Raw genomic sequence first — 144179 nt, 5'->3', positions numbered from 1 at the left:
TTGAAATTCACTGTCTCCTTCCACTTAAGCACAGTCACTGGATTTAAAAGAATTCTAACGTCTAACAATATTTGAAATTTTGTGCTAAAATAGGGTTATCAAATCCCATGCTTTAGGGCATCAGGTTTTTGCTGAAGGGCCCTAATGAGGATTTTTACCCAGTCTTATTGGCATGTAACATCAAGAAAAAGCTGTGTTCAAGATCAGGTTACTGATGTCCTGTGTCAGCATAACATTAGACAAAAAATAAATTTCTATGGACTTTGACAAATTTCCACTTTCCCACACCTCAGCACTCAGAGAATCTCCCAAAGCCTTTGCTTGCTTAAATTCTCATCATCCAGACCAACTGGAGAAGTGATGTCATTAATGAGAACCTCATTGCTTTTCAGAAAACATGACTATAAATTATGCTTCTCATATATTTCACCAGGTAATGATGTAGATCCTATGAGATATTTTGTTTTGTATGATGCCCAGGAGTCAGGACAAAGAGTGAGAATGGAGATGAGATGGGAGAGGACTGGAGACTCAAAATAAAATAAACATGATATTCCTCTATCTTTAAACAACTTACAAACTATTTGCAGAGACGAGGTAACTGCACAAGAAACACATAAAGGTGAAAAGATGTAATAGTGTTGGGACAATAAAGACAGTAAGATAAGTCTGAAGACAAAATGGTATAAAAGAAAATATAGATTAACACCAAAATTTGGAAAAGACACAGTGTCAAGGGAGGATGAAACTACTGCTTTGAATGGCATTACTTAGTGACAGGAAGGGGAGGGGAAGAAAGAAGGCCAGTCTATGCCAGGATGGGGACAAGAGAAGCATGTTTGGGTCCCCTTATTTTAGCATGTGTGAGTCCTCAATTTTTCTATGAGTTAAATATTTTTATTCTTACTTTACAGGAGAGGAAGGTGAGCCTTAATGAGGTTAATCAATTTGTTCAAGACTACACAATTATGTAATTGGTAGAGCTAGATTAAAACTTGGGAAATGTAAAATAGATAGCTAGCGGGAAGCAGCCGCATAGCACAGGGAGATCAGCTCGGTGCTTTGTGACCACCTAAAGGGGTGGGATAGGGAGGGTGGGAGGGAGAGGCAAGAGGGAAGAGATATGGGGATATATGTATATGTATAGCTGATTCATTTTGTTATAAAGTAGAAACTAACACACCATTGTAAAGCAATTATACTCCAATAAAGATGTTAAAAAAAAAAAAATAGTGGCCACCACATTAAAAAAATAAAATCTTAGGTGTGTCTAACCCCAAAGTCTTTGCTTTTCTCCACTCATAAGCAAGGCATAAGTTTATTCTGCAAATGAGGAAACTTTATTCTGCAAATGAGGAAACTATATCCTGAGACGATTTTCAAAGTAATCAGAGATTCAGATGATTCCAGTTAGATCTGCATGTCATGAAAATAGAAAAGACACAGAAAGGGTGAAAGAGACAGAAAGAAGTAGAGACAGACACAGAGAGAAATAAGACAGAATCAGAAGAGAATAAGACTCTAGTAAGCCAGATAAAATGGTTTCCATTCTTTTGAATATTTTAATATATCTTAGACACTCATCATTTCACAAATCAATCAACAGATTATGTTAATCCTATTATAATTTTGTAAAAAATCTCAACCATAATAGGTCTTTATCATTTCTCATGTTGAGTATGGTTAGCTGTTGCATCTCTCAGATGAGTCTAATATGATTTGCTTAGATCAATGGTTCCCAATCACATGGGGAGTTTTAAAATATCCCAGTGCTTAGGTGACATTACTTGCCAATTAAATCAAAAAGTTTGAGTAGGAGTCAGGCATAATAGTTTTTAAAAATTTCCCAGGTGATCCTAATGTGCAACAATATTGGGAAACTAGTGTCTTACTTGAAAATTCACTTAATTTTCCTTTATCCTAAATCTATCTTAAAATTTTATGTTTTCCTTATACAGGTAGATGTCAGATAATTATGTTTAGAGCTTAGGGTTTAAGCTCTGTGTAAACCTTATTTCAAAAACCAGCTCTGCCATTTCTTTGAGCATGCTACTTAAGATTTCTAAATTTTTGTTTTCTCACACATAAATAAATAATACCCATCTCCCAATGCCCTCAGGTATTAAATGAGACGATAGATGGATAGGATCTGACGCAGTACTGTTCCTATGGTTCTCAGGTAACATTGGCTCCCTGTTTTTCTTTACCCACTTTAATAAGGAAGTTGAGTCTGCTAACAAAAGCAACTTGCCCCAGGTTCCAGAGCTAGTTAAAAGCATAACAAACCTAGAAGCTTTCCAGCATCTCTCTTTCAAGCACTGTTTTCACTGTAAAATTTTAAAGATAGTTGGGGGAAATCAATAACAACAGCGAAAACTAATCGAGAGGAATAAATAACCCTGTATATGTTTTTCCACCCTCCTGCCTGAAAGTCTCCAATGTGCCTCTGATTCACTCTTATGATCTGCTTAATGTGTCCCTGCCTCATCATTTTATACATTCTTGTCTCTCCTTTTGCAACATCGTTCGCACCCAGCCTGACTTCTGTCTTGCAACTTCTACCCAACCTATTTCTTCCTCACTTTTTTCTTCTTACTCAGGGTATTCCTTCTGCCTTAGTTTCCTCTTATCAGAATATGACTCATCTTTTAAGGACCAAACAAAAGTTTATCAGGTCAACAAAATATTTCTTTTTTTCTAAATTAAAAAAAAAAATAATAATTAATTTATTTTTGGCTGCATTGGGTCTTCGTTGCTGAACACAGGCTTTCTCTAGTTGCGGTGAGGGGGGCTACTCTTCATTGTGGTGCGTGGGTTTTTCATTGTGGTGGCTTCTTTTGTTGTGGAGCACCGGCTCTAGGTGCACAGGCTTCAGTAGTTGTGGCACATGGGCTCACTAGTTGTGGCACGTGGGCTGTAGAGTGCAGGCTCAGTAGTTGTGGCACATGGGCTTAGTTGCTCCATGGCATATGGGATCTACATGGACCAGGGATCAAACCTGTGTCCCCTGAATTGGCAGGCGGATTCTTAACCACTGTACCACCATGGATGTCCCGACAAAATATTTCTTATTTCTCCTATTAACCTTGGCTGAATAATAATAATAATAATAATAATAATAATAATAATAATAATAATAATAATAATAATAAAAATATCCTAAAGTTAAAAATTCTCTGTTTTAATCCAGATGTTCACTAGTTTCCTCCCCTGGAATGGGTTTGAGGGCAGGGAGAAAGATTAGAATGCAATGCATCCTGGGGTTATTTGGGGATTTCTCAAAGAAAAGAGAACACGTTTTACAGAGCACCAGTAAGTCAATAAGATTGGGGCAGACTGTTATGATTAAGGAAAACAAAACATCACATAAGATTTCATTTACAAGTATATCTATTGTTTATTTCTATATGTGAAATGTGAAATAACAACCATTTAAATAATTCAAGCCTGGTAAGTGTCCAGTGCTGTATCAATTTTCTAGCTATTTTGGAGAAAATGGTTATTTCTTCTTTAATTATTCAGTTGATTATGTCAATTCTATAATTCATTTAGCCAGTGTAGACTCAGTCTCAAAGTTTTAATCCAGAGCCTGTCACTCACTTCCTCAACGACCTTGGGCAAGTCACTTAATTTTTCCATATCTCAATTTCTTTGTCTGTAAAATTGGGATAATAATCTTGACCTCACAGAGAGGTTGCATGAATTAACTGATTAATGATTATAAAGCAATTTGAAAATACAGAACACTATATAAATGCTAAGTATTGTTATTAAGCAAATCAATTCAGAAAATCAAGATAATGACATTTCTTTTCAATCTATTTCTTAAAGTGCCTAATGCCTTTGCATCTAAGCTCTGTGCTGTAAAAAAGCAGTTTAAATATTTATAACTTAAAATTTTCTAGTTTAACCAGTTCCTACTGCCTACCACAGAGTAGAAGAGGAGAAAAAAAAATTTCTTGAGCTGGAAACTTGAACTTCTCACTAGCTTTGACTTTTTGCTTATATCTAGTTTAATTTAGGCAGACAAAAAAGGTCTATCAATCAAGTATATCTATCTATCTAATCTATCAATTTACTGGAATCTTGGAATTTCAGAGTTAATGTGGACATTAAAGGCTTTATATTCCAATACCCTTGTTTAATTGATATGAAGAAAATATTGAAGGAGAAATGATTTGTTCATGTTTGTAAGGACAGTTTGTGCCAGAGATGATTTCTGTTTTCAGTCCTTGGCTGCCTAGCCTTCAGATGCAGAGCAGATAACAGAACAGAGGAGAAACATGAACCCAGCCCTCAGGCATCTTACTTGGAGAGACTGATGAGATTGAAAGCCTTGCAAATTATGATTAATTAATGTGAACTTTAAAAAATAACATAAAATAATTTGGCCAATTCCTAATTCATCAATTGTGGAGTTTGTTCACACAGCTTTGGAGATAAAAACTATTAGGATTGCCCGTTGTGCAATTTCCAACTTTGATCACCTTTCATTCACTTAATTTTGTCACTTTTCCTTAAAATCAGGTGACCTCAGGAATTAGGTTTCAGACTATATATAGAAATACAGATTTTAAATAAAGATACAAAATGTAATATAGAGTACTGATTTTCAATTCAAATATTCCAGTTCTATGTCCAGCTCACCTGAGTAGCCTTAGCCAGGTATCCTCTCAGTGGGGCATGGTTCCCTAATCCATTAAATAAAATGTCAGGGTAGAAACCTGCTAGAGTCTACCAGTGCCAAAGTTCTGAATACAGTGATGTCTGAAACCAGAGTTTAGAATTCCTCAGGTAGACAGTGGATTCTGAATAGGTCATAGACAATAAACCTGATTGTAAAACCAGTCACACTTAAACCAAATGCTCATTTGAGGTTTCCTATCTTCAGTGAATACATCTTCAGGATGTTAATGCTGAAAAGAATATTAGAGATCATTTAATCTGATTCCCTCATTTTATGTTGAGAAAACTGAAGCCTTGAAATATTAAATAAATAGTCCAAGGTCACAAAGTCAATCAGTGAGGAAACCAAGCATAAAACTCAAAGTTTTTGGTGGATCCTAGTTGACTGCAGTTCTTCTATATCATTAATTAAGATAGCATTGGGGTAAATGACAATTATCCATTGAGGTTAGAAATTTCATAAACCAAAAGAATAGTTAAATCTTTAAATATTGCTTCTCCTAGTTTTCTTCTTTTTCTCTTCACATGGGCTTGTTCTGAAGACATAGCTTTTAAAAGAGGGTAATTCTTTTCAAAATAACAACTCAAATGTCATAGTGTCTAAAATACTATCATCAATACCCACCTTTCTCTTTGATGACCTGTCAATAATAGGTTTCATGAATTTTGTTGCTGGATGAGTTGGGGAAAATCTGTTTTCTGCTTCCTATGAATGTTTGGATTGAGCAATGGAGACCTCACAGCTTTCTCTTGCTCAGCCTTGGCTTTTCATAGCAATCCTACAGGTTAGGAATGGGTCTAGTGTCCTTTACAGAGTAACACTGGTCAGCTGAAATAAATGTTGCTGATTTGACATCCTCTATTGAGCAGTTTAAAGTACATTTTACCATCAAATGGAATCCTTGCACTGACACTTGAGCATTCCTGAACCCATTCTCATCACAACCTAGTAGTTTTATGAATATCTGAGGGCCTGCAGAATCCAACATGTAAAGCCTCACCACACCCATTGTCCTGAAGTATGGAAGGGAGACCTCAATAAGAACTCCCCTCTTCACAAAAGCTGGTGAACAGGAATGTGGAAATACCATGTAGATCTCGATTTGTAGATCTTCTTTGGCACCAGGTGATATTTATAGGCTTTGCTGGATATAATGGTTGGTATTCAAGTGTGAAGCTGTCAGCATGGTTGAGAACACAATTTTACCACAAGATGATACAGAATAACAAGCTACCACAAATAGCTGAATCTTTCCAATTTTGGGAAAATAAATGCAAGATTCTCATCTTGCATTTATTTTCCCAAAGTTGGATTAAGTAGAACAAGTATCCGACCATCATTTCTGAATTCAGAAGCCCATTGCTAGGAATGCTATTTTCATCACCACTGAGGTCTCTCTTAAGATATATCATCCCACTCACAATCCCCATTTTAGCCTCTCATGGGAACCTCAAACTTGAAATACCTCACGCTTAACTCACCATCTTTTCTTTTAAGTTGTTGTAGTCGATTAATTAATTTATTAAATGACTCATAACCATTGGTCTCTGTATATGAGTCGCCATACAGAGGGATATGGGGTTCTAGGAAATACATGGATAAACTCCCTGTTTTTGGATGTCTGAAATTTCATGTGAACATCATTTCTGTTAAAAATTAAACATCTCTGGAAAGGTAGCAAATCAAGTGATCTACCATTTACAACTTAGAATAAATGAGTTTATTTGAAAATATCTTAGCACAGTTTTTAATGATAGAGCCTGGGGGGGGAAATAGTAAACAGACAATATCCTAGAGGGTATAAGTGTGTGTGTGTGTGTGTGTGTGTGTGTATATATATGTGTGTGTACTTATGTTTTGGGACATAGTGAGAAATCAAGAGAAGATTTCAACAGTGAAAAATTTTTATAATCCTTCCTCCCCTCAAAACCCTGTTCTTCCTGTCTCAGAAGAGCAATCCACCAGATCAGTGGTTCTCAATTCTCTCTACATCAAAAATACAGGTACCCAAGCCCAACCCCGGAAATTCTGATTCTGTTGGATTAGAACAGTGCCCTGTCATTGACAATTTTTATCTGACTCTCCAGATAATTCTACTGTACATGAAGGGTTGAGAACAACCACTCCAGACCCTATACATTCCTGCTTCCACCATCAGCTTCAGGCTTCCTCATACCTTTGTGTCTAACCAACTTTTCATGCACTGATGTGAAAAGTATTCCTCTTGAGTTAGTTGCCCTCTCAACACAGTGAAATGAGGCATTGATCTCCACAGTGTACATCTTCTCTAAGTTTCACAGTTCACAGCATGTAATTAAACATGAATGCTTTCCACCAGTTTCCCAGCACCTCCATTTGAAAAGATGCACTTGAGCATCAAGCACCCAGGGTGCAGTGTTTCTTTGCACATTAACACCTGAGAGCAGGAAAACTAATTTATTGGTTCACAGCCATTTTGTGGTTAGGTCCTCTTGAGAATATACTGAGTGCCATCCCATACTCAAACATTCACAACCACTTTACCTTTCAGTGAAGTTACAGCCCCATAAAATTCATCTATGGACCGTTATGGTTCCAAGAACCTTGTGTTCAGAATGTATAAAATGATTTTTTAAGGATTAATGTTTCTAATCAGATGAAACCCTATAGAATAGTATTTTAAAATAAGGGCTTTGAATTTGAGCATGGGCTTTAAAATCTAGTTTCTGTTAATCATCACTAGCATGGCATTGGACAAATTATGTAATCTTTGTGAGTCTCAGTTTTCTCATCTTTTAATTAAGGATAGTAACAATCATCTCTAAAGGTTTTAATACTGTTTATAAAAAATCATGTATCTAAGTCATTTAGCACAGCATCTGGCCATAATAAATACTCAGCAAATAGAAATCACCGTGATGGTAATAGATAGTAAAAGTAATCCTCAAGAAAAACTAACAAGTTCCAGGTAGATATAGCTTTGAGAGAGTGCGGGGTTGCTGGTGATGTATTAGGGCAACTAAGATAATTTTCCCTTCATATAATCTTATATTTATCTGTTTGCATCTACACAAATGGTGCATGAATATTAGGAAGCTAATCTGAAGAAAAAATACATAAAAACTAACTATAGTAAGTTAAGCAGAGAAATGGGGTAGTTAACTGAACAGTAAGAGCATGAAAAAGATTATTGAAGACTAAGAACAAAGGGTTGGAATCTGATACAGAAACCACATCTTTTGCCCTCTGCTGCTCCTGTCCGGCTGATCATGGCTTAAGACTATGTAGTCTTGTGTAAGCCCGTTTAGTAGCGCTCTCTGGAGATGACTGTCTACAGCTGGCTGCTGGGCAGTGTTATGCAGAGTTAAGAAAGACCCCTCCTCTCCTGCTTGGCATCAGTGGAAGAAAGACCAGAAGTACTGATTTTGGGGATTTAGAAATTTTATTACCAACTAAGATTGTCTTCTGCCCCTGACTGATCTTTGGACATGAGAGTAGGAATTAACCACCCCTGGTCACCGTGCCCTTCTGATGGAGGAGGGCTGCTTCCAGCAGCTTAAGCACCAGAATAGGAACACAAAATCCTGGGGGCTCATGAGAGCCACAGTGAGAAGCACACAACAGCTTGCGTTTGTCACCTATACCTTGTTTTTCATAGACAAGTCATAACATTGGCTCCAACATGGAACACACACAACTCTAAGCTTGGTTTTGGCAGGCAAATGAGAATGAAAAAAAGACATCCATCCTTTCCTTATGGAATGTAAACACCTCACTGCTGGGCAGAAATTTACATCAGATTTTCATATTTGCAAGGAAATGTATATAAGTTACTCCCCAGAAGTTTATCCATATGTATACTCAATATTTGGCAATTTTAAACCAGTTTATAAAATGGCCTTTGATTTTTTGATGTACACTTTTTTCTCAGTCTCATATAATAGAAACTTATAATATAGTAATTTTTTCTTAAATTCCTGGATTATTAATTTGTGTTATTGTGAGCTGACTGCAGACTGTCACAATTAAGTCTGAGAGCAAGGCTGAGCAGTCGTATTGCACAAGGGTCTAATGCAGCAAAAGACACTGAGGAGGAATGTGGCGGAGCAGGGTCTGGATTTTAATGGAGCCACTTGCCCATTCTATACTACTTGACCTACTCTCTGCTTCATACAGTCTAGCTCATGCAGCTAGGTAAAAAGCAGGCTGTAGGTAAAAACCAGATACCACTTCCCAGCTGAGATTTCCATGACAAATAATGAAATTAAAAGAGATAAACCCGCACACATGGATTGCGCAACCCATTTATAAGGAACCTGATTCAAAGACTGTTAGATATTTATGCACCACTATTTACATTCAATTATTCAGTCAATCTCATAGAGACAGGGTTACAAGATGGAAGGATGACAATTTCATGTTACCTTTCTGAACATTTTTTAACATAACAAGAAACAGCTACCCAGATATTGAGATGCAATCACTTTGCAGCTAATACAAAAGATACATATACACACATGTGTGTATATATATGTGTGTGTGTGTGTGTGTGTATATATATATGTATATATCTTTTATTAGGGCTTTTATTTGTGATGTTCTACCTGGAGATATATATATATATATATATTCATTATATTCATCATAGTTATCCAAGTAGAATATCAGTAACTCTCTGAACAAGTGGCAAGCCGAAATTAAATTAAAAGGCAATCACAGGAGAGTGTGGAAGCCATAGTTCATTGCACAGGGAAGTCAGTGAGCTCTCAAAGCCTGACGAGATGACAGGCCTGAATCACTAGTGGCCCAGATGAAAACCACTTGTGATTTCAAGTGACCAAGGAGTCCATGTATCTCCAAGTATCTTCCCACAGCCAGTGGCTCAAGCTGGAAAATCCAAGGTTAGACCTTGAACCCTGTTAGAAAGGCAAAACCCCTTCATAAACCATTATCCCCTCAGTAGAAACCTTGTGTGTGCCAAAGATGACTGTAGGTGAGGGAAACAGAGGAAGTTTCCACCTTTGCCTACCCATTGTCCTGTATGTCTAGCTGAATACATTAATGACCAAACACAGAAATGGTCACACAAATAGAAGCCCTAAAATGTGCCCCAAGGATTACTAACACTGAAGGGTATGAGGAATCAATTCAAATTCCTCCCATTGCTATGCCTTTTTTTCTTTAGGAATAGGGCCCAGCTGCCTATGGCCTTTGTTGATGAATAGGACTCTAAGTCAGTCACTCAGCTGTTTTATTACTTGTCTTTAAGGCTGATGAGTCCCAAGCAGACCTGCATCACTGAATTCTCAATAAAGGGTTAGTGCTTGTCCTGCAGAATAATAAGAACTGCTAATGACACCAATTAAGAGCTGTAAATGTCATTTATACTTGTTTGTTATTTTTCAAATCAATAAGGCTGGAAAGACACAGCAGCCTGAGATAATTTAGATTGGAACAGTTTGTGGGGACATTTTAATGGATATATTACAATCAGTATTCTAGTTCTCCTTTTGAAGAAATTGTGTTCCTCATTGGGTCAATTCTGATATTTATTTAAAGCAGAACATATGCCCCAAATAATTAAACATAGGGGAAAATATTTAGGGCAATAAAAAGAGAGACAAGTATATATCTTTCTTAATTCCATTCATTAAATCCCCTGTTTGAAAATGTCCCCATTCTATCTGAGAAGATGTCTTTAAATGGAATAATGAATAATTTAATAAAAAGCAAAAAATAAACTCAGGAAGAAAAAAAATTAGTAATGCAGACTACAGCACTATGCTCTGATGCTGTAGGAATTGCAGGAACACATATTTTTATAAGGTTCTTACTCTTTTGCCAAATGTCAATAATATACTTGTATTTTGTGCATTCAAAAGATTGTGCAAACTGTGCATAATGTGTTAGAGAGTTTTGGCAGAGTATGAGGTAGTTGTTCAGAACTCTAGAGATACGTGTTTCTTTAATTCCAAAAGTAGCACAGGAGTCTCATTTCTCACTGGGGCCCTGTTCTAGCAAGAGAAAACTATTAAACATTTCACTGATGAGGCAGCAACCAGGGACAGACAACCCATTCCCCAGAAAATGACTGAATTGTACCAATAATCATAGCTAAAGGGACATCTCACCAGAAAATTTGAGAATAGCTAACCAAATGAACTTCTGGGTATTTTTGTGAATGTGTTCTTAAACTTTTGTATTGGAATTTGGGATGTTGACAAAGATTATAAGAAGTAGCACATGAAATTTAAAATTGCCTATCTTAGCTGTCTTCCTCTGGACACACCCCTTCTTCTCTGAGTAGGTTTTCTGCTTTGTTTGAAAGATCAGATTTAAGTAGTTAATATTTTGAAGCTTTGTTTTTAATTACTTTGAATAGGACAGTGAAATCACCAAGCAAGGAAAAAATCTTAAAAGTACAATTTGGAAAATTACTGTTTAAACAAACAATCAATGATCATTTTGTGTAAATATCTACCTGACAATAAAATAATTAAAAACTTAAAATTTCTGATACTCAATTTGTTGTCTCTCCATAACACTCATTATCCAGTGTGATTATTTACACTTAAGATAAGCATGGGTATCTAAGGCTGTAAATTAAAGTAATTTAAAAAATTAAGTTAACTAATTTTTAAAATCAAACATACAGTGATGCAGTAGGGACAATTAAAGTGTACAGCAGTTATACTCTACCCATATACCTTTTCTGGTTGATTCATTGGTACATATATTTTTGGCCTTTTGTGAATTTCAATGATGTGATATCATAGATAGTAGAAAAAAAGAAAAAAAGAGCCAAAACAGATTTAGGAATCTGTTTCAGTATGCTGCTGCCCAAATTATTTAATACAGATTGATACAAAACTTGATCTCCATTATTCTCAAGCGGGTCTTTGTTTTGAATAAGGTAACTATTGTATTTACAAATTGTCTCTAACTTACCTCCTGACTCGTAGTTTTCTATCCTATTATACTTTCCCAATTTTCTCATTTAGCCAAATTTATCTCTTCATTGTTCCCCAAGTATTTCTCACACTCTCTTCAATGTCACTGCCTCCATCTAGAATGTATCCTTTTTTACCTTATCTCCAGCTATGACAATTCTACTATCCTCCGCAGACCAGTGCATAGTTCAGCCCCTCCCTAAGGCATTACCTGATCAAGCCAGTGGGGAACAGTGTCTCATTCGTTTGCTCATTTATTCAGCACAGATTTATTGAAGGTCAGCTATGTGCCAAGCACTGTGGTAGGCTCTGCTCTTCCGTATAAAATACTAGTTCTTTATTTGGACCATTTGCATAGCATTCACTATATTTTGACTGATGTTACAGCAATTTGTGGGTGAGTTTTATTTCAGCACTGGAAATGGTAAGTTTATTGAGAGTTGAGACCTTGTTTCAGTCATTTTGAATTTGCTTCACAGGATAAATGAGTGAGCATGGAGCTCTGTATGTACGATTCTAAGACAACTAAGCTGCTCAGTTTGGGGCAAAACTAATCAAGATAGGTAGCCCTGTGTCAATTTAGATAAAACACTATTGTCCTGTATGTCTAGTTGAATGGTTTGGCTTAATTTTTTTCTTTTCCATTGGTTATAAAAAAAAATGGTTGGTTTTAGATATGTTATGAAAACATATCTAAAAGTAAGAAGTAAGTAATTTCTTGAATTTGGTTTCTTTTTGCCAAAGGTGAATCAGGTGTCCCAATAAATGGACTGAATCAGGAATATCTGGTTTTGAGATGTGGTTTAGTATTTTTTTCTTTTTTAACACAGATGTGTACTCTGCAAGTCACCTGTGTTAATCATTGCCAGTCACAGAGCTGAGTGCCAAGATATATGAGTCCCTCCATCTCATTTGGTCTGTGACGAAAAGGAACAGGAAAAGATTTCCATAAGCCCAGCTGTGAGCTCTGGCTCAACCTAAAACCAATTCTTAGTGTGCAGGGGATATAGTTAGTCCAATACTAACTCAAATGCTCAAGGCCATACAGAAGTAGGTGGACAGATGGGGCCAACTTTGGCTCACTGTACTTGGTACCACACAGTTTTCTCTTGATGCTTGCTTTTTTTCTGCATCATTTCCCACTTTTTCCCTGTCTGAGGTTCCCTGAACTCACTCTTTCTCCAGAAGAAATCCACCACAAAAAAAAAGAAAAGAAAAAAAGAAAGAAATCCACCAGAAAACATGAGATAAACTCCCTTGCTCTTGGAAGAAAGTTTATTTTAAGCATGGGAGGAATTATCCTATCTGTGTAATGCCAGACACCAGGAAGTTGGATGAGACCAGACATTTTAGGGACAGCCCTAAATGTAAAAGCAAACTGTATATCTGAAACTAATATAATGTTGTATGCCAGTTATACCTTAATAAAAAATAAAATAAAGATAAATTAAACAACTAACATTTTAATCACTTTGTGGAAAGGTCATTGTGCTCCCAGGGACTTAGGCTTCATAGATGTTTGTTGGATGACTGCATTTACTCATTAGTTTTCTAAAGTTAGGAACTTCCCTCTGTTACTGACAAAGAATCCAATAAAGCAGGATGACCTCAATGGTGGAATGGACACTCCTGTTCATACATATATATTTTCTTTTTGGAAAGAAATGTTCAACTTCCCCATATATGACAGTCAGATGGTCACTAGTAAACAATATTTTCTGTTCGAAGAGAATTTATGTGAGTGTTCCATCTCAGCTATCAAATGTAGGTCAAGAAGTCTCTCATTTCCTGAAGGAAAGGCCCTTCCAGGGTCAGGCTGCTCATAAAACCATGAATCAAACCAGACTGGGGATGACTAGAGAGGGGCAAGATGGTGGCAGGCTGGAGGGGATGGGACCCACTCTAGGAGGCTGCTCCCTGCCATGCAGGACTGCAGGCTCAGTGTTACCAGATCTCCATAAGAGCCAAAATATGGACCTTTTATGTGAAATTTCTTAATTTTCAAATGTTGGTCTAAATTTTTTTTTTCTTAGTTCCCCAACCAGGAATTGAATGCTGCAGTGAAAGCACCAAGTCCTAACCACTGGACTGCCAGGGAATTCCCTTAGTATTAATATGCGACTAAGAATAAACAAAATATGCCTGTGGGCCATATCCAGGCCATGGACAATTAGTTGGCCACCTCTGGTCTTTTTAAAAACAAATTTGTGGTATGATAGAGGCTGTCTTGAAAGCAATTTCCACCCCTACCCCTACCTCCTTGCTGATTTGACCCCCATATGGTCAGTTTCCTGGCCTATCAGTAAAGGGAAAAAATATTTCTTAAAGAAGGACCTTCTTAAATGATGCATGAGAAAATCTGCAATAAATGCTTCTGAATTTTGATCTTGCTTTCCTGGATAAAAATGCTGTCTCTACAAAGAAAGAAATAGTAGCCTTTACCTGGTTCCAATGCTTATGCTGGTTTTATGGTCAACACTATTCATGTCAATTTCATATTTAAGTATTAAAAAGTAATGAGGATTTTTCAATTGCCATTTATAACTGTAACTACGAATTTCCTTTTGCATAAGGCTTGCATGTCCTAACTAAATACTCCGTGATTTTTTTCTTATTCTAATGCTCTTAATTAGATTTATAGACTCTTTACAGAGTTTTATGTTGATGAGGAACTTAGAATACAATGCACACTAATAAAATATCCCCACTACCCAACTTGTGCTTTTACATTTCAATGAATAATGAGACTTAAATAATGTTCTGAATATGTAGTCGAGGATGTTCTAAAGATATATGGACTGATGATCCATCAGGAAACATTAATAAACATACAACCACATGGAAGTGGTGACCGAGAGAAAGTGATTCATTGCACTGTAAACCATTAAGGAATTTGGGTCATGCATGCCTGCTACAAATAAAAATGTATTTAGAAAACAACAGTTATACAGTCTCATTTTTAATTTCCTTTCGGTGACTTTTAGCTTGCCTAAATGTTTTACAATTGAAGGTAATCATTGTATAACATTCTCAATCCTGTGGTAAGGAAATTTACTCTACATCGTTTCCTTTGCACATGACACAGCCATTTTCATGGTTATAGCTAATTAGCTTCCTTTCGATATTAGATACGGAGGATGTTTAAGCAACGTAAACTAGCTGTCATCCAGCTGCATCATAATCAAAATGGCATAAAATTTGCTATAAAACCTGCAGCTAATAACATTTATAAGGCACCTTATTACATAAGGATATTGAAGAAGCTCAGACACTGTATATCACAATGCTTCCCTAGGGACCTGGTTCATTTTCTAATGACTGTGTATGGGTTTACTTTAGGAGCTTTTATGCACATGCTTGAGCATAGAGCTTACCTAGGCAGACTGATAAGAACTGAGGAAGAGCAACGTCCAAATCCAGCAGCAAAGTACTGCATCTGTCTGAAATGAATCAGCAATACTGCCATTTTTCTCATTCACCAGCTAAGTTTTCTCACCATTTCATGGCCACGCTAATTTTAATATTCTTCCATATTTTATTTGAAGATGCTTATACCTTCTCTCCTCTTGAAAGACTTTACTATTTTCTTCTCTAGCCTTTATGCTTCTTCTCAACCTCCTTGGCTATCCTCAAGCCATGTTTCTCCCATGGGGCTTTCTTTGATGCCTTGAACGACATTAACCTTTACCTTTGAGCTTTTATTGTTTTTGCTGTCTGCCCTGTACAATCAGTGTCCATTATTGCCTATCTTTTTCTTTATTAACAAATTAACAACCCTAACAGTTCATCCTTATCCCATCATAGAATCATAGACAGTCAACTCTGGAAGTACAGTAGAGCTCATGTTCCAACATTAAATGATATTTGACCAATCCTATTTGAGACTTTCTTTTCCCATGTTGGCTTGCTGCCTGGGTCAATGTCCAGGGATATTCAGAATATTCACATGATTCCTGACTTGCTAACCTAGCTCCTGTCATTCCACAGTGCCAGACTTTGTTTCTGTTTTCCTTTACATTGCCTTAAATAAATCTTCTGAACCATGATTCAAACAGTCATTGGTCACCAAGAACAATTGTCACCTACAGGCCCTACTACAATCGCTTACACTCATTTCTCATGCAGATATCAAATATAATCTGTGTAGTCAAGATTTTTCTATTTCTCCCTTGATTTAGTGAGCCCTCTCTTAGGAGTATGACCAACCTTATTACCTGAACCAATGCCATATAGCTTAGATCCTGTCAACTATGGTAATCAGGTTAGCTTATTTCCTATCATTTGACTTAAATGTCATGTTACACCCTCCCCAGTTTTCTGATTATGCCATGTATAAAGCTTGCTTTTTATTTCTAACTAGATTATACATTTCTTATGAAGAAAGGTATTGCCATTACATGTGTTTATCAAAGATTTAATGTGTTCTCTCATCCTAGGCATATAGCAGGGCTCACGTATTCGTTAATGATGATCTTCTGTAAGCAACTTATATACAGCATGATTCTAATACAATAAAAACATCATTCTAGCACCTGATAGGATCTGGCTACCCACAAATGGAAAGAACACCATAGTCACTGTTTTTAAGGCATGCCCCAAATGCACCCTAAACTGTCCTTTCCTTACCATAGTCTCTCTCTTTACTTAAATTTGATTCTACACAAAATTCAATCCTCAGTTTATAATTTTTGGCTTAATTCTCCAATGTTCTAGCTCTTTCCTACTTCTTGACTCAACTTAAAGGGCCTTTCTGGTGGCAAATTTTCTATGCTTGACTCAGCATACGACCTACATACATACATATATACATACATACATATGTACATACAGCCCATCATACAGCCTAGTTAAGTGTGTTTTTTCCATCTTGGTATACTTTCCCACTCTTTTAGTACTGCTTATACCATTCCCTTTTCCCATCCCATGCAGTTAACTATGCCTCCCTAAAAAGATACCTAATCTTTCCCATCTTTTATTATATATATAATATATATATAATATATATATATATTATATATAGTATTAAATGACTTACCATCTTAAACTCAAATGATGATGCAAAATATTATGATGGAAAGTTTGGAAAGATTGTAAAAATTGGAATACGTGCAAATTAATTGGTAATGATATAGATCACTGAATGCCAAAAATATGCCAGCAACAGGAAAGCATTATCAAATCCTCCCTCCTATTTGTTAAAGGAGTTTGTGCACTATGTTAGAGATTATTATGGTGAAAGGAATGGGTAGAATTGAGAGGGGATTGCATTACAATATGGCATGCAGACATCTATAACATCTTTATGAAAGGCCTGAAACTTCTTATGGTGTCCTTGGACAGCAAGTGCTCAGTGATGTTTCCTGAGACTGAGTTGGGTACAGAACAATTGAAATGGCTTGATAAAGGAAATTGACCTCTTCGTCTTAGAAAGCTAGGATAGCTCTTATATCTGGCAGTAATACAAACTAAACTATAGGTACTATGAAATATTCTGGCAAAAAATATTTGTTGTCATCAAATTTGCATTTTAATGAGTTAAAGATGCCATAACACTCAAATAAAGAGAATATATAGTACGTCAGATGGTGATAAGGTTTGGGAGAATGTTAAAACAGGGTTAGGGGATGCTTGACAAGGCTGGGTTGTACTAATTTAAGTAAAATGGTCAGTATGGATTTTACTGATATTGTGATACTACATTCTTAAAGAAAGAGGTGAAGAGGTAAGCCATTAGAGTATCTGGTGAAAGCATCCTTTATGCACAGTACACAACTGGTGAAAGGAAATATTTCATCCTTGCCAGGCAACACTGAGGAACTTTGGGTGCTTTGTGGTCATAAATGTAAAGGGGTATCAGTTAACATGGTTATGAGTTTTTTTGTAAAAATTGGTTTTGGCTCTAGGGCTCAAAGTAAGTGGGAGTTTGGATCTAACTAAATTTAGCCTTTCTTCCAAGTGAGTATAATAAAGATAAAGAAGATCAAGGAAATTGAGAGGGTAAACAAGGAAATGGTAATGAAGATGGAATCTAAACTAAGGAAGGAAATGAGGACATGGCGAAGAAGTGAGGGACAGTGGAAAGGTGCAGAATCAACTAATTGTCGATCCTTGTGAGGTCAAATCTTATTCAATCTGATGTTTAGAGTGTAAGCTGGAAAGGTCGATGATGATTATCAGAGAAGGGGATTCTTAAAGTGGAAGATATAGAGGAAGGGGGTCAATTATTTTGGTAAGGTCCAAGATATATGTCTGCTAACTATGTCTGCTGACTATAACTATGTCTGCTGACAAACAAAAGTAAAATGAAATTCAAGATGCTTGCAGAAGAGTGATTGCAAAGAACGCAGAGGACAAGGTATTACAGATATCATCCAGGTGGATACTGAAATTACAATGCAAGATGAAATGAAAGTGTTGGATAGAATGAGAATGAACCAGGAGCTAAACTATTCCAGCAAGGAAGCAGAAAAGCAGAATGGTCCCAAGAGCTTGTGGATGACAACAGCAAGGAGGAGAAGAGATTAGAAAGTAATAAAAATGAATTAGGTAGGAGAGAAAGAGAAAGACACCCACCCTACTTACCACTGTACTCAGTGATAAGTGGATGTGAGAGAGAAACTCGTCACATTTTGAAAGGACTGTTGGAGAACCAGCATCCTTAGGCAAAGCCAGGTTTCCTTTTGAGCAGTGAATCTCATGCTTATCAGCCCCAGTGGCCTGTTTTTATAACAGGTATTTTATATTGCTCCTTTAAATCCTGGCATAAAGTCATAGATAATTTAACCTACATAGACCATAACTTTTAAAAAATAAATTTAAAGGAGAAATAAAAAGTCATTTTAAAAAAGGAAAGTCATTGAATTATTTCAATATGTAAATGCTAATGCACATTGACCCCAGAAGTCACAATGTAGAGGTCAGATGTACTGTATTGGTGACAGAGGCAAGTGAAGACTTAAAGGGATAGATCTGAGATTCAGGGATTGGTTCAAGATGGTGGAGTAGAAAGACATGTGCTCACTGCCTCTTGCGAGAGCACTGGAATTAACATTAATTGCTGAACAATCATCAACAGGAGGACAATGGAACTCACCAAAAAAGATACCCCACATCCCAGGACAGGGAGAATCCACAATGGGACAGTAGGAGGGGTGCAATCACAATAAAATCAAATCCCATAGACACTGAGTGGGTGACTCACAAGCGGGAGAACACTTATACCACAGAGATCCACCCACTGGAGTGAAGCTTCTGAGCCCTACATCAGGCTTCCCAACCTGGGGGTCCAGCAACGGGAGGAGTAATTCTTAGAGAATCAGACTTTGAAAGCTGGTGGGATTTGACTGCAGGACTTCGACAGGACTTGGAGAAGCAGTGACTACACTCTTGGAGGGCACACACAAAGTAGTGTGCACATCAGGACCCAGGGGAGGGAGTGGTGATCCCATGGGAGACTGAACCAGACCTACGTGCTAGTGTTGGCAGGGTCTTCTGTAGAGTTGGGGGGTGGCTGTGGTTCACCTCGTGGGCAAGGACACTGCCAGCAGAAGTTCTGGGAAGTACTCCTTGGCGTGAGCCCTCCCAGTATCTGCCATAAGCTCTACCAAAGAGCTCAGTAGGCTCCAGTGCTGGGTCGCCTCAGGCCAAATAACAAATAGGGAGGGAATCCAACCTCACCCATCAGCAGACAAGCAGATTAAAGTTTTACTTCCTCTGCCCACCAGAGCAACACCCAGTTCTACCAACCACCAGTCCCTCCCATCAGGAAGCTTGCACAAGCCTCTTAGATAGACTCATCCACCAGTGGGCAGACAGCAGAAGTAAGAAGAACTACAATTCTGCACCCTGTGGAATGAAAACCACATTCACAGAAAGATAGACAATATGAAAAGGCAGAGGGGCTTCCCTGGTGGCGCAGTGGTTGAGAATCTGCCTGCTAATGCAGGGGACACGGGTTCGAGCCCTGGTCTGGGAAGATCCCACATGCCACAGAGCAACTAGGCCCGTGAGCCACAACTACTGAGCCTGCACGTCTGGAGCCTGTGTTCCGCAACAAGAGAGGCCGCGATAGTGAGAGGCCCATGCACCATGATGAAGAGTGGCCCCCGCTTGCCGCAACTAGAGAAAGCCCTCGCACAGAAACGAAGACCCAACACAGCCAAAACTAAATAAATGAATTAATTAATTAAAAAAAAAAAAAGAAAAGGCAGAGGACTATGTACCAGATGAAGGAACAAGATAAAACCCCAGAGAAACAAGTAAATGAAGTGGAGATAGTCAATCTAACCGAAAAAGAATTCAGAATAATGATACTGAAGATGATCCAGGACCTTGGAAAAAGAATGGAAGCAAAGTTCAGGAAGATGCAAGAAATGTTTAACAAAGCACTAGAAGAATTAAAGAACAAACACTTAGAAGAATTAAAGAACAAACAAACAGAGATAAACAACACAATAACTGAAACGAAAAATACACTAAAAGGAATCAATAGGAGAATAACTGAGGCAGAAGAATGGATAAGTGACCTGGAAGACAGAATGGTGGAATTCACTGCTGTGGAACTGAATAAAGAAAAAAGAATGAAAAGAAATGAAGACAGCCTAAGAGACCTCTGGGACAACATTAAATGCAACAACATTCACATTATAGGGGTCCCAGAAGGAGAAGAGAGAGAGAAAGGATACGAAAAAATATTTGAAGAGATTATAGTTGAAAACTTCCTAACATGGAAAAGGAAATAGCCGCCCAAGTCCAGGAAGCACAGAGAGTCCCAGGCAGGATAAAGCCAAGAGAAACATGCTGAGACACATAGTAATCAAATTGACAAAAATAAAAGAAAAAGAAAAATTATTAAAAGCAACAAGGGAAAAATGGCAAATAGCATACAAGGGAACTCCTGTAAGATTAACAGCTGATTTCTCAGTAGAAACTCTACAAGGAAGAAGGGAGTAACACGATATATTTAAAGTGTTGAAAGGGAGGAGCCTACAACTAAGATTACTCTATTCAGCAAGAATCTCATTCAGATTTGACAGAGAAATCAAAAGCATTACAGACAAGCAAAAGCTAAGAGAATTCAGCACCACTAAACCAGCTCTACAACAAATGCTAAAGGAACTTTCTAAGTGGGAAACACAAGAGAAGAAAAGGACCTACAAAAACAAACCCAAAACAATTAAGAAAATGGTAATAGGAACATACACATCAATAATTACCTTTGAAGTGAATGGATTAAATGCTCCAACCAAACGACACAGGCTCTCTGAATGAATACAGAAAACAAGACCCATCTATATGCTGTCTACAAGAGACCCACTTCAGTCCTAGGGACACATACAGACTGAAAAGGAAGGGATGGAAAAAGATATTCCATGCAAATGGAAATCAAAAGAAAGCTGGAGTAGCAATACTCTTATCAGAAGAAATAGACTTTAAAATAAAGAATGTTATGAGAGACAAGGAAGGACACTACATAATAATCAAGGGATCAATCCAAGAAGAAGATATAAAAATTATAAATATATATGCACCCAACATAGGAGCACCTCAATACATAAGGCAACTGCTAACACTTATAAAAAAAGGAAATTGACAGTAACACAATAATAGTGGGGGATTTTAACACCTCAGTTACACCAATGGACAGATCATTCAGACAGAAAATTAATAAGGAAACACAAGCTTTAAATGACACAATAGATCAGATAGATTTAATTGATATTTATAGGATATTCCATGTGAAAACAGCAGATTACACTTTCTTCTCAAGAGCACACGGAACTTTCTCCAGGAAGATCACATCTTGGGTCACAACTCAAGCCTCAGTAAATTTAAGAAAATTGAAACAATATCAAGCATCTTTTCCAACTACAATGCTATGAGATTAGAAATAAATTACAAGGGGGTAAAAAAAAACAACACAAACAGATGGAGGCTAAATAATACATTACTAAATAACCAAGGGATCACTGAAGAAATCAAAGCAGATATCAAAAAATAGCTAGCAACAATGACAATGAAAAAATGATGATCCAAAACCTATGGGATGCAGCATAAGCAGTTCTAAGAGGGAAGTTTATAACAATACAATACTACCTCAAGAAACAAGAAAATCTCAAACAATCTAACCTTACACCTAAAGGAACTAGAGAAAGAAGAACAAACAAAACCCAAAGTGAGTAGATGGAAAGAAATTACAAAGAACAGAGCAGAAATAAATGAAATAGAAACAAAACAGTAGCAAAAATCAATAAAAATAAAAGCTGATTCTTTGAGAAGAAAAACAAAATTGATAAACATTTAGCCAGACTCATCAGGAAAAAGAGGGAGAGGACACAAATCAGTAACAGTAGAAATGAAAACGAGAAGTTACAACAGACGCCACAGAATCCTAAGAGACTACTACAAGAACTATTATGCCAACAAAATGGATAACCTGGAAGAAAGGGACAAAGTTTTAGAAAGGTATAACTTTCCAAGACTGAACCAGGAAGAAATAGAAAATATGAACAGACCAATCACAAGTAATAAAATTGAAACTGTGATTAAAAATATCCCAACAAATAAAAGTCCAGGACCAGATGGCTTCACAGGTGAATTCTATCAAACATTTAGAGAAGAGCTAACACCCATTCTTCTCAAACTCTTCCGAAAAATTGCAGAGGAAGGAACACTCCCAAACTCATTCTATGAGGACACCATCACCCTGATACCAAAACCAGACAAAGATACTACAAAAAAAGAAAATTAAAAACCAATATCACTGATGTATATAGATGCAAAAATCCTTAAGAAAATAAGAGCAAACAGAATCCAATAACACATTAAAAGGATCATACACCATGATCAAGTAGGATTTATTCCAGGGATGCAAGGATTCTTCAATATACACAAATCAATCGATGTTATACACCATATTAACAAACTGAAGAATAAAAACCGTATGATCATCTCAATAGATGCAGAAAAAGCTTTTGAAAAAATTCAACATCCCTTTATGATAAAAAAAAAAAAAAAAACTCTCCGAAAGTGGGCATAGAGGGAATCTACCTCAACATAATGAAGGACATATACGACAAACCCATTTTCAAAGGATCCTGCATATTGCTAGTTCCTAAAAATGTTAAGGGTTTAGAAATTCTTTGAAGAATTCTGTGGACCTGAGCTTCAGCCAGGTTTATCATCTGATGAATAGTCCTTCTGGATGTTTCCTTAATGCAAGCATGTACATTTGTACACCTGTATGCTTAGATGAAGGTTCACATGGAGAAAGCTGCCCTTTAGTGATAGGAAAGTTTAAAGTGAGTGTTTGCCTTCCTTTGTCCCACCTACTGATTGGCTGGAGCCTCCTGCTAATCAGGAGGACAGCAAGGGTGTTGACAAATAGAAAATGATTGATGTTGGTGGTAGTGTAGAGAAAAATCAAACCTGAGAGTTCGACTTACCACAGTTCCAAATGTTATTTTCAACAAAAAAGTTGAAATAATATCTGGTTATTCATAGGTGAAACAGAACAATGGAACAAATTGCTTCCAATTCCATCAACATTTATCACAACATTTTCACCGTCAAAACTTTTTCAGGCTGTAAAATAAATACAACCTAGTTCTGTCTTTACACACATATTCATTGCTTCTATATATGCACATGTATTTTGTGTGCACAGATAAGCTGAGTTTAGTTTTTGTTCATCAAATATTTCAGAGCGGGCTTCCCTGGTGGCGCAGTGGTTAAGAATCTGCCTGCCAATGCAGGGGACATGGGTTCGAGCCCTGGTCCGGAAAAATCTCACATGCCGCGAAACAGCTAAGCTCGTGCGCTACAACTACTGAGCCTGTGCTCTAGAGCCTGTGAGCCACAACTACTGAAGCCCGCACACCTAGAGTCCATGCTCTCCAATAAGAGAAGCCACCGCAATGAGAAGCCTGCTTGCTGCACCTAGAGAAAGCCTGCTCACAGCAATGAAGACACAACACAGCCAAAAATAAAATAAATAAACTTTAAAAATATTCAGAGCATTTTTCAGATATTTAGCTCTCCCTTCTCTTAGCTTTTTACGGACATTTAATGTAAAGGGGAAAAAATCCAGATTTTTAAAAATTCATTTACACTTCAATCATCCATGTTGTTTAATGTCAGCTATTTGATATTCAAGAGCCCTTGGGCTTTTTCAAACACGCTTTGGAAAATCTTTTTTTTTCCTCCCCTAATATAGGAAGGAGAAGTAGCATTTTGCGAAAGGCAAGCCATAGTGACTGCTGGGGGAACAGGGTGTTACTTTACTCGCAGCTTGTGAATATTGAGAAATATCTAAATTAGAAGAAAATAGAACTCTTGGTAGCTTGCTGTGTGTGAACACTTGGGCACCTCTGTTTTGAACAGTCACATATGCAATCTGTATTATCTTATAGAATGAGAATTTTAATTTCATTCTATAAGGACTCCCTATGAAGATATATGATAGCTTATCTCCCTCTTCCTCTTCATCCTACTCCTCTTTCTTCCCTTCTCTTTCTCCTCTTCTTCCTCTTCCTTTTTCTTCTTCCCTTTTATCTTGTGAAAAGAGTTATTGGGTCTAATTAATCTTTCTCTTAAGATATTCTTTCTCATGTTGAGAAATAGAGATATGGAGCAGCTTAAAAGAATCATGGAATTTTGATCTTTCAACTGGCTCATAATTTTTTCTATTAAATATCATGCTGATAATTATCTAGCCTCTAGTGTATTCCAGATGTATGAGGCTCACTGACTCCTAAGGGGAGCAACACACACTCTTAAAAGTCATCAATGTTTATCTACTTCTCCTGGAAAATATCCAAGATTTTATAGAGCTAGAAACCTATATGTTTTGGTAACCCCCTGAAAGGTAAAGAATCAAAAGTATAAATACAAAATCAGTCATGAAAGTTATACAAACTGTATAGCACACGGAACTCTACCTAATGCACTGTGGTAACCTAAATGGGAAGGAAGTCCAAAAGGGAGGGGATATCTGTATGCATATGACTGATCCATTTTGTTGTGCAGTGGAGGCTAACACAATATTGGAAAGCAACCATACTCCAATAAAAATTAATTAAAAAAAACTGGCTTAAAAATAAGTTAATATTTAGTTAAGTAAGTAAAACTACAATACATTACATATTTTAAAAAGGAGTGAAATCCAGCAAAAACAGCGTATTTATACTTACTATATTATATTTATTTATTAACTACCTAGCATACTATCTATTATTTTCCTGAAACTATTTGACTGCTGGCTCTTTGATCACCTCTCTACAGGACAACAGTTTTGTAGTATCATTTTTTTAATGGAATGAGTAGGAAAATAATTTACTCTTTCCTTTAGCAAGCTTTGATGGAAATGTGTTTTTTGGGTTTTTTTTCTGTTTCTTTTTATCACTCAAAAGAGACGGGGTCTCACTATGTTGCCCAGGCTGGAGTGCAGTGGCTATTCACAGGTGTGATCCCACTATTGATCAGAAAAGGAGTTTTGACCTGCTCCATTTATGACCTGGGCCGGTTCACCCCTTCTTAGGCAACCTGGTGGTCCTCCGCTCCAGGGAGGTCACCATATTGATGCCCAACTTAGTGCAGACACCTGATTGCCATAGCGCACTACAGACCAGAACTCCTGGATTCAAGAGGTCCTCCTGCCTCAGCTTCCCAATTAGCTGGGACTACAGGCATGCACCACCATGCTCGACTGGAAATGTGTGTTTTTTTCTTTTTTTCTTTTGACATCTTTATAGGAGTATAATTGCTTTACAATGTTGTGTTAGTTTCTGCTGTATAACAAAGTGAATCAACTATATGTATACATATATCCCCATATCCCCTCCTTCTTTAATCATTGATAGTTTGTTAAATTTTCTTTCAGCATCTTAACTTGTTGTCTGTAATATCACATAAATTGTTAAGACTATTGTCTCATTTGGGTAAACATCTCCCAACGTTATTTTCCATATACAGGCTATAAGATGCCAGAACATTTCAATGTTTTTTTGTGTGTGTGTTTGTGTGTATGCAGTGAAAAACCTAAAATCCTTTGTAAATTGATGACACACATTGGACAATTTATGGTAAATGTCCTTTTTGTAGTGGTCTATTAAGAGTTTTATGTTATCTTTACCAATGTTTATACTTTGTATCAGATCATCAAGAAATTAATAAGAACTGGTATAGATGCAAAGGGAAAGGCCCTGTTAGACAGGGAAGAGTGTGGGCAAAGGCATGGCCTGGTACAGACATGAAGAATGGTTTAAGTGGAGTGGAGTGGAGAGCATCAAGTGCAATGAGACACGTGTGTGTTGGAGCCAAGTGGGGAAGTGAAGATAGGACTGAACACTGGACAGTGGCTTTCAGTCTATCAGGCTTTAAAGGTAAGGAAGTCACAGCCTCTTACTGGGTTATTATGCATGTGAAGTGTAGCTTTATGATCATTTTCATTCAAGTTCTACAAATCCAATTCTTAAATGTACTAGCCTGTGGAACCTAGATAAGGGCAATCTAACCATGCACCAAAGTGACTATGTACCATATAAATATAACCCATTAAATCTATATTACATGTATTTGCAAACTAATTTCTCTACTCAAATTTCAGGAAACCCTGTAGCCACTCCAAAGTCATCTGACAAAAGAGATGATTTAGCAGAGGAAAGTTGGAGTAGAAAGAGAAAGTGGCAGTAAAAATATCTTACCTTGTAAATTTTACAAAAAGACATGACCATGTGAATGACTGAATGTCTGGCCTGTGCAAGCAAAGGGTCTTGATGTGTGAAGTTTCACTGGCTTGATACTTAGTATGTTTCTGTCCTTTCCCTTTCAGTACCTTAGCCTTGGTGCTCTTGGAGCTCTCTGCACAAGTCTTTTAAGCATCTGAGGACAGCTGCATATTTTTGTTTGTAAATCTCCTCTTCCAGATAAACGTCTTGCCTTGGGGTCACACCCCAGGGTATTTAAAGTGTCTCACCCTTTCTCTCCCCATCCAGTTTGCTGTTGCACTTCAAAATGTAACCTTAGGAACCAAACATCATAGAAGGCTTTTGGTGCTTATGGCTTATACATTTGTTATTTCAACTATTCTTAAGATCTGTTAAAATCACATATTGGCAACTATGTGAAATTGCAGCACACTCTCATCTACAGCTGGTGGAAATGTAAATTGGCGCAGTCATTGAGGGGAAGAAAATTAAGCAATAACTATTTAAATAAAAATCTGTGTCCTCTATGATCTAGCACCAGCACTTAGCAGGTTCTGCCCTAGAAAAACATGCACATGTGCAAAGTGAGTCATGTAGGGGGTTATTCGTCCAGCGTTATTTATATCAGGGAAAGTCTGGCAATAGTGCAAATGTTAATTTAGCAGGTAAATGACTTGAAAACGTGGTGCATTCATATTATAGTGTAATGTAGAGATGGTTGTCTCTACAGATAGATAGATATATAGATTGATAGATTGCCAAGATGTATTTTTGGCTAAATTTAAGCACAACCATCAGAATGATATACGAAGCATAATGCATTGTTTTGTAAAACAAACAGGCATAGAATATACATAAACATGTATGTAGAAAAATATAGCAGTAGTCAGGGAGGGCTCAGATTAGGATGATTGATTAAAGGAAATTTTTGCCATCAATGTAGCCTTTTAAAATGCTTTGTTTTAAACAAGGAGAACATATTCAAATAATATTTGAGTAACTATAATTTTCTCAATCAAAATCTTATTTTTTACCAAACAGATAATTCTGTATTACTGTTCCACTCTTTATTCACACACACACACACACACACACCAGAAGAGGTTCTACATGATAGGTTAAACAAACATAAATTTAAAACTCTAGATTTAAAGTGCACACATACACAAAAACTCTCTTTGAGTGACCTAGAGTCATGAGGTCATGTCATTTGACATAACCAGTTGTCATTGGGATAATATTAACCTAGCGAGAATCACATGAAATTTCCTGGTGAGGTTTCAGATTTTAACAAAAAAAATATTTCTTTGGGTTCTCTGACCAGGAATAGACTTCTGAATGTGTATCTGCAAAAATGAGAGAGGATGGGTGGGGAGTTGCAGGGAAATAGATGCAAGCACTGGTGGGGTGGCCTGAGATGGGCACCACCTCCTCTCTGCTCCACATCTTCATCTGCACCATGGGCTGCACTCAACCACAAACACCTCATGGGTACATTGTGAGGGTCACAGGACAGCATATATGAAATCTCTACTGAAATTATAAAATGCTTTACACATGCCTGGCACTATTACCATCAACTTGGTGATTAACCAATAAATTGAAGATCGTTATATCTTTACTAACCACAAAAAGTGAGAGAAAAGACTGAAAGGAAAGTCCATGTCTGCTTGATGAATAGTGACTGATCTCTGTAATGTCCTAAGCCTGTGACCATGTCCATGGTACTGACAAGTCAGTTGAGTGAAAATAATCACCCTTTAGGTAGACTGTGTGAGATTTTTGTTTTTTGTAAACAAGTTCAGTTGAATGGCCAATTCTAGGCAGTATGAGCCTAAAAATAAGTGATGTTGTCTTTATTACTACCCTTAAATTGTAATCAGGACACTCTTGTTCAAATAATACTTGCTCCTCTCAGTAAGTGGCCAAAGTCTGAAAGTGGTCAGAGAGGAAGAAATATTCATCAGAGGACCCTTTAACAGTGTGTATATTGGACCAGGGTTTTAAGAAGATTTACTCTTTTTCTCTCTCTAACAAAATAATAGCTTCTCTGTTCTTTTCTTTTGCTCTCAAGCCTGAAGATGATGTATACCAGACAGAGATCTGAATCTAAGGCTTTAATGTTGTTTTAACGTAGTTTTCATTTTTAATCTGTAGATAATTGTAATATAATAGACTGTGAATCAATATTTATAAATGAATTTTAATCTTTTATAGAAGATCCATTAACAAACCCCAAATTTATTGAGCTATAAAAGTTGGGCCAAAGCTATGGCATGTAGTATAGTCTTATAGTTCCCAGTTGAAGCACTAAGCACTGTAGATATGTTGCTTCACACTGCACAAGTGCTCTCCAAAAAAAAAAAAAAAGGAGTATATTTGTCTCCTTTTTTACTTTTCCTTGGGATAAACATGGAAACAGTAAAAAGGGACTAAGACACCGCTGGGGATGTAAAGCAGATCGTCTGCATAGCCTACAAGGGAGGCTTTTACAGAGTTACAGTGGCTGTTGCAGGGCAACCAGCTGTGCATCTGGAATGAGCTGGTGTAAACGAGGAGATTTTAATACAGAACCAACATTTTCCTTGGATGTTACTACATTTGTCTTTAATTTTTATTAGGGCATTTTCAAAATTTATCCTTCCACCACCAGATGTGCAGACAATGAATATAACTGTTTTTGCCCCCTTGACTTTTTTTTTTTTTAATGGTTGATTTGAATAATGGAAAGTATAGTCAAAACTGCCAGGCTAAGTGTTTCTGGGCTCCTTTTCCAGCCACAAAAGTTCACGAGACTGTGTATAGTCATCCCCCCTCCTCCTTTAACAGGGTGTGCCATTTACCAGGAAGATTCCTGGATGCGTTTCCTCTCTACACACCCTCATCCGCCTCATCAGCAAAGCACACACTCTCACACAGACACTTATGTGTATACACACAGAGACATACAAAAGCGAGAAGGTCTTTTCAGAAACGGGTTTGGCATGATGGTCCTAATATGGACCTAGAATTTCACGTGGAAAAAATGGTGACACTTGAAGTCTAATACTTGAAGTTGCTGCAGTCTTTTGTAAAATTGGCCAAGCCACTGGAGCACATGAAATAACTCAGCAGAACCTTGACAAAGTACTGTCACATTGTAGTATCCTTAAAATTCATTTTAAAGTTAAGAGTTTTTGAGAATTATCTTAACTCTCTTTGTTTGAAAATTGATGAAATCATTGTACTATGGAAACCAGAAGAACTGCAGAAATAATTTAGTTAGTTATCTTGTCTTTCCTGGAGACTGAGGTAAGAGGTCAATTGCCAAAGTTCATGTGGTTTGTGAAGGCAGAGCCAGAACTGGCACTCACAACACAACATATTATTATGCAAATATACATTATTTTGAAAAATAAAATAATTTGAATTTTCTTCCTATTTCTCCATGGCCATGCATATTCTAGTTCAAAACTAGAGAGCAGTTTTACAAAGTAGCAGCAAGGCACTGCATTCCGGGCTGGATGTATTTGATATTTCCTGGCTTGGAGGGTCATGTCCAGAAACTATTCAGCTCCCAAAGAACCAGGTGACAGCTCTTACTGCTCCCAAAACTCATAATAGAGGTGAAGGAACTGCCTTACACACCAGTCTCCTGAAAGACACTGTCTACTCAGTTTGCCCTCTGCACCTCGAGACTTTTGTGTACCTTTGGTCCAGCTGACTCAAATGCTCTTATGTAAATGTATTACACTGTATCTTGTGATATGATGTTCCTTCTCTTAAGGATGCTCTTAAACATACTGGCTATACTTCTAATTTGTGAAAAATGTTTTTAATGTCTAAACTAACTGACAGAAGTCTGATATATACTTTACTGTTGAAATAAAATATGGTTGTGAAAAAATTGTGAATACTGGTTCTTAGAACCATACACATTAAAAAAAAAAAAATCCAAAGGATAGAAAAATAAAAGAAGAAGAGATGGAGAAAGGAAGAATGTGGGAGCAAAGGCTGTTTGTGGCCAGGTTAGTTTTCTGTAACTCCTCTCTAAGGATCCCAAATGCCCAGAATCCTTCACTAGATCTAAGAGGCTAACACTCCATTATATTGTCCTAAAATCACCTGCTTTCTTCTGCATGGATCCAGCTCCAAGAGGGAGCTAACCCATGTATACTGAAAGCCAATTTTCCTCCTAGAATGTCTGAGAATTCCCTGTGTCCCTACCTAGATCAAAGCCTGTGCTTCTATGTCTCAGCCTCTCAATGAGTAACTCTCTCAGTAGAAGTTGATAGGCTAGCTGCACTGAAGACAAGCCTGTGCTATTCTGAGTGCTTGCTGAGCCTATAGACCCCACTGGAGGAACTCTTAATCATAGTTGGAATGGTTTGTGACCTTTGACCCTGCCATTTTATGTACAGTTGATGGATATGGGGGTGAAAGGTGACTGACCCACAGGAAACTGCTATGGCTTGTCCAACAGCCTATGTGATACCTGGGCATGAGAGCACTGCCCGGAAAGACATCTTATGTGGCTAGTCATGAACTCAACTCTTTGTTGGATTGTGTGAGTATAAGACACAGAGAGAAGGGGCAATAGGGTAGCATGACACAAAGGCAATGAGATCCAGAGAGAACAAGTAGTGTGCAGAAGCCATGAGTAAGAAATCATGAGGAGATAAAAACAAGTGAATTAAGTGCTAATTGCTAGAGAAGTGGCACTAGTAGAAAGAAGGAGGGAATCCAGTGAGCACAGTGGAGAATATCAGAGTGGAGGCTGCTGGCAACCTACAGAGGGGCAGCCTTTACTCTTGTGAGATTGAGTCACAAGGGATACTATCTGAACTCTAGATCTAACAAAAGGGAAGTGCCAACAATGGCTTCCATCTGGAAGGTGGTAAATGAGGTTCCAGGTCCCACAAAGCCTTGAAGAGTACCTGCTGGAATGCTTTAATCTTTCACCCCAAGTTTTCCTGCAGTAAATCTTTATTGTCTGAGCTAAATTTATATGCTAGTGAGGGCCAAAATGTTCTATTCTACACTTCCATATGAATTGTAATATAACTCTGATATTCTGGAAAAAGCTGTCCATCAAATAATCTGCATTTTTTCTGTTTCCAAATTTAGTTTAATTACCTCATTTATTTATAAGAATTATTATCAAAGGTCAAATATGAAGTACAGGATAATTATATTTTGATAATGGGAAAAAAGAGAGTCAGAAGGGATATAAGGACTGCAGTGCTGGTCAAGGAAAGTAGTATATGTTTAGAAGTATATTTAATAAATACTGATATAATGCTCACTATTTGCTAATCTCCATCCTTAGCACAAATATTCTATAATATATTACAAATATCGACTCTACAAATTTTAATTCATGTAATCCTCATAACAACCCCTGGAAATAGGTACCATTGCCCCTATTTATAGGTAAGGAAATTTAGGCACAGGGAGTTTATGTAACTTGAAGAAGGCCTCATAGTAAACGAGGGGAAGAGCTGGGATTTGAATGCAGGAAAATTGCTCCAGAGTAGAGCCTCTCATTCACTACATTTTACTGCCACTCAAATTTGAATTTGAAAACTTGAATTTTTAACTGATTGTCAAATACAGCCGACCCTTGAACAACAAGCATTTGAACGGCATGGGTCCACTTATACTTGGATTTATTTTTTGACAAATGCATACTAAAGTACTACACAATCTGTGGTTGGTTGGTTGAATCCATAGATGTGGAACAAGGGACATGGAGGGCTGGTTGTGGGACTTGCGCATCCTTGGATTTTGGTATCCCCTCTGGGCCCTGGAACCAATACTCCACAGATACCAAGGGATGACTGTATATATTAAGCATCTCTGCTAGGCAATGTGTAGTCCCCAAAATATTTATCCTCTAAATCTAAGAAATGTATAATCTTGCTCATGTGTCAATAATTATGGACACAGTAGCTTAACAGTCATTTTTGACATTTCCATTATTCTACTTTTTCATTTTTCGTAGTGGTTTAAAGAAAAAGAAAAGTTGGTTTAATGGTAACTAGACAAACCCAGTTCTCAGTCCTTTAAATATATTATCTCTAGTTATCGTAGTAATTCTACAAGGCATCCCAATTTTATATTTCAAGCAACAGGCTTAGGGAGTTTAGAGATTTCAGTTCACAGTTGCTCAGGTAATAAGGGAAATACCCAAGATGCAAAAATAAATATCTAAAGGCTATAGGTACCGTACTGGTATTTAAATAACTGAAAGAGCAATATGGTCTGCTCCATCAAGAACTAGTTTCAAGGAAGAAGAGCTGTAAGGTAAAGTAGGATTGGGACCATACTTCCTACATTTAAGCTGGGAAAGACAACACGACCAAAGGTCTGGAAACATTCTGGCCTGGTGAGGAAAAAGTGGGACATAAATTTGGAAAAATCAGGTGAAGCCAGATTAAGGAGGTCCTGAAAAACAGCAGAGGAGTTTGGACTTAATGTGATAAGAAATAAGGCTGTGAAGGCTGTTGAGAGGCAGAGGACATGATAAAAGCAGTGCTTGGGGAAAATTAATCTGTCAACAGTTTGCAGGCTGGATGCTATTTTAAAGATTGTATATTGTTATAGTACTTTATGTTTCCTTGGGGCTGTTTTGTACATATTTTTCTCTCCTCTATTAGATTATAAACTCTGGCAAGACAGAGACCATGCTTTCAGCTGACTCAATTTCCCACAGCATTTAGCTCAGTACTGGTCTGTTAGTCTTGATGGTTAAGAAATGTAGAAAAGCCACCTAATGGTCAGGAATAGTCAAATATTTCAGGATATTTAGGACAGAGCCATATTGCCTTCCCTAGGCTAAAATAAAAGAATGCCTTTTTTTTTCTGAGTCAGAGATGTTGGAACCCTATGTCCAGTGACAGAAGAGGTTATTGAAAAGGAGCGGAATGTTAAAAGTGAAAAGAAGAGGAGAGAGAGGGGACAACACTGACAGGAAATGGGCCAATGTCAACTTGTCAGGGTACAGAGGGAGACACCCTCTAATTCCATGTGGGTAGTAGATTGAGTAATTTTTCTAACTACAAAGACTGGGATCTGAAAAGACCGTAGAGCCAGATCATACTCTCCTGTCATTAATTATATTACAGCCCTAAGAATTTCCTCCCATATCCCGATTTTGCTCACTTGGCAAGCAGCTGCTTTGTGAGAACTGTGTAGAGAACTGTGATGTCACATCTGGGTTCAAATTCTTTTAATTGATTACTTAATAATATCTTCCTTGGTTCAGGATAAGGCAAAGACAGCACACAAGCTCTGTCTTTATTAATCCTGACTTTCCTCAACTAAGAAGAAGCCGAGATCCAAAGTAAAGTGATGAGTCTCTAACAGCTTGTTAGTCTGGAGGAAGAACTAACACTGGAATCCATGTCTCCAGGGTCACCGTCTAGACTTTGTCTACTACTCCAATATCCCACATGCTGTTTTGTTTAGGATGTTGGAATTCTTTCTTTTTATCTCCCAAAAGCATAAAACTAAGTGATGACTTCTGACCCAAATATTTGTAATGCCAGAACCTTTTCTGGGTGTATTTATAGGTGGATGCACAAGCTCCTTTTGTTTCTTTTGTCTAATTTTCAGTCCTCTGTGATGCCAGAGCTGCCAAGGGGAAAATAACTGAAAACTCTGTGGGACAAAACAGCATTACTAAAAGCTGCTACATTCCACACCTGCTCAATGTCTGCAGTGTGAAAGTAATCTATCCTGCTAATTTTATAATGCAATATATCAAATCTTTCCTTCATACCTATCTTTCAGGACTGATGCCTTATGCATACATATTTTCACTGGGTATAGGAACATCCTTGTTTCAATGGTTTCTTTATGATCATGGCTGGCCCCTACTTAGATAATCTCTTCTGCCTCCACAGTGTTACTCTTGGTAATGGGAAGTTCAGCTAGTGGTATAGTTTACATCACCATATACAGTCGGTTAATGGCCGCTTTATTAGGTATTTCCAGTGAGATGATGGGCCATCTGAGAGAATTAACACCTGGATTTACAGTCATAATGATGGAATACATCAAAGTTCTTTACTAAGTTGAATTACTCAATAACATCTTAGAAACATAAATAATCAAGTAGCTTCATTTTCAAGCCTAAAAGCCAAGAGTCTGTCTTGCTAATTGACCATGATGGAGTTATAATAGTGAAATACAACACAGAAAAACTCTCTAGAATGTTGCCTTGGGCATATAACATCAATAAAACACCAGTGATCCCATTTCCAGACCCAAGTTCTTATGAAGGGCTCCTTTAAGGCAGACTCATGCTTTGAGATGCAGATCTTTGGGGAGATGGTTTAGATGTCTAGTTATTTCACAGAACAGATAAAGAAGACTATTTCCACATAATTAAATGTGTGCTCCAAAATATTTCCAAAAGAATTCTAGGTTTCTCAAGATTAATTTATAGGTCTCAGGTACCCAATGAGAATAGTTAATTCATCAAGAAAATATCAAAAAGTAGAATAGAATAGAATAGAATACAAACAATAGATGTGTGGAAATAAACAATGTATACCTGTACTTCTAAAATAAAGGGTAAAAAAGGACATAAATATAGGGTTAATATAGTGGCCAATTTGACCAATATGAATGATGATGATAATTATAACTACTCATTTCCCTAGTGTTAAAGTATTGTGATCATCAAATAACTTATACTTAAAATATTGGTAAGGCAGGCACTGTTTTCATTTTACAGATTATAAAATTGAAGCTTGGAGAGATTGAGTTAAATAAGGGGTAGAACCCATGTGTTCTGATTCCTAGTTAGTGCCTTTATATATCTTCAGTTCTCAAATGTCATATTTTCTTGAAGATTGGGTTTATCTGGTATTTGTACTTCTCTGTCCAAGTGTACTTCTCTGTCCATATCCATGTGCATGATGGACCATGATACTGTTATGTGGCGCTGAAGCCAATGGGAACAGTAAGTATGGTTTATTCTCCATGCTAATTTGGCTAGATCACCCTCTGGACCACTTGTCATATGCTGACCAACCAGTATTTGTTCTCCAGGAAATAGTATTTATAGCTTAACCTGCATTACTAGAAAATAAATGGCAATCAAGTCTTCAAAACAGTGGCCTTCCAAATATTCCAAAGTTTCCAAATATCAAAAATTATGTCACATTTATAAACCATATGGACAATTGAGAGAAATACAGATTTGCCTCTCAGTCTTCCAAAATTATTTATATACTATCCATGTAAACATCTAGTTTGTGTCAATAGGAAGTCTATGTACTTTTTATCTGAGTTAAATGCCATTTATTTCTTCTGAGGCACAAAGGAAATGAATAATTGCATAATTGTTCATTCACACTCTATTGCTAGAGCTGAGCTCTTCTAATTTTGTTTATGGTGATACTTATCACCTTGGACAGAGAATATGTGGTGTGCTCTGACCACTCCAAGGACTTTCAACGGCTTTTTCTTGCTTTCAAGAGTAAAACAAATGAGACATTACTTGTCAGGAAGAGTTCTCCTTTTTCACATTTGTCTTCCTCTTGTCCTCATGCTCCCTCCCTCCTTTTATGCTTTAGCCTCCCACTCTTTTACTAATACTGTAAGAAAACTGTGTTGAATTTTTCTGACCCAAATTTCAGCCTCAGTTACTCACGTCCATAATGCTTCAAAGACCTAGAGAGACAGCAGCTTATCAAAAAATGTCCAACATACTTTATGGTTTGCTGAAATAGAGGAATGTATCTTAAGGATGTGAACTCACTTTTGTCAATACTTTGTTGGAAATCTCTCCTATTGATATGATTGCTGTGTCAAGATGAAGGTGGAACAAGAGGAAACACAAGTAGAATAAGTTATCACCAAGTAAGGAAATGAAGGGGCACAATTTTAAGAAGCAATAAGGGACAGACACCAGAGGAATTTATATTAAAGTCTTTGCAGAGAGTAATTAATATATTGCATATGGAACCAACTCATCGAGAGATGCAATGGAAGTAATTAGTATGAAGTTTCAATAAGTGAGTTAGACATGTATTTAGAGGAAAGAGAATGCTGTGATGTACAATTAATAACTCTGAGGCTGGGGTGAAGCATATAGGACATGGGCTTTCTGGCTGCTTTTCACTAGTCCCCCATCAGCCAGTCAGTTAAAAATGTGCCTTAGAGAATACTTCCTACAGCAGGCATCCAGGAGTGTCTTGTCTGTGGAAATCAGGGAAATCTAAAAACAGCTCTGTTCTCTTTCAGAAAGATAAATGAACCTTCTATGGAAAGCAGAGGTGTGAAAGCCTTTAGACAAACTCATTACAAGCTCCAGCACACACTTAGTGAATGGAATTGTGACTTAGAACCTCATACTGTCCAGTGTCCCTAGGGTCCAGGAATAACAGATAAAATACAAAGAAAGTGCATTCAATTAAATACTGTAAATGAATGGCTCATCCTGCACTGTCATTCTCATTCTATCTCTGCTCAGAGAAAAATAGGAAAAGAGCATAAATTGGGGACATCAGCCATAAATATTTGTACATGCAGTCTCCTGCTTTTGGGCAAAGAATCTCCATCATCCCAGCAAAAATTTCCAAATGAATAAATGATACATACAATCTGTGATTGGCAGTCAACTCTGGTCCACCCATGTAGTCAAGTATGTAACTTCTTAAGTAAGACTTTAGACCAATAACTATATTTTGTGTGTGAATGACCCACTAGGTGAAACAAACTCTGCTTTGGGCTTAATTATTTGCATGAATTTAGGTTGAAGTCATGTATAGAGAAGGGCATTGAGAAATAAGTAAGAAAGTTTTAAAAGGGACAGAGAAGAAAGAAATGACCTAAAGAATCTCAATCCTCACCCCAACAACATTGAATGGTGGTGCTTTATATCCCAAGAATTATTATCAGTTATTTTGGTAAAGACACTTCTTGTGTTTGGATTCCACATTGAAATATATTTATCAATAAATATAGGTAAATATTAATGAAGGTCTACCACATTTATGGCTCTGTACCATTTCTGCTCATTCATTATCTCACTTAATTGCCATAACAATTCAAGAAGATATGTACTAATAACAACATTTTATAGATGACAAAACTGTTTAAAACCACTCAGCTGGTAAGTGGAGCAGCTGATGTTATAATTCAGCTTTTCCTGATGCCAAAGTCACCGCAATTTACCTCAGTACTCTCTGAGAGCAAGGTCTCATAGAATCATATTGTAAAATGAGAACGTAGGGGAAGAAAAATTGCAAGAAGGGGGTATAGTGTTTGAACAGCAAGAAGAAATGCAGCAGACAAGCCTGTCTCTCTTTTCTTTCTTCCTTCTTTTCTTCCTCCTTCTCTCCCTCCCTCCTTCTCCCTTTTTTTCCTTCCTTCCTTCTTTCTTTCTTCCATTCCTTCTTTTCACAATTGGAGTGAGTTCCCCTATCTATGTCTACTTTGTTAATGACAATAAAAAACAATACAATTTGTGATTTGGCCAAATACACAGCCTTTTCCTTTTGTGTAAAATGTTATAATAATACTGGATGCATCTTCCATGAAACAAACAAAAAGTCCAATGTTCTTATGTGGCACAAAAATGTGTTCCAAAGGCAATTAGTTGTCCCTTTCCTTCTTGTATTCTTTCTCTACAAGAGTAATTTTAAGCAATGTGTCACGTGAGAGAGTGTACTCTTAAATAATTATGTATAAATTATACCCATTAAATAGTTATATATAGGCAAAAGTATACTTTACTTATTTGTCAAGCTAAATATACGGTTATTCCGAACTGAAAAAAAATGTAAAAATAGTTGAAAACCATTATGTTTTATAAGAAAGATCTTTTTGTTGGATTAATAGAGGAGTGTGTGAATTCTTCCAGGACCAGGCTATAAAATGAGATACTCAGTTTTAGAAGACTAAAGATTGATTGGTGCAGATTAAGGGAAACCTACACAAATACCCACCAAAGAAAGTTAGATTTTAATATTATTCATGCATTCTTCCATTTCTTCATTCAACAAATGTTTATTGAACACTGACTGTGCTGGTCACAACGTTATGTGTTGGTGACATAAGTGTTGAACAACCAGACATTATTTTGTCTTCATTGAGCTCACATTCTAGTGGGGAAGACAAACAATGGATAAGTAAAATGATGAAAACAAATTTAATGATAGAAAATAAATAAGGGAGACAAAGGAGTATGTATGGATACAGAAACATTTTTCTGGGATGGTAAAACAATAACCTGAAACCTGAAAGAAGAAAGAAAGGTGTTAGATGGAGACATAAGGAACTAGTGTCCCCAGTTTATAGGTAATGTCTACAAAGACCTTGGAGTGAGAAGGAGGTCTTTTTTTTTTTTTTTAACTTTTTATTTTATATTGGAGTATAGTTGATTAAAAATGTTGTGTTAGTTTCAGGTGTACAGCAAAGTGATTTAGTTATACATATATATGAATCTATTGTTTTTCAAATTATTTTCTCATTTAGGTTGTTACATAATATTGAACAGAGTTCCTTGTGCTATACTGTAGGTCCTTATTGGTTATCCATTTTAAATATAGTAGTGTATACATGTCAATCCCAAACTCCCTAACTATCTCTCCCTCCCCACCATTCCCTCTGGTAACCATAAGTTGGGAAAAAGAGCTTGTTTTTGTTCTAAGAAGTGTTGGTTGTCTTCATGGCTGGGGCTTGGTGAGGAATGAGGAAATTGGGAGGATATGACATTAGAGGGATAGAATGGACCAGCATGAGCATCGCTTTGTGTGAGATCAGTGTCATGATGGGTTAATACATAGATTTCTTGGTTGGCTACTGATAAGAGAAGTAGAGAGATTTGAAATAAATTTTGGTTTTGGAATCAAAAGATTATGTTGATGAATTGAATATTATTTGAGGAACTGGTAGATGGTAAGTAGCATTTGAAGAGTTTTAAAAATTTTGTTTGTTTATTTTTATGTTTTGTGTGCAGAAATGCTAGGAATTTAAGAGGCAAGAAAGGGGTAGCTTGGGTTAAGAAACAGAGTGGTTTGTAAGAGATACATGGTTTTCACTGGGGCATCTGAATCTGATTTACTGCAAAAGAGTCAGAGAGGAAGTCAGCACTAAGTCATTATCTTCTCAATTTTTACTGATTTAATATATGACCTGAGTTTGATAAGATTGCTTCAAGACCTGCCCAAAAAGAGACTGCAGGCCAATAAAACTTGAGACCAAGTATCCTGTAGGGAGATGGGAAGGCACAGAGGAAAATCCAAGAATAAAATATAGAAATAACCATGTGAGAAGAAACAAAGTGACTTCCATTCCCAGTAGGCGCCTGAGACTGATTTCAGAGCTTTGTGAGTGAACAGACTTTGATAATAGATGAGAAGAAACAGGTAAAGCTGTTGAGTACCTGAAAGAAAACAGATAATGATTAAGAAAGGGGAGCACTCAGAGGCAGAAATCTGGACAAATAATCTCCCTAAAGTCAAGGAATTTAAAATGTTGCTGAGGACCAGCTTCTCTGTTGACTGGGAGAGGCTGATGTAACTTAGTGATTGTCCTTCCATCTACAAAAAGGGTGATTTTTACTCATTTATCTATTCATTCAATGACTATGAATCTACCAAGCCCCTTCTATGCTGAGGGCTGCTCTAAGAAGGAGTAAATTAGGTGTATCCTATTCTGTTTGGACAGAAGCAAACAAACAAGGCAGACATTTTTTTACAAGGCAGCCCAAGGAGCCCTAGAGAGCTGCATTGTCCACCTGCTTCTCACCTCTCCCTGCCAAATGCTCTCCTCTTTTCTAGTTGCTGTCTCTGAGTTTCAGTTCCAAGTGACATAAAATGAACAAACCAGACACTGTCCTTACCTTCATGGAGCATTTATCTGAGGACACAGGGATAGCATGAATTAAGAAACACATTGATATTGTCCACTAAACACAAAATTAAAAGTAGAATTTCAAATACTGTATGTGATGTTTTTGAAGTTTGAAAGTTCATTCAAATGACTTTTTTTTTCCCCTAGAGTTTTTATAATATCTCATTTTCTTGCCTGGCATATTATAAAGTTAAGGTTAATAGTTGCAGGTCTGTGAACTCAAGCATTTCAGAGTGTTCTTCCTACTCCTAATTAACCAGTTGTAGGAGAATACACTTCAGAAAAACTTTGTATTTTGTCTGCTGTATTTTCACCATCACCACATTCTATTTTCTTATTAATGCAATACCAATGTCTGCAGCGGCTGAAAACTTCAAATGTGTTGTCTTGACTCCCTGGGCCATGAAGTCTCAACTCCTCACTAACACCTCCATCCATATCATCAGTGTCATCTCGGGCTCTGTCATCTTCCTGGGGACCCACAGAGGGCAGAGCTTGCCCTAGGACCGCCATGGAAGGCTGGTCTCCACTTCAAAAGTCAGGAGGCAGCAGGTGTGCACTTCTGCTGAGCTGCAGGGAAACATGCTGGTTGCTGCCAATAAATAAAGGCAAATCAGTCACAGAACTCTGCCAGGAAGAAGAGACCTCACGAGCAGCAGGTGAGAAAGGCGAGTGAAGAGCTAACACAGTCACTTCATGCTGCACTCTTGAGGAAGTATGAAGTTGGTTTGTATTCTTTGTTTGCAAGGAAGGAAGCTTGGAATGGACACAACAAGCAGCCACTTGTCAGGGCAATTCCAAGGCGACCAGGAAGCCACCCTGTCCATACCTACCCCATATCCAATACCCCACAAAAGCCCCTCTTCTTACCTGTTCAGTTTCCCAGAGCCTCAACCTTTACATAAAGACTAACTGATTCAATAAACAGAGGCCAGTGGTGCTTTGGTCTACCTTCAATGTTTTCTCTGCCAGCTCTATTACAATTTCTATGTCCCAGCCTTATTTAGGTTGGAGAGTCAGCAGATTCCCTGTAGCACACCAAAGATATTTCTTTATTCTGTCATGTTTCTTGTTGACTCCTGGAAAAATGATCCTTTTTGTCTGAAGTGGGGAAAGGATGAAACAAACCCCAAGGGAGCCTGTTACCCAATCAAGTAGGGGAGATGCTTGATTGAGGTGAGATAGTGGTTTGGAATTGCACTGAAATAGAAGTGCTCTGTTGAGAATAAAGAACACTTGATTGTTATTAGTCCACAAATGCTTAAGGAGATTCTATGATGATCAAGGAAGAGGATCAATATAAATGATTTGGTATATTCCAAAAAACAACTAACCTGACCATGACTAAATCTCTTCTGTGTAGTATGCCCAACAATTTAAAAGCATAGTCTTATTCAAAATGACTTTGTTATCACAATAGAGTAATGAAAGTTAGGTATGAAATGCCATAGAGTACATTTTTGTAAATGTCAGAAAGTAACAAATATGAGAATTTTTATATCCCTAGGTCCCCAGATTTGTTGGTAATTTCTGCCTCCCAAAATAATTTCTCCTTAAGGAGTTGCTATAAATTAATTTGCATGTAAAGGGGCTTGGGCATATTCTTGGCAGAGCAAAAATGACAAGAAGTAGGAAGAGTGCATCAACCGTCCCAGCTGGACTGGGGTAAAAAGGAGCCCATATAGGATGAAAAGTGGTAGCAGCTATGTAAACAGGGAAATGATTCCACTACAAGAAGCTACCCTTTACCCTTTATTAGGCTTTTTTGTGCTAAGCACTTTTACTTTTTTTTTTTTTCATTTAATCTTTAGAGTGACTCTGTTTTAAAAAAGCTATGCATTGTCCCTGGGTAGCAGGTGGCAGGAACAAGAACTGAACTCTCCATTTAGATCTTTAGGAAGGAGTCAGGCATCGATGAAGGAGGCTCTGCAACAGAAAGCCATCCCAAGGGTTTTGGACAGGAGACAGCACGTGGATTCCCCAGTGGGGACTTCCCAGAACCAAGGTTCAGCTTTAAAAGGAACCACCACTTTATTTAATAAGGTGACACAATTCTGCAATCTACAGGATTGGGTTTTTCCCTTCATTTTACACAGGGAACAGAAGTACTATGTAATTAGCTGGATCAAAGAAGCTGGAGATTTGTGATTAACTCTACAAAGAAGTCTGAAAGAGCCAGAGTGGAGCTCTTCTGGAAATATTTCTTTCTTCTTATTTTCCTTTCTGATGTACATTCATGGCTTGAACTGAGTTAAACTAGAACCACAGCTTCATACCATGTGGTATTTGTTCATTTATACTTGATTCTTAGACAGCAAAGGCTGTATCACAGGCAGTCCTTTACTGACGTCTACTTATTTCACTCAGACAGTCCTTACATTGTCTTTGGGTACTCTGATCAAACTGAGAAAAGGTAAATTAGTTTACTTGTTATCCACAAATACCTTGATTGGGATGGAAGTAGAGTACCTTAAAGAATAAAGCCATAGGACAGATGAAAGCATTTAAACTTAGACAATTATGTACCAGTATGTTCCAAACCAGTAGCCTAGTTTTCTTAAATATAGTTGGATGTAGTGTGCAACCACTATACAATCTGTCCTCAAAGGGACACTTAAGGCTAAATGGACTCCTGTAGTATGCACATAAATAAAAGAATTAATGGTAGTGCTTTGTTCTTCTGTATTGGTCAGAAAATACACACATGCATATAAATTATCACACTCACCATAGTTATGTGCCGTATTAAAAGCACAAGGCTTAACTAATCAGTTTGTTCACCTTGCATTTAGAATAAAAGCAAAAATAAGTATTCCCTCCTCCTTCCTTCTAGAATTCTTATTAACCAGATGTCTATTCTACATCCCATTCTCTCAGGAACTTGTTTGCTAGTCAGTTGTCATAATTAAAAACATCTGCAAACTTATTTTACATCAAAATCTTAAAGAGGAGGGTAAAGTGCTCCCTTTTTATATGGGCATCTTATGTCTTAACAATTCTAGCAAAGGTAGAAATCTCTACTCAGTGCAAGGAAAAGAATGCTGACCTGGGAACAAGGAAATGCATTCCATTTCACAGTCTGCTTTTAGCCAGATCCATGAACTCTGGCAAGTAACTTAGTTTTTGAGGAACTGAAGTAAAGAATCTCTCAGGTCTCTTCCAGAGATGACATTCTATCTATGCATGTTTCTGAAATCATAAACATTCTGGGCACCATGACAGGACAGTAAAGCTGATAATTTTCACTAATATTCCCCCCAAATAACCCCACATGGAAAGTTTAAAGCCTCTAGTGCTGCTGTATATGCTTTGTTTTCTCACTTTCTCTCTCATTTGTATATATAAATATAAATATAAGCATAAATATAAACATATAAATGTGAACTTTCTCCTGATATTTTCAAGAAATAGATATATGGCTTTCAATATTCTAATCACAAACACTTAGCTGCCAAATAAAGCTGTGTTCACTAAATGCAGATTAATCTGTGTGTTACATGGAGATATGTGTGCTTCTCCCTTTGAATGAGCTCAGTCTGAGAAATTCATTTAACCTTTAGCTTTAAGTTTGAGGAACCTATGGTGACACTATAATTTTCCTTTCCCCTGAATGGTTTATAACAGGGGTCCCCAACTCCCCTGTTAGGATCCAGGCTGCACAACAGGAGGCGAGTGGCGGGAGAGTGAGTGAAACTTTACCTGCTGCTCCCCATCACGCGCATTACCGCCTGAACCATCTACCACCACCCCCGTCCGTGGAAAAATTGTCTTCCACAAAACCGGTCCCTGGTGCCAAAAAGTTTGGGGACCGCTGGTTTATAATAACAATAAAACAAGGGGAAACATTGAAATTGGCAGAGATTAATTTATTTTTACCCTCCCTGGTAAGAATCTAAAATGACAGTTCTCACTTTATAAAGCTGCAACTTAACTACGATACAGAGACAGCCGAAGTCATCAGTTGTGCCTTTTCTAGTGAGCAATTGAGTTGCAACGGAAGTTGAACATATATACTGAGAAGTATAAACTGAGAGTTAGCTATTGTTTTTCACCTGACAGAGTTTGGAAACTTTTGAAACCAAAGCCACATTACTATTTTATAATCAAAGCACTCCACATCTTATCTCTACTCTGAGATATACAGTAGTTTCTCTGATTTGCTTCAGATCATCTCATTTTTTCTGATGAGGTTGAAAAAAGATGGCTTTACTATAATCCTCCAGATCTATGCTGTTTCTTAGTGTCAGTGTTAAAAATAGGGACAAACTGCTTAATTATTTTACAATACCTGAACCTTTTAAAGATGTTTAATAGTAAACACATGTGAATATTTCAAGCATACTACTTACTTAGCCAAGTGAGAAATGAAAAAAAACAAAAATCAAATTGTTTTATGTATGTTATATATATGTTGATATGTACAATTCAGAGTAATGGACATTTTTTTTTTTCCTTCTCAAAACTGATTGTTTTGGTGATGCTTAGACACCTACAAAATGGTTCTCGCATTGTATAAAGTTTTAAAGAGAATAGTCTTGTACTTGTTTTCCAGCTAGGGTATTAAGGCTATTTATATACAAATACCATGTTTGACTGAAATCATGATTTCAATTCAGTAAAATAGCATGAGAGATTGCTTTTGCCTACTTGATGTCAAATTATCACTCACAGGCCTTTTCACAAACTGATTATTTTGACTTCATAAGTACACAGAGATATGCTAAGAATGTTTGATAATTTAAAACTGTTGTGGTAGTTAAGTGATAACCATTACTCCGAAAAAGAAAAAAAAATTACAGAGCAATTATTCTATGCAAAAATAATCTTATACACAGAGATATAAGAAAACTCCCTTTCTGAGGCAATTATCAATCAAATTCAAATAATCAAATCATTTAGAGGTGCTATATGGGTTTCAAAGATATATAAACCCTCTCCAAACCTAGGAAACTTATCTAGTATCCATGTAAATGTGTATGAACTCATGACAGAGATAACAATGAATTTGAGAATTTTTAGTTGGAGAATAGGAAAGCTCCCTTCAAAAACAGAGAATAAATTCCACCAATTAGTTAAAGTAAGGAATAAGCATCCAGCAAACCATCCTGATAATACATACACTTTATAGTAAAGAGACAGGAGAGAAAATTCTACCTGGGTATTTTTGAAACCCCATGTCTCAAATGTGAAATATGCCAGCCGTCTTTAGTTTTAATTATTATCATTATTGCAAATGCAAAGGTGTTTAAATATGAAGATGCAAACTGAATTGGATGTCCAAAATGTTATAAATGAACATGAGATTTTCCATCCCAGAAGAGAGGAATGATCTATATTGTTATTATCCTGAAGAAGAAGGTGATTTATATAGAGTTACAGTGCACTCAGCTCTGTACGCTGGGCAGGTGATGCCTGTTTCGGTTCAGTGGGCTTCCTGTCTAAATAAAATTGAAAGCAAAAGAGGACAAAGACAAAACTAAATTCATCATCAGAAATTACAGATCTGATCTCATCCATTCCACTAATCCAGCTCTATATGTCTTTACTCAAAGGTGTCACCAAGAAAGATTTATAGAAAGAAGGGATATCATCTACCTTCCCTACCCCAATCCAAAATATTCCCAGATTTAACACTCTTTTCCTTATATTCCTTGGTGTCTCACCCCATTAATTGTGACTCCTCTATTCCTTCCTCTTTGTAACCTCATCTGTCACCAAGTTCTGAAGATTATTCCCAAATGCCCACAACTTGTATGATCATCCAATGTCTTTTCTAATTGGCAGATGTTCCTTTTGGGCTCACAGTGATAGGGGAATAGAATGAGCAGCCATCCTTAATGTGGGAAGGTTGGCACAGCCAAACAAGTCAGGTGAAATCACTTATGTGATTAATGAGTGACAGATGTTCCAGCTCCATCAGTATGGCATTCAAGAAGCATTCTTCTTTACTCTCCTCCAAGAAGTTTCTCTGTAAACTGTGAAATCTTTAAGCATGTCAAGAAGGGAAAGGAGAGCTCATCTCTGAGTAGAGAATTGTTATTCATTCAACAAATCCTTTCAATAAATATTTACTGATCTCTGAGCTGGGCCTCTGAGGACGGAGAGATATTTTATCAATGGAGTTAAGTATGTAGGAGGTCAGTATGCAATGAAGGATCGAAATGAACACAGGCATTAAGTCAAGGAGGTGCATATTAGAAGGAAAACTGATCAACACATCTAATTAGAACAAAGAGTTGCTATCTGGCTTCTAGCTAACTCCTGCGTTCTCACATGACTATTTAAATAATATGTGTGTGTGCAAGCACGTGCATTTATATGGTTATCAGTAAACATGTTCTGATTAGGAAAATTGATTGTTCCCAGTAAATTATTTTTTTAGGTTTACTGCTTTTTATCCTGATGGGCAACTCAGTCTATAAAGGGGAGTCAATGAAGAAAGGTATTTAGGGTAAGGAGAACAAGAGAAGTCAGATGATAGAAATAAAGAAGAACACATACCTGGAAAAGTACAGAAAGAGGATGGATAACACAAGGACAGAAAGGAAGACATGATTCTCCAAAGAGTATTTAATGAAAGATCCCCTTTTGTCACTGACTTTGTTTGGCTTCCTTTCTCTCAGTTACTCCATCCTGTGTCAACAGCAATTCCTTCAGGGCCAGAGGCCTTCTCTTTCCTTCCTCTCATAAAGCAGTTACAATGTCACTGACTCAGGCACACATACCTGAAGAAGTACAACCACAAGCAAGAACCAAAAGGCCCATGTTACTGCTCTTCTTTTGAAAATTGTCTTCTTACCACTGGAGCCAGACTTCACATTTCAGTGGCACTGTCCCAAAAGCAGGTTAAGAAGCTGGGTCCTTATTATTTCCACCTTTATTCTTCTTCTCTATGTACTTCTGTATTAATTTTGAGCCTGCAACCTGAGTGCTTACTCTGATTCTAGATTTTCCTGAGCATTAGTCTAGTATGACATCTCCTGTAGGAGTAGATGTGCACCATCCACAGTACATATTAGACATTCATTAAGTGTTTGTTGAGTATATGAGTGTGTTGGAGAAGAGAGAACTCACCAACTACAGTTTGAGGGAGACCCAAAGATAAGGAGTAAAGGGAGTGAGAAGAGGCTATTTTATCATAACTGACTAGTCAAAACTGGGGAGCTGGCAAAATTTATCTTTGACCCCTTGTCCTACTTTTCTAGTGACTCTTATTCCTTCCTACTACAACTCCCAAATGTCAAGTTCCCTCAGGCCACCAGCAACACTGATTAGCAAAACCAGCTTAAATGAATAAATTTCAGTTGTCTAGTGCAAAGAAGGTATAAATCATTGTTTATTGTTTATTTGTTTGACATGAGAGGTTTTCTACTTAATAGTAGGTGGTCTGCAGGCATGTGGAGTTTAGACTAGGAAGCCAAGGTTGAAATCCTGACTGTCACAGTCTAGTCATATAACCTTTATGACATTCAATTTCACCTTCTTATTATGGTGATAATAATAGCTATTTAATGGAACTATTTTTATTAAATGACCTAATTGCCTAAAAGCACAAAGAATCATGTCTGGAACAAAGTAACTTATTAAAAATATTAACAAAAGCACCAATGTAGGTTCAATCAATAAATGTTAATTCTCATCCTATGTTTTTCCTTTTCTTTTTTCTGCTTTCTTTTTATTTTTCTCTTTTTCTTCCTTGAAAATTGTGAGTCCCAATAATACTTAGTAAAGTTTCTTCTGCTGTAAGTTCTCAGAATATATTTAAATGAAATTGAATGTGTAAGGGAGTCAATGAATGAGTGAGGAAGTAAATAAGTGCCAGATTGTAATGTCCTGTCTTCTTTTCCCCATCTACTTGGGAATCTGTAATCAACTTTTGAAGTATCACCAGTCTAACACATCCATCTAAGCCCTAAAACTTTCCTGACTCTCATTTTTTAAAGGAATTATTCTATTTGAAAGTAATGTATTACTTTTAATTCCATATTTTGTTACATCACAGATAATGCATTGCTCAATCCTCTATGGTATTTAAAAAAGTGAACAAGAGATCCTGGTTCTGCTTTTTTGGGGATATGAAATTTCACCATGGAAGAACAGTTAGGTTTTTAATCAAATAGCTTCTTTGGTCACACAGATAGAAGGCCATTAAAAACCAAAAAACAGTGTAGGCAATAAGCATTTAAACAAAGCTAACTACACAATGACTACTGTCAGTGGAACTCAGCAAGCTTTGATGGTTAATATTAATTCCAATAGCATACCTTTGTGAACAGGTAAGGGGCCCAAAGACCCTGAATGTTGAAAAGAACTATAGACCTTCAAAGTCAGACACACAAATGAAAAAAAAAATTAAAAAAATAAAAATAGTGTGCATTGGAGACTTGAATAATGTAAAAGCCTTGGTCTGAAGTGGGGGAGTTGGAGGAAGGACTTGCAAATCATTGTATTTGTAGAACTCCCATGGAGAGTGTATTTTCTATTTACTTAATGAGCAGTGGGTTGGCAGCTCTAATGTTTTTAAAAGAGCCTAAGAGATCATCATCATAGAGTCAGATGTTAAGGACAAAGACAAAGTTAAGATTATGAGAGACAAAATCCAGACAGTCCTGCAGAAGTCCTTTAGGGGAGAATTTCTGAAGAAGGCAAAGGCTTGGTACTAAGTTAAAAATTCAAACTGAAGGGAACAATCATGTGGATATTTTATCTCAAAGGAAAGGGTGAAAACACAGCACACTGGCCTGTGGCATTTCAAGTCTCTTTGCTTAATGTGTTGCTTGTTAGTCTTTCTAAAAGGGGAGGGGGTGATAAAAGCAACCCCAGCTCTAGAAGCAACACCAGGACAATAATTAGAAAACAATGCAAATTTCTTATTATACTCATTTCAACTATTCCAGGAGAGTAAAGGGCCTGTACAGTGGGGAATGGAATGGGATTCATAAATACTTCTGATGAATATAATCATTTAATAATATTTTGTAAAGTAACATGTCATATATTTTTCCTTATGAATCAAAGTGCATTTGGTTTCAAGTGCATCCTGAGAGAATTTCCAAAGAAGAAGAGAAACATACACACATTTGTACCATTTCTAAATGCATCTACCTTCACATGCCCAGGGACAGCTCTGTTTCCTGATAAGAAATCCCTGGGACAACTCTTCCTGGAACATAGACACTGTTAAGATGCTATTCTGTGATGTGAGTTTTTCTTTTGAAACCATACTCTCTCCTAGTTTAACACCTATCCAGATTATTTAAATGAAATTATCTTGATTAAATTTAGATATTAAGCTGGTTGAACAATTTCACGTAAATGTCCCCTCATTAAGAGGGGAAAAGAACCCAGTCTATGTTTCCCTCAGAAACTGGAAAGGATTAGTGTCTAATTACCTGCCCATTTTCCTCACTCCATTATCCTAAAGCACACACTTTAACAGATTGACTGAGCTCTCTCTCTTCCATTCTTCCTAAGAAGTTTTCTGTTTGGATGCACTGATACAATTTACAATTGGATAGAAACATAAAAAATGACAATGTGGATGGGTCACTAAGGACATGAGTAATGCAAACGAACACACTAGACACTTCAGAACCTCTGGGGAATCACAATGGTCAGCCTGAGATATTTGGAAAATAAAAAACAAAAAACAAGACTTAAAATCAGGATTCCAGACAGTAGGATGAAGTCCCGCAGGCATATGAGAACTATTAATACCTGAGATATTTTTAAAAATAGGGTTATGTGTATTATACATTTGTAAAACTGAAACTGGGAAACATTAAGAAAATTGCCAAGAGTTGCACACTCAAGGATCTGCTCATTCATATATACATTGATGATGACAGATAACACTGATGTGTGATATGTGCCCATTACTATAGAAAGTTATTCAAAGATGAAAGATGTTCAGGTCCTCCTTTGAGATACAAATATCAGTCACAGCTGAAGAATAACAGAGCTGTGAGGGAGGTCCTCACACCATCCCAATGCAAAAAGAAGACAATTTTCTTCCTATAGATCAAGCAGAGGACTTCAGAAAGGAAGGACACCAGAGCTGGCATTTTCCAGATTAATAAAAAAAAAAAAAGATAGAAATGGCATTATAGTGAAGGCTCAGTCTCCAAAGATGCACAGGGGAATCTTGGTGAAAATGCCTCTGGTCACACAACTCTAATCACATATGCATACTCCATCCATCAGACCCCTGTAACCTAGATGCTGACCACTGGTTGCTGACATAGGCAAGGGGGCTTCTTGGTTATTTTAGTCCAGCCTCAGTTTTAGGAAAGCCCTGTGCAGCAGCTTTGGGATGGTACTTTATCAGTCTACCTTCCCCACTTCTCTGGCAGCCAAACCCCTACGAACCTGGGGAGTCTTGCATGCTGCTGCCTGTCTTCTCCCCACCCTTTTCTCAGCAGTAGCACATCTGTCATGATAACAAATTTGGCCCAAGACAGTGTTGTGCCCCTGCCTCTGTGATGGAGTGTTTTCTATTACCCATACAGCACTGGCACTTTCATTGGCTGTGCTCCCTGAACAAGTGACTTTTCTGTCTCTCACTTATAGACATAAAGCTTTCACTCTTGGGAGAGAAGGTTTAGGAAGCCCACAGGTATTTCAGACATGTCCATCCCCTGTGGTCCCCATCAGCTCCTGCACCACCAGTGGACTTACTCAGTCTCTAGTTCTGCCCCAAATTTCCTCATGACTACATGGTGGGAAAGTTCTCGCATGTGAGTATTGCTTTTCCTTTGGTCAGGTGCCCCCAGCAATACTTGGCAATGACTTGCTAACCCCCAACTGGCCCTTGAGAATTCTCTAAAATTTTAGCTGATTCTTACCTGCTTGTTTTGCAGCTGGCAAGAAGTCCTTCTTCCCCTGTTCTGCCATAGCTGAGACAGTTCATATGCCCCAGCTCACCTTGGAAAGACTTGGAAAGAGAAAGAGTCTACTTAGTATTTTATGGTATTGTGCTACCATGCTACCTCAACAGTCTGATGGGCTTGAGAAAAAATATAATTTTGCAGATAATCTGGATTTTATTCATTTTTAGGACGGGAGTGATTTTCTTTGAAGTTTCTGTATCCCAAGGCAGAAGCAGAAACCTACTTCAAAATATTGAAAGCAGAACATTTACAGAAATAAAAGTAGAAAGAGACAAATAGCACAGTTAGAGATTTTACCACACCTCTCTTTCAGCAATGCAGAGAACAAGCAGATTATCTATATCTATATCCATATCTATACCTATATCTATCTATATCTTCTACAGAAAAACAATTAGACTTAATGAGTAATTGAGCAAACAATTAAGAAAGGACATATTTTTAAAATAGCACTTAAAATAGACCAAAATCATTAAATTCCTAGGAAGAAAAATAAATCATTATTAAGGAAATAAGACCCAAATAAAAAGAAGGATATACCATGTTCTTGGATTGGAAGAGTCAATACTGTAAAAATATTATGTCTCATAATTGAGCTATAATCAAAGTCATGTTAGTTATAAATATAGCAGATTATGTTTTGTGAAAATTGACAAACTAATTTATAAATTTCTTATGAAAATGCAAAAGATTGAGAATAAAAAGACAATCTTAAGGGTGAACAAAGTTGGTGAATGAATACTTATTAGATATCAAGACTCAATATGAAGCTATAATAATTAAGATAGCCTGGTATTAATTCAAAGAAACTCACATAGCCCAATGGAACACAATAAAGATTCCAGAAGCACAAGTCACTTAATTTATTTTATAGACGCTACTGGAATGCAGAGAAATGAACGGTATTTTTAATAACATGAGACTGAATATGCAAACTGAACATTAACCAAGCTACTATATATAAAAACAGAACTCTGACCAACAATCTGCAGCAACCAGCCTGGAAGAAAAAATACAATCGACAGCAAAACGTCCAGGAAGTCAAATCGCAGACTTCATAATGATGAGCCCAAAATGGTCAGGACTTGATTGATAACTAACAGCTTCCCTACATTTCTCCCCAGCTCCAACTCAACTCAGGAGCAGCTAGAGGAAGCCACATATGCTCCTCTAGAATGTCCCACTTCTTGTTTGCTTGCCTCCAGCATCCCCATGCAAAAGCTGCCAATCAGGAAATACCCCAGTCCTTCCTGTTTTTCCACTGTAAAGCTTTCCTACTCCTGTGCCTGCCTTTGAGTCTCTGCTAAGTGCAAGTGGGGTGGCTGACTAGCTTTTGATAGCAACCTCTGAATAGGTTTTACTTGTTTATTTCCACAAATATTATAGGAGCAACTGCATACCTACATGTTGCTTTGCAAACTGGCCTCCACATGGGGAGCAAGGAGAGACCTAAGAAAGGCAGCCACTCAGACTGGTAGTTGGTGGTGCTAAGATGAAGGGAACTTACACTGGAGGCTTGTCTTGGGCACCACAATGTGATTAAATACCTACCTTTGCCCAACATCATCTTAATAGTTTATAGAGAGGATTTAATGGGGTTCAGTCACACACACTGTCCAGATGGTCTCAACAACACATCACTCTCTCAAGGCTGTCTCCATGGAAATGATCCCACTGTGGAAATGGTTGTCAGAACATACATTCTAAGGACAGGGAGGGAGCGAGGAGCCTCAAATTGTTTATGTCAACCATTGATCATGTTGTCTCGATGACCTCCTTTAACACTACATGTGGAAAATGATCCTAGACCTCTTTCCTCACAGCATATACAAATATAAATTCCAAATGGATCATTATCTAAACATAAAAGAAAATACAAAATAGTACAGTAATATACGATAATATCTTCATGACCCTGTAGTAAACAAATATATTATTTTAAACTTTACAACAACAAAAAAAAAACTAACACAAGATCAAAATTGATGAATTGAACTTCAATAAATGTAAAAATCTCTGTTAATTGGAGGAAATCCTTAAGAGATTAAAAATTCAGGTCTCAGAATGGGAGAAGACATTTTCAGTTCACATATTTGTCAAAAGACTAATATACAGAATATATAAAGAACTCCTATGAATCAAAAAAATAAAAGTAATGCAATAAAATTAAGCAAGAGACACAGAAAATTTTACAAAAGAGGACTTTGAAATGTAATAAGCATATGAAAAAAGTGTAGACATCATCACCCATCAGAGAAATGAAAATTAAAACCAAAATGAGATAACAGGACACATCACAATGGCTACAATTAAAAAGAAAAAAAAAACTAATCAAAAATCAATACCAAATTTTGAAAATGATTTGGAGCATCCAGAACATTCATATAATACTGGTAGGAATACAGATTGGCAAAACCATTTTTGAAAACTATTGGTAGTTTTTAACAATACTGATCCTCTGCTAAACCTATGATCCAGAAATGCACTTCTAGATATATACCCGACAGATATAAGTGTAAATGTGTACTAAAAGACAAGTATATTAAAGTCCATAGCAGCTTCATTTAGAATAATCAAAAACTAGGAAGGAGTGAGGGGGCACCAATAGAAGAATGAATATAAATTGATGTATTAATACAATGAAATAATATACAGCAATAAAAATGACTAACAAATATATATACAATATGTTTGAATTTCACAATTAATGTTTGTAAAAATAAGCCAGACACAAAAGAATGCACACATATATTACATTTGTATAAAGTTCAAGAACAGAAAAAACAAAAGCTAATCTAGGACAAAACAGTAGTTAAGGACACTGAAGGAGGTCTCTAGTGCACTGAAAATTTTACCATCTTGATATCAGTCCTAGTGGCAAACTTAATAGATTTGCAAAAATTCATTGAGCTACACTCTTAAGATTTATTCACTTTATGTGAGTAACTCACCAATAAATGTCAAGAAAATAAAGTTTTAACCATTGGAGAGTTTTTACAGTGATGATGGCTTCAGGAGTCTGGTGACAATAACAGAGTTGAGAGTTTAGTGGAAGTCCAATTATTAGTGAGCTTGTTGCTGCAATAGTGGTATGGGAGGTCCAGCAGTATTAAGATCAAGACCCTCTCTGCCTGCACTTTTTACTCTCTAGACTTCTTAGTTCTTGCTCATTTTTATGAACATGGTTCTCCAGCATTCCCATTGAGTCTATCAGCTACTCAATAACTCATATTTTCTGCATAAATTTTCTACAGTTGATTTCTGTTCCTTGCAACCAATAATAGTTAAAAAAAAATGATCAGAAATGAAGTATTGCAATATAATAGCCCAAATATGTGAAATAAGTTAACCAGAGAATATAGTGTATAAGAGAGAAGGCCTCCATATTCCAGGCTGGAATATTTGAAATACTTATTATTTGACAGTAAAAACAGTGTTTGAACCACAGGTTTTGTATATTGGAAGTCAGACCATGTATATACCATGAACAACAATAGCCTAAGAGAAAGCCATGTATTGGAACACCGGTCAGCTTCAGAAAGAAACAAAGATACCAGCTTAGCCTGACAATGGCTATTTTGTAGCAGTGAAAAAAAAAAAAAAATACACCACTGGGGGTACTTCCAAGATGGTGGAGGAGTAAGACATGGAGATCACCTTCCACACCACAAATGCATCAAAAATACATCTACATGTGAAACAATTCCTACAGAACACTTACTGAACGCTGGCAGAAGACCTCAGACTCCCCAAAAGGTAAGAAACTCCCCACATACTTGGGTAGGGCAAAAGAAAAAACACAGACAAAAGAATAGGGACAGAACCTGCTCCTCTGGGAGGGAGCTGTGAAGGAGGAAAAGTTTCCACACACTAGGAAACACCTTCTATGCAGAGACAGGGTGTGGGTGGGTGGAAAGTTTCAGAGCCATGGAGGAGAGCACAGCAACAGGGGTGCGGAGGGCAAAGTGGAGAGATTCCCACACAGAGGATCAGTGCCGACCAGCACTCACCAGCCTGAGAGGCTTGTCTGCTCACCCACTGGGGCAGCTGTGGGCTGGGAGCTGAGGCTCAGGTGTCAGAGGTCAGATTCCAGGGAGAGGACTGTGGTTGGCTGTGTGAACACAGCCTTAAGGGGGCTAGTGCACCACAGGTAACTGGGATGGAGTACAGGAAAATGTCTGGAACTGCCTAAGAAGCAAGAGACCATTGTTTGAGTGTACGTGAAGAAAGGGTATTCAGAGCACCATGTAAATGAGCTCCAGATATGAACGCAAGCTGTGGCTATAAGCGTGGACACCAGAGACAGGCATGAAATGCTAAGGCTTCTGCTGCAGCCACCAAGAAACCTGTGTACAAACACAGGTCACTATCCACACCTCCCTCACCAGGAGACTGTGAGCCCGCCATTGCCAGGGTCCCGTGATCCAGGGACAACTTCCCCAGGAGAACACATGGCATGCCTCAGGCTGTTGCAATGTCATGCTGACCTCTGCTGCTGCAGGCTTGCCCTGCATTTCTTACCCCTCCCTCCCCCAAGCCTGAGTGAGCCAGAGCCTCCTAATCAGCCGCTCCTTTAACTCTTCCTGTCTGGGTGAAGAACGGATGCCAGACGGCAACCTACAGGCAGAGGCTGGGCCAAATCCAAAGCTGAATCCCAGGAGCTGTGCAAACAAACAAGAGAAAGGGAAATTTGTCTGTAAAGCCTCAGGAGCAGTGGATTAAATCTCCACAGTCACTTGATGTACCCTGTATCTGTGGAATACCTGAATAGACAATGAATCATCCCAAAAGTGAGGCGGTGAACTTCGGGAGGAGCTGTAGACTTGGGTTTTGCTTTCTGCATCTAATTTGTTTCAGGCTTTATGTTTATCTTCATTTAGTATTTAGAGCTTATTATCATTGGTAGATTTGTTTATTGATTTGGTTGCTCTCTTCCTTTTTCTGTTAATATATATATATATTTTTTTCCTTTTTCTTTTTTTGTGAGTGTGTATTTCTATGCTTCTTTGTGTGATTTTGTCTGTTTAGGTTTGCTTTTACCATTTGTCCTAGGGTTCTGTCTGTCGGGGTTTTTTTGTTTGTTTGTTTTAGTATAGTTTTTAGTGTTTGTTATCTTTGATGGATTTGTTTATTGGTTTGGTTGTGCTCTTCTTTCTTTATTTTTAATTACTTTTGGATTGTTTTATTTTAATAATTTTCTTTATTTTAATAACTTTTATTTCATTTTATTTTACTATTTCTTTTTCTTTCCTTTTTTTTTTTTCTCCTTTTTCTTTTGAGCCATGTGGCTGACAGGGTGGTGGTGTTCCAGGGAGGTGTCAGGCCTGAGCCTCTGAGGTGGGAGAGCTGAGTTCAGGACATTAGTCCATCAGAGAATTCCTGGCCCCATGTAATATCAATGGATGAGGTTTCTCCCAGAGATCTGTGTCTCAACACTAAGACCCAGATCCACTCAACGACCAGCAAGCTACAGTGCTGTAGGCCCCATACCAAACAACTAGCAACACAGGAACACAACCCCACCCATTAGCAAAGAGGATGCTTAAAATCATAATAAATTCACAGACACCCCAAAACACAACACTGAATGTGGTCCTGTCAACCAGAAAAACAAGATCCAGCTTCATCCACCAGAACACAAGCACCAATCCCTCCACCACGATACCTAAACAACCCACTGAACCAACCTTACCCACTGGGGACAGACATCAAAAAAAACGGGAACTATGAACCTGCATGCTGAGAAAAGGAGACCCCCAACACAATAAGTTAAGCAAAATGAGAAGACAGAGAAATACACAGCAGATGAAGCAGCAAGGTAAAAACCCACAGACCAAACAAATGAAGAGGAAATAGGCACCTACCTGAAAAATAATTAAGAGTAATGATAGCAAACATGATCCAAAATCTTGGAAATAGAATGGAGAAAATACAAGAAACGTTTAACAAGAAGTAAGAAGAACTAAAGAGCAAAAAAACCATGATGACCAACACAATAAATGAATTTAAAAATTCTCTAGAAGGAATCAATAGCAGAATAACTGAGGCAGAAGAACGGATAAGCGACCTGGAAGATAAAATAGCGGAAATAACTACTGCAGAGCAGAATAAAGAAAAAAGAATGCGAGAAATGAGCACAGTTTCAGAGATCTCTGAGACAACATTAAACATACCAACATTCGAATTATAGGGGTCCCAGAAGAAGAAGAGAAAAAGAAAGGAACTGAGAAAATATTTGAAGAGATTTTAGTTAAAAACTTCCCTAATATGACAAAGGAAATAGTCAATCAAGTCCAGAAAGCACAGAGAGTCCCAAACAGAATAAATCCAAGGAGAAACAAGCCAAGACACGTATTAATTGAACTATCAAAAATTAAATACAAAGAAAAAACATTAAAAGCAGCAAGGGAAAAACAACAAATAACATAGAAGGGAATCCCCATAATGTAAACAGCTGATCTTTCAGCAGAAGCTCTGCAAGCCAGAAGGGAGTGGCAGGACATATTTAAAGTGATGAAAGGTAAAAACCTACAACCAAGATTACTCTACCCAGCAAGGATCTCATTCAGATTTGATGGAGAAATTAAAACCTTTACAGACAAGCAAAACCTAACAGAATTCAGCACTGCCAAACCAGCTTTACAACAAATGTTAAAGGAACTTCTCTAGGAAGGAAACATCAGACAGGGAAATGATCTACAATAACAAACCCAAAGCACTTAAGAAAATGGTAATAGGAACATACATGTCAATAATTACCTTAAATGTAAATGGATTAAATGTTCCAACCAAAAGATAGACTGGCTGAAAGGATGCAAAAACAAGACCCATATATATGCTGTCTACAGGAGACCCACTTCACATACAGAAACATACAGACTGAAGTGAGGGGATGGAAATAGATATTCCATGCAAATGGATATCAAAAGAAAGCTGGAGTAGCAATTCTCATATCAGACAAAATAGACTTTAAAATAAAGACTATTACAAGAGACAAAGAAATACACTACATATGATCAAGGGATCAATCCAAGAAAAGGATATAACGGTTGTAAATATTTATGCACCCAACATAGGACCACCTCAATACATAAGGCAAATACTAAAATCCATAAAAGGGGAAATCGACAGTAACACAACAATAGTAGGGGACTTTAACAACCCAATTTCACCAATGGGCAGATCATCCCAAATGAAAATAAATAAGGAAACACAAGTTTTGAATGACACATTAGATAGATGGACTTAATTGATATTTATAGGACATTCCATCCAAAAACAACAGAATACACTTTCTTCTCAAGTGCTCATGGACCATTATCAAGCATAGATCATATCTTGGGTCACAAATAAAGCCTTGATAAATTAAAAAAAAAATTGAAATTATATGAAGTATCTTTTCTGACAACAACACAATGAGACTAAATATCAATTACAGTAAAAAACCTGTAAAAAATACAAACACACATGGGGCTTCCCTCGTGGTGCAGTGGTTGAGAATCTGCCTGCTAATGCAGGGGACACGGGTTCGAGCCCTGGTCTGGGAAGATCCCATATGCCGTGGAACAACTAGGCCCATGAGCCACAACTACTGAGCCTGCATGTCTGGAGCCTGTGCTCCACAACAGGAGAGGCCGCGATAGTGAGAGGCCCATGCGCTGCGATGAGGAGTGGCCCCCGTTTGCCACAACTAGAGAAAGCCCTAGCACAGAAATGAAGAACAAACATAGCAATCAATCAATCAATCAAATAAATCTTAAAAAAAACAAAACAAACACATGGAAGTTAAACAATACACTACTAAATAACCAAGAGATCACTGAAGAAATCAAACAGGAAATCAAAAAATACCTAGAAACAAATGACAATGAAAACAGGAAAACCGAAAAACTATGGGATGCTGCAAAAGAAGTTCTGACAGGGAAGTTTATAGCAATACAATGCTACCTCAAGAAAAAGAACAATCTCAAATAAACAACCTAACCTTACACCTAAAGCAATTAGAGAAAGAAGAACAAAAAACCCCCAAACTTAGCAGAAGAAAAGAAATCATAAAGATCAGATCAGAAATAAATGAAAAAGAAATGAAGGAAATGATAAAGATCAATAAAACTAAAAGCTGGTTCTTTCAGAAGATAAACAAAATTGATAAACCATTAGCCAGACTCATGAAGAAAAAAAGAGAGAAGACTCGGACCAATAGAATTTGAAATGAAAAAGGAGAAGTAACAACTGACACTGCAGAAATACAAAGGATCATGAAAGATTACTACAAGCAACTCTATGCCAATAAAATAGACAAGCTGGAAGAAATGGACAAATTCTTAGAAAAGCACAACCTTCCCTGGCTGAACCAGGAAGAAACAGAAAATATAAACAGACCAATCACAATCACTGATATTGAAACTGTGATTAAAAAGCTTCCAACAGACAAAAGCCCAGGACCAGATGGCTTCACAGGCGAATTCTATCAAACATTTAGAGAAGAGCTGACACCTGTTCTTCTCAAACTCCACCAAAATATAGCAGAGGGTGAAACACTCCCAAACTCATTCTATGAGGCCACCATCACCCTGATACTAAAACCAGGTAATGATGTCACAAAAAAAGAAAACTGCAGTCAATTATCACTGATGAACATAGATACAAAAATCTTCAACAAAATACTAGCAAGCAGAATCCAACAGCATATTAAAAGGATCATACACCATGATCAAGTGGGGCTTATCCCAGGAATGCAAGGATTCTTCAATATATGCAAATCAAGCAATGTGATACACCATATTAAAAACTTGAAGGATTAAAAGCATATGATAATTTTAATAGTTGTAGAAAAATTTTTTGACAAAATTCAACACCTATTTATGATTAAAACCCCCCAGAATGTAGGTTTCGAGAGAACTTACCTCAACATAATAAAGGCCATATATGACAAATCCAGAGCCAACATCATTCTCAATGGTGAAAAACTGAAACCATTTCCTCTAAGATAGAGAACAATACAAAGTTGTCCACTCTTACCACTATTATTCAACATAGTTTTGGAAGTTTTAGCCACAGCAATCAGAGAATAAAAAGAGATAAAAGGAATACAAATTGGAAAAGTAGTAAAACTGTCACTGTTTGCAGATGACATGATACTATACATAGAGAATCCTAAAGATGCTATCAGAAAACTACTAGGACTAACCAATGAATTTAGTAAAGTATCAGGATACAAAATTAATGCACAGAAATCTCTTGCATATGTATACACTAATGATGAAAAACCTCAAAGCTAAATTAAGGTAACACTCGCATTTACCATTGCAACCAAAAGAATAAAATACCTAGGAATAAATCTACCTAAGGAGACAAAAGACCTGTATGCAGAAAACTATAAGACACTAATGAAAGAAATTAAAGATGATAAAACAGACGGAGAGATATACGATGTTCTTGGATTGGAAGAATCAACATTGTGAAAATGACTATATTATCCAAAGCAATCTACAGATTCAATGCAATCCCTGTGAAACTGCCAATGGTATTTTTCACAGAACTAGAACAAAAAATTTCACAATTTGTATGGAAACACAAAAGACCCCGAATAGTCAAAGCAATCTTGAGAAAGAAAAACGGAGCTGGAGGAATCAGGTTCCCAGACTTCAGACTATACAACAAAGGTACAGTAATCAAGACATTATGGTACTGGCACAAAAACAGAAATACAGATCAATGAAACAGGATAGAAAGCCCAAACATAAACCCACACATATATGGTGACTTTGTCTTTGATAAAGGAGGCAAGAATATACAATGTAGAAAAGACAGCCTCTTCAATAAGTGGTGCTGGGAAAACTGCACAGCTACATGTAAAAGAATGAATTTAGAACACTCCCTAACACCATACACAAAAATAAACTCAAAATGGGTTAAAGACCTAAATGTAGGGCTAGACACTATCAAACTCTTAGAGGAAAACCTAGGCAGAACACTCTATGACATAAATCACAGCAAGATCCTTTTTGACCCATCTCCTAGAGAAATGGAAATAAAAACAAAATAAACAAATGGACCTAATGGAACTTAAAAGTTTTTTCACAGCAAAGGAAACTATAAACAAGATGAAAAGACAACCCTCAGAATGGGAGAAAACATTTGCAAACAAAGCAACCGACAAAGGATTAATCTCCAAATTATACAAGGAGCCCATGCATCTCAATATCAAAAAAACAAAGAACCCAATCCAAAAATGAGCAGAAGACCTAAATAGACATTTCCTCAAAGAAGATATACAGATTGCCAACAAACACATGAAAGGATGATCAACATCACTAATCATTGGAGAAATGCAAATCAAAACTACAATGAGGGATCACCTCAGAGCAGTCAGAATGGCCATTATCAAAAAATCTACAAACAATAAATGCTGGAGAGGGTGTGGAGGAAAGGGAACCCTCTTGCACTGTTGTTGGGAATGTAAGTTGATAGAGCCACTATGGAGAACAGTATGGAGGTTCCTTAAAAAACTAATAATAGAACTACAATGTGACCCAGCAATCCCACTACTGGGCATATATCCTGAGAAAACCATATTTCCAAAAGGATCATGTACCACAATATTCATTGCAGCCCTATTTACAATAGCCAGGACATGGAAACAACCTAAGTGTCCATCGACAGATGAATGGATAAAGGAGATGTGGTACATATATACAATAGAATATTACTCAGCCATGAAAATAAACAAAATTGGGTAATTTGTAGAGATGTGGATTGACAGAGACTATCATACAGAGTGAAGTAAGTCAGAAAGAGAAAATCAAATACCATATGCTAACATATATATGGAATCTATACAAAGAAAAAAATGGTTCTGAAAAACCTAGGGGCAGGAAAGGAATAAAGATGCAGAGGTAGAAAATGGAGTTGAGGACATGGGGAGGGGGAAGGGTAAGCTGAGATGAAGTGAGAGAGTGACATGGACATATTTACACTACCAAATGTAAAATAGATAGTAGTGCAAAGCAGCCGCATAGCACAGGGAGATCAGCTTGGTGCTTTGTGTCCCCCTAGAGTGGTGGGATAGGGAGGGTGGGAGGGAGACCCAGGAAGGAGGGGATATGGGGATATATGTATATGTATCGCTGATTCACTTTGTGATACAGCAGAAACTAACACACCATTGTAAAGCAATTATACTCCAATAAAGATGTTAAAGAAAAAAAAAACAGAAAATACATCGTTGTTATCAGAGAACGTCTTGAATTATAAGATCTTAAATTTCAAATTCTACCTTCATATGTTTGATCTTCACAGGAAACCAAAGGCCTAAATGTGAGTTTCCCTACTCTAGTCAGGGATGCCCTCGACTCAGTGGAAAAAGCTCCCCACCAATCTAGTTCCTCTATTACTTGGGTCATCTGTAGCCTACCCAGTCCTCAACCCAATGGGTTTCGCCTCCCTGCCAACCCTCAAAATTATTCAGTGAAGCAAATCACATTATGCCACGGAACCAAGGGGCACCTAACCCTCTTGTTACTACAATGCCTGCCTCCCATAATCCTTTCCGAATCACTCTGCTCATAGTTGCAACCCCTGTGTGGCACTGCAGGCCACTAATAAACTGCAGCTAATAACTGTTATTAATCTCATCTGTCCACTCTTTCTGGTATCTCGTGTTCTGCCATTTTGTACTATTTAGGGTGGTGAATAGGAGGTGATCAACAAGCTTCTTTGCCAGCAGACAGAACCAAATGGATCAAAGTCTAGACACCTGGAATCTGAAAGGACTAGAAAATCCAAATTCTCTTGTCCCAGCTGTATTTGCATAAGACAAGTTAGGCTGTAAATGGCATAACATAATATAGCATCACAAACTTAGCACACAGGCCTTTTCAAGCACCTCCTGTAGATATTCTATGATGACAAGTAAGACAGCCGAACTCCTGATGAAGATGCAGCCTAAGGACAAGAGCAAATTATCAGCCTGTCTCCACCAGAATCTGTCGTTGTGAATCACTTAAAGGCAGAGGCCATGATAGATACAGACATTTTTAAAGTCAGGGCCTCAGAGATGGGCAGGGCTTTGAAACATTTTGCTTAGGAGACAAAGATCCCTGGACTCAAGTACACAGACGAGTCAAGATCTATGTCTCTAGCTAAAAGCCCAATGTATTCCAAAGCCAGTAAGTCCCTCTGTTAGACAGTTTGGTGTGGAATTATGAAGTCTGAAACTGCTACAGCCAATCTACCATTATGAAAATGAACCTTACTTTATAGAAGACAGAGCAAAAGGACCAGAAGAAACTGGCTCCTTGGTATCTGTGAGCTACTGAATCAAACAAATTCTGAAGTCAGCCTTACCTCTGGCCTTCCCATGTATGTGGGACAATAAATCACTCTTATTGTTTAAGTCAATTTCAGCTGTGTTTTTCTATAGCTTGTTCTTACTGCTACAGGCATTCCTGTCAGAGATCCCTAAATAGTTTTCTAAACTACTTTTAAAAAGTTTTGTAATTATTGGAATATTTCTAGATACCTTAAAATTTAAATTAGTCCACTATACCTCTGAAATGACCAATTCTAGTTCAGTTTTTGGGAAATAAGGATTTACAGCTATGGAGTCGATAAAAGAGTATCAGCAGTGGACGTAAACGATAATGAGAGAATGGCAGGGAAAAGATGGGGAAAATTAAGACCAGGAGGAAGTCTAGATGAGTGGTACGTATGAGTGTCAAAAGATAAAAATGTTCAAAGATGAGCACATGTAGACAGGAAAGACTGTCAGGAAGTAGGCAAAAATTTTTTCAAGAGAACTGTATGCATTCAGATAGCATAGTGGTAATTTATCTGCTAAGAAACTTGGTGAATGTTTCTAAATCTTTCTAAAATTTGATTAAAACCTTTTAAGTGGGAGAGGGTCACTAATTCAAGGAAGAACACAACAAAAGGAAAAGTTACTAGGTGTAATTATGCTCTTCAAGACTGTGAAACAGGTACAGAGAACAGGGAATTCCCTGGCGGTCTAGTGGTTAGGATTCCGTGCTTTCACTGTCAAGGGTGCAGGTTCAAGCCCTGATCGAGGAACTAAGATCCCACAAGCCAGAAGGCCAAAAAAAAAAAAAAAAAAAAAGGTTGGGATTAACAGATGCAAACTATTATATATAGAATAGATAAACAACAATGTCCCAAGATCCTACTGTATAGCACAGGGAACTATATTCAATATCCTGTGATAGAACATAATGGGAAAGAATATGAAAATGAATATATATATAACTGAATTAATTTGCTGTACAACAGAAATTAACACAACATTGTAAATCAACTATACTTCAATAAAATAAATTTTAAAAAGCTGTGAAATATCTAGGCTTAAATTTCAGTGTATGTCCATCCTCCATTTTTTCTTACTTAAAAAAGAAAGAAATATTATGTTCCATTTCTTATATATCCTTAGGAATTATTTTTATATTCATAATGTTCTGCCATGGACTCAGGAAATCACAAAGTGTTCCATCCCATCCTACTGCTGGGCTTATCCAAATACAAAGTAAATAAATTAGTATATATCCCATACATATGGCTTGTTTAATAAATTTTGAGGTGAGCCCAGAAAGGACACAGAAATGCTAAAGGAAGGCAGACCCTGTACTTAGAATGGAAGTACCTGGAGATAGAGCAAGGGTCGCCTGAAAGGGATGGAGTGAGTGACTGGGCCACATTTCTGCTCCTTGTTCTCATGGTTTCCCATCACCTACAGAATAAAATGCAATTTTGTGCACAGCATACAATCATTACTCTACCTACCTGACTAGCCCAGCCTATGGCCATTTTTTTTCACTTGACACTTTGACAAAGGTGAAACACGTGTACTTCTTATAATATATTCCTGCTCATTGTCTTAAAACCTAATGTTATTTTTATTTGGGATACAATCCTACCTACCTATTACCACCAACACAAACTTACATGTAACATCTTTAGTAAAACCTTCTCTGCCATATCCAGACTGGTATAAATGTCCCAGTATTTCTCAATTATCTTTGTGTTACAGCACAATGTTTTTGAATTTCAGTTGCTTGCTTATCTCCCTGGCCTATGGATGGGAAACGTGTCTTATTTATGTCTATTCCCATGGTATCGGCATCGTGCTTCGCACATACTGGGTTCAAAAGAAATATCTGTTGTATGAATGAATGAATGATGCCAGGAGGACCAGCTTTATGAATTGACAGTAAAATATATTGGTTATTTTTATGTATACTATAAAATGCTCGGAAACACAAATAATGTTCCTATTTAGATGCAGAAATTTAAATATCAGAATCATCTTCTTAGTTTAACTTATGACTTTGATTCCTATCAAATGTAAATTTTCTTTGAAATAGTAACCTTTTATTATCAAGCTAGTCCTAAATTTAGGATTATAAGCTATCCTAGATTTACTGTGTTGATAACCAGACTCACTCCCTTGGGTTTATCCACTCTTCCCTGACTCCCCTTAGTTCAAATATACTGCCTGGGGAAGTTGATCAAGCCCTGTGCTCAGGGTCAATGTTTCTGATTAGTTATGATTTTTAAGTTTCTGATAAATTACTAAAATCTTCTTAGTGATGAGTATAAGGGCACATATATTCTTGAAAGAAAGAGACTCCTATAAAGGGGGATTGAAGAAATTTGGGGAACTGAAATTTCAACATTTCAGTACACTGACAGACTTATGGATGGTGGGTTCCCCTGGTTCACAATAAATCATAATATTTTAACTGACTCATTAAATGATAGAAATAAATTCCATACTGAGAAACTGGCATTTTGGATATAATCAATACCCCGAATGTAACAATATCAGACTTAAAAATGACCTCAGTTATTCCAATTGAACTTTTGCACTTTGACCTTCATTAGTTTCTTTTGTTTGCTTCCTAAGTGGAACAGACATAAAGTAAAACCTCTTGATATGTTTCAACACAGAGAAAGGATGATGATAGCATCAAAAAGCCCTTACCAACAAGGCCACATTGCTTATCACTGCCAGATGAATTATTCACCATCTCAGCCTTCTTTCAACAAGGGGATATGGAAAGAAGGTGAACTTGACAGTTAGCTTTGCACTTCTGGGGTCAGCCAAGCATTTATCTTCAGAGCAGCAGAGGAACGTTAATTTTACAAGGTCCTCTACTTAATTCTACTGCAATGGAAATCCAACCAAGACCTTATCAGCCCAAGAGATCAGCCTTGGAGCTATAAGAGAATAAACTCACCTTGAAAACAATAAACTCTGTCAGGGAAAGGTATGGATTTTATTGCAGTGAATTTGCAGTTTCAGATATGAAGCTGACTTCAATTTGTGCATAAGTATTACTTTTTACCTTTTAATTGGAATTCCCTATCTTTCTGCTGCACCTCAACAAATACTGAATTCAAGGTTTTCTCTGTTTCTCTTGATTCCATTACCCTAGGATGCTAGTAAGCCTTTACCCATTTCACTTTCCTCCAACTACAGGGTGTGTTTTAGCCCCAATTATAAACTCTGCATTATTTGTCTTTCATCTTCCTTTTGTACTTTTTCTCTATACTGGGTCTTCTTGTCCTTCTTCTTTTTGTTTTAGTCTCATTTGCTGCTCTCAGGAAGTGAAGTAGTAGCTAATTTATAATGAAGGTAGGTAATTCATAAGTTCTTTTATCCAGAAGGATTTTTTACTTAAGGCAGTCACAAAGCAGGAAGTAACCCAAATGGGTTAGTTTCTTGGTAATTTTTTTATTCACTCCTTTATTACATTCATTCTAAAAACATTAGTTGAATATTTCCTATGCACCCTGCTCTGCAAATGAGAGGTAGGTAAAAGCACACTCTCTGCCCTTAAGGAATGTAACTTTTAGTGAAGACACAAACATGAGAGCATTATGCTGCTGGGTGATAAAAGGAATTATGGAGGCAGACTGGAGTATATGTCTCTACCAGAATTCTCAGGGATGACATTTTTCCTAAAGGTATGACGGTTTGGGGAGTGTTTGAGACATTAACTTCGAGAACCTCAGCAGGTCAGGTGTCATCTGTCCTGACACTGATATTCCTCCCAGGTTTTCCTTTTCTGCCTACCCTCTCACAATGGTTATTCTCTATCTTTGAAAAAGAAAAGCTTACTATGGTTTATCGCCTTCAGTTATCAGAACCTACATCTAGACATCAAGCAAAAGAACAATTCAAAGTGGTGAATTTAGGGCTGAGAAAGTGAATCACTCTGGTAACTAAAAAGAATCCTCTTACAAATCAGGTGTTTCTAATGTTTTGCTTTCAACAATATTGAAGGACAACTAATTGAATTGATGGCATATAGAATATTAAAAACAAATTTTAATGCTAAATCACTACGTGATTTCTTTCTTTCTTGCCTATAATTCAAGAGGAAGTCAAAAAACCCATCTATGTATTTACTGAACAATGTCCATCATGCTTAGTTTTTAAAAACTAAAACTAGAAAGAGTTGGTGAATTCTGCCTCATTCTAGAAATAATATTCATAACTAGATACATGAATTTAAAAAGTTATAAATAAGAGCCCTTTATGTCATTAAGAGATTAGTTCTAACAAATTTTACTTTTATATGTGAAATAATTATTTATCAAAATGTAGCACAGTGATTACACCATTTTGGCCAATTGTATACTATGGAAAATTGTAATGATAACTCAATCCAGAAAAACAATTTTGACACTTAGAACCTAAAATCATATAAATTAAAAAAAAACAAAAAACATTAAAATGCTATTTATTTATTTACTTACTATTTTCAGAGAAGCATGAGAGAATGATCAACAAAAGGTATTTAAACATAAAACATATTAAATTTAGATGAATTACCTAATGAATATGAAATGAAAATATAAGTTCAGAGAAAGAAGAGCTGAGAGGAAACTAACTGAGAGGAAAGGCTCAGAGGAGAGGAAATGGAAAAGAACAGTTCAGGGGAGGACATAGCAAGCACAAAAGCATGGATTCCAGAAAAAAGTTTTGCAAATTGAAGGGACTGCAGGTGATTATCAGCAAGAAATTGCTGGGAAAAGGAACGAGGAATCCAACCTACCAGAGCAATGTTGCTTGAAGGTGGCAATGCATTAAAATTTCTGAAGTGACTCTTCCCTCTCTCTCTCAGTGAGATACATAGAGTTTTCTTAAGACTTTAGCCTCTTTCCTGAGTGCTCAGCCAGAAGAGTTAACATTTAACTCAAATCCAATGATTTTGAAGCCCCATCAAAAGCCAAATGACTTGAGTCTAGAATTTCCCAGATTCTCCTGGACTTGAAAGTAAATTCCAAGGTACAGCCTAAGAGAACTAAATATCTCAGCAGCCAAGAAAGTTAAAGTTGGTAGTGGACAGTGGTCCAGCTAGTACATGAATTGAAGAAGAGTTAAGTATCATTCAGTAAAGAATTCTACCTGATATGCAAGTCTCATAGAAAGAAAAAAGAAAAAGAAAAAACTGTTCCATGATACAATTATTCAAGACTTGGGTCTTCCCAAGTGAAATTTTGGGGAAGAGAATTTGCTGGATGACAGTTGACTTCTAAAGATACATTTGGATAAAGCAGAATAGAACAATGTAGAAAAGAAGTTCAAACATTTTTTTTTCTGATTAAATATAAAAAGCTCACAGGCAAGTTTGTTCATTTTTAACTCCCAGAATTTCCATTTTAAACATAGGTAATAAAATCTATAATTCTTTAAAAAGAAGAAAAGGAAGAGGAAGTAGGAGGGTGAGAGAAAAATCACTTGAAGATTTTTACCAAATCTGAAATTTAGTGGGTCTAGCTTAGGTTGCAGATATTGAATTTATAATGACATCAATCATAACAGGTGTGTGTTTTCCTTCAGGAGTTCTAAAGCCCTAAGAAAAAAAAATAGGAAAAAATGTGTTCATTAGGGATAGGTTTTACAAAGTTGGTGTGACGGAAAGATGAGAGGTCAAGTGCATGGAGGTGGTTGGCAAGAAAATAATCAAAATAATGGACTCTGGTAGCAAGGCTGGATGGAGATGGAACTAGAGGCAGAAGAAGCTGTGGATGCAGCTGTGAGTGTGCACAAGCTCAAGGACCCTTGGGGGCTGAGTGCTCAGACAAGTTTGAGGGACAGTAACAGGAAGCGAAAGAGGGCCCAAGAGACAAATGATTACAGGGCAAGGAGCAGGAGCAGTGGTGAAAGAGATCTGAGATAAGATCACAGTGCAGCCAGAGAGTGATATTTGGGAACTTACCACACTAGAGCAGAATTTAAGATCTTAGATAAAAACCAAGTGAAAGGGCTTCCCTGGTGGCGCAGTGGTTGAGAATCTGCCTGCCAATGCAGGGGACACGGGTTCAAACCCTGGTCTGGGAAGATCCCACATGCCGCGGAGCAACTGGGCCCGTGAGCCATAATTACTGAGCCAGCGCGTCTGGAGCCTGTGCTCCGCAAGAAGAGAGGCCGCGATAGTGAGAGGCCCACGCACCGCGATGAAGAGTGGCCCCCGCTTGCCACAACTGGAGAAAGCCCTCACACAGAAACGAAGACCCAACACAGCCATTAAAAAAAAAAAAAAAAAAAAAAAACATGTGAAGAAATATTTTGGATGTTTGTTGGGGCAATGAGAATGTTCATTTCTACTCTAAAGATAATTAAATTATCTGCCTTGCCCAGACCACCTAGTATGTTGTCTTAGGATTTTATAAATGCATCTTAGCTCTTTCTACACATGTGAAGTCAAAGGCAGGAGTCTCAAATTTGAGTTGTACTCACATAATAAAAAATTAAAAAAAATTTAAAAAAGGAAGAAGAAAGGAAGAGAGAGAGAAAGGGTGAGAAGAGGGAGAGGGAAAGAGGAACAAGGGGGAGGAGGGGAGTATGGAGGGAGAGGAACAGAAGAGGATGAATATGAATCTAATTCTATGGATTACTTTGTAGAAAGTAAACTCAAGCTGAATAATTTTTTTTCAAGTCACCTTGATCTTATCATTGTCTTAATATTAAATAGAAAGGAATCATTTTAGTCTGGCTTTTAAAATGGGAGACAATCACATGGACAAAAGGGCTGTCACTGAACCTGCTCAGGTTCCTCTTTTGCTTTCCATTCCCTGCACCACACCCATAAAAGCAACAATGTGATACTTTATTGAGCATCTACTAAGTGCCAGGCTCTAACAGTGCCTAAGTATTGGGTTGGCCAGAAAGTGCGTTCGGGTTAAAACGAATGCACTTTCTGGCCAACCCAATACTTGAGTTCCCGTTAGGAATCTCTCTCTCTCACACACCTATGTGACCTTTGTACTTACAATTTCCTCTCCCTGGAATATACTTTCCCCAATTTTCCTTCTGAGACATTCCTACCCTTTCTCCAAAACTTAACAAAGCATCACCTACCTTATGATACTGACCTTCTTAGGCAAATGAAGATGCATTTGCTTCTATTAAGTTCATTATCTACTGTTATTGTACTATAACTGTAAATGTCACTTTTTTAGTTACAAGATCATATTCTAAGGTGAATAAAAGATATTAAATATTTGTTGAATTAGTGGTCCAACAAATGAATCAATTAATGGATAAATCTGCCCCAATATATTTTGAACTCTTCTGTACCAATAAATTGCTACACACAAAAAGGAAAATGTTAGGCTCCAGTTAGAATTTGCAAGGAGGAAATATTCGTTGTATTTTAAGAAGCTTTTCCAATGACACCCTGCAATTTTTGCATTATAATCTATATTGATGGTGAAAATGGTAGTATTTTTATTGAGGATTTCAGGAACCTTGATACCAATGACACTGAGTACAAAATACAAGAAATGAAACAGGATGAAAAGGTGGCTGGAAGAAGGTGGTTGGAACACATGTTTCTGCTATATATTACGTGACCTCTTATTCCTCCTCCTTCACTGCCTACTGCCACCTCTTTTACTTGTTAAGGAATTGTCTTCATAATTTTCAAGGGACCAGCCAGATATTGTTGGAAATGACACTACTGTTAGTAAATTAAGTACAGGATAGTACGGGCTGATGAAGTACTCTCGTTTATTTTTATTGCATCAGTGACAACAGTAAATAAATGCACAGCATAACATGCTGAGATAGTCTATTGATCTTTTTGGTCAATATTGGATGAAAATTCATAACAAAACATAAAATTACAATATTGTTAGAAAATATATTATTTTCAGCTTTTAATACTACAAGCAAATTTGAAAGAGTAATTGTTTCATTTTACACACATCTAGTATGTATGTAGAGGACCAATTCACAGATGATCAGAATACACATAGTAATAATACGTTTATCATAAGCTTACTTATTATATTACCTTTTGAAGGTAATCAGCCTAAGAATAAGATAGGCTTAAATGTTCATGTTCAACAAAATAGATGTCATAAAATCCAAATACCCAAGGAAAACTAAAAGATATTCTTCAGAAATAACATATTTCGTTCTAAGAACAAATTTTCTATTTATAATATTGATTATCTATTCAACATGATATCCAAAAAAATGTGAGTTGGATATTAGAGAGGATTTCAAGAGAAAGAATTTCCATAAAGATAAATTATGTTTGCCTTCTTGAAGTAGAAGACATGCTTCAGAAAACATGGTTAAAAGCAAACCAAAAAACAAGCAAAGAACTATGAAGCTTTTCAGTACAGAGAAGATTGTTTCACATACCTAAACGACTGCTTTGGATACTTTGGATTTTAATTTTACTAAGAAATAATTGATGATAGTCTTCCCTTCATTGGGAATCAAAATTGTTTTCAAATGTATACAAATTTGAGCTGAAAATGTGTCATATCAAGAAATTGACTTCAGTTTTCCTGTCATGGTGAGTTTTTTGACTCTGTATTAAGATATTTTTGCAACTAGATAACTTTTCAATTAAGTTCAACCAGTCTGTTAAAGTGGATTCAATTTAAAGCCATTTAATAATGACTACTATGTGCCAGGTGCTGTGATAGGCACATGAAGAAATAGAGAGATGATTGGTTTGCAGTTCCTATTATTATGGATTGAAAATTTTATTGGACCACTTCAATTTAAAACTTAAGAGTAACTGCCATGCCCCTTTGGGGTGTCATATGAAAAACTTAAGTTATTACAAATTTGAGATGAGAGATTCAGGAATACATCACAATAGTAAATTATATTATTTTTGAATTATCTTTATTCTTTTTTTTTATACCTCAAATAGAGGGATTTATTTTTTAATTGTATTGATAATTCCCTCCAAAAGAGTGTATTTTTCCACCAAGAATGTTATACATCATGCTTCCTTTAAGAATCAAGAGCTTTTTTCAAGAAAGAAAGTTTATTTAAATAAGGCATTTATTTAGCTCAGTAATTTTGAAAAGAATTATTGTTACTGGTAAAAATTAAATGATCTCCTTGAGACATTTTCCCCCCTCATTTTCCAGTATTTCTTCTTCCCTTTTGACATCAGTGCTTTATTTCTTCAGATGTTAGACAAAAAGGACTAGTCCTTCCATATATGAGGCGAAACTCTGAGACAAAAGTGAATTCTGAGGCAAAAGGGAATTCTGAGCCAAAGTATGTTGAAAGCCTACATATTTTGTTCAATAGAAGAATAAAATCTCCATGTGGAATACCATATGTATTCATTCTGGGACTTTTAGGTTCCTCAAATTCTGTCATTTCAGTAGAATTAAGTTCACCTCAGTAGCTCTCATTATAGAAGACGATAAAATAATGGTTCAATCTTAGAGGAAGAAGGTCCATCAAATAATAGCTAACCTTTTATTACGGGAAAAATGAACACCTATGAATTCTTCAGTAGTAAAATAGAGCAGACCTTTTTTTTCTGTTTGTTTTGCATACATGTTTATTTGATACATAGGGAGTCAGAGATCTTAGAAATGCATTCCACCTTGAGAAAGTAAATACAAAATCAGAGAAAAGGAGAACTGTCTGAAGTTGAAATGAGTCAAATGAAGTTAGAACACTACATAACACCATACACAAAAATAAACTCCAAATGGATTAAAGACCTAAGTGTAAGACCAGACACTATAAAACTCTTAGAGGAAAACATAGGAAAAACACTCTTTGACGTAAACCACAGTAAGATTTTTTTTGACCCGTCTCCTAGAGTAATGGAAATAAAAACAAAAATAAACAAATGGGACATAATGAAACTTAAAAGCTTTTGCATGGCAAAGGAAACCATAAACAAGAAAAAAAGACAACCCTCAGAATGGGAGAAAATATTTGCAAATGAAGCTACTGACAAAGGATTAATCTCCAAAATATACAAGGAGCTCATGCAGCTCAATATCAAAAAAAAAAAAAAAAAAACAACCCAATTAAAAAATGGGCAGAAGACCTAAATAGACATTTCACCAAAGAAGACATACAGATGGCCAAGAGGCACATGAAAAGCTGCTCAACATCATTTATTAGAGAAATGCAAATAAAAACTACAATGAGGTATCACCTCACACCGGTCAGAATGGTCATGATCAAAAAGTCTACAAACAATAAATGCTGGAGAGGGTGTGGAGAAAAGGGAACCCTTTTGCACTGTTGGTAGGAATGTAAACTGATACAGCCACTATGGGGAACAGTATGGAAGTTCCTTATAAAACTAAAAATAGAACTACCATATGACCTAGCAATCCCACTACTGGGCATATACCCTGAGAAAATCATAATTCAAAAGGACTCATGTACCCCAATGTTAATTGTAGCACTATTTACAATAGCCAGGTCATGGAAACAACCTAAAAGTCCAATGATAGATGAATGGATAAAGAAGATGTGGTACATATATACAATGGAATATTACTCAGCCATAAAAGGGAATGAAATTGGGTCATTTGTAGAGATGTGGATGGACCTAGAGTCTGCCATACAGAGTGAAGTAAGCCAGAAAGAGAAAAACAAATATGGTATATTAACGCATATATGTGGAATCTAGAAAAATGGTACAGATGAACCTATTCGTAGGGCAGGAATAGAGACGTAGGAATAGAGAATGGACATGTGGACATGGGGGGAAGGGGAGGGTGGGATGAATTAGGAGATTAGGTTTGACATAAATACACTACCATGTGTAAAATAGACAGGTAGTGGGAACCTACTGTATAGCACAGGGAGTTCAGCTCTGTGCTCTTTGACTACCTAGATGGCTGGGATGGGGGTGGGGGGTGGAAGGGAGATCCAAGAGGGAGGGGATATAGGTATACATATAGCTGATTCACTTCATTGTACAGCAGAAACTAACACAACATTGTAAAGCAATTTTACTCCAAAATATATACATATATACCAAAAAATGAGTGAATACAGTCATATCTAGAAGCAACAGAAGTGCTTACCCTAAGGAATAGTATTTTAAATGATATTTTTTGAGGACATGAGAATAAGCTCTCTCCCCAGTCCAATCGAGCTAACTGGGGTCAGATTGATGAAAATTGTAATCAATGTTTTTGTGTCTTGCCTGGCCTTGAAAGGGCAAATAAGTTTTGATGATTGAAAACACAGTTAATTTAATAATAAGAACTAATTTAGCACAACTCAAGAAAGAGAAATATTTCTACAAGTCATCGTATTCTATTTGCTCTATTTTTTGCTAATGAAGCAATATTCTGGTTATCAGATTAGATTCTAAGATAACTTGGAAAGGTGCTCTGGTTAAAGAACACAAAGTTTTGGAACAGAACCATTCTCTGGCGGCTGATTATACCAAAATGACCATAAATATGGCATTCAGGACTGGGACTCCATCAGTCATTACCCAGGAGTCATGTTTTCTGCATCCTTATGCTTACTGGTGTTTTCTTCCTTCTAAAACATATAGCAAAATTATCATGAGAATAAAATGTCTCAGGAAGAAACTTCATTGTTTGCTACCTAATTATTGCTTCTGAAACTCAGATAAAAACTTTCAGATAACCTGAATTTGGATCAGAATTAAGACCTCCAATGCCTGCCCCCCTAATATATAGCACTTCATGGCCAAGAATGATCATTTATCTGATAACTAGTTTGGAAGAATTAACTATGTTCAGGGAGCCACTGTCAACATTTGATGACCAAAAAACTAAACATAAAGCCATTTGATTATAGCTTGTAGGATAGAAAAAATAATAATCATTGAAATACAAACCCAAAAGGCAGATTCATATTTGACCTGGAAAATAGGGATGAAGACCTCTACTTTCCCATACCCAGGAGAATGAGAAGTGAATTTCTCTTGCCTTTCTCCTCCTGGGATGATCAGCCAGGAGACAGGCTCCTATTGGCATTGTTCAGAGATGTAAGCTCCACTATGACCAGCACAGGTCCAGCTCCACATATGATCAACATAGCACCTGAAGGAGTTTTAAGGCACTGTGTTTAACTGAGAACACTGAACCCTGCTCCTTCCTGCCTTGAGGCTTCAGAGCTGCACTAATCCTGAAGAGGCATTCCTTGCCATGAATGATTTTGCTTATGTTCCATTCTATTGTTTTATAGTTGAGCATCACTTGCTGCTGCTACTAACACTTGCACCTTAATGGCAATGTTAATAATTACAATGGTGATGATACAGTTTTAAATTTGCCTATCCTTTATGTGTTTCAAAATATCCTCTAATATTCTAATTCACATGAATCTTCATAGTTCATCTATTAGCATAGAAGATAGTGATATTCATCCCATTCAACAGATGAGAACACTGCAAATCAAAGTGGTTATTTGGATTTCTAACAGCAGATTATTCCTGGGAGAGCCTGGAATAAAATCCAGCAAATGACTGGACTCCAGTATCTCCTTCAAAGGCACTTCCTGCTATTGGCAGAAACCAGTACTGTGAATCAAGGAAGTGCTTTCTTTTGAGTGTATAGAAGAGAACTCTGGAGACCTAGAAACAAGAGGGTATAAAGGGATCAGAGAAACTCTTTTCTTGCTGAGCACCTGAAACTATCACAACATTGTTAATCGTCTATACTCCAATATAAAATAAAACGTTTTTTTTTTTTTTTTTAAAGTCCTTTTCCTGTGCTGCCAGACATAGAGAATGGACTTGAGGACACGGGGAGGGTAAGCTGGGACAAAGTGAGAGAGTGGCATGGACATATATACACTACCAAATGTAAAATAGATAACTAGTGGGAAGCAGCTGCATAGCACAGGGAGATCAGCTCTGTGCTTTGTGTCCACCTAGAGTGGTGAGATAGGGAGGGTGGGAGGGAGACGCAAGAGGGAGGAGATATGGGGATATATGTATATGTATATGTATAGCTGATTCACTTTGTGATATAGCAGAAACTAACACACTATTGTAAAGCAATTATACTCCAATAAAGATGTTAAAAAAAAAAGCCCTTTTCACTCCCTCAGGCCCATGTGCCCACAGGAAAAATACCAATCCAACATTTTCCTTTACAACTGACATAAATCTTAATTCATTCCATGTATGTGATTGATAACTACCTGCATTGCCCCTGCCTTCAAGTTACTGTCACTCCAGCAGTGCAGGTGGTTTCAATCACATACACAGGGTTGCTGAGTTGGGATAGGGGTAGTGAAGGGAAACACAGATGTTAATCATGTATCAATTAAAAAATAATAAATTTTCAGGTAGAAACATAAACAGCACATTTAAGATACTTTTATTTCTTTAGATCTTATAAAAGGAGACAATGAGATGCTTTTAAGTGTTTGGGGGGAAAAAAATCCAGAGAAAAATTAAAAGATAAGGAAGAGTTAGAGGATGATTTTTTTTTTTTTAATTATTTATTTATTTATTTATGGCTGTGTTGGGTCTTCGTTTCTGTGCGAGGGCTTTCTCTAGTTGCGGCAAGCCGGGGCCAATGTTCATCGCGGTGCGCGGGCCTCTCACTGTCGTGGCCTTTCTTGTTGCGGAGCACAGGCTCCAGACACGCAGGCTCAGTAGTTGTGGCACACGGGCCCAGTTGCTCCACGGCATGTGGGATCTTCCCAGACCAGGGCTCAAACCCGTGTCCCCTGCATTGGCAGGAAGATTCTCAACCACTGCGCCACCAGGGAAGCCCTAGAGGATGATTTTTAAACAGTACGTTTTACGTGATTTCCTTTTGAAAATGTCTGGGAGAATTATCCTGTATGTGCAACAAAATATGCAATTACCTTGGACATTCATTCTGTTTTATTATTACCTTAGCAGCCAATCATGAAAAGAAAGCAGACTCTGGCTGTTTTCATTCTATTTTTCTATCTATTTTTCATTCTAAACAGTAGAAAGTAAGCTTTAAGGACTTGAGATTGCAATGCAATTGAAGAGAAAAATAATCACAATTAAAGAGGATGAAGGGTGGAAGGGAAAGAGAAGGGGCTAGAAGAGAGCATAGCAACTCAGAATGTGGCAGAAATTTTTGTGTCTGGTGACTTCACTGAAAGCCCCTGAGAAGAGGAGGAGGATGCTCCCTTAGTCACCTTTAGATTGCCTCCTACAACTTTGGAAATACTTTGAATTTAATAGACAAAGGTGAAATGTATACATGGATGCTGATCTGAGGGTGTCTTCCTTCCGATGAATCATAAGCTATTATAGCTCATTGTCAGCTGAATTCCTACTAATACAGAAATGAAGGGCCTTAGAAGTAATTGAATGCCACTACTCACCTTGTTCAATTGTTTTTTTGTTTTTGTTTTTTTCTATATGACTTTCAGCAGAATGAGGGGGAAAAGCCCAAGACTATAAACAGGTGATTAAAATCTGTCTCCACGCAGTCTCTGACTAGCTATATTACTTATGTCAGGAAATTTAGTCTGGGTCTCATTTCATTTAAATGAGTAGGAAAAGGTTTCATTCTATATATGTTTGTATTAGGGTCCATGTCCTAACGATAATACTGTAAGTGGAAAGTGCCAGAACACACGGTTTTAACTGCCTTAATAGCTGATAAGGTGTGAAATATATAAATATATATGTATATGTGTGTGTGTGTGTATATATATATATATATATATATATATATATATATATATATCGACATATATATATGATGGCTTTATTTTGAGTACAGTGGAGTTTACTGCACAAGGCAAGCCACTCTCTTTCTCCCTACCATTCATGAGCTCAAACTAAATTGTGGAGGTTGGGGAGATGCTGCTTCATCCTTTAATTACAAACATGTATGGAGGATTTGATATAACTAATGATACAATGACAAGAGAGAGTTTCCCTTTCCTTATTGATTTCATCCTCTGTAATATTGAAGATAAAAAATATAATCAGCTGAAAATATATTTGGTTTCCCTGACTACGAAGTTCTATAACTGTGTACATTTAATGTCACCAAGTTTTTGTCCTCCTCAGCACTGCCTACCTAAGCAGGAGTAAAGTGAGATAAATAATTTTTCTTTTGTTTTTATGTTGAGTTCTGTACGTAGCCAGATTTATGCTTTGAAAGAAAAATAAAATCATGGAACTGAATAACGAGAGCAATTGTCTGCCCTAGTATGTAGGCCCTAAGCTCTTCAAAAGAGATGTTTTATTGTATTGATTTTTGCATCCCAAAGCATCTGGCCCTGTCTCTGATGCAGAAAATGGTGCTTGGGCTGATTAAAAAATAATTGTTCAAGAAAAACATACTAAATGCTCAAATTCTAAGTATATTGACTAATGAATTATCGAGACATGAACAAACACATGTATCCAACACCCAGGGTAAGAAATAAAATATATCTAGTGTTGTAGGTGCTCTCTCCATGCCCTTCCCAAGTACCACCTCTGCTCTTTCCCAAAGAGAACCACTGCCTGACTTCTAACATGACAGAGTATTTCTTCCTTGCCTTGGAACTCTATATGAATGGAATGTTACAATACGTACTTGTGAATGTCTGGCTTCTTTGACTCATAATATTTGCAATATTCATCCACAGTGTTCTTTGTACCTGTAGTACAGGCATTTTCACCTTCATATATTTTGACTTTTGTGAATGAAACAGACCTTTTCTTTTAATCCCTTCTACTGTCGATGGACATTTGAAAAGCTCCTAGGTTTGAGTTTCCATAAAAAATACTTCTGTAAAAATTCTGGTATATTTCTATTGGCATAGATGTGAATGTATTTCTGTTGGATAGATACCTAGAAGCAGAAATACGGTTTCATCTGGCAGGCATTTATTGAGGTTGGTAGATACTTGTAGACAGACGCCCAAAATGGTTGTACAAGTTTGCACTCCCTCCAAAAGTATGTTACAGTGCTGTCAGCCTTTTAAATTATAGCCATTGTGATGCGTGTGGGATGACATATCCTTATGGTTTAATTTACTTTTCCTTCATTTTTAATAATTCCAAATGCCTTTTGTTATCTTATTGATCATTTGGATATACTCTTTTGTTAATTGCCTATTTGTCTTTTTCTCACATTTTGAGTTGGTTGTCAGTCTTTTTCTTACACATAATGTATAAATAATTATGTGTAAATAATTTATATATTATTATTACAAATTTTTTGTTGAATATAGTATTATAGGTATTGTTTCCCACTTGTGTCTCATGTTTTCACTTCATTTAATGAAGAGTTCTAAGTTTTAATGTACTTGATCATTTTATTCACTTATTGAAAAGATCTTCTGTTTGTCCTATGATACTACATTTTCATAAATCATATATGAATATGAATCTGAACTCCATCCTATTCCAATGGCCTCCTGCTCTGATTTTATGCCAATATCACACTATCATAAATAATTATTGCTGCCTTCTATGAAGGCTTGATTATCTTGTAGTGAAGGATCTTCATCTTAGTTCTGTATTTCAACTTAATCTTGAATCTTCTTGGCCCTTTGATTTCCACACATAATTTAAAAATGGTTAATCACTTTTCTCAGAAATAAACTGCTAAAATGTTATAAGGTAATGGCATAATTGCATTGAATCTACCTGTCAATTTATGAAGAATTAACTTCTTAAAAATGTACAGTCTTCCAATTCATTAATATAATATTTTATATTATTTCTGGAAAGGTCTTGCACATCTTTCATTAGATTTCTTTATAGGTATCTGATAGTCTATTGAGGCTATCAAAAATAGCATGATTTTAAAATATTTTCTAATTGCTGTTTGGTGTTTTTTAGAAAAAAATGATTTTTTTAAAAAATCAGCTATGTACCCAGCAACCTTTCTAATTTTACTTATCATTTGAATTATTTATATGAATATATATGTGTATATGTGTACAGTCAATCCTCATTATTCACAGAGTTCTCGTTTGCAAATTCATTGACTCACTAAAATTTATTTGTAATCCTGCAATAAATACTTGTGGCAATTTTATGGTTATTCATGAACATGCAGGGTGGAAAAAAAAGTTGAGTCAACAACACATACATTCCCAGATAAAACTGAACGAGATGATACTATTCCTTCTTGTTTCACCTCTCATACAGTAAACAAAGGTCCGTTTTGCATTCAATTTGGTACCACTTGTTTTGCACTTTGTGTTGGTGATTTTACTGTTTATAATGGTCCCCAAGCCTAGAGCTAATGGGTGTCCTAAGTGCAATTTGGCTTAGATGTGCCTTACAGATGTGTGTTAAGTAAGTTTTGTTCAGGCATTAGTTATAGTGCCTTTGGGAATGAGTTCAATGCAATAAATCATATGTATATAAATTAATAAATATATAAAATTACTTGTATTTAAATGGCAATACATATAAAACAAGGCTATGTATTAATCAATTAATAAAAATGATGTGACAAGAGGCTCTTAGGAACCTAATCCTATATTTCCTATAGGAACATTTGTTCAGTATTTTCTAGTTCACAGTGATTTAATAGAACATAATAACCACAAATAATCGTGGGAAATTTGATGAAAAAATATTTGATAAAAAGTGTTTGATAAAAAATATTCATCTACACACTCAAGATATTCAACAAATGAAAGAAGGAGAAACTCAAAGATATTTATATCTATACTCATTATAATGAAAAAGTTGAAAAACAAAGAGAATCTTGGAAGCAGCAAGAGAAAAACAACTCATGATGTATAAGAAATTCTCAATAGAATTAATTGCTTCTTCCTTATCAGAAACCACAGAGGCAGAATACAGTGGTATGACATATTCAAAGTCCTAAAAGAAAAAGACTCAACCAAAAGCTCCATATCCAACACAAATATTTTTCAAAAATAAAGAATAAATTAAGATATTTTTGAATAAATAGAAATTGAGAGCTTTCTTTTCTTTCAGTCTTGTCCTATTAGCAATATTAATGGGATTCAGGTTGAAATAAAACACTAATTATTAACTTGATTTTACATGAGAAAATAAAGAACACCATTCATAGTACTTACTTTTTTTTTTTTAATAAATTTATTTATTTATTTTTTGGTGCCTTGGGTCTTTGTTGCTGTACATGGGCTTTCTGTAGTTGCAGTGAGCAAGGGCTTCTCTTCATTGAGGAGTGCGGGCTTCTAATTGTGGTGGCTTCTCTTGTTGCAGAGCATGGCCTCTAGGCATGAGGGCTTCAGTAGTTGTGGCACGTGGGCTCAGTATTTGTGGCTCGCGGGCTCTAGAGCGCAGGCTCAGTAGTTGTGGCACAGGGGCTTTTTTGCTCTGCGGGATGTGAGATCTTCCCAAACCAGGGATCAAACCCATGTCCCCTGTGTTGGCAGGCAGATTCTTAACCACTGCACCACCAGGGAAGTCCCCTACTTATTTTTTAATAAACATATATTTATTTGTTCATTAAAGTGACAAATATAAAATATTCATTAATACCACAGCATAAGAAAAATAAATTCATGTTACAGCAATAAATGGACTAACATGCTGCCATTAAAATTATTTTTCAAGAAATATGTGGTGACAAAGATAATATTCTTGATATAGTAAGGTGAAAACAATAGGACTTAAGCTACATTAAATTATGTTACAGTTGTGTTAGAAAATAAAACAACCCAGAGATACACAGAATAAAATACTAGAAGGAATACACCAATATGTTAAAGAGCTAACTAAAAAGATCATTTCTGGACAAATTTTATTTAATTATACATTTCTGAAACTTTCAATTATTCTATCTACAGTGAACCTTTATAATCTGAAAAAAGCAATGATTACACGTATCAATGATGTGAAGTCAAAAGATAGAGAGGCACACAGTTTTGTGGAAGGGTTATTTGCAGACAGAGAGATTTACACAGGTTTGCAGGCTGAAAGGAAAGAGGCAGTGGAAAAGAACCAACTGAGGATGAAAAGGACTAAAAATAGCTGAAACAAGGTCTTGGGGGAAACTGGTTGATCTCTGGAGCACTGATGGGGAAACTAGGCCTAGAAAGGAAAGTCTGATTAAAAAAAAAAAAAAAAAAAAAAGCCTTAGGAAGCAAGTGTGAGAACCAGAACCTGAGGCAGTCCATACTCTATGACCTTGATTTTCTTTCTGTGTTTTCAGGCAACCTTTGCTGAGGGAGAAGAGTAGAGGTTGAATAGTAGATTTACAGAGACTATTTGAGGCTCTGGATATTTGCAGAAGAGAATTAGGAGGAGTTGCTGAGGAAAATCAAAGAATGAACAAGTTTTCCTGAAGGTCTCTTTGAGGTTAGACATCTTAACTTTGTAATGGTGACATCATTCTCTACAATTATGTACAGTTCTCCATCAAGAATACCTATTTTTTAGGGAACCCTCCTACACTCTTGGTGGAATGTAAATTGGCAGAGTCACTATGGAGAACAGTATGGAGGTTCCTTAAAAAACTAAAAGTAGAGCTACCATATGAACCAGCAATCCCACTCCTGGGCATATATTGAAAAGATACATGCACCTCAATGTTCATTGCAGCACTATTTACAATAGCCAGGACATGGAAGCAACCTAAATGTCCATTGACGGAGGAATGGATAAAGAAAATGTGGTATGTCAAAAAAAAAATAAAATAAATTAATTTTTAAAAAAGGGAGGGGCCTTCATTGGTGGTGCAGTGGTTAAGAATCTGCCTGCCAATGCACGGGACACAGGTTCAAGCCCTGGTCCTGGAAGATTCCACATGCCGCAGAGCAGCTAAGCCCGTGCACCACAACTACTGAGCCTGCACTCTAGAGTCTGCTAGCTACAATTGCTGAGCCTGTACGTCACAGCTACTGAAGCCCACGCACCAGAACTACTGAAGCCCATGAGCCTAGAGCTGCAACAAGAGAAGCCACAACAATGAGAAGCCTGTGCATTGCAATGAAGAGTAGCCCCCAATTGCCGCAACTAGAGAAGGCCCGCACGTAGCAACAAAGACCCAACGCAGCCAAAAATAAATTAAAATAAATAAAATAAATAAATTTTAAAAAAAGAAGAATATGTGGTACATATATATATGGAATATTACTCAGCCATAAAAAAAAGAAATAATGTCATTTGCAGTGACATGGATGGACCTAGAGCTTGTCATGCTGAGTGAAGAAAGACAGAGAAAGACAAATATCATATGATATCGCTTATATGTGAAATCTAAAAAAATGGTACAAATGAACTTATTTACAAAACAGAAATAGAGTCACAGATGTGGAAAACAAACTTATGGTTATCAAAGGGGAAAGGGGAGCGAGGAATAAATTGAGAGATTGGGATTGAAATATACACACTACTATATATAAAATAGATAACTAATAAGAGCTAATAGGTTCTACTCTACTCAATACTCCATAATGACCTATATGAGAATAGAATCAAAATCAGTGGATAGATGTATATGTGTAACTGATTCATTTTGCTATACAGCAGAAACTAATACAACGTTGTAAATCAAATATACTCCAATAAAAATTAACTTAAAAACTTGAAAAAAAATAAGGAGAGAATATAAACAAATAGGCACTGTGGCAATTTTAATAAATTATAAAAAGTTAAAAAATGAATACTTGTTTTTAACAACTATTTTTTTTTATTGAAGTACAGTTAATTTACAGTGTTGTGTTAGTTTCAGGTATGCAGCAAAGTGATTTAGTTTTATATATAAACTGAATTTCAGATTCTTTTACAGTATAGTATTGAATATACTTCCCTGGGCTACACAGTAGGTCCTTGTTGTTTATCTATTTTACTTATAGTTGTGTGTATTTGTTTCACAAATTCCTAATTTATCTCCCCCTTACCCACTGTCCCCTTTGGTCACCATAAGTTTGCTTTCTGTCTCTCTGAGTCTATTTCTGTTTTGTAAATAAGTTCATTTGTATTATTTGTTTAGATTCCACATATAAGTGATATCATGTGATATTTGCCTTTCTCTGTCTGCCTTACTTCACTTAATATGATAATCTCTAGGTCTATCTATGTTGCAGGTTGCTGCAAATGGCATTATTTCATTCTTATATATGGCTGAGTAGCATTCCATTATATATATATATATATACATATATATTCTACATCTTCTTTATCCATTTATCTGTTGATGGATGTTTAGGTTGCTTCGATGTCTTGACTATTGTAAATACTGCTGCTATGAACATTAGGGTGCATGTATCCTTTCAAATTAGAGTTTTCTCTAGACATATGCCCAGGAGTGGGATTGCTGGATCATATGGTAACTCTATTTTTAGGTTTTTGAAGAAACCACTATATGATTCTCCATATTGGCTGCAGCAATTTACATTCCCCCAACAGTGTAGGAGGTTTCCCTTTTCTCCACACCCTCTCCAGCTTTTATTATTTGTAGACTTTTTAATGATGGCCATTCTTACTGGTGTGTGGTGATACCTCACTGTAGTTTTGTAGTACATATTTATCTGTAGTACTTATTTTTTTTTTAATTTATAGCTTTAAAATTGCAAAAAGCTCTTCTAAGTTCTCTGTACCACAGAACTGGTCTTCCGACAGTGCAAACTCAGATTCTCACCCCTTAGTTCATACCCAAAATGTTTAAAAATGCCTCCAGTGAAAAAAATGGTGAATTTAATTTATGTACCTCTCTAAGGGAGGGAATTTTACTCTCTTTAATATATGTTTCCACAACTTCCTGATGCCACCAATCAGAATATTTTAGTAGTTTGTTTGGTCTTAATTGTTCTTGGCAGATCCTTCATTTCTGCAACCTTCTGCTTTCTAACTGGAAGTGGAGGTTTTATCCTCACATTTTCAACCTTTCTTAATTTTATATCTCAGATATTTCTTCTACAAAGCATATATATATATATATATACATAGTCTGATATGTATATATAGTCTGAGATATATATATATATATATATATACAGTCTGATAATTTTTGTAACTTAATTGGAGTTTAAGTCCATTTATATTTAATATGATTACTGATATTTGGATATTTAACTACATCTCACTATTTATTTTCTATTTGTACCACAGATGATTCTTTTTTTTCCCTTTTTTCCTTTTTTTTTTCCATTTGGGTTAATCAAGTATTTTTTAATCACACTAATTTAACTTGTATTAGCCTAATATTTATACATACTTTTATTATTATCTTAATGTCTTAGGGATTTCAACATGTATCAATGACTAATAAAAATCTACCTTAAACTGAAACTTTTAATGCTTACCAGAAAATACAAGAACATTAAAGTACTTTAACTCCATGTTTCTTTCTGTATTTTGTAATATCTTCTCATATATTTTAATCCTGCTTATATTTTGTATCCTACACTATTTTATTGTTGTTGCTTTAAACAAGGATTCAATAAGTCTATCCCCCAGTCTGTTTATCTATGGCCTGTGAGCTAAAAATATTTATATATATATATAAATGACAAGAATGAGAAATATGAAAAAGAGGGCATAGATGGTCAGCAAAGTGTAAAATATTTACTATCTGACCTATTATAGAAAAATATTTGCTTATCCCTGCTTTAAACTATCAATATTAATTTAGATCTACCAGTAGGTTTACTTTTTTAGAGATCTTCTATCATTTTTACATTATCAGGTTTCACATCAGATCATTTTCTTTCTGCCTGAAGAATTCCCTTTAGTATATCTTTTACTACAGGTCTATTCACAATACAAACTTTCATTTCTGGTAGATATTTTTGCTTCATATAAAATTCTAATTGTCAGTTATTTTCTTTTAACTCTTGTCATTTCTTCTTTAAATTCAGCTACATGTCTTATATTGCTCTTTTGAGGGTAATGGATTTATTTTTCTTCTAGTTGCTTTCAAGAGTTTTCTCTTTGTCTTTGGTTGCCTAATATTGTAACATGCTATAGCTAGTTGTTTTTTTTTTTTTTTTTCTTTTATCTAGTATTTATTGTTTGATATTTTTAGCATTTCTTGTATCAGCAATGATGTCTTAAAAGTGTTTTGGAAAATTCTCAGTCAGATTTTCTCAAAATCTTGCTTCTAGCCCATTCTCTATCCTCCTTTTCATGGGACTCCAATTTTATATTAATGTTTCACCAAGTTTCACATGCCTCTTATGATCTTTTTAATTTTCTATTTGCCTTCTTGGGCTTTAATATTTTCTAATGATAAATCTTGTAATCCTTTTCCTCTTATACCTAATCTGCTATTAAGCTTATCTATTGAATTCTTGATTATTTTATTTCTAGAATTTCCATTTACATATATGTATATATGTATAACCCAGTTTTATGTTAAAGTTGTCTGTTTTTCAGATATAAATTTTTTTTGGTTAGGTTTTTAGTGTTTTGTTTTTCTGCAATAATTTTCTGTTTTATTTTGAATATTTTAAGCCTGTTTATTTAACTGTCCATGACTATTAACTCCATTGCAGATATTCTCTATATTTGTTTGTAAAGTCTTGGTTCTCTTAATTTTTAAATCATGCTATCTTATCTTTCAGCTTCCTGAATAGTTTTGATTGAGTACTAGCCATTGTGTAAGGATACTTTGAGGTGACAGAAATACTATTTTCTGACAGAAAATATTTACCTTTAATTCTCATGGCTATATGGGAACTAGCAATTCCAAATGAATGACTTTCATTGTTCAGAGATTAAGGTGATTTGAGTCTGAGATTAAATTCCTGTCAGGCTAGTCTATTTCTGGTTAAAAATTAGTCTCATCTCTCTGGCTTACCTTCTCATAGATTTTCAGCTCAAAATTCTTCACTGAATTTTTTTAGCTCTCTGAGTTCTCCAAATAATTTTTATTTTTATATGTGGTTCATTTCTATAGTTGTTTTCAGTGGAAAGTTTTTTTTTTTTTTTTTGATTAGTATTAATGACCTATTATGTCATTTGAGAAAGAGAACTCCTATAAAGGCATTTTATTTTTAAATATGAGCATCTAATATTCCCCCAAAGAAAAATGAATATCATGGAAAATTTAAAGTGTCTATAATTGATATATAGTCTGGGCTGAAAAAAAAGATTGCAAACATATGAACACTTGTCAGCCTATACTTTTATCTTTTTGATTATTAATAGTACATATTATTCTATTTGCAATATAAAGCACATGAAGCAGTAAATAAGCCCCTCTTCTGAAAAGCTGTACTGTGAAGAGGATGTTATTTTCTTTTAACAATTTTAGGGAAGAAAGATTAATTATGAGCAGATCTCAACTTATAGTAACACTAGAGAAGAAATATAATTAATAAAAGAAAAAAGAAAAGAAAAAAGGAGACTAAATCTTGAAGTTGGAATTCTGACAGGAACTGATATGGTGAGCAACTGGTCTGCTTAGGAGATGCTTTGAGATTTGACTCAGCTTCTTGACAACCCCCTTGAACAAGTTATTGAAGGTAGCAGTCCAGTAGTAATCAAGATTTATCTAAGAGAATCACTATTTCCATGGTCAATAATATCTTTCTCAAGGAGGACATTTAGAATATCAGAGGACATCTAATGGTGCTTTTACTTCCCTTTTAATATACAGTGTCGCCAGTACATAAATTACCCATAAAAGTGCATATTATGTATATATGTAGTGTGTTACTTTGTGAAAGAATAAGTTCTTTGTATTTTTAAAATAGTTAGAACTTCCCATGAACCACGAATAAGCTCTGGCATTTTTACCACAGTAAAATAATTCATGGAGGCTAACACAATCGTGGCTGTGAGCTCTAACTAAAGCAAGTATCCATAGTGGAACCCAGAAATACACAGGAAATCAGGATATTTACATGATATCAGATAGAGACTGAACTTAGATTGAAGGGGAAAATGCATACAGAAGTATCTTTTTTTTTTAATTAATTAATTTATTTATTTATTTTTGGCTGTGTTGGGTCTTCGTTTCTGTGCAAGGGCTTTCTCTAGTTGCGGCAAGCAGGGACAACTCTTCATTGCGGTGCGTGGGTCTCTCACTATCGCTGCCTCTCTTGTTGGGAGCACAGGCTCCAGACGTGCAGGCTCAGTAGTTGTGGCTCACAGGCTTAGTTGCTCCACGGCATGTGGGATCTTCCCGGACCAGGGCTCGAACCCGTGTCCCCTGCATTGGCAGGCAGATTCTCAACCACTGCGCCACCAGGGAAGCCCCAGAAGTATCTTTTTAATGTCTCTCACACCTTCCCAGTACCTCTTGGATGTGATTTCCCAGACTTCATTTGTGTTTCATTTGCTCTGTGACAGGTTATCCTATTCTTCTTTCTCTGGTCAATTCCCAGTCATCTGGAATGAGATAATAAGGACGAATAGATGGAGAAACATTCACAAGATAATGACTCAATTTTCCCTGTGTGATTCTAGCAAGAACTTTAAACTTATTTGAGTCTATTGTGTTGATTTATCCAGTTAAGATATAGCTAAACAGATGATGCAGCATACCAAATATGTGATCATGACAGAGAAAATGACATGTAATCTTGGTGTTTAAACACTGAGAGATAACATGTGGTCAACAGCACTCTGGCCAGGTCTACATGTGTAACAAAAACCAGATCACATCATTGTCAAGATAATTAGAATAATAAAGTAAAGGTAGTATTGTTTGCTAATTCCTATCTTTAATGCTAATAGCAGCAACAATTAGGAGTGAGCATTTTGCTGAAATTCTAGACAGGGGGTGGGGGTAGTTGTTGGAGTGGTTCAAGTATGTCCTATTAAGTAAGAAAGTACCATGTTTAGCATGGCAAGCCATTCACACAGAAAATTGCAGGTTGTTTGTGTGTTATAAAATGATAAGTGTTAAATAATAAAAATTATTCAAACTGCATATATAGCCACTGAAAGACACTGAGTAGAAAGTTGGAAATAAGAATGGAATTGTTTTTCAAAGCTGTTGAGTTAAATTTTGAAAAATTATAGTAGAGGACTTGGTACAATGGAAAGCAGAAATGATCAAGAAAAAAAAAAAAACAATGGCTCAAAGCTTGAAAAGATATCAATAACATAAAAGGATAACTAAATTAGTTTAGCTAAAGACAGGGAATTGAGAGATATGGTTCCTAACTTGTAAAAAAAGGAGGTTTGGATGAACAGCCATGAATACTGTTATATATAATATAAATAAATGCATAACTACAGATTATATGATGTCTGTTTTCTGATACACTTAACTAACTCAATCCGGCAGATCACTTTTAAAAAAATGTATCTGTAATAATCCCACTTGAATTATGTGAAAACTCTGGTTTTATTAAAGCAATGCATCTGGTAGACTGGTGGTCCCACTTAACTTCAAATCTACAGAAAGTCTAGTGGAAATTTTTGCACAGTGATACATAGGGAACTCCCTTACATTAGTAACTAATGTTGGCAGGGTGGTCCATACGGATTGTACGCTTCTTTTATTTTTCTTTCCTCACATAGTTGGTGAAATAAATTTACATAGAGATTCATAATAAATAGTATGGCTTTGTTTTTGTTTCTATGTTTCATTACTTAATAATACATTTCAGTGAGTTCCTCTGCCTATCTCATCCCGAGTCCTTTGTGTGTTCCATGCAATGTTCATGCCATTCCAAGAATGGCAAAGCAGTTGTTGGAGGCACTTGATATTGCTCAAACAATGTTCCCGTGCTCTCTGTAATTTCATTAAAAAGTCAGTCGAGGAAGGTAGAGCTCTTAGATGTGCATAATGTGAACTTTTTCTGTAAAGAAAAATGGGCACCATTGCTTTGCCATTTGCATATAGATTTCCCCCCTACTACTACTTGAAAAAATTAAGAGCTTCCACCCTATCAGTTTCTTAAACATGTTCCTGAGAATGTCCACATTTATGTCAGCACTTTTTCAACATCCTAATGATGCTTTTGCGAGGACTGTGGCATCTGTATGGCTTGTTACCAGCCTAATGAAAAGTTGCTTTAGGTGTCAAAATAAATCTAAGAATGTTCTACATTTTAGCTGACTGTAATATATCATCATGGCCTGCTTAAGTAGTATAAACTGCAACATGATAAAGCAGCTAACAAAAACCTGTGAGAACCAGTAGCTGGGATAATGGGCATTCGTGTAAGGATAATATAGCAGCAATAAAAATTTCAATAACCAAAGGTTATATACCATACTTTCTAATGGAGTTCTTGGCTAACTGAGCTTTCTTCAACAGTAGACACCTGGGTAGGGTGTTCCATTACAAACTGCTCCGACTTTCTTCCCACTTGGAATAATATTAGTGAGCTCATTCTTCCGGTCTTGAGATTCTCTTTTATTTAAATTGTACTTTTTGGGAATTGGATTGAGTCTTAACTGTACTTATAGTTAAAGCTCCAAACTGATTTTTCCTAAAAACATCATGGGTTCAATGATTTTGTGATTTTTTAAATGAACATCCTATTTCCTGCAAAATGAAGGGTAGAGCACTAAAACTAGCAGGTGGACACATTCAGTTATTTCATGATTACTTAGTGACTTCTTTCTCTGGACTCACCATTTCTGAAACTCACATTGTCTCATCTACCACTGCACTTGACATTAGGGTATGCTCATTATTGGGACTCTCCTTTACCATCCTGACCTATTGAAGCCCCACCTGTTTGTTCTTCCCCATCCACTGCCCATGTCAAATGCTTTCACTTTTGTGAAAACTTCCCTATAGTCTCAGCCAGAGGTTTTTTTTTTTTTTTCTCTTCTCCATATGAATGCCTGTGGAAGGGATGTTATAGTGATGCTTATCCTATAGTCACTAATTGAACCAGAGTCCTTTAGCTATCACAGAGAAAAACCCTTTTATCCAACATAATCAAAAACTGTGGGGGGTTTGACAACTGAAAGAGTTAAATGATGGGATGATTTTTTTAAGGATATACTCTTTAAATTCTTTATTCTAACTTAAAACAGAGATGCATAAAATAATTCTTCAATCTTTTGGTATTATCCATGGCTTAATTTGAGTATAAATCTGGTGATTTTAATTTATCACTATTTTCCTTACATAAACTCTTTCCTAATGCATTATTTATGATTTCTAAATTGAAATTCTTTAAAATGGAGCCACATCTGAAATATACTTGTGTAAATTTACATTTTTTTTTCCTCCAATATTTATCATTGTCCTGCCTTGACTGAATTGGTCAGTAGTATTATGTGGTAGCTCTTTCTGTGACTAAGAAATTGATTTTAATGAACCTTTCTATGGTATTGTATTAGGTTTCTATTGCTGCATAACAAATTACCCCAAATTTAGCAGCTTAAAACAATACACATTTATTATCTCACAGGTTTTGAAGGTCAGGATTCCTGACACAACTTATAGTTCGCTTCTCTTCTCAGAGGCCCGCAAAGCTGATACCAACTTGTCAGCTACACTATATTCTCATCTGAGGTTTAACTAGGAGATAATCCTCTTTGAGGCTCCTTCAGGTTGTTGGCCAAATTTATTTCCTTGTGGCTTTGTGACTGAGGATCCTCGCTTCTTACTGTCTATTTGCTGGAGGGGACCTTCAGGTCATAGAAGCTGCCCACATTTCTTTGCTACATGGCTTTCTCTATAGGTAGTTTTCAACATGGCTCTTTGCTTCTTTAAGGCCACCATAAGAATATTTATCTCTAGTGTGCTAAGATGGAGTCTTTTATAATGTAGTAGAATCATAGGAGAAACTTGCCATCACCTTTGCCATATAACATAACCTAAACAAGGAAGTGACATCTCCTCAGCTTTGTCATATTCTATTGGTTAGAAGAAAGTTACAGTTTCTACCTGTACTTAAGGTGAGTGATTATACAAGAGTATGATGCATTGGGGATCGCTTTAGGATATGTCCATCATAGGCATTCAAATTAAATTACTTTTCTTAAGATTAACAGCTCTCTTTTTGTATTCATCTTTCATCAGCTTATATAATATATAATTAAATTAAATAATTAGACTATCACATAAAATTGGTGTGAACATAATTGAAGATAAACACAACTGTGTCTTGGGAAACATACAACTCAATTGATAAGAGTAAGTTTTCAGTCTACTATAGGACTCCATATGTATGCATTCTGGAAAGAATTGACAGTGTATGTAAAGCCAGTGAGTCCATGTAAATGGGACAGTTCAGAGAATTTCATTGAACTGGTTGGAAATCCACTTAAGGTTATGGCTCATGATTTTATGTGCACACACACACACACATACACATTACACATACTGTGCTTGTATACAGCAAGCTCTCAATAAACAGGAACTAGATAAAGGAAGCTGGTGAAGCACTGCAATACAAGTACCATACAAACTATTTAGAGGGAGTAATTGGTAAATACAAAATGATGAAAATTTGATAGTCTGCTAGTAAATCATAACATATTTGAGCTAATAGGAATATTAGGTGACATCTATTCTAGCTATCTCTTTTTATAAGTATGGAAACTTAGACCAAGGGAAGTTATCACTGAATCAATATTGCATGCCTACTTTATTTATAAGTTCACTATAATAAGGAAAGAGAGAGATGTAAGCCAAGTGCTGTGAGATTATGATGAAACACATGCAAGGTTAGGTTAGAAGCAGAGATTTAAGGAAGGTTAAATGTGGGATATTGGAGGTAGGCCCAGAAGAATTGGGATAGAGAAAGACAGAAAAATGAAGAAAAGCTTAGTCTTGATGGAAGATACAGAATTAGTTAAGGCACTGAGGCATGAAAGTTTCATAATTTACTTAGAGATCATAAAGTGAAAGTTCTCATTTTAGAGAAAAGGGTATTTTGAAGGAAGTAAGTTCTTCTTCAAAAAGTCAGAAGTATGTAAGGTCAAAGTGAAATTTTAAAGGGTCTTAGACTCTATATGAAGTGGTATGAATAATATTTTCTAATATATAGTAATATCCATAAGAGGTTTTAGAGTAATAATATGATCATAGGTGTTAAGAATACACTTGTAGATGTAGTTTATGAGATGAACTTGAAGACAGAGGTGATATATGACCTAAATATACTCTAAGCCCAGGTGTGGCCCTCATCTTGAAGCGCCAACGTCAGAGTGGATGGAAAATCCAAGTGGAATCAACCTCAAAGCCCGGAGTTCTTAAAGGGGCATATTTATGAATATTAAATTCTCACAGGATAAAGACAAGAATAGAAATGGGTTCCAGAAAGTTTTCAAAACCTTCATTGACATTGTGGGCGTGATTAGGACATCAATCAGTGATGGTGACAGATGATGTGGGTGGTATAGTTGGAAATAGTTTTCCAAGAAAGTCAGTGGAGGAGCCAGTGGTGAGTAGCATCGGAGAGCAGTCATGTGGACCTAAGGGAAATTCTAGCTCACTTTTGGCCCTAGGAGAATGCTTGTGGGAGAATGAAAAGCTGCGACTTAGTGGTCATAGAAATGGTGCTTTCAAAAGAAAAGTTAATATTTTGGAGTAGTTGAAGAGATAGAAATAATCCTAAGGATAGTTGCAAGATATAGGAAAATTTATGCGTAATGAAAGAAGAGTCCCTGAGTGTATAACACAGGGTTAGAAGTTGAGGCACACAGCATGAGGTTAAGAGAAAGTGATCATTAATTTCCAAATTCAAACTAGAATTTAGATCCTCTCATTGTACATAAACACCATATTAAAGAGTGACATGGCTTATAGTTAAAAGTAACATCCATTATGTGTCTTCTTATCACAAGACATAAAACTTGTTTAAACTTCAGCTGGATGACATCATGTAACAAGTATTGTTAGTACATCACTGCTATTGTAATGTTTCTGAAAATGTGTTTTCTTATGGTGGGGTCAACACAAATACTGTTAGCTAAATGACTCCATGTGGAAATTTTGTATACACACTGCTTACTTCAAACCATCTCTGCTTTATATGCCCACAATATCTTTATGTAAATCCACACAATACTCACTCAACAAAGATAGTGTGAATTTCCTTCATGAGCTGTGGAAGCTGTTTATTGACAGAGAGAGACAGCTCAATCCTACTGCCCACTCCTTAACTTTCTCCCTTCCAATCCAACCTACACTTTCTGTATTTCCATTAACCTTTACGGCTCAACCTCATCTTTATCTAATGACTCTACTATTCCTTTAGAGCTGTATTTAGTGAATAATGCCCTCTGTTACTTATTTACTTGTTTAATCATTTTTCTTCCAAATTAAGTTCTCCCTGTCAAAGAACATACAAGCTCAGCTCTCATTCTAGAAAATTCCATCCTCAAACATATTACTTCTTTTGACTTCACTTTATCTATTTTAATATTGTTATATTTCATGAAAGAAAGAGCTGTCTATATCTACCATCAAAAATTCACTTTGTTTTTCATCAAAATCTGTTCTTCTCAATGAGATGGTCAGTGGCCTTATAATAATAATTTTTTAAAAATCTAAGTCTTCCCTTGAGAGTTCTCCAAAAGGAAAATGTTTAATGACTTTCATCTACTTTCTGTAAATTACTTTTCTACTTATTTTCTATTATATTTTTCTAACATATTTCTATATTGCTCTATAGCATTTTAAACTTAAACTTATCATTGACTAATATTGAAATTTAAAACTATCTTATGTTTTCACTTTCTCAACTGTTGGCTCCTTTCTTTTAACAGATCTGAACACACGACAACTCAGATTTATTTTATAAAATTAGACAGTTGTTTGCCCATATTCTGCCTTGATGCAAGTGAATAGGAAGCTCCCACAAGAACATAAGAGAACATTCTGTTAGGGGCTGATTAGGAAGTGAGAGTGAGATTCTAAAATTATAGCCAAGGTATTGCCATCCTCAGGTGTGCCTCATCAAAGCACAATCACATAGTAATTGTCTCTGTTCATTCACTTCCACTAATGCTTCATAGACTTTATTTTATTTACTGCTGGATTCTAGAAAGCACCTAGCACATATTAGATGCCTAATAAATATCTGTTAAATAATGGAATAAACAGACTTATTTTCTTACCAGTCTCTTCTCCCTCTTAGCTTAATGCAGAGCCTTCAAAACTTTCGAAAGTAGTTTCAGATAACGCTCCCTCATTCTATTGCAGTTTCACTTTTAGATTTGTCTTTTAATAGGGTTGATTTGACACCTTCTCTTTATGTTTCTGGTTCCTTTTTAATTTTCTAGGTGGGTTCTTTCACAGAAATGGTGAGCTTTCCCAAAGCTGCTTCTCAGGTTATGATACCCCTTCAATCCTTGTAACTGTTGATTATATTATCTTTTGTTGAAGAATCTAGGTATTGAGGTGCTAAAAGCTGTAAAATAGTCAATGGAATGGAGACACTTGGGTGCATAATTCAATTGTATTAGATGACTAGATCAGATACGTTAGAGTCACAGCGCTGGCAATAGATGGGAGACTTCTTCAGCACTACTAAAATACAGGACCAAGAGAGTTACTGGTGTTACAACTAGGATGAATTACTGCGACCAGCCAAGATATAATAATGGTATGAATTATTGAATTGGCATCTTCCTGAGACAGCTTTGGTCACAGTCTTGCTATGTTCTGGAGATGATAGAAGGAGATTTGTGTGATGTAAATCTATAATCAAAGGGTGTTCAGGATGAAAGATGACCTCCAAGGTTATAAACCTGAGCAGGAGACTGCATCACCACATGAAAAAGAAACAGTAAAATATGAAGCATTCTTCAGTTAGTAGTTGGAAGCCAAAGAAACTCTACTCTCTTACAAATTTAACTCTATGAAAGTTTCAGATAGTCAGAGATAGAATGTAAAATACTGAGATAATCATGCTTTGTGTGGCTGAGGTGAGGAAAGTAGATCAGTGCAATATGATATTAAACATGTTTCTTGAAATTATGCCTAAGAAAGGATTAGAAACTAATTAAAACATCTGGGCTTTGAGGAGCAGAGAGACCTAAGGTTACACATACACACACATACACACACTGCATTTACCTGGCAAATACTTAGGTAATTTGGGTCCTATATATAGTTAGAAGCAGGATATTTTGTTAATGTACTGATGATTTCATATAAGTAGATCAAAGGGATACCATTATTTTGGAAAGTAATCTGAAAAATATGCTCTGATCCTGCTGACCAGAAGCATTCTTTTTCTTCTGAGCTCAGCTAACAAGAGCTGAGCAAGATTCCTGCAAGAGGAACCCAGACAGGCTGGGAACACATTCCTTTGCCGTCACTTCTTGACACACTGAGTGATGGAGATGGATCTGGGATGCAGCATTTCCTTCCTGAAAACAAAGTAGCCTTTAAAAAGGGCTGTTAAACTGCTGTCTCGTGTTTGATTATTCTGTCCTCAGTAAAGTCCTTTATTTTTTACTACTAAATGGTCATTTTTATGGATGACATTATTTTCATCCGATGACTGTTTCAAGAAACAATAGGTCAAAAGCAGCAAACTATAGACAAGAGCTGGGGCTATGGAGAAAATTATCCCAAATAATAGATCATGGTTGGTTCAATCTGAGAGAGCATCCTCCAGGAAATTGTGTCAGATATTCAGGGAAAATCTCTTATAGACATGGTTTTAATTTAATGTAATGAAATAGTAATGCATAGATTTATACCATTCAATAAGACATTTTTATGTCTATACATAATTTCAAACTATGTATGAAAAATACAGTAACTCAAATTAATACATTTCTAACACATGATCAATTGCATTGCATTTCCTGGCTGTTAAAATTGTGTTTGATAGCATCAATAACAATTGTAATAAAAAATATTTCCTTATTAGGTCCCTAATCTTTCTTTTTTTTTTTAAGAAAGGCAATAATGTAAAATTATCTTCAAAGTTACTTTCTTTTTAAAAGTGACTTAATTGTTCTTATATTGTGTAATAAAGAGAACAGAAGTATTGACAAAATTAATTCCAATAAAACCCCACACTATTTTGCTCTTTTGCTTTCTTATAAGACAACAAAGATACATCAAAGACAACTGAAAAATAGTCCTAGAAAAATAACTTATTATTACGTATATAGTGTCAGAATAAATAAAATATAACTTCTTTTGTTTATTGATTTGAAAATATTTAAATCACTGCTCTTTTATTTGTAAATAATTATTTTCAGAATTCTATTTACTTAAATAGAAATTGTTTAAAACGTACTTGAAAGAACTAATGTTTAGGTTGTCTGTATTTTTTCATCTCCGATGAGTATTATGCTTTCTTTCCCATTGCATGCACAGAGGCTTCCATCCATCCTTTTTTCCCCCTCTGCTGTTCTCCAGACTAGAGAAAATAATCTTTCTTACTCAAGAAGAGGGTAGATAATTCAATAAAATAATTTGTGGAGGGGTTTAGGATTTTCTTACTCCCTAACAATTGGAGAAAATTGATTTCTGTTTATATTGAGAATAACATTAATTTTTAAATTTCTGTTTTCAAGCCTCTGAATGTTTATTCTGTGCAACCCAAGACTTTTTGGCATCCTCAGGTCACCTAGTGGACTCTACAGCTGTGATAATTATAAAGTAGGTAAGCAGCCATAAAAGCCTCTATATTCAAAAAATCCAGAAGGGAAAAATACATTTGACAAAAGACACAGGATTAAGTATTTTGTATTATAGTTCACTAAACATTAATTCCATACATTTTTAAAATTAAAATAAACCTGCCATTGAAGTCTACTAAGATTGACTTGAAATGGCCTTTTCTGGCCTGGACATCTATGAAACACTAGGGATTATTCTCATAATAATTAGTGATCTTGTGTCCTGCACCCACCATGGACAACGTCCAGTGCTACATGCTGAAATCCCTGCCTTGTGGAGTGTGAAATCCACCTAGGGGAAAAAAAAATCTTACACATTAAAATACAAATAACAGTACATAGTAATAGATGGTAAGAGTCATGATGAAGACCCAGGGTAAGATTCATAATATAAAATATGTTTTAAACTCTATTCACTGAAAAGCAATTTTCCTTTTCACTCTTACTTTTTGTTCCCAGTATGTAGATTCACGGATGGAGTATTTCTTTTCACTGGTGCACAGTTTTGAATTGGAGAGTTGTGTAAGGATACTTTTTCTCCACTCAGCCAATATTCTCATCTCCTAGGAGCAAACATTTTCTAGATTCTCTCATTTCTCAGAAACCCATGGATGAGCCTGGCAATTGACATTTTTAAATTACTGATGACCTGTAGTATTAATCCTTTCACCTTGCTAAGGCATGCCTGCTCGGCCATGGTAATCAGACTTTTTTACTCATCATAATCCCATTAACAAATTGAAAGATAGAACAAGAATTTTTTTACCAATCTCTCTGACAGGAAGCAGTGCAAAGGGGTTATAATTATGGATTATGTATTTTATTATACATTGGAGCAAGCACACATTAGCCTAATTAAAAACACAGTGTGAATATTCAATTGCATCGAGCTGCAAATGTTTAAAGGCTGTCTGTAACAGCTGAAAATATATTTTGGTCTCATAGCAAACCTCGTCACCTGTATGGAAAACTGAGTTCAGGCATTGAGAATTGCACATTTTTGTGTTAGCAGATTTACTGAGACCTCATCTTGTAAAACACTTGCTAATCTAGGACTCAGAAACAAAACATATCTGAATGAACCACAAAATTATGAAGTGAGGTTTCGCTGAGGCCTACTAATGGAAAGAAGTCAGATTTTGTTTCACTAAATATCCCAATCTGATTTCAGTTTCACTGAATATCCTGATCTGATTTCAGTTTCACTAAATATCCCCATTTGATTTCAGTTTCACTAAATATCCCGGTCTACCTTTAGAAGAACCTTTGAGTGAGCAGAAACCTACCCCAGACCTAAGCAGAAAATACTGCTTCAACACTTTAAGAAGCTATCTTATTGTCAACTTCCAATATTGGCTTGGAATCATAGAATTGTAGAGCTATATTAGCATGTCCAGGCAATACAGTCCAACTCTGAAATTAGAAGATCCAACAGGTGAAATGGCTTGTCTAAATTCATAGAGCAGACAAGGAGCAGAGCTGGACCAGTATACCCACAAACATTTGGTCAGGCTGCTCATTGCATAACTCTAGGTGGCACCAGTTATGAAAACTACAGTGAACAATCTTCAGAGCCCCTTGCAGAAGCTCTAGAAATTTCCATGATTCACAGTTCACTTCATGACCCAATACCTTCTTAATCTACCTACTTTAAGTATTGAATTTTTTTCAACTTTTCATCAAGATAAAACTCTTGTATCTCTGACTTAAATTATTTTTATTGAAATTGTATTCTCCTTGTTTTACCATCAGATGTAATACTTCTTTTAAATGTGCTACTGTGCTATTGACCTCTACTGATAAAAACTCTTTTTTCTCTTTCAGATAAGCATTGAGCCTTGGTCCAGAAAGTGCACCATTATGACTTAACTTTGGTGCACTACGATATCAGTGCAACTCACACCTGGGCCAAAGCTAAATATAAGATCACTGAGCAAGGATGGGTAGAAATATAACCCTTCCAGCATGTAACACTATGACAAGGAGAGCTCAAAGAGTATGGTACATGCTGTCATCTGCTTGTATTGGCAACAGGGCAACTGGGTGTAGGTCATGACATCAAAACAGAGTTGGATCTTTCCTAAACATGTTACATAAACATGAATCAAATCCGCTCTCCTGCTCTACATCTCTATTCTGAGCTACCTTCATCTTGCACCTGAAAGATGTCAATACTCTCCACATTGATGACCTTTTTCAACAGTTGCCTACATTTAACCCATTCTCCACAAAGCAGTCATCAAATATTCTTAATATACAAATCTCATTATATGGTCTTCCCTTTAAACTATTTCAGTAACTGGCTAATGCCACTAAAATAGAGACCAAACATTTTACCATTGCTTCCAAGGTCAGGCCAGTTCTTCTGACCTTCTCTTTGCCTGCTCTCCTCCCACTTCCATGGTCATCATTCTTTTCCACCCATGCACCAAGATATTTCTTGTGTCAGCAATTTTGAATCCATAATTTTCTCTCCCTGGAAAACTTTTTCTCTTGCTTTTGGAATAATCAACACTGTATCTCTTTATCTTGCAAGCTTCAACATAAATATTATTTCATCAAGGAATTCTTCCTGTTCCCATCTCACAACTGTGCCCCATACCCGAGGCAAGGCATTGTGTAATCTGCTTTCTGGGATTTATTATAATTGCAATTTAACAATATTCTGTGTAACTATTAATTTAATATTTATCTCTTCCCCTAGATTAAAAGTTCCATGAGGTCCCAGACCCAGTCTTTTTTTTTTTTTTTCATCACTCTGTTCCCAGCATAGAGAATAATGACTATACATAGCACATAGTAGACATATAATAAGTATTGTGGAATGAGTGAATGAAGGGGTGCTGGGTAGCATATAATGTCAGCCACACACATTGGATAGGAAGTAATGAAATCAAATCTCTGAGACTGCAGGACACTTGCACATACTGTTTCATCTGCTTGGAATAATCTCCTTTCTGCTTCACTTTAATGTCTGCTAAACCTTCAGAGCCTAGTACAAACATCACCTCATAATGATTCACACCTGCAGGCTAGTTCCTTCTGTTGGACTCTTGTGGCATCTTTTCACTTCCATTTATAGCATTTTTAATGATAATTTTATATTTAGTTGTGCAAAAGTTTGATCATTATCTTGCTTGCACTTAAGCTTAAAGAACACAATTAACATACATTTCTGCTTACCAACATGCTAGGTTCTCAGGACAGTGTCTACTACATAGTAGGCTCTGAGAAAATGTTTATGAAATGGACAAGGTAATGAATATTCAGTATGTGTCTTTATGGAATCAAGATGTCCACTCTGAAAAGAATTGTTACTACCATCATAGTGGTTATGTGTGTGTGTGAATTTTTGGCATTAACACTAGCTGAGGCAGTCCAGATCTCAGTGGGACAACTCACTGTTTTACTGAATAGAGATTCTTTGATGTATATGTTAAAAAGCAAAACTGTATTTCTTATGTTGGTTTACGATTTTCTTCATTGGTCCAGGCTCCTCCGGGATCTGTGGGAAGGGTCACTTCATTTTGTTCCATCAGAATCCTTACATATGGTTATTCACTAAGTTACCCCACTTGTAGATCAGAGCCAGGGGAAGGAAGATACTGTTCACAGGCAAGTCTGGCCCAGGAACATTCTGACAGTCTCTGTAAGACCAATAAAAAGAAAGCTGCCACTAGGTCATATTAATGTCTTCATTTACATGTGGCCTAAACAAGAAAACTAAGAAAAGCCATCTGGCTTAGATGCTGAGAAAATGCCTCAGGAGATCATAATAAACTGTCCCTCAATATTCTTTTCTCCAGGCTAAATGACCCAATTCTTCCAGGGTTTCTTAATAGAGTTTATTCTAGAGTACTACATTTCCTGGCCACTGCTCTGAGTTGTAGGAATAAGTAGTTCCTTCTAATCCGTGTATTTTTTACCTTTTATCTAAAAGGAGGGTACATAAAAATACAAAACCATGAACTATCAGAGTTTTAACAGTATGTGGAGAACATGTAAGTGCATCCTCCCATTAATAATGAGGAACCTGAGGCCCAGAAGAGCTGTCCAACTTGGTCAAGGTCTCCCTAATAGGTGTAATGATTGTTTTTTAGGTACTCATGAGTGTCGTATAAAGCTATGTTTCTATTTTTAAAAAAGTTATTTTTAAAATCCACCAGAATCTTTAGTTTAATTACTGCCTTTGACTTGGCAATAGTATTTTTAATGATATCCATATCTTTCCTTAATGACTAATTGTTCAAACAGTTGTTTAAGCTGGTGACATCAAAATTTGTCTGTGATTCAGTTAAGTAGTAATTACTCTCCTTAGATACTTATCTTTCCTTACATATGCATGCTGATAGGTCTTGGATGTTGGAAAAAATACAGAAAGCACAATGCAGAGATATAATTTTTTAATGAGCAGTTTTATATTTTTAACTTTGGATATTTTAACACTCAATAAGTGACCCTTTATATATTAACAATTGTAACCATTGTTTTACGCCATTTATTTTATGGCTGTTTTTTTTTTATCATTTAAGAACTTTAGGATTCCTCAAGATTGATGGTTCGTCATGTGACACTGAAGCTAGTCCTTCAGGGAATGGAAATATCTGTAGAGATTCTTGTTGAGAGAATTCCCAAGGTTAGATATTCAGGCATAAATATAGGATAACCAGATTCACAACTGGTAATCTTGGGTTCCTCTCATATTCCCCAGTTCTTTCTCTTCAATGCCCCATCATAAACAGATTCTTCACTGATAATCTTAAATAAGTAAAACAATTGTATAAGCCATTTAATTTATAATCCTTGCCATTGTGCTAAGTATTTTATATCATTTTCATATTTAAATTCATGACTATATGAGATCAGTAGAAGTAAATACTATTTTTGTTTCCATTAGAAATACAGTTGACCATTGAACAACACAGGGTTTAGCGGCACTGTCTCTCCCCAAAGCAGTAAATCCGCATATGACTTTACAGTCTATCCTCGGTATATGTGTTCTGCATCCTCAGATAAAAACAGCCACAGATCGATTGGTACTGTAATACATATTTATTGAAAAAAACCTACATATGTGCTGTTCAAACCCATGTGGTTCAAGGGTCAACTGAAATATAAATTATAATCTTAAGATATTGTATAACAATTATAACACTAATAAAAATAAAACATCCCAACTGTAGGAATTTTAACTCCCTTTAATAATTATTTCAAGAGGAAATCACAGAATATCTAGGATACATCCAAACATGTAGAGTTTCATGCAAGTTGAAACCTCAATGAGATACCACTAAGCACCTATTAAAATGGCAAAAGTTAAGAAGACTGAGCACCCAGAGCATTAGTGAAAATGTGGAGGAACTGGAACTCTTAGACACTGCTCAGAGGAGTGTAAAAAATTCAATCACTTTGGAAATGACTTTAGTAGTTTCTTAAAAAGTTAAATATGCACATATAGGATCAAGTCATTTTACTCCTAGACATTATTCAAAGAAAAATGAAAGCTTATGTCCACAAATATGGGTATATGGAAATTCATAACATCTTTATTTGTAATATCACCAAACTCAACAGATGAATGATAAATGACCTATAATAATTTGGTACATTGGAATACTAGTCAGTAATAATAAGGAATGAACAACTGATACATGCAACAACATGGATGGATCTCAACATAATTACACTGAGTGAAAGAAACCAGACCCCCCCCCAAAAAAGAGTACTTCCTGTATGATTCTACTTATATAAAATTCTAGAAACTGCAAAGTAATGTGCAGTGACAGAACGTACATCAGTGGTTGTCTGGGAATGGAAGGGAGTGTATGGAGGAAGGCAGGAGGGAGGCAACACAGTGGGGCATAGAAGTCTAAGAAAACATTTGGGAGGGATGGATATGTTCATTAATTTGACTGCGGAAATTGTTTCACAGCATATCCACTTGTACAATTTAAATATTTACGGCCTGCCAATTGTGCCTCAATGATGCTATTAAAATAAACTAAAGAAGTTCACAAAAGTGCATTTATTATTAAACAAAAAATATATGAATTAATCTATCAGCTCACAGGGTTAGAAAATGAAGCAGTAATTTAGTTCTCTCAAAGCAAAAAAAAAAAAAAAAAAAGATAAATAGAAATAAGAACCAAAATGAAAGAATTATGTTTTTAAATATTAAATTGATAAATATTCTTTGTATAAAGGAAAACTATATAAACTTCCATTGTTTATAACAAAGAAAATATTAAAAGCTAATAATACATAAATGTAAGAATTTACAAAAGGGAAGACAACATAACTGTAATACACTAGTCATATGACAGAATTCTGTAAAACCCTGTAAAAATAATGTTGGAAAAGTAAGTCACTAGAAAAATATTCCAGGAAAATGAAAGTAACAAAACTGACTCCAAAAATAACTTCAAAATGAAAAAAACAAAACAAAACCAAAACCTGAACCATGGAGGGAATTTAGAAATTTAATAAAGAGTAGTTTTTAAAAGTTAGGCTGGTCTTCCCTGATGGTGCAGTGGTTAAGAATCCACCTGCCAATGCAAGGGACATGGGTTCGAGCCCTGATCCGGGAAGATCCCACATTCCACGGAGCAACTAAGTTTACAAGCCACAAATACTGAGCCCGTGTGCCACAACTACTGAAGCCCTCGCACCTAGAGCCCATGCTCCACAACAAGAGAAGCCACCGCATTGAGAAGCCCACGCACCGCAACAAAGAGTAGCCCCTGTTCGCCACAACTAGAGAAAGCCTATGCACATTAACGAAGACCCAACGCAGCCAAAAATAAATTAAATATATTTTTTTAAGAACCTTTAAAAAAATAAATAAATAAATAAAAATTAGGTTTAGTTTGTTTTATTGGAGATTTTTTTCAAACCTTTACAAAGCATGCATTTTCTGTGAGATTTTTACTGTTTACAAATATATGGCAAAGTCATGATTTAAAATGATGAGATTGGTCAGGAGCAAACAGACAAATGTGTAGAAACGAATACTGAAAATAGTCCTATAGATAGAGACAAAGAAAATAAGTCCATTGCAAAAGGAGAGAGATGAATGGGAAAAAATACAATTAAAATATTCAATAAATATTTCTACTATTTGAGGAAACTATACCCTATTATTTCATATTCACTGAGTCAATAAATAATAAAAAGTCTGACCCAAGTTTTGTGTTGTATTGTGACAGTACAGGGACACCAAGTACATTCTTATTTCTTGTACTCTTCATGGGACAGTGAGTTGGTACAACATTGCTAGAGGAAAATTTGGCAAAATAAATATTAATCACTCTGCTGTACATATATTCCAATATAAAATAAAAATTAAAAAATATATTAAAACCTATGTATATTTCTTGAGTCATAAATTTCACTGTTAGAAATTAATCTTAAAATATTAAGACAGATGTAAAATTAAACACATACATTTATTCATGGAATCATAGTGTGTATTTTTTTTTTTAACATCTTTAATGGAGAATAATTGCTTTAAAATGGTGTGTTAGTTTCTGCTTTATAACAAAGTGAATCAGTTATACATATACATATGTTCCCATATCTCTTCTCTTGCATCTCCCTCCCTCCCACCCTCCCTATCCCACCCTTCTAGGTGGTCACAAAGCACCAAGCTGATCTCCCTGTGCTATGCAGATGCTTCCCACTAGCTATCTATTTTACGTTTGGTAGTGTATATATGTCCATGCCACTCTCTCACTTTGTCACATCTTGCCCTTCCCCCTCCCCATATCCTCAAGTCCATTCTCTAGTAGGTCGGTATCTTTATTCCCGTCTTGCCACTAAGTTCTTCATGACTTTTTTTTTTCCCTTAGATTCCATATATATGTGTTAGCATACTGTATTTGTTTTTCCCTTTGTGACTTACTTCACTCTGTATGACAGACTCTAACTCCATCCACCTCACTACAAATAACTCAATTTGGTTTTTTTTATGGCTGAGTAATATTCCATTGTATATATGCACCACATCTTCTTTATCCATTCATCTGATGATGGACACTTAGGTTGCTTCCATGTCCTGGCTATTGTAAATAGAGCTGCAATGAACATTGTGGTACATGTCTCTTTTTGAATTATGGTTTTCTCAGGATATATGCCCAGTAGTGGGATTGCTGGGTCACATTGTAGTTCTATTATTAGTTTTTTAAGGAACCTCCATACTGTTCTCCATAGTGGCTCTATCAACTTACGTTCCCAACAACAGTGCAAGAGGGTTCCCTTTTCTCCACACCCTCTCCAGCATTTATTGTTTCTAGCTTTTTTGATGATAACCATTCTGACCAGTGTGAGATGATATCTCATTGTAGTTTTGATTTGCATTTCTCTAATGATTAATGATGTTGAGCATCGTTTCATGTGTTTGTTGGCCATCTGTATATCTTCTTTGGAGAAATGTCTATTTAGGTCTTCTGCCCATTTTTGGATTGGGTTGCTTGTTTTTTTGTTATTGAACTGCATGAGCTGCTTATAAATCTTGGAGATTAATACTTTGTCAGTTGCTTCATTTGCCAATATTTTCTCCCATTCTGAGGGTTGTCTTTTTGTCTTGTTTATGGTTTCCTTTGCTGTGCAAAAGCTTTTAAATTTCATTAGGTCCCACTGGTTTATTTTTGTTTTTATTTCCATTTTTCTAGGAGCTGGGTCAAAAAGGATCTTGCTGTGATTTATGTCGTAGAGTGTTCTGCCTATGTTTTCCTCTAAGAGTTTGATAGTGTCTGGCCTTACATTGAGCTCTTTAATCCATTTTGAGCTTATTTTTGTGTATGGTGTCAGGGAGTGTTCTATTTTCATACTTTTACATGTACCTGTCCAATTTTCCCAGCACCACTTATTGAAGAGGCTGTCTTTTCTCCACTGTATATGCTTGCCTCTTTTCTCAAAGATAAGGTGACCATATGTGTGGGGGTTTAACTCTAGGTTTTCTATCCTGTTCCATTGATCTATATTTCTGTTTTTGTGCCAGTACCATACTGTCTTGATCACTGTAGCTTTGTAGTATATTGTGACGTCAGGGAGGCTGATTCCTCCAGCTCCATTTTTTGTTCTCAAGGTTGCTTTGGCTATTAGGGGTCTTTTGTTTTTCCATACAAATTGTGAAATTTTTTGTTCTAGTTCTGTGAAAAATGCCATTGGTAGTTTGATAGGGATTGCATTGAATCTGTAGATTGCTTTGGGTAGTAGAGTCATTTTCACAATGTTGATTCTTCCAATCCAGGAACATGGTATATCTCTCCATCTATTTGTATCATCTTTAATTTCTTTCATCAGTGTCTTAAAGTTTTCTGCATAGAGGTCTTTTGTCTCCTTAGGTAGGTTTATTCCTAGATATTTTATTCTTTTTGTTGCAATGGTAAATGGGAGTGTTTTCTTAATTTCACTTTCAGATTTTTCATCATTAGTGTATAGGAATGCAAGAGATTTCTGTGCATTAATTTTGTATCCTGCTACTTTATCAAATTCATTGATTAGCTCTAGTAGTTTTCTGATAGCATCTTTAGGATCCTCTATGTATAGTGTCATGTCATCTGCAAACAGTGACAGCTTTACTTCTTCTTTTCCAATTTGGATTCCTTTTATTTCTTTTTCTTCTCTGCTTGCTGTGGCTAAAACTTCCAAAATTATGTTGAATAACAGTGGTAAGAGTGGGCAACTTTGTCTTGTTCCTGATCTTAGTGGAAATGCTTACAGTTTTTCACCATTGAGGACGATGTTGGCTGTGGGTTTGTCATATATGACCTTTATTATGATGAGGAAAGTTCCCTCTATGCCTACTTTCTGCAGGGCTTTTATCATAAATGCGTGTTGAATTTTGTCAAAAGCTTTCTCTGCATCTATTGAGATGATCATATGGTTTTTCTCCTTCAATTTGTTAATATGGTGTATCACGTTGATTGATTTGTGTATATTGAAGAATCCTTGCATTCCTGCAATAAACCCCACTTGATCATGGTGTATGATCCTTTTAATGTACTGTTGGATTCTGTTTGCTAGCATTTTGCTGAGGATTTTTGCATCTATGTTCATCAGTGATATTGGCCTGTAGTTTTCTTTCTTTGTGACATCTTTGTCTGGTTTTGCTATCAGGGTGATGGGGACCTCGTAGAGTGAGTTTGAGAGTGTTCCTACCTCTGCAATATTTTGGAAGAGTTTGAGAAGGATAGGTGCTAGCTCTTCTCTAAATGTTTGATAGAATTTGCCTGTGAAGCCGTCTGGTCCTGGGCTTTTGTTTGTTGGAAGATTTTTAATCACAGTTTCAATTTCAGTGCTTGTGATTGGTCTGTTCATTTTTTCTATTTCTTCCTGGTTCACTCTCAGCAGGTTGTGCAATTCTAAGAAGTTGTCCATTTCTTCCAGGTTGTCCATTTTATTGGTGTAGAGTTGCTCGTAGTAATCTCTCATGATCTTTTGTATTTCTGCAGTGTCAGTTGTTACTTCTCCTTGTTTATTTCTAATTCTATTGATTTGAGTCCCCTCCCTTTTTTTCTTGATGAGTCTGGCTAATGGTTTATCAATTTTGTTTATCTTCTCAAAGAACCAGCATTTAGTTTTATTGATCTTTCTTATCATTTCCTTCATTTCTTTTCCATTTATTTCTGATCTGATCTTTATGATTTCTTTCCTTCTGTTAACTTTAGGGGTTTTTTGTTCTTCTTTCTCTAATTGCTTTAGGTGCAAGGTTAGGTTGTTTATTCGAGATGTTTCCTGTTTCTTAAGGTAGGATTGTATTGCTATAAACTTCCCTCTTAGTACTGCATTTCCTGCATCCCATAGATTTTGGGTCGTTGAGTCTCCATTGTCATTTGTTTCTAGGTATTTTTTGATTTCCCCTTTCATTTCTTCAGTGATCACTTCATTATTAAGTAGTGTATTGTTTAGCCTCCATGTGTTTGTATTTTTTACAGACCTTTTCCTGTAATTGATATCTAGTCTCATAGCGTTGTAGTCAGAAAAGATACTTGATACGATTTCAATTTTTTTAAATTTACCAAGCCTTGATTTGTGAAACAAGATATGATCTATCCTGGAGAAAGTTCCATGAGCACCTGAGAAAAATGTGTATTCTGTTGTTTTTGAGTGGAATGTCCTCTAAATATCAATTAAGTCCATCTTGTTTAATGTATCTTTTAAAGCTTGTGTTTCCTTATTTATTTTCATTTTGCATGATCTGTCCCTTGGTGAAAGTGGGGTGTTAAAGTCCCCTACTATGATAGTGTTACTGTCGATTTCCCCTTTTATGGCTGTTAGTATTTGCCTTATCTATTGAGGTGCTCCTATGTTGGGTGCATAAATATTTACAATTGTTATATCTTCTTCTTGGATCAATCCCTTGATCATTATGTAGTGTCCTTCTATGTCTCTTTTAATAGCTTTTATTTTAAAGTCTATTTTTTATGATATGAGAATTGCTACTCCAGCTTTCTTTTGATTTCCATTTGCATGGAATATCTTTTTCCATCCCCTCCCTTTCAGTCTGTATATGTCCCTACATCTGAAGTGGGTCTCTTGTAGACAGCATATATACGGGTCTTGTTTTTGTATCCATTCAGCCAGTCTGTGTCTTTTGGTGGGAGCATTTAATCTATTTACATTTTAGGTAATTATCGATATGTATGTTCCTATTCCCATTTTCTTAAATGTTTTGGGTTTGTTATTGTAGGTGTTTTCCTTCTCTTGTGTTTCTTGCCTAGAGAAGTTCCTTTAGCATTTGTTGTAAAGCTGGTTTGGTGGTGCTGAACTCTCTCAGCTTTTGCTTGTCTGTAAAGGTTTTAATTTCTCCATCAAATCTGAATGAGATCCTTGCTGGGTAGAGTAATCTTGGTTGTAGGTTTTTCTCCTTCATCACTTTAAATATGTCCTGCCACTCCTTTCTGGCTTGCAGAGTTTCTGCTGAAAGATCAGCTGTTAACCATATGGGGATTCCCTTGTGTGTTATTTGTTGTTTTTCCCTTTCTGCTTTTAATATGTTTTCTTTATATTTAATTTTTGATAGTTTGATTAATGTGTGTCTTGGCGTGTTTCTCCTTGGATTTATCCTGTATTGGACTCTCTGTGTTTCCTGGACTTGATTAACCATTTCCTTTCCCATATTAGGGAAGTTTTCAACTATAATCTCTTCAAATATTTTCTCAGTCCCTTTCTTTTTGTCTTCTTCTTCTGGGACCCCTATAATTTGAATATTGGTGCATTTAATGTTGTCCCAGAGGTCTCTGAAACTGTCCTCTATTCTTTTCATTCTTTTTTCTTTATTCTGCTCTGCAGTAGTTATTTCCACTATTTTAACTTCCAGATCACTTATCCGTTCTTCTGCCTCAGTTATTCTGCTATTGATCCCATCTAGAGTATTTTTTATTTCATTTATTGTGTTTTTCATCATTGCTTGGTTCCTCTTTAGTTCTTCTACGTCCTTGTTAATTGTTTCTTGCATTTTGTCTATTCTATTTCCAAGATTTTGGATCATCTTTACTATCATTATTCTGAATTCTTTTTCAGGTAGACTGCTTATTTCCTCTTCATTTTTTAGGTCTGGTATGTTTTTACCTTGCTCCTTCAACTGCTGTGTGTTTTTCTGTCTTCTCATTTTGCTTATCTTACTGTGTTTGGGGTCTCCTTTTCGTCAGCTGCAGGTTCGTAGTTCCCGTTGTTTTTGGTGTCTGTCCCCAGTGGCTAAGGTTGGTTCAGTGGGATTTTTAGGCTTCCTTGTGGAGGGGACTAGTGCCTGTGTCCTGGTGCATGAGGCTGGATCTTGTCTTCCTGGTGGGCTGGTCCACGTCTGGTGGTGTGTTTTGGGGTGTCTGTGGCCTTATTATGATTTTTGGCAGCCTCTCTGCTAATGGGTGTTGTTGTAGTCCAGTCTTGCTAGTTGTTTGTCATAGAGTGTCCAGCACTGTAGGTTGCTGGTCATTGAGTGAGGCTGGGTCTTGGTGTTGAGATGGAGATCTCTGGGAGACTTTTGCCATTTGATATTACGTGGAGCTGGGAGGTCTCTTGTGGACCAGTGTCCTGAAGTTGGCTCTCTCACCTCAGAGGCACAGCCCTGATGCCTGGCTGGAGCACCAAGAGCCTTTCGTCCACATGGCTCAGAATAAAAGGGAGAAAAAATAGAAAGAAAGAAAGAAAGCAGATAAAATAAAATAAAATGAAATAAAATAAGAAAAAATAAAATAAAGTTATTAAAATAAAAAATAATTATTAAGAAAAAAAATTTTTTAAGTAAAAAAAAAAAAAAAAAAACCAGACAGACAGAATCCTAGGACAAATGGTGAAAGCAAAGCTATACAGAAAAAAATCTCACAGAGAAGCATACACATACACACTCACAAAAAGAGGAAAAGGGGAAATAATAATATATCTTGCTCCCAAAGTCCCCCTCCTCAATTTGGGATGATTTGTTATCTATTCAGTTATTCCACAGATGCAGGTACATCAAGTTGATATTAGAGCTTTAATCCACTGCTCCTGAGGCTGCTGGGAGAAATTTCCCTTTCTCTTCTTTGTCCGCACAGCTCCCAGGGTTCAGCTTTGGATTTGGCCCTGCCTCTGAGTGTAGGTCGCCTGAGGGCGTCTGTCCTTCACTCAGACAAGATGGGGTTAAAGGAGTAACTGCTTCGGGGGCTCTGGCTCACTCAGGCTGGGGGGAGGGAGGGGTACAGATGCGGGGCGAACCTGCCGCAGCAGAGGCCGGCATGACATTGCACCTGCCTGATGCGTGCCGTGTGTTCTCCCGGGGTAGTTGTCCCTGGATCACGGGACCCTGGCAGTGGTGGGCTGCACAGGCTCACGGGAGGGGCGGTGTGGATAGTGACTTGTGCTTGCACACAGGCTTCTTGGTGGCTGCAGTAGCAGCCTTAGCATCTCATGCCCGTCTCTGGGGCCTGCGCTGATAGCCGCGGCTCACGCCCGTCTCTGGAGCTCCTTTAAGCGGCGCTCTTAATCCCCTCTCCTCGTGCACCAGGAAACAAAGAGGCAGGAAAAAGTCTCTTGCCTCTTCGGCAGGTCCAGACCTTTTCCCAGACTCTCTCCTGGCTAGCTGTGGTCCGCTAAACACTTCAGGCTGTGTTCATGCCTCCAACCCCAGTCCTCTCCCTGCGATCTGACAGAAGCCCTAGCCTCAGCCCCCAGCCCCTGCCCACCCTGGCGCGTGAGCAGACAAGCCTCTCGGGCTGGTGAGTGCTGGTCGGCACTGATCCTCCATGCAGGAATCTCTCTGTTTTGCCCTCCGCACCCCTGTTGATGCGCTCTCTTCCATGGCTTCAAAACTTCCCTCCTCTGTCACCCACAGTCTCCGCCCACAAAGGGGCTTCCTAGTGTGTGGAAACCTTTCCTCCTTCACAGCTCCCTCCTACTGGTGCAGGTCCCATCCTTATTATTTTGTCTTTGTTTTTTCTCTTTGTTTTGCCCTACCCAGGTACGTGGGGAGTTTCTTGCCTTTTGGGAGGTCTGAGGTCTTCTGCCAGCATTCAGTTGGTGTTCTATAGGAGGAGTTCCACGTGTAGATGTATTTCTGATGTATCTGTGGGGAGGAAGGTGATCTCCACGTCTTACTCTTCTGCCATCTACTCTTCTCTCTCCATAGTCTGTATTTACAAAAGTTTAGTAAAAAAACTAATACCTTTGAGCATTGTTTAAATATATTATTTAAAATACACACATTGGTGTGCTATGTAGCCATTAAATCATGATATAGATATAGATTTATTGGCCTGGAAAGATTCTTTAAATATTACTGAGAAAGAGCATGTGTAATATTATTTGGTAAGTGTACACACATACACTCTCACATTTACTGCTCTTTTCAAGTTTCTAATATGTTTTAGGGAGACAAGGGGATGGTTGTAGGGTATTCTCAAAAAAGTTAACAACTTTATAATAGTTAATAAAATTCAGGTGTAGCTTTCATTTTCTTTTTTATACATTTCAGTCTTTTCAAAAAAATAATACCTTAAAACATTTCTTATTATCAGGGGAAAACTTTTATTTGGGGCATCTGAATGGTATATTTCAGTACCCTCTTACTCTCTGACTAAACTGGAATTGTGTTTTATGAGTTCTGCCCATCGGGAAAATGATTCTGACTTTGATGTTGTGCGTATTGTTAACCCATCCTCAGAACCAGCAAGAGAACATTAAGGAAAGGGAGCTGCTGTGTGTAGGGGTGGGATGCAGTGTAGAGGTTTGGTGAAGATTATGATCTGCAGAGTTCTCCAAATGCATTTGTGAGAAAATGGTTAAAATAAATTAAAAAAAAAAAAAAATTCCCCAAGCCATGAATTTATGTTGGTTTGATGGTACACGGTATTTACTGAAATTAACGTTTTCAAGTTACTAAATGATTGTAACTTATTTATTCTCCTTCCTTTGAAATCCAATGAACCTATGAGTATGATACACATAAGGAGTCAGAGTGGCATGAGAGAAAAAGAGTCTACTTGGAGGTCCATCAGGAAAGACCTTGAAAACTACTTGCAGATTCTGATCCCATGGTTAAAATGTTGTTTTTTTGTAACCCACAATCTCACATTCTGAGCTCTGCAGATGAGCACAGGTAGAATATTTGTCTTTGTTATTCTATAGATATGGAAACATGACCCACTTACCTTAAAAAATTATAGAATAATACAACATAGTGTGCGGTAAGTGCTCAGTGGTACGATTTGGTTATGACATAATTTCAAAGCTATAGTTGTAATAAGCATGGAATATTACATCTAAAAATTGAATTTTCCAGAAGGTCTTTCGCCTCATATTTCTAAGAGGATAACACCGCCTTACACACAGAAGATGGCCTGATCTGGAATCCAGGGCTTCATCACCAACTCCCTACATCTCACTTATGTCCCAGAGCTCATCAATAACAACAAAAAGATCCACGGCTCTCAACATGTTTGCCCATCTTCACCTCTACTATTATTACTTGAGTTCAGTTCTCTCTGGACTTTTCTTGAATTTTTGAAATGGTTGCCTAACTGGTATTCCTGCCTCTTGCTTTGTCCTCTTCTATTCAATGCACAGTGTGATCTTTCTAAGATGCAGCTCTGACCTTAACAATCTCCTGCCTAAAATGTTTCAATAATTCTCCATTTCCAGCAGCATAAAATCCAAACCCCTTAGGATGCCATACAAATTTCTTTGTAATTGATCCTCTCTGCTTGTCTCTCTCTGCTTGTCCCTTGACACTTCATCACTTCATCTTGAAAGATTTGTCATTCCCAGCATGTATCAAGCTCTTGTCACCTTGGGGCACTTCACACATTGACAACCCTCCATCAGATATCCCCATCCTCCCTTTATTACCTAACTAACTTCAATTCATTCTTTAAGATTCAGTCCATGTGCCACGTCTTTCTGGAAGACGTTTAGTCTGATCTCGTGTGTCAGGAGTTGATAGCCTTCCTTCTGTCCTGTAATGATTCATGTGTATCTCTATTTTAAGATTTGTCTATGTAACAGTTTTCTTGTGTCCCTAGGTTCACTGTCAACTTCACTAAGGTCAGGAATTGCATTTCATTCATTGTTGTATCCTAAGGCAGATTCTCACCCTCTCCCTTAGGATATGTATATGATGAGTATCCAACATATTTATTGAATTAAAAAATGAATGAATGATTGAATGAATAAATGATTGGTGAAGAGTGTGCTGTATGAATAAAATTATTGAAGTGTGCATGCCATCAAGAATTAAATGACTATGGAAGGGAATAAATGATTAGAAGAAAAATAAGACTATAAGACCAAACTTTTTCAAAGTTATGTATTATTTAGTGTTCAATCCACACAAATTAATAATCATATATTGTTTATATGAATATACATAATTCATATATATATACTTGTGAGTATATAACAACAAATAAATAGAAACATTTGTATATACACATATATGCATACGTGTGTGTGTGTATATATACATGTGTGTGTATATATATATATATATATATATATATATATATATATATATACACACAGAGACATTTCCCATATTCTTAACGTAAATTAAACTGAGTTCCCACCAATATGCTAACTCAACACACCAAATAAAACTGGAGCTTATAAAATAGTCCACATTGCTCATTACATGCTCTCTTATGTTTAAGTCATTGTAAGATTCTTGAGGTTAAAATCTGTTATTATTCTACATAGTGCTGAGCATTGTGTTAAACCCTCAGAAGTCACATTCATGTGAGGAGATGGACTTGATTTCATACCTAAATGAGTAATTTGTTCTTGAGAAGTAGAAATGTGGTTACCAGTAATGCAGAGAAGAACCAAAGCACCAAACTTGATATGTCATGAATTAGGAAAGTTTTTCAAAAGAAGCTTCATGCACAGGTGTTGACATTTTATTAATAATTCCTTTCTTGAAAGACTCATGCAGCTTGGGCTGTTTTCAGCTCTTTCAAGTTCTCTCTTTTGACGATGTAGCAAGAAGCAGCAAATTCAAAGTAAAGCTAAAAGAAGTCTGGAAGCTCAGCCTTTGGGCAGTCATTTTCAGTATTTATGAGTGCCTGTAAATGGCTACTGAGCTGGTGGTAGCACCATTGATTCTACTTTTAACAGTTGACTTCCTCACAATCAATGGGATTAACCAAACCAACTGTCAAGTCAGCAGCAACCAGACAATGGCCACACCGCAGTCCATTAATGTGGCCTGTGGCTCCAGGTAGGCACATGTCTCCAACCGAGCTTTGAGCTCAAGAGCACATCCTCCAGCACCAAATATGCTCAACCTCTTCTCTCAGGACCAGCTGAACCCATGACCATGGAAACTTCATAGAGAAGGACGCAGAAGTAAATTATGCAGCTCTTTAGCACCCTCTGGTGTCCAGTCTTCCAAACACCCAAAATTCTCCTCGGTTTTTAAGAATACGACAATGATCACTCCTGCCCAAAGCTATGTAAATCCTTGGGATGTTCAGCAATCCAGAGTGAGAAATTATTTAATCTGACATCACCTTTTTTTTGACTAAAGCGTACTACTAATGGGAAAAGTTTCCTCTCTAACTATCATCTAATTAAGTGGAATTAGTATCACCAACCCAGTGTGTTTTTGCATATAGGTAATATGAAAACTGCTTGCTCTGAAATCTGATATATACTTTGGGTTACACAAAGTAACATTTTTTGGAAAATAGTTATTTATCAGAAGTCATTAACTATTTGAATTGCTCTTATACATGATGAAAGATGAAGATAAAGAGATACTAGTCAAGCTAACACATTGATTACCCTTTAGGGCTTCTTCTCCCATCCTTATCCATGGACCATTGTCAGGAAAGAGAAATGCTGAGGAGTGGGCATCAGATCTGGGCCCTGGGCTGGACTCCACTTTCATATTAAATGTGACCTTGGACAAATCACAATCTCTAGGAGCCTCAGTTTTCTCAAGTATAAAACAAGAATATAAGTCCAGGCCATCTTTGTCTTCTAGAGGATGAAATATGGAAATCTAAGATCCTATGAGGTTGTCAGGGTTTGGGTTTCCATATTATCTGAAGATGGCTGATGGGTGCATGGATTAAATTATCTCCATATGCATAAGTTTGAATCTTTTCATAATAAAAAAAATTAAATGACTTACAGTTGGAATCAATTTTCCATGTTTTCCTGAATATGAAATTAATAAGACTCTATGACAATCCCCAAAACATAGGAAGAATGGTTAATTCTCATTTTAAGCTCTCTCATGATTACATATTTTAAAATAAGCGTTGGTAGTTCAAGAAAATCTCCCCTTTTTTAGAGTGGCCTTAAGCAATGTATGAGAAAGAGCGAATTAGAGAGAGGGATTTCTGCAGAAAAGTGCCAAGTGTTCTTCATATGTTTTTATCAAAACCATGCTCACTTATTAAGATCCTACTAGGTACCCGGAGTTTTAGAGACCTCATTTTAATTAATCCTCCTAACATTCCTGCAAGGTAGATTGTATTATTCTCATTTTATAGAAAAAGAAGCTAAGCCTCAGAGATGCAAAGCAATCTGTTCCAGTTAACATGTAACATGTAGAACTCATATTCAGACCAAATTTTGTCTGAACCCAAGCTGTTTTTACTTTCCATAGAAGTAGCTTCTTTTCATCTAGAGGGAAAATTGGGGAAGGGAAGGAATTCTTGAACCCATTGTTCTGAATTTCTTTCCACCTAACAGTGGATGGTTTTAAGAAGTCCCAGAGGCAGACAATGTTGTGTTCCTGCTTTGTCTCCTTAGTAGAAGCACATAGGCTGCTGAGGGGCCTTCCCCACTGAGAACACAGTCTACAGTGGAGAAGCTCCATGCACTCATTCACCTTTCTGCAGCTTTTAATTGAACATCTATTGTGTGCCAGGTGCTTCCAGGGAACTAAAATAAAACTGAAGTTGTTTCTTTAAAATTCTTTATCTGTCAGAAGAAACATCATAGATGCTTCCAAGGGAATAAGGAAGGTGTTGCTTGTCCCATCCTTAGAAGAACTCACCATGCCATGGCATCCAGAAGATACCATCACAGTCACAGGAATCTGTGCCCAGATCCATCTACTCTTTACCTGCTACCCCCAAGTAAGCTCTTTGGTCCCAGACTGCCAGGAAATGAGCTCTGGTTAGAGAAAGGAGGAGTTGGAATGTCTCTACATCTTAGAGAGAATTAAGGAAATTCTATGTCCAAAGTGTATATAATTACTGTTGAGTCTCAGTGACGCATCACTGAGAAGGCTCAACACCTGCCTGGGTTTCCACTTGTCTCTCTACTCAACCTCTCATGTCACCATGCTTCACTCTAACTCACCTGAGACACCTGAACAGCAAGACTGCTGTTCTAAGGCCAAAGAGGGCTTACTGTATATACAATCTCTGTGGTTCTGCTTGGTAAGGAGAAAAGAAAATAGACAACTGTTACCTAATATTTCTCTCCCCTTTAGCATGCACTTCCCTTTCTGTATGTCAAAAAGATTTGTCCCAACACCTGGGACAACAGAAAGTCAAAGGCATTCTCCATAGTGTTCTCCAGATGTGGCTGCTAATGTGCCTTATCGGTTACGTGGTCATTTGGAAAAGAAGTCAGTTTGTCACCAAGAGCACTGATAACTGTGGTAAGAGGCAAAAGTGGCCGAACCTGGAAAGAAAAAGCCACTTGCCCTGGAGGAGAGGTTGGAAATTCTTGGCAGCATTGGTCTTCAGCGTTTTCAGAGTTGTAAATTCTCTCGTGATTTACAGACCTGGAAATCAGAGATGAAACAGAGAAAAAAGGAAACAGAGACTACAGAAAAAAAAGAGAGAAAAAAAAAGAGAAATGCAATCTAGCAGGGCAAACACAACTAAGAAGTTTAGATTGGAAAGTGCAAACACAAAGCAAGGACATTCTCCCCCTGCAAAGCTCTAGAGACATTGAAAATTCAAGCTTTTAGAAAAGCAAACCATTATCATATTTAATTTTTTTCTTTCCATTTTTTTCTTAGCTTACACTAAATCCTCCCTTTTCCCTTCTAGTCCTTTATTTCAGGATCACTGGATTCTACTGTGTTTAAGGGGAAAAAAGGAACGATAAACCTAAATTATAGCCAATCTGATTGTACTCACAGCTCAACTACTAGACAAATTGCAGCTCATGAAATTTGCTATAGGTCAGGAGACTGAGTAATTTTATTTTAATCAGTCCTATTTGAAGCTGGAATGCCATTGCAGCAAATTCTCTGAACAGGATTTCAGAGGGGATAGAGACTGGTCTTTTTTTTTCCTCTCTTCCCTCTTTTTTCTTTCTTCCTAGCAAACTGTTGCAGGTCTCTGGGAGACAATGGGAAATAGAAGTTGAGATAGTCCAATTGTATTTCACTTTTGAATGAAAGTGTGTCTGGAGCTTAAGTTGGCTCCAGCCTTCCTGACATTGAAGGATTAAGCTATCCAAATCATGTCCCCAACACTCATTTACATGGAGATGTCCCAGGCGGACCTCAGGTGCGACCCCAGAACCACAAAGGCTCTGCTGATCCGTGTGCCTCACGGGCGGTGAGGATTTCTGGGACATTATTCCATGTCACAGGGGGCCACGCAGGCTGCTGCGGAGTCAGATGGTCCGATATCGCCACAACACAGCTGCCTCCTCAGCCAGGAGGAACAAATCAGAGGCTTTCAGCATAACCGGAGTACAGGATAGAGGCTGCACTAGCGCTTCTCAGCATCCCTCACAGAGTTAGGTCAAGAGGCAGGGTAAGGCCAGCACCCACTCTTCTCTCTACCTTTGACACCCAGCTTGTGGAAGCATCCGTGCAATGGTGAAATGTGTGAATTGGGACAGTCCGCTTTCCTAAGAAAAACATTTAGCAAGAGCCTAGCCTGCTGCCCCAGGCGGAGTCCTGCATAGACTGGTTTGGAAGTGCCAGAACTTTTGAGAGTTCACGCACACCCCACATGCATACAAATACTTCCTCTGTGAGTGGCTAGAAGTCTGACACAATCTATGCCATTCCTCTTCTTGGTAATATTTTTCTCCTTTATAGTTTTCATCTCAAGTCTCTTCATTCTCCATTTTAAGTCAAAGGAATTGCTAACCCTAGCCAAATAATCTGTGATACATAATAACTCTGGCAAAACAACAAAGGAAGAAACCCACAAAAGACCAGTTTGCGATTTTAGGAGGCTTATTCATGTCCTCATGTATTAACAATAAAGGATTATGAGCCTCCTTTTCTGGAAAAACACAAAGGATAGAAAAATGAGAAGACATTGTTAATGACCTCAAGTAGCTGATGTCCTCAGGTGGCCAATTGTCTGAGGTGGTGAGGGACAGACCAGGAGTAGCTGTGCCCTCCTACTAGGATGAGACCAAAAAAGGCAGGAGATGGACTTGGAGAGAGTCCATTCTACCATGAGATCATACTAAACAGTGTAATCCAGTAGGTTATACTTTTGATAATACTATTAGCTAACACTTATTTAGTATTTACTGTGTGCCAGAAACTATGTTATGTGCTTTGTGCATATTACCACAATTAATTCTCTCAACAGTGTTATGGGATTATCACTAATATTGTCTTTCCCACTTTACACAAAAGAAACTGACTCACAGATGTCTGTAATATACTCAAGGTCAGCCAGCTAGTAAGGGACAGAATCAAGTTTCCAGTTCAGATAGTCTGACTCTAGTGCATGTGATATCAACTACTCCACTATTCTGCTTTCAAGACAAAGTACCCAACATGAAATACTGATAAATCAGTGTAAGGACAAATTGGAGAGAGATGACTTGCAGACATGCATGAGCAAACTCTTTCAGCAGTTACCAAGTTCTCACTAAGAATGTCAAGTCCTGAGTGAGACAAAGCACTGGCCCCAGAGGTAATTTGGGCAAGACTCAGCAAAACACATACTATCCAGTTAGCAGAATAGAGTCAAGATTACTGCTCATCTTGAGAACCAAGTAGAATTCTGGTTTGCAGAAGGAGAGTACCCCCAAAAGCTACATTTGTAAAAAGTGAGTGTTGCTGAGTCTAGACTTGCGCTAGATAAAGTACCTTCTTTTCCTTAATCTACTGGCTCCTGCCTGTGACCAAGATGAGTGCAAAATCCTAGAGAACATCAAACCCTTGTTACTCCTGGTCTGGTTCTCTGACCACCTGCATGAGGAAACTTGAGCTGTTTGCTCAAATACAGATTCCTAGGCCTCTATTGAATTAGAGGAGGGGGATTTCAGGAAACTTTGTTTTACAATAAATCCTCCGGAAGTTGCATGTGAACACTAAAATTTGAGAACCACTGAATTCAACTTTCAGGGTGAACTCAAAAGACATTGGCAATGAGGGGAGACGGCTGCAAAGGCAGGAAACAGGGAGGATGTAGCTTCATTTGTGACTAGGCAGGCAGGAATGGATAACCCACAGGGTGAAAGTGTTGCCACTGTCAAATGTATTCTTAAAAGGAATTCAAATATTATTATTATTTATTATTTTTGCCTTTGGAAGGGGTTGTAGTTTTTAAAAATAATTTAAAAGCAAATCATTTTTAACAGTTTTTAATAAAATATGATACTTTATTCTTGGGTTTCTTTTCTAAGAAGCATAAGAACATGGTTACATTTCTTGGCATGAATCTAAGAAAATAAAATTTTCCTTACGATATTTAAAGGAGCTCTGCATGAGAATTTGTCTAAATCCTCAAAGGTAAAGTCCAAATATTTACTTTTTAATGTGTGAATTAGAATAGCCATCTCTGTATTTTAAAACCACCTATTTTTAAGTTTAATTGGGATTCCTCTGAAACTAATAATGGTATATCTAATAAACTCTCATAATTTTATCTTAATACTTATGCCCCTTTATTTAAAGCCTGTTATAATAAAGAGAAAATAAGAGTTAAACAGAACAACAAAAAACAAAAAAAATCAGAAAAAAATCCAAGAACAATTTCTCTTTATTCATTCACTTTTTACTAAGAAAGACAGATAGTTTGTGCTAAGAAGGTTGTTTACCTAAAAAAAAAATGAGTTTTTTAAGAAATTGATTCTATCACAAAGCAAGTAATTATTACAAGCATTTAACAGTAGCTTCAATGATTTCTCTGCTTCGTTGTAAACTCCTGAAGGATAAGTTTGTTTGTTGTAGTTTGAGACAGGCATTGCAAAGCATGATCCTTAATTTGTATTTCCCCCAGCAACCCCCAAATCTGCCTTTCCTCTAAAACTGTACTCATTGCTCTGAAGCATTTTGTTGACTGAAAACATTCTCTACATAAACTTCATGGAGTAAGTGTTGAATTTCTGCAGTGAATGCATTTTTCATGATTAAAAGTCACAGCACAGCAAACACAGTGCTAGGAGAGCAGTCATTCTTAGTTATGAGTTCCTAAGTCACAAACAGTTTTAAACTCTGATTCACTTTTCAAAACATAGATTTAGCAACAGAACTGTGGCACTATGAATTTTGAAGTATTAACCTTGCATTGTATTTTTATGCAACTTTTGTACATGAGTAAGACATTCCAGATTCACCTGGATAAGCCAGAGTGTCATAGGAAAGAGAGGGCATGCTCAATTTATGGTAATTCCAGAAGGATCTAACACAAAGGAGTGGGCTGGTACAGAGGAAGCACAAGTAGTGCAGGAAACTGGAGTTGGCATTAGAGGAGTTGTTACCACCCCTAGGCCTGAAGGACAAGGAGAGGATGAAGTTACCAAGATGCTGAAGGACAGTGTTCTATTAAACAGACCACCTTAAGAAAAGCAGTGGTCTTCTGTTGAGGGACACAGATGTCCCAAGGAGACCTTACATGGAAGGAGCCAGGTAATAAATACCCCTCTCCCTCTCCCTCCTCTTTCCTTCCCATCTCCTCCTGAGGCTTCTATCAATTAAATCTAACAGAAGCCAGAGGGTATGGGAACATGGTACATTACATAACAGCCTTGCAGGACTGAGAGAAAGATTCAGAAGTTGAAGAGAGTTTCTGGAGGCAAATGAAAGAGTTTTGGCATAACCTTCAACACAGTGTCCCTGCAATAAGAGTCTGACACACTGGTTTCAATATCTGCTCTGGCACTTAGCACGTGGGTTACTTTAGGCAAGTTACCTGAGCTCACTAAGCCCTAATTTCCTTCTTTGTAGTATGAAGACTTTAATTACTCCCTTGTAAGGATTAAATGAGAATACATGCATATCACCAAGTCCAGTGCCTGGAGCTAAGGAAGAACTCAAGGATTAGTTCCTTTTTCCTAAGCTCCATTCCAAGCTGCAACTGGTTTTCCATAACTATTCTTACTTTCTTCTTGGTTCCTACTTTGACAGATATCAGATATACACCAAAGGAATGTCTTAACAAGACATTAATGAAAGAAATTGAAGACACAAATAAATGGAAAGATTGGCATGTTCATAAATGGGAAGAATTAATATTGTTAAAATGTCCATGCTACCCAAAGCAATCTACAGATTCAAGGCAATCCCCATCAAAATTCCAATAGTATTTTTTCACAGAAATAAAACAAATAATCCTAAAATTTGTATGGACCAACAAAAGGTGCTGAATAGGCAAAGTAATCTTGAGAAAGAAGAACTAAGCTGGAGGCATCATGCTCCCTGATTTCAAACTATATTACAAAGCTATAGTAATCAATGGAACAGACTAGAGAGCCTAGTAATAAACCCAGTCATTTACAACTAAGGATCCAAGACTATACAATGGGGAAAGGGCTGTCTCGTCAATAAATGGTGTTGGAAAAACTGGACAGCCACATGAAAAATAATAAAACTCAACCACTATCTTGCACAATTCACAAAAATTACCTCCAAATTGATTAAAGACTTGAAAGTAAGACCTGAAACCATAAAACTTCTAGAAGAAAACATAGGCAGTAAGCTCCTTGACATAGGCCTTGGTGATGATTTTTTGAATTAGGCACCAAAAGCAAAAGCAACTAAAGCAAAAGTAAATAAGTGGGACTATATCAAACTAAAAATCTTCTATACAACAAAGGAAACCATCCATAGAATGAAAAGGCAACCTACTGAATGGGAGAAAATATCTGTAAATCATAAATCTGATAAGGGGCTAATATCCAAAATACATAAAGAACTCATATAATTCAATAGCAAAAAAAAAAACAAAAACAAAAACAAAAAACAACTAAAAAATGGGCAGAACATCTGAATGGACTTTTTTCCAAAGAAGACATATGGATGGTCAACAGGTACATTTAAAAATGCTCAACAGTACTAACCATCAGGGAAATGCAAATCAAAACCACAATGAGATATCACCTCACACCTGTTAGAATGGTTATTATCAAAAAGATAAGAAGTGACAAGTGTTGGCAAGAATGTGGAAAAAAAGGAACACTTGTGTACTGTTAGTAGGAATAGAAATTGGTGCAACCACTATGGCAAACAATATGGAGTTTCTTCAAAAAAATAAAAATAGAACTACCATATAATCCAGAAATTTCACACTGGGTATTTATCTGAAGAAGATGAAAACACTAACTCAAAAATATATATGCACCCCTATGTTCATTGCAGCATTAATTACAATAGCCAAGATATGAAAACAATCTAAATGTTCATCAATGGATGAATGGATAAAGAAGTTGTGATATATACATAAATAATTTCAGCCATTAAAAAAGAATGAGACCTTCCCATTTGCAACATCATGGTTGAATTTCAAGGGTATTATGCTAGTGAAATAAGTCAGACAGAGAAAGACAAATACTGTTCTATCTCTCTTATGTGTGGAATCCAAAAACAAATAAATAAATAAAAAACCAAGCTAATAGATATAGAGAACAGATTGGTCGTGCCAGAGGCAAGGGGTGGGGTGTGGGAGAAATTGCTGAAGTGGGTCAAAAGGTTAAAAATCAAAAACAAAAATAATTAAACACAGCACTTTAGCTCCTTTAGATTAACACTAAACCAAATGAGTAAATCAGCAGTGGGACAGTAGTTTTTTGATGATATATTTCATAGAACTGCATCCAATCAGACACAAGTTGATACATCTTGATTCTTTTAAAATACATATTTTCTATAGTAATTGATATGGCTTGTTTCTTAAAAATTTCTCTTAGTGCTCAACTGATATTTATAGATTGTTACAGTGGAAGTCCGTTTCTTTCAGTGATAGATCCTTATAGAGACCAATCTCTCTCGGCAGTGATCCATTCATTTGGATCTCTCTAAGCTAAACCTTGGCTGTTTTAATATCTTGGCTGAATTTACAATGTGAGGCTAAGTCACACCATTTGAAGAAGTTATTGAATATAGACAACTTTTAACTGATAAAATGATAAGGCACAAAGAGAATAATCTGATAGGTAAAACTGGGAAAAAGGTAAATTTCCCCTAGCATTAACCCTCTTAGTATTTACCAATAACTCTCTCACTTGCACCCCCAAAATTCCTATTGCTTATAAGGAGAACTGATTTACTTACTTCAGTCTATTCATAATAGCTATAGCTCACATTTCTTAAGCACTTTAACATTAAAAATGTAGTCTTTTAAAATATATTATCTCTGGTAATCTTCAGAACAGCAAAAGTAGGTAAATATACATTTGTTCCTCTTTGGAGGAAACTGGGGCTCACCCAGGTTATAGTACTACTTAATAATAAAACCAGGGCTATCTATTTTGTTTGGTAGTGTATATATGACCATGCCACTCTCTCACTTTGTCACAGCTTACCCTTCCCCCTCCCCATATCCTCAAGTCCATTCTCTAGTAGGTCTGTGTCTTTATTCCCGTCTTACCCCTAGGTTCTTCATGACCTTTTTTTTTTTTTCCCTTAGATTCCATATATATGTGTTAGCATACGGTATTTCTTTTTCTCTTTCTGACTTACTTCACTCTGTATGACAGACTCTAGGTCCAACCACCTCACTACAAATAACTCAATTTCATTTCTTTTTATGGCTGAGTAATATTCCATTGTATATATGTGCCACATCTTCTTTATCCATTCATCTGTTGATGGACACTTAGATAGCTAGTGGGAAGCAGCCGCATAGCACAGGGAGATCAGCTCGTTGCTTTGTGACCACCTAGAGGGGTGGGATAAGGAGGGTGGGAGGGAGGGAGATGCAAGAGGGAAGAGATATGGGAACATATGTATATGTATAACTGATTCACTTCGTTATAAAGTGGAAACTAACACACCATTGTAAAGCAATTATACTCCAATAAAGATGTTAAAAAAAAAAAAAAATGAACCTCAACCTAAATTTTACATCTTATACAAAACTTAAAACAGATCACAAACTTAATGATAAAGCAAAATAAGAAAAATATTACTTAAATAAAAAAAGGAAAAAATCTTTGGAATCTAGGGTTAGGCAAGGGCTAAGGTCAGAGTTATAGTCCTGATGCCAAAATCACAACCTTTAAAATGGAAAATCGACAAATAATATTTTATCAAAATTAATAAGTTTGCCCCTGTGAAATACTCTATATAAAAAAAAAAAAAAATGTGTGAAACTTGTATTGGAATGCTGGACAAAGAATTCACAACTGTTAGAAACTGGTCAACCTAAATAAGACATTATTATTTTCAAAAGCTACCTATATTTTCCTTGGATAAAGGCAGATCAGCACTACCCTTTTCTATTCTCTTCACAACACAGTATATAGCAGTGATAGTGGCAACCATATGGCAGCAGGCAGCAAACAATAATGATTTTTACCACCAAACAAAAAGGAAAAGATAGTAATAGGAATGTAGAGTGATAAGAAAGATTGAAGGATCATTACCTTACATGATACCCAATCTAAATTGTACATTGTGAACAATCCACAATTATCACAGATCACAGGCACTGCTCTTCTGCTGTATTTTTCTGGAAAACTCATTTGTTCTATTCATTTTTGTGTGTATTGACATTTAAAACACATAAAATATTTTTAACACTAACACTAAAAAGATGGTACCAAAAATAAAATATTAAATTGAAGTAAAAAAAACCCAAAAAACCAGGGCTTAGTCTACAAGTATAAAGTATGCAATATCATTTTAACTTTCACCCAAATTTTGATTAAAAATTTGTTATGAGCAATTTTTATTGTGCAAGGCACAGAAGCTAAACAGTAAGGTGAGTAAAGTTATCATCATCTCTTTTCCCCCCAAGTAACATGTTCCCAGCCCTTTGCTAGGCCCAGGAGACAACTAAGAGTAAAAGTGCTCTCAACCTAAACAACAACCAAATTCTACTTGAATATGGATTCTTGTGTACTCATTCAATATTTATATCTGATTGAGGTGCCTAATGACCAAAATGTATACACTTTTCTTGGTTTGTAGCACTGGTATACATTGGGATATCTAACTGGTCTCCATGTTAAGGTAGCACAATCAACCTCACTCTTTTAACTAACTACAAATTAAGACATTAGAAGTCTGAAAACAATCACTACTTGTAGATTTAATTCACTCATGGATAGATATTTCTTTTTCCACCATATTCTTGCCTTCTTCCATTTTTCTATTCTTCCTTTCTTCAATATTTTCTTCTGAAAATATTTGTAGAGCAGTGCCTATACTTTTATAGCTGAAAAATCAAACCTCTGTTGAAAATCAGAATTTCCATCTATGAGAAATTTCTAGTTTAAAGGGAAACATGCAATCAAATCAACAACAGCCATAAAATATAATTTTTTGAGATGTTTAAGTACAGCATTCTGTGGTAGCATAAATACGGTAATGTTCTGCAGAAGATTATCTTTAAGAATACTTAAAAATTGAGCAGGAGTGTTTCAGGGAGAGAAGGTTGTTCCTTCAGAGGGGGCAGAAAAGACAAAGAGCTCTCTGAGTCGTTATGAATGACTGATGTCTATTAATGAGTGGTGGGAAGATGGAGGGAAACGAGAGCAAGGAAAAGGCAAACAAGAGCAAAATACTGAACAGCCTCATATGCTATGCTAGGAAAACAATGGCAACAAAATGTAAAGTTCCAGGGCCTTTTATAACACTAATATTAGATAACTAGTATTAGATTTACTAATGCAGATGCTGAATTGTGAGGTGCTCAGGGAAACATACATGATGCACTAGGACTATGTCTTTGAAAGATAGTTTAAATTTACTTTAGATATACAAAAGAGTTATATTCAAAATTGGAACATCTGTTGTGGCCTGGTACCTCCATCAGAACAGATGTGTAACCAATCAAAATAGTTTCCATCAGTAAGTACTTGCTGAAAATTAATACTGTCTGTGCAGGAAGAAAAAGTGTTGCTGAGGACTTGAGGTTGCCTTCCCATTCTCCTGCCAGAACAGTCCTAAGTGTTGTAAGAAAATAAAAGGAGATGGATAAAAGCAAACTCTTGTTTTGGTGTCTATGTCTTCATCAATCTTCCAACTGATTGATCACACAGCCTTCACTACAAGAGGCCCTTTTCTGAAGCAGCAATTTTCAAATATGTCTCTATTAGTTCATGAATCCTTGTTAAATTCCTCACTTATTAGTCCATCATGAAAAGTCTCCCATAATCACGTCCAATTAGATCATCTGGACCTACCCACCACATGCTTCCATTAGCTGAGCTTGTTGGTCAGATCAAACATGGCCCCTATTTTTTTCGTATTCCTTTGAGAAAATTTGGCTTAGCAGAAATAATATGAGCTTTGGTTCAGCATAGCTCAGTGTGAATCTTATTTCTAATTCTGTGACCTTGGGCTAGTTCACTAACTTCACTGAATCTATTTCTTCAATTGGAAAATAAGATGAATAATATCTACCTTGCAGAGCTGTTGCAAGCATTAGATATCATTTTATAAAGTGTCAAGCAATGTGACTTGCACATAATAGCTTCTCAATAAATGGTGGCTGTTATTGTAATTTCTTTCTCCAGGTTCCTATTTGGCAGCTCCTGAGCATCTCTGTACTCCCCAAAGTGTTGTCCCAGTTCCTGTTCTATGTTCAGTTGATGTCAATTAGTTCCTTCTAAATTGTTACCTGGTGGGGAATCAAAGACTGTGGTTCTCCACTTCCATTAGCACACTTAATAACCTTGAACAAGTCACCTACATTTTCTAGTTTTCAGTTTGCAAAGCTATAAAGTGAGGGATTTGATTAGATGATTTCTAATGCTGCTTCCATCCCTATGATTATGGATTCCATGGTATTAATTGGCCAAGAGAGCAACTCTTGTCCATGCCTTGTGAGTTCTGTGAGCTCTATAACAATTTCCTATACTTCACTGTATCCCAAGTGTCCCCTAGGTATCTAGTCCTGATTAATTGATAACTTTGATGACAATTATGATAACCAGTGAATTAAACCATTGGCTTTCCCTGAGGTCATGTTGATAACAGACAAGTAATGGAAATGGCCACATATACATGATCTTAGGATTTGATTTTGATTTTTCCACATTGATCCAAAAGTACTGTCAAAGCCATGGTTAGGATATGTAGATGTCACCAAGACAATAAAGGGAACAAAGATGGTGTTTTCTTGATGAAATTTCAGATCATTTCCTTTTGACCTCAATGTTTCATACACAGACAAGAAAAGGTCGAGTGTGCTGCCAGATACATGGGTTGTAGCATTTAGTTACCTAGATGGGATCTAATAATGAGACCATTTTGGTAAAGAACCCCACGTAAGTAGCTGTTTAACAACTGGCATCAAGAATAAGATATGTATGAAATAGAAACAATTATGTCTGTCAGCTGGACTGAGGAGAAAAGAAAAGATAGTTATCTCCAATGTCAAGATCGTTGACAATCAAGGAATAGGCTACACAATCTGAAATGAAGGTAATGATCTGAATAGAGCCATTCCTACTATTAACCTTCTTCATTTGCCAAGTGGGACACTCCTGAATTCCCAGACTCTAGGCTATTATTAGCTGCTCAGAGCCTGTACAACATGAACCAATTTGTTCCATAGAACTCAATAGGTCAGTCACCTACAGTCAGCATCATCTTTTGTGCCCAAACTCACAAAAAAATGACATAATCTTCTGTCTACTTTAAATATACTAATTGTTTCTAGCATAATTTTACTTTTATTTTTTTTAATTTAATTTAAAGTTTTAATTTAATTTTGGTTTTAAAAATTTGCTTTTAAGTGGGAATCAGAAGCCTAATTAGAGATAATGCATTACATATATGTGAATTTTTGGGAAAGGTTTATTTCTATCAACATCTCTTCATCATCTTGAGAATCCAGGTGAATGAATGATACATAATTCAATAAATAAATATTCTTTTAATATTTAAATATTTATGTATTTATATTTGAAATATACAAATTTGAATAAATATTTTTGACTGAATGAAGGAATGAGCTAGAGAATGAGCTAAGCTCTGGTTGTACAGTGGGGAATGAAACCAGCAAAGTTCCTTCTTTCATAATTGTTTTAGTGTAGTAGGAAAACAGAAAATAAAAAAAGCATATAAAATAAACAATTACAAGAGAGTTACTATGAAGCAAACTTCATAGCAAGTGGGATGCTAAAGAGTAGACTAATTCCCTGGCAATGTTGAGCAATGTTTTGGATAGGTTGTCCAGGAAGTCCTCATTGATAAGGTGACATTTACATTAAGATCTTAAGTCTGAAAAGTGGCTACTCTTGTAGCAGCCTGAGGAAGAGAGCATTACTGACTCCTTTGGGAGTCCTTTGTGCCAAGAGGGAGGAATACCACAAGGTATAAGTCTAGATCCCTGATCTCCGAAATTTTACCATATAAGTAGGGAGGTGGAGCTTGTACAAAACAATAATTATCAACCCTGGAAAGGTTATGGATTGTTCCATCAAAACGGATGTGAGAGGTGAGCGGAGTGCGACTGGAGTGCCCTAAGACAGAGCAGCAACAATGGCCCAAGGGAAATTCTGAATCTCACTAAGAGAGGGAATCAACTCTCAGAAGATGATTTTTAATTAAAGTTCTGATTATGGGTTAGAATAGGATATGTGTATTATCTCCACCTATAACATCCCTCCTCTATTCAAACTTTAGATCCAGGAAAGTGTTGTTTGTTTGTTTGTTTGCTTAATTGCTTTGCTTATACATTCAGTCTCCAGTGGAGAGCCCTATTCACAGCCGGCAGTCAGCATATGTTCTCATTTGCTTACCTGAACAGCTTAAAGCAAAGATACAGAGTCCAACCACCCTTGTCATTGCAATTAATAACATAAGCTATGTTAATGTCAAAATATTAAAGAGGAAGTTCAACCCAGGCCAGGATTCCAAGGGCTTCCCAAGCTGTCTCATAGAGTCTTGTCTTGGAATGGCTGGGGGAAGCAAATAACCAGAGATGAGTCAATGGGTCAGTGCAACTCAGTAATTTTACTTTATTGAAACACTACATATATTTACATATATGAAGGATAATATTCAAAAGACCTCTATCAGTGTGGTCACAGCATGAGAGAACTCAAAAAGTACAGAAACCAAATACAGGTTGGATGAAAATGTATCAGCAGCTTTGTTTGAAGAGATATCCTAGCTATGCTAACCCTTTCCCTTTAGAAGTTGAGACCAAAAATAGGGACATTGTTTTCTTGTGCTGACTTACAGCTCTGCACAAGGGCTGGCCAAGTCTGTGCTTCAAGGTCCCTGAGCTCACAGGTGGTCAGAGATTGTTTCATAGTTGAAAGTGGACCCTAAGAGCAATTGTTTGATGTAAAATATTCTGGGTTTAGAAAAAATAAAATAAAATAAATGCAGTTAGAATGTAGTCACATTGGAACTGCTTCTAATTCTGCAGAGTGGCCCATATGATTTAGGACCACAGAAGGGTGATTGATGTGTGGTTAATTTTCACTTCATTATGTCGACAATGAATGGCTAAACTATCACCTAACACCCACAAATCTCATAAAGTTCCTCTTTGTTTCTCATGAATCTCCTTTTGTTTTATTTTGGATACTATATCTGGGTACAATGCAAAGGAAGATTCCTTTTATTAGATTAAAAAAAAAACAATTATTTCCATTTTAGTGAGCACTCTTGATTACAGTACCTAGAATTAGTTGAACAACACCATAAATTGCTTATATGTCTAGACACCTGTCTAGTGATTTGATGAACATTAGAATGATCTTTCTGAACATCTCCCCTAACCCATAGCACTTTCCATTGTTTATTTCAATTAAGGTATCTCAGTCTCTACCCATTTCTTTAGATATAAACATCTCATTGAGATCTAAGATTCTGAGTACTCTTATCTAGTCAATTTTATTAGTTAATAAGGTCTCCTCATACTGTACAGTGTAGCTGAGGGTCAGAACTGAAGGCCTGGAACATTGGATCTGGGGTGAAAATGAAGTCACTGGGTTGGTCTGCAACCCTAAGAAAGCATGTCTGTCCTGAGCAGGGTTCCAAAGAAAGGAAAACAGTTGGGAACCTGGAGTTTAGATGGGGCAAAGGGTATGGTGAGGGAATAGGGAGGTGAGAGAAGGCAAATACTAATCATCTCAAAATGTGAATAAGGTTGTACCACACCATCAGTCCAAGATTCCAACCTCTCACCACAAATCCCAACTGGAATGAATTTGAGGCTCTCTTTTCCTTTGCCCCAAAGTTCCTGGGGTCTCTAGACCTTTCCTCCCTTGCCCTCAGTTTGTGTCTCTGTCTTTCCCTATTTCAATGTCCAGGGAGTGCTCAATCAATAAGAAAGGTATTTCAAAATAAATGTGAGATCATTCAAAACTTAAAACCTCTATGAAGATAATATTCTGAATGATGATCTTGACTTGTAATATGCAACAATCTATGTGGATTAGAATAAAATATGCAAATTTGTGCAATCACTATTTGAGTGTGCACGTATATTGAATAAGCGTTTACACCTGCAAGTAAGCACTCAGGAAGTATTGGGGGAGTACGTGCATTTTGCCCTTCTACAGATTCTTCTACCCCAATTTTGAAATAATAGGTCAGTACTGCAAACCTGTGTCACAAGAAAGGCCACGTGCAACTATTATTTTCTGCTCCTGAACTTTTCCAGAAATGGGCAGTTTGCTTAGCCACCTGAGAAAGAAGCATGAGCCAGATGCAGACACACACTAGCAAGAACCCAGAAACACCATCACAGGATGCTGGAATTCAGACTCCAAATATGCAAAGGAAAGCAATGTGAGTCCATCCAGCTGCACTGACAACAAGGTTACCGAAATTCCCTTTACATGATGGTTTTGCTGAGGTCAGGTGATTACCTCACTAGACACTGCTTGTAAAATTGCAGCCGTCAGGAAAATGTGGGGTGGCTATAAGCTCATGAGCTGGAGAGCTGAGGAAACCAGTTTCAGAAAGCTGTCAGTTTAGAGATGTTTTCAACATCTCAGCGTTATGATGTCCAGATAGCAGATTGCATAACAACTAGCGCAGCAAATAGATTGATTTTCTCCCCCCAGAGAAAAATGTTTGACACAAGGAGGTGACCCAGTGCTTGAGCAGACTTTCTGCATAAGGGTCCTGCTGGACTTACCACACTTGAGCGCCAAGCAGAAGGCAATCTCATTTTTAACTGGAAATCAAAGACTCGTTCCAAAATATAAGAATGTATTTCCTAACAAATACTCCTTTAAAGAAACCAATCATCTAGTATCCTTCAGAATATATATTATACACATAAGTATATATGTATAATATATATGTATATATATATATATATGTAGATATACTTATATGTATAATATATATTCTATAAAACCTTAAAATAAAGCACCTGCTAACGTATTTTGCAATGCATGCTTAGCTTGAAAATCTATTTTTTTTCATTTTCTCTTAATTTTCTAATTTCACCTTATTTTGCCTTTTCCAGATGAGAACTTAATAATGTCAAACCTCAAATAATGACATCTTTAATTCCTTTTAAAGCTATTTTTCTTTGTGTAGTGTTTTATACAAGTTATGGTGCAACAGAGTTGATAGAATTCTAAGAAATGAATTAATCAAATTAATCAAACTGCCAGATGCTTAAATATAAAATACTGTAAATTAGATATTATTTTTGACAGTCACCAAAATAGAGCATAATGGTCAAATGAAAAATATCTTAGTTATTTTTCTTCCTTACCTTGTTTTCCTCTTTTTGAGTTTTTAGTGTGTAACTTTGGATGTAGTTGGGCCACAAATAAATTATTGTATTCAGTTATAGAAACAGTCACTTTCAGACAGAGAGACTACATGGAGATAAAATGCCAGCTGTATGTCTCTTGGTTGATTTGATGAAAGCTGAATCAGCAATGTTCTTCAAAGACACTTAGAATCATGTATTTTAGAGCTGTAAGTAGTTTCAAGATTTCTAGTTCAATGTGCTGCTTTCAGGAAGTTAAAATAATATTTTTCCATTTTATTGTACTTGAGGTTCAGAAAGGTTAGATAAGCTCCTGGAGGTCATAAAATTATGCTGGAGAAATCTAGAATCCAGGCTTCTGCTTCATAATACAGTGCCTTTCTGGTATTCCAATATAGCAGACAGGCTTCATCTATGTTACCATCCTCTTCATCTCTGTGCATGGCAATCATTGTTAATCAGAGCTGACCTGCTTTCCTGCTGAGCATGGAAGCAGCCTCAGAAAACATTGCATCTCTTCAAAATAATCAAGCAATCCACTTGGCAGATGGGAGGAAACATATTTCCTGTCTCTGTGTTGGACTACGTTCCCTTAAAAGACAGCCTTAGGGGCACACATTCAAGCCTATGACAGGAAATAGCTTCCAACTGAGTCAAAAAGGTCAATTAAGTTCATTAATTATAACAAATATACCACAGTAAATGCAAGATGTTAATAACAAAAGGAAACTGTGTATATGGGCAAAGATGGGAATGGGGCATATAGGAGCTCTGTACTTTCTGTTCAGTATTTCTGCAAACCTAAAACTGCTCTAAAAATAGTCTGGTTTTTTGTTTGTTTGTTTTTGTTTTTTTGGCCATGCCATGCAGCTTGCAGGATCTTAGTTCCCCGACCAGGTATCACACCTGGTTCCCTGCTGTGGAAGCACAAAGTCCTAACCACTGGACCCACAGGGAATTCCCAAAATAATCTATTTTCTTAAAGTCAGTAGATCTGCTGACCTATTCCTATTGTTGATCTATATAGTTTATCACATGTACCTTTGCACACGGTCATTACTAGGGACCATACAGGCAACTGTGATGGACAGGTCAGCCATAACTCTCACTATCTGAGGAGTGTATTTTGAGGATGGGTTTGGAACAGGAAACCTAAATATAGATCCTTCAAGTTAAACTGTCTTTGATGTGTATCCATGGTGCAAGAATTTTTTTTTATTGATAATAAAATAATTACCAAAGTATAATAGTTATTATCAAAACTTTTTTTTTTCTTTTTGCAGTTTTCTTAAAATTAACAGGCTTAACCTGTGAATTATGGAAGGCAATATACTTCAAGTGTGTGCACTATGATTCAAGGGTAAATAGGTCCCACAGGAAAAGTTTAAGAAAGTGATGTTGTTTAGCTTGGCAAAGAGGAGACTAAAGGGTACTCTGAGAATTGTGTCTGAAATATGATGATCTATTAAATGCAGGACAGGAACCAGCTGTTCTTCATTTCCAGTGTGGAAAGAATAGGAAATTGGGAAATTGATGCAATAGAAGATTTGGGATTGGTTATAATAGGCCTTTGCTAATTAACCTCACTCATTTTTCAAACATACTTGATCCTTCTTTCACCAGAGACTTGGGAATTACCATATAGCATACAATTCTACATACGTTAATATTACTACTTTGTAATTCTTCCCAAGACATTTCAGTTTTTAATCTATCAAGAAGTATATTGAGTATTTGCCAATGAGCTAAACTTATAGTATTTATTCCCAACTCTTCAGTATGCAACTCAATGGTATAAACTATTTCCCTAAGAAACAGGTTAATAAATGTTTATGGTCCATTTGGCATCCTGAAACTTTTGAGTATGAAAAAAAATACCTAAACTTTCTCAAACCCTCCATGGTGAGAGAAAAAAAAAATCATTACAAACATTTCTCTTAATTACACCTCCATACTCATCACATATATGCCCCACAGAGATCTCTTCCTCATTTCTGGAGTCCTAAAATACTAACACATATATCAGCCATGCACATATTCCACCTCAAGTCATAGTATTTCCCCAGAGCTGAAGAGAAACCTTGGATAACATGTCACATCTTTGTGCCTCCTCTTCAAGAGCTTAACATTCAGAGAAGAAATGTAGAAACTCTGAGGTATAAATATCTCAGTTTGAGGCAGAGACTGAGTAGGCAATGGAGGTTTTCTGAAAATATAATTCATCATTGTAAACAAATGGAGCATCATTGGTTGCATTGTTAGGACCAGAGTGAGGAAGTGAGGCCTTCAAAACTAAGGGGCTCAAGTTGTCACTCTTAAAGGCAAACTCAAGAGATACACAGGAATTAAGTCGTATGGCAGATTCCCATCTCAATACAACCGGCAAGAAAAAAAGAAAAGTGGGCATGATTAAAAGAGCTTTAGAAATTAGGATAAGCTTGTCCTTCTATGTATTTATTTTTGTTTTTCCAAGTCTGTCCTATAACTAATAAATCTATAATGTGAAAATCCTTTGTGTACTGGACTTCAGAAGCCACAAGAAAACAGAACCTAAGGAAAATATGTCTTCAGCCAACATTAGGCCTAGCTCTAAGATTGAGGGGTGAGTTATAATTTAAGTGTAGACAAAATACTATACAACAATAAGAAGTGGGAGAATCTTGGAAGACTCCTTGCAAGAAGTGACTTTTGACCAAATGTATATAAAGAAGTTTAGCAAACAGATGTAGGAGTGAAAATTTTTAGGAAAATTCTAGAGTGTACTTTACCCATTCCTTAAATATGTTAAGGCTTTGTGTAGTAGGATATCAGGATGAAGTGCTAGCTTTTTAAAATTTCAGCTTCATAATTGCCCTCTAGCCCTGACAGACAATCTCTGGGAAATTAAGAGTAAAGAACTGATGCAAATGGTAGTGGATACTTTGTAAAGAAGACAAATTGAAGAATAACACTATCTGTGTTATTGCTTGAGAATAGTCCAGTCCTAAAGCCAGGGAGGATCTTAGATGCATTTTTTAAGATTCCAGAGTTGGAAATGTATCTGTCCTATCACAAGGCCTTACCCATAGTCAACATGTGATGGCACAGGCATGAATGTATCATATGGATAAGCCCACCATCAAACAATCTCCAGGAACCAGTGGCAGATGCTGTCAAATAACTTAATCACTCTTAAAACAAATCTGTTTTTTTCCACTGAAACGTCTAATTGAAAACTAGTTGATTTCTTTGTTACTTTGCTCTTTCTCTTTATCATTTCAGAACATTATAGAGAACATTTAACACTGTTAAGTATATGGAATTAAGCACTGAGTACTTTTTTAATCTGATTCTTATCCAGAAAACTTACACACACACACACACACACACACACTCACTTACATACACACATGCATTATGCATTCAAAGTCACAATGAAGAACTGAATAACTTTTCCTTTATTTCTGGTCTGAGAACCATCTTCTCCCAAAATACTTTAGAAATTGTGCACAACGTATTTATCACTCTCTAGACATGAGCAGAGATTTTTTTTTTTTTAACGCATTGTTTACTTTGTTTATTTATTTATTTATTTATTTTTGGCTGTGTTGGGTCTTCATTTCTGTGCGAGGGCTTTCTCCAGTTGTGGCAAGCGGGGGCCACTCCTCATCGCGGTGCGCGGGCCTCTCACCATCGCGGCCTCTCCTGCTGCAGAGCACAGGCTCCAGACGCGCAGGCTCAGCAATTGTGGCTCATGGGCCCAGTTGCTCTGTGGCATGTGGGATCTCCCCAGACCAGGGCTCGAACCCGTGTCCCCTGCATTGGCAGGCAGACTCCCAACCACTGCGCCACCAGGGAAGCCCTGAGCAGAGATGTTTAGAAACTAAATCTTGTCCTAAACATCCACCTTGGTCAAAGCATTTGATTTAGACTCCATCTACCTCTCTCCTGAAAGAATTAATACATAATAATTAAATCAAGTTTACATTTATTTTACCTATATATCAATAGATTGACAATTGACAGATTAACCTTCTTTCTTGTCCTCAGCTGCAATCAAGGTCTTCTTTTTTTATTACTGATTTTAGGTTGTGAGTCAATAGCTGAGTTCATGTGCATTCCAGGTTCCCCTTCCAGCTTCCCCAGGGTCTTTGAACAAGATCTTTTTAGCACCTGAAAAATTTGGCACACACTAAGGCAATTAGCTTCCTTTCACACCTAAATTTACCTCCACCCCATGCAAATTTGCAGCTGTTCTCCTGCATTTGTTACGCAAATGATCTCCCTGGTAAACACTGAATCATGAGGCTGAGGCAATATAAATTTATTGGCCTCCTAGAGACCTGGTCCTATCTCCTTAAAATATTATCTCCACTACCTTTACTTGGGGACTTATTTTCCACATTTAGCATTGGGCACCTTGAGTATTTTCAATTATGCCTTTTAACATAGTGATAGTGAAAAATATCCCCCTTTGAGCTGTTTACTTCTAAGTTTAGGTTTTTCAATTGTTTTTAAACTGGCTTTTAACTGTTGATTAGCAAGTATTTATTTCATCAAAGTACTTGATTATTTAATAGTTAATGTATCAAATACTATGTACAAAATACATTATCTTTACTCTGGGGAATAAAAAGTAACTGAAACCTTATTTTCACCTGTTAGATACATGGGTATACACACACTATGCCTATGTGCAATATAAGTAGAACAGTGGCTTTTATTGTGATATTTGAGAAGTACTATAGAGTCCTTAAATGGATCCTAGAAGTTCCAGACTAAATAATATTTTTGAGGATTGAGTCATCAAGATTGGTCAAAGAATAAACTGAAGTGGAAAGGTCTGGATCAGACCTTGAAGTATGAAGGTATTTGCCCATTCTTTTGAGGTTCAAATCCAGCATACCTTATAGTCAGTTACCTTCATATCATGAGGTAGATATAGAGAAATGGGATGTTCTAAGTGGAAGGTTGGTTTGCATGGAGTCATTTAGGTGGAACTCTAGACTAAAAGTAGATAGGATAGCAAGCATCACCTAATACTCAGTACAAGGAAGGCTTTCCTGCTGGTGAATATTCAAGGGTGAGAAAGTACAGGGTTAGAGTATTTTTAAGTATAATAGTGCACATGGAAAACCAAAATAGAAAACCTTGATTATCCAAGAAAGGCATGAGAGACCCTGAATGCCTGAGAAGGAAACCACAGTGTACAGGAGTATTAAACTTCAGAATCAGTGACTGAATGCTACTCTTCCTGAGAAATCCTTGCCTAATCTCTGGCAAAAGTTTTGAATTCTGTTCCTTGAAGGCCTTGAAGACCATTGGCTTGGTATGTCAGAGTGTTTCAGGGTTTATAAATAGATCCTTCTTATTTAATTTTCTATATTAAGTGAAGAGAGTTAATCATGGTCAATTAACAAAGGATATAAGTGCCAGTCTTGTTGATAGCTAGAGTTGTAGGACAAGGAAAGATTTGGAGGTCTGTAGATATTAAACCTAAAAATCTGTTCAAAGAGGGTAAGTGGTAATATAAACTAGACAAGTAGTTGAAGATAAGCTGAAACCTGAAACTTGAGAAGGATTCAGAAGTTGTGAACATTATGCTCAAAACTCTGCAAAAGTGAATCATTAATTTTTAGTACTTTAAAGAATTTTATAATAATTTAGATGTGTGGTAATGTCTATAACATAAAATAAGGCATTTCTATTCCTTTTAAACATTTGCTTTATGCAAATCATTCTATATTAACATAAAGTCAAAGTAACTAATTTACTGTAGTGGCTTACAAACAATTGCATTTTATATATTCTCAGGAAAGTGTTATTATTACATTGTGTCAACCTGCTTTATCTCCTTTTCCTTCTTTATCTTCCTTTTTCCCTGTTTCCTCCTTTCCCTCCCTTTCTTTCATCTTTTCTCTTTTTTTTCTTCTTTCCCTCCTACCTTCTTTATTCTCTTTCTTTTTTCTTTTATTTTTCCCATGCATGAAATATAAATAACTCTCTTTACTCTCTTGTTTTAAGGAAACACCTATCTGAAAATAAGGCCTATATGCATGGTTGGAATTTAAAGTTACATGAAGACTTGTAATAAAAACATAGCTCCTTACAATGTTAAAATTACATCAACATATCTATGTCATACTTAGATCCTACATTTCCAGTTTGTACCAAGCAACTTCCTGAAGAGTATAGGAGAGGAGAATAAAACTCTAAGTCAGCAGAATTTAGCCTTAAATGTGATCTTGTGTCATATCTTCTTACATTGAGATATCATTAGGTTAAAGCTTACAAAAAGTCCTTACCATCATTATGGCTCTGAGTTATGGTCCCTTTATGGAGCTTAATGGGAAAATATCTTCATCGTAGCCAATATTCTTAATTTCTTATCTGAAACGAGGACATATTAATTTCATACACTGTGTAAACATTGTGTAAAAACAGCTTAAAATAACACACATTTATTATGTCACAGTCTTTGTGGGTCAAAAGTCTAGGCATAGCTTAGCTGGGTCCTTTGCTTTGATTTCACAAAGTTGCAATCAAGGTATCTTTTGGCCAGGTTACATTATCATCTGGCAGCTCAACTGGGGAAAATCTACTTCCAAGCTTACTCAGTTATTGGCAGAGTTCATTTTCTTGTGTTTGTATAGAATGAGAGACACAGCTTCTGTCACCTGGAGGCCATCCTCAACTCTACAGCTCCCTGCCTTGTGACCTTCTCCATAGAGAGTTTACAATATAGCAGCTTGCTTCTTTAGTAGGAGAATAAGAGCAAGTCCACTAGCCGACAGAGTATATATAACCTAATATAACCATAGGAATTATATCCTACTACCTTTGCAGACTCTACTAGTTAGAAGAAAGTCAAAACTTGCATCCACACTCAAGGGGAGAAGATTATACAAGAGCATGCACATTAGGAGGTGAGGGTCATGGGGCCACCTTAAAGTCTGCCCACCACAGACTGGTTATGGTTTAACATTCAGAGAGTCTTCAATCTTGGCAAACAAGTAATCAACATGGTTTCATCCATCATAGCCAGCTGATCATCCCATCCATTTCACAAAGATTCCCAGAGGTAAGAAATATAGTGCTATAAAATAAAGATGATATTGGAGGGTAACCTGTTTGGTGACTGCTGAGTGATGAAGTTGCTGTTCATCTTGCTATTATTTGTGGTGTGAGCTTCTGATTTCTAATCCTAGCCATGATTCAGGGTCTATTAATGATGACAGGCCTAATTCCTCTTGAACTTCTTCCTCAACTTTTGAAATGTAGATGATGATATACATCAATCTTAGAAAGGCAGTATGCGCTTTAGCATGTAAAGAATTCAGCTCAGTTTTGTACAGAAATAATTTTGAGTAAGAATTCAGCAGAAAGCAGCATAAATCTTTAAAGAGCTGGCATAAAACAGTGCTGGGGAGGAGATAGAGTTCTAATTTTAATATACAGAAGTGAAGGCTAAGGGGTGATTTAATTTCCATCTACAAATACAGAAGAAATCTTTATAAGAAATAAACTATTTTGCATATTCAAGGAAGCCCAAATTAGATTGAATTAAAGAAAAAGGGGATTTTTGTTTAGTCAACAAATTTTTTTAAAGACTTTGAAGAAATTCTACAGTCTTTTCTAGGTGAGCTTTAAGCTAAATTGGCACATGTTTTAGGATGAATTGGAAATGTTCTTGACATTATTTTTGTTTGTTTTTTGGATACTATTTATAAATATACATGACCTAAAAGTGTAAATTTTCTTCTAAAATAAAGAATTAAGCAATTTTAATTTCCTTATTAAAAAAAAAATGAGGCAGACTGTTCTGAATTTTGATACTATAAACCAGTTTGTTTGAAGAGTAGCATCGTACTAACCAGGGAAGGTAGCTGAACATAGAAGGGTATAAAGGTACACTTTAGTACCCAAATTAGCTCTGAATTTTTTGTTTGCATCAGTGAACATTTGAAGCTGTGACCATGCTTATATATAAGAGATAATCATCATTAAAAGGTTTAAGTCGAGCTAAAAAAAATAAATTCAACAAACACAAATAGAAAGGAAGAGAAGAGAAAACAACCAAACTGGTTATTTCACCACACTGATTGGTTAGTAAGTGGTTAAGACTATTGTTGGGGAGGAAGAAATTTTCTTCTACCTTTCTAGGTTCTTCTGGCTGGTCTAAGAATGAAATTGACATGAGACAGATTAATAGGAAAAAATCAAACTAAAGTTTAATAACATGCATAAAGGGAGAGACCCAGAAGAACTGAGTAACTTTCCAAAATGGCTGAAGCCCACACCTTAAATTCCATCTTCAGCTAAAGACAAAACAGAATTTAGGAATAGTGGTTTGAGACTTCAGTGGGGAAGAAGGCAATTCACGTGGAGATGGAAAAAAACAAATGTTTGAGAGATAAATGTTTGCTGGGACATGCAGAGATTATGGGACCCAGAAAGAACTCTGTTCTCTAAGAAATTTCCCCTCTATCCCTCGCCTTTATTCAATGCAGAGATCTCTGGTGATAGATCTATTGCTGTAATAGGCCCTTTATCTATATTCTTCAGGCAGTTAAGAGGAAGGTCAAAATTTCTTTCTGAGTCTTTTGGGCCTTGATTATTTTCAGCTTGAAATAAGCCACATGCCAAGGAGACATTTAGGGGTAGCAAATTTTGCTCTCCTATCCTGTTTAATCTCAAATAATGATTAACATCATGGACTCTAACTTTGAATGTCACCAAGTCCAATCTCCTAACACATTCATGATTCACTTCAATACCTTGGACAGATCTTCACCCAGATTCTTCTGAAATCATTTCATTGACCAAAACCTCAACTTTTCCTCAGTTAATTTGTTTCATGTTGCATGCTGAGAAAAGATCTTATCTTGATCCTTATTCTTTTTCATAGGACTATTGTCTTCTCTGGAGTTTATTATTATAAACTCCCTAGTAATTAGTGAGTTTATTTTTCACTTTAACATAGATAACATTTTGCATATATGAAGAAGACCTCCAGGATAGTTCCTTAATATTCTCATTTTTCAGTCACCATCTAGAGTTCTTCAACTCTTTAATTTATTAATCAGCCTTAAGTTCTTCCAGAAGCTTTCCCCACTCCTGACACTGTATATACTAGAGAAGAGATGAGATCATAATAGGCTAAAGTCTTTAGTTAGATATGGATGGAGTGTTGACTTGTCTATGAATTTAACTTCAAAACCAGTTGCTTAATCAGTTCATCACAAAGACACAGACTGGCTCATAAAACAACAGATGAGTGAGCACACAATAAAATCTAAGCTGCAAAGGCCATTAAACAATAAAGATATATTGTAAAGCATAACTTGCTTAGGTAAGAACTGCCTGCCCAGTGCCACACCATGATGATTAATGCTTTCATATGTGAACATTATGAAAAAGATAATGAATTGATTGTGTTCTTAAAAGATGTCATTTTAGACCTGTTTGGTCTTCCTCTCCTCCCCTGGGAATTAACTGACCACACTCCGTTAGTTTAAACAAGTGAACATTTAGTGTTGACCATTCTGCCAACCAACATGGGGAAAAATGGAATCATTTATCAAGGGGGGAAAAAAAAGAAATATAATGAAGTGGCTTCTATTCTGGGAAGAAAGTAAAGACCAGTAGTTATCTAGAAAGGGAGGCTGCCGCAGATTCTGATTAAAGATAGAAAAAAGGCAAGACCTTAAGTTTGCTTTTATACTTTGGTTTCTGCCTATTTTGGTATCAGGGAGCTGATTTTAATCACATCATGAGTCTTTCTTTTTTTAAAATTTATTTATTTATTAGGCTGAGTCAGGTCTTAGTTGCGGCACGCGGGGTCTCATTGTGGCATGTAGGCTCTCTAGTTGTGATGCACAGGCTCCAGAGCATGCAGCCTCAGTAGTTGCAGTGTGTGGGCTCTCTAGTTATGTCATGTGGGCTTAGTTGCCCCGCAGCATGTGGGATCTTAGTTCCCCAACCAGGAATCAAACCCGTATCACCTGCATTGGAAGGAAGATTCTTAACCACTGGACTACGAGGGAAGTCCCATGAGTCTTTCTTGTACCTTGACAGTTGTCTTCTTTGGCAATTTTAATACTAGCCATTGCAAACACATCTGTTTCTTCTTGGTGAACATCCAATGGATTTTGAATGATAGTAAAATAATTAGGAAATCTATATGTAGAAAATAAAACTTGAGGGCCATTTGTGATAATAAACTAAAGGTTACCCTAGAGATATAGCTAACATTTAACATAAATTCATCACTCAGCTGATATTTATTGTACTTAGTACTATTCTAATAACTGAATAAAATTCAAGGTAAATACAAGTCACAACCTCTGTCCTCAGGAGCTTATAACATTTTCAGAAGAGAAAACCTGTGCCTAAGAATAAATACATGCATATATATGCATGCATATATTTATATATGTGTGTTTATATATGTACATATACATTTACACATTTTATTGTACATAATTGAGTGTTTTGTTAATGAAATCTATAGGTTAAGAGAAAGGAAGGAACCATCCTTATTCTATAAAGTATAGTGAACGAGACTGTGAAAGAAACAACTCTTTTTTTCTGTGTGATTTTATTATTTATATATATGTTCTATGAAAGCTAGCATGAATTATATATATAGTTATATACAGTTATATACAATTACACATACACAGAGAATTAATGAATAGTTCAAGTATGTTCAGCATAAAGATAGAGGTTTTCACCCTAATACAGTCATTGTACTCTATGTATGACAAGAAGAGCCAGCTGAATGGATAAGAAACAGAAATCAAGAGATCAATGCAACTCGAAGCCTTTTTTCATGGTAGGTGATGGTGTATCACCTTCAGCTGAGCAAAATTGAAGATATAGGAATTCCTTGGAAAAGTTTTCTGAGGTTTATTATGTACCAAATTGTTA

At 36.5% G+C, this 144179-nt stretch overlaps 1 long non-coding RNA gene across 1 annotated transcript; it reads right to left on the bottom strand.

Moving 5' to 3' along the window:
• Positions 1 to 45324: 45324 nt before the first annotated feature.
• LOC309610890 lies at positions 45325 to 80496 on the bottom strand. The gene is made up of 2 exons (XR_014234209.1): positions 52041 to 80496; positions 45325 to 51105 (listed from the first exon to the last, which is right to left on the bottom strand). It is a non-coding gene; the product is annotated as an uncharacterized lncRNA (long non-coding RNA).
• Positions 80497 to 144179: the final 63683 nt, after the last annotated feature.

Source organism: Balaenoptera borealis (genome assembly GCF_965194805.1).
Source record: "Balaenoptera borealis genome assembly, chromosome: 14".
Taxonomy (NCBI): Eukaryota; Metazoa; Chordata; class Mammalia; order Artiodactyla; family Balaenopteridae; genus Balaenoptera; species Balaenoptera borealis.
The sequence above is the reverse complement of the archived record's forward strand: the minus strand, read 5'-3'. Positions and strand labels throughout refer to the sequence as shown.